At 35.9% G+C, this 125476-nt stretch overlaps 9 protein-coding genes across 15 annotated transcripts in view; 6 read left to right on the top strand and 3 right to left on the bottom strand.

Annotated features, from left to right (window-relative positions):
• Positions 1 to 7248: 7248 nt before the first annotated feature.
• On the top strand, positions 7249 to 15579 carry LOC135687112 (two pore potassium channel protein sup-9). The gene is made up of 3 exons (XM_065203578.2): positions 7249 to 8027; positions 11395 to 11722; positions 13726 to 15579. Exons 2-3 carry the CDS (start codon positions 11437 to 11439, stop codon positions 14382 to 14384), a joined length of 945 nt encoding a protein of 314 aa, XP_065059650.2. The 5' UTR covers positions 7249 to 8027; positions 11395 to 11436; the 3' UTR covers positions 14385 to 15579.
• A 5516-nt stretch (positions 15580 to 21095) lies between these two features.
• LOC135687430 (uncharacterized) lies at positions 21096 to 27332 on the top strand. Its single transcript, XM_065203986.2, has 3 exons — positions 21096 to 22184; positions 23121 to 23258; positions 23523 to 27332. The coding sequence occupies exons 1-3, from the start codon at positions 21249 to 21251 to the stop codon at positions 23637 to 23639; spliced, it is 1191 nt and encodes a 396-aa protein (XP_065060058.2). The 5' UTR covers positions 21096 to 21248; the 3' UTR covers positions 23640 to 27332.
• On the bottom strand, positions 25222 to 27626 carry LOC135687110 (partner of Y14 and mago). Its single transcript, XM_065203576.2, has one exon. It carries the CDS (start codon positions 27595 to 27597, stop codon positions 27046 to 27048), a length of 552 nt encoding a protein of 183 aa, XP_065059648.1. The 5' UTR covers positions 27598 to 27626; the 3' UTR covers positions 25222 to 27045.
• Positions 27627 to 27634: 8 nt separating this feature from the next.
• On the top strand, positions 27635 to 41834 carry LOC135687109 (uncharacterized). The gene is made up of 11 exons (XM_065203575.2): positions 27635 to 27790; positions 28096 to 28237; positions 29160 to 29273; positions 29787 to 29841; positions 30334 to 30454; positions 31428 to 31516; positions 32164 to 32355; positions 36297 to 36389; positions 37102 to 37174; positions 37950 to 38091; positions 38634 to 41834. Exons 1-11 carry the CDS (start codon positions 27725 to 27727, stop codon positions 38987 to 38989), a joined length of 1443 nt encoding a protein of 480 aa, XP_065059647.2. The 5' UTR covers positions 27635 to 27724; the 3' UTR covers positions 38990 to 41834.
• LOC135687108 (protein cycle) lies at positions 40815 to 69742 on the bottom strand. Of its 6 annotated transcripts, none has more exons than XM_065203572.2 (18): positions 69229 to 69742; positions 54421 to 54493; positions 53815 to 53877; positions 52067 to 52105; positions 51168 to 51212; positions 50624 to 50781; positions 49928 to 50007; positions 49490 to 49582; positions 49026 to 49140; positions 48409 to 48438; positions 47551 to 47729; positions 46920 to 47098; positions 45541 to 45647; positions 44380 to 44530; positions 43885 to 44039; positions 42771 to 42811; positions 42187 to 42331; positions 40815 to 41833 (listed from the first exon to the last, which is right to left on the bottom strand). In XM_065203572.2, exons 3-18 carry the CDS (start codon positions 53850 to 53852, stop codon positions 41376 to 41378), a joined length of 2013 nt encoding a protein of 670 aa, XP_065059644.1. In that variant the 5' UTR covers positions 53853 to 53877; positions 54421 to 54493; positions 69229 to 69742; the 3' UTR covers positions 40815 to 41375. The 6 variants fall into 6 exon arrangements, with proteins under 6 accessions (XP_065059644.1, XP_065059640.1, XP_065059641.1 ...); XM_065203568.2 differs by lacking the exon at positions 69229 to 69742 and adding an exon at positions 64865 to 65247; XM_065203569.2 differs by lacking the exon at positions 69229 to 69742 and adding an exon at positions 54686 to 55199.
• Positions 69743 to 77118: 7376 nt separating this feature from the next.
• Positions 77119 to 82677, top strand: LOC135687722 (Golgi phosphoprotein 3). Its single transcript, XM_065204363.2, has 3 exons — positions 77119 to 77385; positions 80270 to 80516; positions 81369 to 82677. The coding sequence occupies exons 1-3, from the start codon at positions 77200 to 77202 to the stop codon at positions 81791 to 81793; spliced, it is 858 nt and encodes a 285-aa protein (XP_065060435.1). The 5' UTR covers positions 77119 to 77199; the 3' UTR covers positions 81794 to 82677.
• A 1006-nt stretch (positions 82678 to 83683) lies between these two features.
• Positions 83684 to 86959, bottom strand: LOC135687723 (large ribosomal subunit protein uL22). Its single transcript, XM_065204364.2, has 4 exons — positions 86812 to 86959; positions 85765 to 86087; positions 84572 to 84668; positions 83684 to 84110 (listed from the first exon to the last, which is right to left on the bottom strand). The coding sequence occupies exons 2-4, from the start codon at positions 86077 to 86079 to the stop codon at positions 83971 to 83973; spliced, it is 552 nt and encodes a 183-aa protein (XP_065060436.1). The 5' UTR covers positions 86080 to 86087; positions 86812 to 86959; the 3' UTR covers positions 83684 to 83970.
• A 592-nt stretch (positions 86960 to 87551) lies between these two features.
• Positions 87552 to 94021, top strand: LOC135687721 (uncharacterized). The gene is made up of 4 exons (XM_065204362.2): positions 87552 to 87668; positions 89838 to 89870; positions 90611 to 90865; positions 92343 to 94021. Exons 2-4 carry the CDS (start codon positions 89861 to 89863, stop codon positions 92945 to 92947), a joined length of 870 nt encoding a protein of 289 aa, XP_065060434.2. The 5' UTR covers positions 87552 to 87668; positions 89838 to 89860; the 3' UTR covers positions 92948 to 94021.
• Positions 94022 to 98909: 4888 nt separating this feature from the next.
• LOC135687720 (homer protein homolog 1) overlaps positions 98910 to 125476 on the top strand; it is a 41746-nt gene continuing 15179 nt past the window's right edge. Inside the window, exons 1-4 of one of the 2 annotated variants that reach the window (XM_065204359.2) lie at positions 98910 to 99068; positions 99191 to 99347; positions 102490 to 102621; positions 109479 to 109649. In XM_065204359.2, coding sequence (XP_065060431.1) covers positions 99064 to 99068; positions 99191 to 99347; positions 102490 to 102621; positions 109479 to 109649 — 465 coding nt within the window. In that variant the 5' untranslated portion in view covers positions 98910 to 99063. Of the gene's footprint in view, positions 99069 to 99190; positions 99586 to 102489; positions 102622 to 109478; positions 109650 to 125476 lie in introns of those variants that run through there. The other variant, XM_065204361.2, reaches the window with a different exon arrangement.

Here is a 125476-nt window from a genome sequence, read left to right as displayed (position 1 = left end):
GCCTAATTCCCGATTCTCCACAATCGATTCCCGAATCCCGCTCACAAAAAATTTCCGATTCCCGATTCCCCGAAAAACAAATTGGGTATCCTCAAGGTAAGTGGGGGGTTTTATCCACAGGAACATTTATATTGGCTAAACCTTTCAAAACCATTGAAAACCATAATTTTATTGAAAACCGAGACTGATGATGATGCATACAATCTGCTAGATAAATCGCAACGTGGTGCAGTGAAAACAAGATGGCTGTCAATGTAGAAAAAACAAAGTCTCTTCTGGTCACGACACAGCAAAAACGTTCAAAGTCGAAAAGAAACCAACAAGATCAAGCAATTGAGGTGAAAATGAATGAACAGTCATTACTTCAGATTACTTCAAAACAGCCATTACTTCAGACTCAACAAAAGCTTCTGACAGGGCCGTAAATCTCTCATGTGAATTGGGGGGGGGGGGGGGTCAGCAGATCAAATGAATATAAAGTATGCAGTGGGTCATGGCACCACAAGGGATTTATGGTATGTGTTATGGAAACAGTTGAGGGGCAAATTACTTAACAAAACAAAAGTCAATATTTTTGGATTTCTCAAGACTTTCTGCTCTATAGAAGGTATTTACAGATATTCCTTAGTACATTGACTTGTGTGTGTGATTGGATGGATAACATTTTTCAGAGACGGCCCCAAGAAATTGAACCTTGGGAACTAAGAATCAAGTTTACCGTCGTAGGAGGACCCACCATGGTTGGGTCCGACGCGGAAGAAAATTTTTGAAATTTTACCTTCTAGAAAGGCTAAAAAAGCATCCCTCAGACTAAATTTAATAAAATACTAGAATCGCTCAGGATAGAAAGTTCGGCGTTTCTCAGAAGAACACAGATTATTGGTTATTGGGTGAAATTTTGGAGGGGAAGAGTCATGCTTAAACCTTGGTGACAGACTTTGGGAAAATATGGGACGCTGTTGTATTGATTGGTAGAAATTTACTTTCTGAAGAGAAATGTGCGTCTTCCTTATTTTGACTGATTTCAGTAGGCCATGTTTAAACATAAAAAATGAATACATTTTAATGATACAAAAAGTGATTTACTAAATAAAAGTAAATAATAGACAAATAATAGAAATGTACGTAAATAAGTTAGTAAATAGGTCAAATAAAATGACAGACTGCTCTCTTTTTATTTCATACTCTGGTTTCAAAAATAAAACGGTAGAAAACAGTAGAAAACGGTAAAAAACGGTAAAAAAACGGTAGAAAACGGTAAGTTTTTATCTTGTAAAAAATTATTAAAACCACTCTGCTTACAAAAATAGCCTTAATGGCTGAGGTTTGTTGCAATAACACAGATAACGTAGTTTGATTCAAACCCGGCTACCAGGGATTTCTTTCTTTCAAGGAAAATGATGGTAATTTCTCCAAAAAAATCGTTTTGCTCCAGATTTTTGGGGGGGGTCCAGTCCCCCCCGTCCCCCGCGGGATTAACGGCCCTGGCTTCTGAAGTTATTATTGACCAAGATCTTACATGGCATGGGCGGCGCAAGGCTCCAGCCCCCTCACGTTCTTGCAAAAAGTGCTTTTAAGAGGATAAAAAGAATAGAAAAAATAGAAATAGAAGAAAAGAATAGTGCGATAAATCCTTTTACAGTGTTGCTTAATTTCAAAGGAATAAGCCAAGGTCTATGGTGCCCCATAAAGTAACGAATTTCCATTATAAGACTGGAATTAATCAAACGTTAAAATCATGCCTTAAAAATAGCAAAATGCTTGCAAGAAAAGACCTCAAGAAATATTCTGAAATGTATTTTAAGCTAGTAATGCATTGTATTGCAATGTACACTCTTTTTTTATAAGAACAATTTTATAAGAACACGAGCCTCAAAACTGGTCAAAAGTTAAGAACAAATTAAGAACAAGCTGAGGCTGAGCTTCTGCAAAATGCAATTTTGAACAACGTTTTTTCACAAAATCGAGGATTTTTAGCGATGTGTGGGTGCTTTTTCGGTGAATATTCAAATTTGTCAGCAAATTAAGGCTGTCTCACTCACTTTGTTGGAAAATGAGGCCTGAACAACTCCTTAGAGCGAAAAAGCTAGCAATAGCACTGCTTACACCCTCTTAATTTAAGAACAAATTAAGAACAATCCAGCCTCAGAATTTGGAAAAAATCAGGAACAGTCAGCCTGAACTTAAATTTACTGGTTCTTATAAAAAAAGAGTGTATTGCTAGAAATGTATTGCTAATGATTTCGTTTCGGACAGGATGAAACATACTTTTTGTTGCCCATGCAGGGGCGGTTCCAGCAAAAAGCTTGACTGAGTTCCAGGCCAAGGCTAGGGTCTTTCAGATAATGCATTGATAATTGTTCCTAAGACAACATTATTATTCATATTCATGAATTGTGGTACCAGGGGGAGGGGTAGGTGCTATCCACTCACTAAATCTAGATTCTAGACTTCTTTCTGACAGAAAACAGTGCCTCATTGAAAACAGTGCCTCTGTGAAAATTTTTGCAACCTCCTCCTTTTCTCAATACCCTTTTGTTTGTCTTGGATGTCACAGCAAAGTTTGTCCCTTTTGTTTTGCTCGCAGTTTGTTGTTTTGCCTCCGTAAACACCAGCATATTCATCAAAATATGGTGTTCCGTCTGAGCATAGGTCTCCCGTGCCATTTAAGACTGAAGATATTGCAATTTATAACCAAGGTAGTTAATGCTCCTGAAAATTAACGATATTTCCTTGTTTTATCTCAAATGCTTAATAATCTGCTAGAATGCTGCGATGGACGTGAGTATAAGACATCTGCAGTCGCCATTTCGAATTCAATGTTTTGCAGTTCCACAATAGAACAAAGACAATAGGTAGTCAATCAACTACGGGCCATTGTACAGCTCTCTTACAAATATGGTATCATTTCCGAGTTCCAGATGCTGTTTTGACTGAGTTCCATCCGTTTCATTGTTTCAATTCATTCACTTCCGAGGCACAAAATGTTTATTTCCGAGTTCTAGACTGCTGTTGTCTTCCACAGCGTCTGGAAAATCGTTTCCAAATTACGACAGAGAAGAAACTGGCAATTTTAAGATCTTGAAGAGACTGTGATAAACTTTTTAGGTTTCAATTTTTTAATTTAAATATTACTTAGTTTCAGGCAACACTATTTTTAGCTGTATGTTGGAAAACTGACTGAGTTCTGTGCACCAAGGAACTCACTCTGGATCCGCCTCTGGCCCATGTTGTCTATTTTGTTTAAAAAAGGTTTAGTTTAGTTGTATGTTGTAATTTTTTTTAATTGGTTGCCACTAAATAACTTTTAACAAAAGCCTATAATGTTTAATATTTGTCTTAATTATTATGTCTCTTTTCATAGCAATTGATGGTAAGCGACATTTTCTTTGAACTTTGAATCGGACGGTAAAGATATTAAGACATATGACAAACGAGGTCATTTTTTCAAATTGACGTTCTCCGGCGTTTTAAGGAACTCATCCTCGTGATGACTATTTTGCGATAGCTAGATAATGTCTTATTTTTGTGGAAAGGACCACTTCGAAATTTTAAAGTGTTATTGATAAACACTTTTGAAATGCGGTTTTCTGTTAAGAGTAGGAGTTTTACGCACAATACACTTAAAAGTGAATTCATCCATAACAGAACGGCGATTACAACTGGAACGAAAAACAAAGACAAAATATCATTTTACAGCTTACATGATAAAAGCGTGCGATCAAAACGGAAAGTAAACATTATTGTTCGTGACAAAACAATGGCTATATTGTTCGTATAATCTAACATTTTCAACGACACGGGGACGACAAATTTTTGCTAAACGATAGAACATTTTTGCAAAATCTTTTGTCATGGATATTTAATCTATCCTAGGCCCCCTGTTTTCTAACTTGTGTTGTAGTCTGTAGTCCCTGTAAAACATACCTTTGTAGTCCCACAGGGCTCTGAATTTAGTGCTATGATGTTGATACTTGTTTCCTTTAGCATTGGCAATGGTAAATCAAAGAACACTTCAAAGAAAATCAAATCACACGTTTTAACTTTTTACCCACGTGATATTACTGTCAGTAAGATATCATGATCTGACGTTTAATGAATAAAATGGAAGAAGAAACAGCTTGATAAAAATCACATATGGCATTGCTGGAGAGCAGTCTGTCGATGTCGCTGCAATGAATAATTGCCTGGTGCATGCATTTATGCTGCAAAAGTACTTGCCACGTAAAGGTTTGCATGCAAAGAAATCATTGATAGTAGACGATGAAATAGAGCTCAGTTCTGTGAAGGAGCACTTAAATCGGGAACCAAACAGCGACATTCAGGAACCAAGGGAAATGGCGTCGAAGAGGGACGTAATTTTTGTTAAACCTGCACCAGAGAGAACTCAAGAGACAAATGATGAAAAGGGTGAATGCAGTAAACTGTGTTTAACAAAAGACGTTTCTCATTCAGAGACAAGTGATTGTAAAAAAGATATTTCTACAAGGAAGCAATTTTGTTACCAAACGACAGAGCCACATCATCTGCCTGACATAGTTGATTAGCACTTGAAGCATAATAAGTTAACAAAAATGCCTGTGCATAGATTTGTTTGCCTCTTTTTTCATCTGATCCTCTTTATTTGGGCTATTAGACATTCCCTATTTCAAAGGTAAGAAAGGGGAATTAAGATAGAGTTTAAGTGTTAATTTTCTGCAAGTTTCAGTTTCATTGATTCATATTCCCATATTATTCACAAGCTTTGCGGTTTTGGTCACATGTCTCATTTACAATACCTTATGACACACCCATGTTTCCAATGTACAGCCGTGTTTATTTAAACAGGCTTATTGATCTTGAAGCTTCAAGTGACTTGACCAGGATTACACTGTGGTGTACGAGTGTACCTTGCAAGCGAGACCAGTAAAATCCCGTTCTCTACGGTCTAACAATTCCTCTACATACAGGTACGATAAAGCTATTTTGTACCCAAGGAACCAATCGAACGGCTCAAAAATTTGCACACGTCCAGGACAGATGTGGGGTAAGCAAGGACTGTCTCAAATTTATTTTTGTATTTGCTCTGGTCCGTCTTTTATAGCCAAATACAGCTGTGAGAGGGAAGAAAAATTGTTTGCCAATTTTTGACATGGCATAGTTTCAAGGGCAGGAGGAATTTAAAAAATTTGAGACACACTCTGGTAGCTTAGGATCTGCGTTTTCTGCTGATTTAAGTCAGATTTTGATACCTCAAACGCAAGGGTACAAAATAGCTTTGGAAGGTGGTACACTCATTTAAGCAATAAATTTGCCTGGAAAGTATCATTTTACAATATTTGCCAAATATTTTGATATGGTTGGAATCACCACTTTGTTGCGCATCTAATGATGTATAGTTTAATCTGATTCTGCTAATAGTTTGGCTTTTAGGGAGAGAAAACCAAATATTGTATCAACAACGTTTACCGTAACAATAAGTACTTGAGGTGAGTAACTGCTGCAAAGAGTAATAACTGCAACTAATTATGCTTTGAATTCGATTTTCTGATCAAACTCAGTTACTTGTATGCTCTTTTACATTATTGAAGAAATTATATATGTAAACAAATTGATTTTGATTTTATTTTCCTTGAAATCATCTTGCCAGACAGAAAGTGAAATTATTTATCTTTTTGCAAAAAGTAGTTCTAACATTTTCACTGTGAAAATTTCTCCGAAAGCCTATCTGTACAAAGAAAGAACAAATTGAAGACTTGTTGCACCGAAGGTTCCACTGAAGCATGCTTTCAAACAGTACAAGACAAATTTAAAATATACTAATCTGGCATGCCCTTTGCTTCAGTTTTTCAGCCTGTGTTCCAGACCCCTAACTTGAAAGTAGAGGTCTGGAATTACTTTCAAGTTAGGGGTCTGGAACACAGGCTACAGTTTGGCGCTTTAATGTGAATTATGCTCCTCAGCACAGATCCGTGTTTAAAGTTGGCATTGCTTTGTAACCATTTCCTTTTTCAGGTGGTTATAAATCAACCAAAAACCATCTACATGCAAGATGATTCATTGCAGCATTTTCATTTTATTTCACGATAATTATCAAACAAATGCACAAAAAATTCAATTCCAAATCTGAAAAACATATGAATTTCAATATAACCCAATTTAAAGCGACAGCTGCATAGTTTCCATCATATGAAAGAACTTTCAGGATGTTTTGGCTTTTTCAGAATTTCATAATTCTTTTTCTCACAGGTGCCCGGAATACACAAGCAACCTGTACTTTTAAGATTCATCTTTTGAGCCAAATTTACAAGCTTCCTCTTGTTGCTGCAATTTTGCATTCTAATGATCGCTGTTCAGCTTATTCTATTGATTCTGACTTCTTGCTATTTTTTTATTGCTTGCATTAATTTGTGCTCAAACTGAGATATGCTTGAAGATGTATCATTATTTATATGCTGTGTTGTGAAGTTTAGTTCTTGAAGATATCACCTCACGTATAATTAGGAATGGGTAGAGTAGCACTCGATATGTTCAAGGTCACGGGATAGGCTCGTTACAGAACTTAGACGTGGTAAGAACATGCATAGATCATAGACCAACGTCATTAAGCCTCATAAAGTAAGTGCCATCGAAGGTGTCTTTATTGTTTCTGTCCTGAGAACCGAGAAAGAGAAAACTTTAGAACATGTTGCATGTTTGCTTGATTAAAAGTGCTGTTTGGCTTTCATCGTATAAGCTATTTTTACATCAGATAGGTCTTTATATTCGGTCATATCGTGTCAAAATTACATAATAATCGCTCTCTGGCATTCTTTTTCATGGTATTGTGAAGGGTCATACTTGGTCTTACATTAAAATCGAAAACTTTCGGACGGGAAAGTTTCAGCAAAACAACTTCAGATCTAGAAATTGATGTTGAAAATAATGTGCTGCCAGTGATGATTTGACATGAAGACCAAAAATTTAAACCATAGAAAATCGCCGTGGAAAATCAAAGCCAGAAATTTTATGCATCGATGACTGAAAAAAATCTTTGCATCATGTGTTTTTATCCTACATTATAAAATTTATGTTTACAAGAACAAGAAAGAGAATTATCCAATGCATTTCCTTGTGTTTTTGAAAATTTTCGGACGAAAAAGCTTTTTGCCAAACTTAGATATCAGACAAATAAAGTTTCGGGCGATATTTTGCCCGATGGTTTGATCGTCCGAAAGCTTTCGGTCCTAATGTACCAAAGTCATACTTCTTCATTGGTATTATGAAGTGCTACTCAGGGTGCCGATCCGCTTTTCTGAATGCCATAAAGTAGCTATTTTCAATTTATGCTAGGAGAAACGTTTTGCTTGCCCCCTCTTGATTTTTCAAACAGGAATGTCCTCCTTTTCATTATTAACCTCGTCACCATGCAATCTATGATAAACTCTATTTTATGACGAATGACTCAGCACCTAGTCAAAAGTGAAGTTCTTTTCTCATTGTCACGATCCCACTACACTTTCATACTACCAAACCCTAAGTTTCATGTTATGTGATTGGCCATTGCCTCAGGACAAATGCGTCAAAACAGTGAATGTGTGTGAAAAAACGGGTGATTGATGTAAATAATCATTCAAGGAAAAAATTCAATACAATTTGTTTGTAATTTGCTAGACAACCTGAGTTTCAATTGTCCAATAAACATTATTCACATATATTTACACCTAGCATGTACTAGTGATGATAAAGTCCTCTAAAATAAACTCACAGCAAAGTAATGGGAGAAAACAACGGGCCATAATATAATTCTAATTGTAAAATGAGTGCAAATAGGCAAATTATTTGGCCATTGTGATTTTCTCATAAATTATTAAGAGCAATTGCATAATTTAGAACAGAAACTCGTCTTTACGATGATCAATGTTTTTAAAGACGGTTTCGAATGGTAAAGAGTAAACGTAAAATGGTTTTATTTTGATCAGCTGAAATGAATACATGACCCATACTGTATCAAGATAAAAACTTACAATTTCATGGACGCTGTTGATCGAAGAGCTACATATTTTAACGTACGTATCTGTTATTTCATAATTACGTCGTGAAAAGGTACAGTATTCTCAGTATTATACTGTTTCAGAATAATGACATGAAATGGAGATGCGAACAATAGATAATTACTGAATCTCATCAATACCCATAAGAAAGTGATCCGACTCAGTGTTGCGATCAGAATATGTGAACTGACTCTTAACAGGATTGAACAAATGAATATCTTTTGAATAAGACCTCACTGATAGATAACATAGACCTTGAAATTGGCGACGTAAACTCGATGTTGATGAAGACTTGGATGTCTACTATAGTATATTAATTTGGATTTCCTTACTTCGAGTCTATATACTAAAATCATTCTAAAGCTTTCAGTCTTCATGACATGTCAATACATTCATTTAAAATAAAGATCCTTGACAGTTTATCGTAAGTCTGCAGGTTTATGCAGGAGCACACCACTTGAGTTTTTGCATGGCACAAGTTTTTATTGTAAACTGTGACGACTATTTGAGAAGAAAACTGTGACATCGAGTTGGATACTACCGTACAAAATTTGAGAAAAAGTGATGAATTATAACGGATGTTGTGTTGGTTGTCCGAGAACGTGAAACATGTACGGAAGGTCTCTGCGTTTTTACAGGTCTAAGGTAATACTTCTAAAAAATTCATTTAGGCAAATGTAAACTCAAAAGCAACCCCGAATCAAGTATTACTATATCATGAATACTGTCTTGAAGCTACCACTACAAATTTTATTCTGACTACGATTTAATTAACAACAGGATATCAATATACGAATGCAATATTTTCAACATCAGGATCCAATTTCTGCAATGCCACTTCAATTTCTTATCAAATTTTTACAAAGCACTCCCTGCGCCTTACTCCTAATCTCTTTGCATTTGATTTGCAAAGTTGGCCAAAGTTATCCCGTCATCTGAAGTATGAAATGTGCCACTCAAATGCCACACCCACCCCTAGTTTTGTTCACTTAGAGTCACTGAGATTAAAAAAGGCCAGTCTTGCTTTCTACTACGCTCGTAGCTTTTGCAAAGGAGCAGCAGCTGGGGACGGAGCAAGCAATTGAGGGCGGGGCAAGCCATTGCTTATTCAAAGAGAAGGACAGTAGCCTATTGTCTTGAAAGTTACCAAGGCTGGAGGGGCAGCTTCCCCCCTAATCAGCATGTTAAAAAGACCCTGGCTAATCTCAGAACAATAGCTTCAAGGCAGGGGACCACCTGCAAAAGGCTAGGCAACACCTGCAAATTATATCAATCAACTAAAACAAGGAAAATTAACTGTGTTTAGAGATTTAAAGTCTTTTAACTTGGCTAAATATTAACTCTAGCTATTTTTCGAAATGAAAGAAAATGGCCCTTATCAATAATTTACTGTCCAGATAATAAGAACTTTAAACAATTTTCCTTTGAAAAATATTTTCCAGAAAATCGCAGAAAATCGCGTCTTTGAACCTGCCGGATTATCGATAACCTAATGCTTGGCTCCATTAAGTTTGGCATGCTCAAGGGCCCTGAAGACTGAGAAAAACATGAAGGAAATTTAACGCTCTTTGGTGGTGCTGCATGACTCAATTTAATTAAATTCAATTTCATCAACCAATACCAAATACAATTTACACTAAATAAACAGACGAAGTCACAAAATATAATATAACATTACTCTACCACACATTACATTAAAACACTACAGATTTTTTATAGCATTGGCTGACTAAAGAGGAGCTTTCAAAATAGGTTAACTAATCGAGAGAGGAAAGAGCCCCCCCCCCTCCCCCCATAAAAGGAAAAGAAGAATATATATATATATATTTATAAGTAAAATAACACAAAAAAGCATGAAACAGCTTACCCTCATTCCATTTTAAGATTGGAATTAATCAAACGTAAAAAACCATGTCTTATGTTTGCAATGTCAATAGCAAAATGTTTGCAAAAAGGACCGCAAAGAATATTCTGAAACGTATTTTAAGCTGGCCTAGAGGGCGTGGTTGCAAAAACTCTCTGCTCGCTTTGCTCGCAAGGAAAACCTCTGCTTTCGATATACCTAAGGCCCCCGACAACCTCTCGCCCGCCTTCCAACGAGCCGCTGCTAGCATAACGAGTGCTCCAGACACTCATAGGCATAAAATATCGTGAAGAATTTCAGTGCGTTTTTTAAAAGTTGGTTTTTTGGTGTAATGTTATCAACTGGAGCCCCTCGTTTTGAATTTCTTGGCGCAGCCCCTGTTAGAGAGGGTTTATTTGAAGCTTTATAAACAAATGCTAAGATATTTGAATAAATAAAACCATCAAGCTTTAATATTTCTAATGAATGAAATAAAGGATTTGGTAAAGCAGTAGATGGTAACAAGTTCATATGTCTGAGAACTTTTTTGTATGAGAAATAGTGGCTTTAGGTAAGAATCAATTGCTAAGCCTCAGACAATAATACCATTATTAAGAAAAGTAGAGAAAAGTGAGTGGTAGTGGCAGGCAAGATTTGTAAGGGGAATGTAATGTCAAAGGTTGAAGAAAAGTCCAGCTGTTCTAGAAAGTTTTTTATGTAGTTCACAGTTATGGTATTTCCATGAGAGGTGCTCATCAATAAGAATACCTAGAAATTTATCATTATTGGTCCTTTTAATAGATTTATTAGATTAAATGTGAATATTGGTATCATCAGCAAATAAAGAAAGATAAAAGCTTTGATGAGTTTGGTAAGTCATTAATGTAAGTAAGGAACTACAAAGGGCCAAGAACTGATCCTTGAGGAGCACCATATGTTGATGTGATATTACAAGTGGAAGTGGAATGTCCATTTACTGAAACATGTGCCCCTAGACTCTCGGTGTCACACCAGTCGATAGCAACACGCCATTGAACTAGCTCTGTTACTGCTTGCTTAATGGCGGTGTTGGATTATCAATGAAAATGAACACTATATTTTGTAATCAGTCTGTGGTGCTGCAGCCTTTTAAGCAATTTAGTGACTTAATTTACCTTATTTTGCAAACAGACAGCAGAAAAAGGGAAATATTATCAACGAAAATGCTATACCCTGGGTTTCCTTTTAAAAAGAATAATAAGTCAAACAAATTAAACTTAAAAAGAATTTTTAGCCTTTTATTTCTGGGAAACTTTCCAATGAATAATTCAAGACGGTTGGTTCTAAAATAACATATCTAGCTTAATGTTATATTTTAGTTATGAATTATTGACTAATAAAGATTACGGACACAGAGGCGGTTTCGATGCATTAGACATTTTGAGGACGAGATTCTGAAATGACGCAAAGTTTGAAGCAAATAATTCTTGTTGTATATTGTTAAAAAACCAGGCAATAAATGCACTCAGTTGCAATGAATATTCATCACTACATTTACAGGTTTCCTTGGTGACCTGAAGCAAATATAACCAGATACATAGGATGGAGAAACCAAGTTTGAAAAAAATACTAATAAGGCTAGGCGTGTTTATTTCATACTGTCTGGTCGGGGCTGCAGTCTTCCAGTTGGTTGAGAAAGAAAATCAGCAAAAGTTGCAAGACCGATATCGCCGCTCGTTGGACAAATTCATGGCCAGATTCAACATAAGCAAAATTGATATGAACCAACTTGAAGAACTAATCTTGAAAAGTGGAAAACAGTCAATTGCAACCAATTGGAGCTTCTCAAGTGCTGTTTTTTTTGCAGGGTCGACGCTACTAACAGTTGGTAAGTATTTTCCAAAAATGAAAAGATTTCTATATAATGAAAGAATTAGAAAATAAAAAAGATTTTTTTTGAAGCTGCATAAAGCTAATCTTTATAAAAGCAGAATAGAATTTACCATCAATTCCGTTTTAAGAGAGTTCAGTTTGTTTCAAGTGGTGGTTTTGCATATATAAAGTAGTAACAGGGCCTCTCTGGCTTAATTCTCTAATTTCTTCACCAAAATGTTTTTTACCAAAAAAGACATTGCTATATAGCAATGGATCATTGTAGTACTGAACCAAAGAACAACAATCGTGTCAGGTTCAGTGTCTTTTTTTCCTCTGTTTACAGCTCTTTAAAATGCCTCACAACCTTACTCTTTACCAGGTGCATGGTGGCTCATCGGGTCACGAGAAAGTTCCGGGTAGGCCCCTTAGAACATTTCATGTGGGCCTCTTAAAACTTTATTCTTACTTTTAAGCTTTTATCATTTATAACATCAGATTTATGAGAAAAACAAGTGAAATAAGGCCCAACGCTGTCTCCACGACACTCATTTCCAACATAATAAGTGATGACAATAAGAAACAATCAGGAGCAAAATTGTGTGCCCCTACATCTTTATTTTCCCGGCCCATAAAAATTTCCACCACGCCCCTGGTCTTTACCAACAGTATCAGAAGTAATCTCCAAGACCTTCTGTTCATAAAGCTTCTACAAGAATTGTTTTATGCTTCGCAAACTGTGACATAAATTTCGATACACTTGCATAGCCTAATCTAAGGGCAATTGACTCGAGGGGCAGTTGCCCCCTAGTTAGTATGTTAAAAAGACCCTGTACACTTGAATAAATGTAGAAGGTGGTGTTCTTTCCCTAATCAGCCTATTAATCTAGAGAGCCGCTCCCAGTCCTCTTTAGTAAATGTAACATATATTCTGTTACACATGAATAAAGTTAGAAGGTGGCGTACAATTTCTTCAATAACTGCTTCTAGAGTTCATGTATTTTTAGATGTAATTTAATGATTGCGAATTCCATTTATTGAATGAAATTTGAACTGTATGATTTCGAATTTTAAATTAAACGTAGCCGAACTGAACTGAAACTGTTGATTTTGATAAGAAAGCACGGTTTATTTATATTTATGAAGGCAGAAGAGAAATGACAAATAGTTCTTTGCGTCATACAAAATATGATAGACATAGCAAGAAATATTGTTTATCGGAGTTTTCTAGTGCTTTGGCTTTGACCATTCACATCTAATCCGGTAAATTTGATTATAGGGCTCTCTATTTTTCGGACAACTAGGCATTGCGGGAAATCGAATGTTAATAAACTAAAAGGAACCTCCAGATTTAAGCGTTAGGGATATCTTTCTTTGGTAATTTAGGCACATTTTCAGGAGCTCTGTAGACATGAAAGTTATTTAATACAGTCGCATCTTACTTTCATGGAGGCTTTCATCCTTTAAAGCAGCAATACAACTTTATCACTCAATAATGACATGTTTAGAAAGCTAAATTGCAGTAAAAAGTTGCCAGCACAGTGGCCTAAAAAGGTAGATAGTTAATAACATCTAATAGATGGAATATTGAAAACAATATGTGAAGCTCTTTTAAGACATTTGAGAAACATGCGTTAGAAATGAAACGCTAGAAGTCACATTACTTTTTATTTTAGTTCTTGGTTCGCTAAACCTTCTTGCTTCTTGAAAAGATAATTTATTTTTCCTGTTTTCGATTAAGCACAGGACCGAACTAAATTGTTAAATATGTCAAAATTTTTAGCTGTTTATTTCTTCTTTCAACCTACGATTCCTTATATCTATAAATTTTGCATTGAAAATAAAGAGAAACATGATATAGTTAAAATACCTTTTCCCATCAAAACAGTGCCAGGTACCTTTTAATAAAATGCTTCCTGGATCTGTCGTATTACCCAGTTTTTTTATGCTGTTGCAGCCAGCTATGTACTCTATGTAACAGTCCTTGTAATCACCAATATGCCTACTTTATCTTCGCAGGATACGGCAACATTACACCAAAGACAACGGCAGGACAAGCATTCTGCCTCGTATTTGCTATTATTGGCATACCCATAGCTTGCCTTGCTTTGAAGTCTTTAGGAGAGAGAATAACAGTCACGTTAATATCATTTACCAGATGGATACATACCATAGTTTATAAAGATAGACAACGCGTCAATTCTGTTCACCTTAAAGTCACTATTTTCACCTTTTTTGTTACCCTCGCTGCAATCCTCCTGTTAGCAGGAATGGCTAAATTAAAGCGAGATGAGTGGACCTACTTTGAATGCATATACTTTGCCATTATCACTTTTACAACAATTGGCTTCGGTGATTATATACCAGTCTACGAAGACAATTTTTCAGAATTCGATATAGTCTCATTGACACTGGGGGTTTTAGCAGGGTTTACTCTGGTATCAAGTCTTCTCTGTTCAGTGTCGAATATGATTGAGGAGCACAGTGCTTCTATGATAGAAAAGGCAAGAAAAACAATTAACAGACGCAGAGGCAAAAGCAAGGACTCAAAGGGAACAACCTCTGATACTGAAATAAATTACCAGGGACCACTTGACGGCATACCTGGCAAATTTATTCATTTTGTTGAAGGGAAAAATGAAGTCGCTGCTTTGCCTGAAGAGCATCCGAACGGTTAGAGGAGACATGTTGAAGTGTCCGATAGAGTCACGTCGCCCCTTATGGAACGATTTCAGCAACTATTGTTTTCCTCAGCTTTTTAGTACTTCCAAGTAAAACCAGCGTACTACGAACACATTATTTGTTGTATAGTCTACATGCTTGCGTAAAGACAGTCTTGTCGGCTTTTCTCTTTTTCTACAGGAGCAACATTACTATAGGCCATTTTTCTTCGTGAAAAACTTAGGCCTTCCTCTTTAGTCGTTCCCCTTATATTATGGAGCGACTCAATTTGAGGCAAACAAAAAAGCGCACAACGGAGAAAAACCGGGAATTATCATCATCTTCGTTTGGAAGGGGGGCGGGTTCTACGACGTAGGCTATCGAAGAAGCCACTAGACGTGCTTCCGATAACCCCCTTGAATGAAAGTCGTGCAAGCTATTGTTTGGGTTCTAATAATTATTCATTTTTGAGAGATGAAGAAACAGGTTTGTTTTGTTTTAGCTTAAAAACGACCGAGGATATGGCCAAGAAAGTTGACGTGCAGGAAAAAAGAAGAGTCGAAAGTCTAATGACAACTTTTTCAGTAACATCTAGCTTACTTTTAAAAGATTCTCCTAGCTTTTATGAACAAAATGAAACAACGAAAATTAGCAAAAAGTACAAGTAATGTCGTCAGCAAAATAATTTCGCGGTTTGAAAATAAACAAAACCCAAACTTCATTTATATTAATATTTTATCATTGAACAGTCAGAATTCATGAAGAAATCGAACCGTTCCATACGGTGCTACGTGACTCTACAAGAACGAATGGTGGAGCAATGATTTGATCTGAAGTTGTGCAAACGAGATAAATACGAGGTGGACTTGAAGAGAACGCTAAGTGAGTCCCAAGTGCACGCAGAGTGAATCCCAAGTGAACGCAGAATGAATCCCAAGTGAACGCTAAGTGAACCCCAATTGAACGCAGAGTGAATCCTTATTGAACGCTAAGTGGATCCCAAGTGAACGCTAAGTGGATCCCAAGTGAACGCAGAGTGAATCCAAAGTGAACTCGTAGTGACAGCAAAGTGAGCGCGCAAACTAAACTCTATCTGAACGCCCAGTGAACTGTTTGTGAACCCCAAGTGAGCGCCAAATGAACCCGAAGAGATGACAAGTGATTAACTTATATAGAACCTGAGCACTGCAGGCAAGCTTAGAGCCTCGGGGAGGGGGGGGGGGACGGGGACGTGTCATTTTGGTTAAAATTTTGGACCCATAATTCTGCAAATATCTGAAAAATGTGAACCAAAATTTTGCAAACATATTGAGCTACCCCCGAGCTTAGAACAGAAACCCCAACTGATAGCAAGCCTTTGCGTAGATATATGGGCGAAAAAGCGTTTGCTATAAAGAAGGGACAGATTAAAGATGGTAATGGGGCTTTGGCTTCGAAAGCATCTCTCTGATGTTCTGTTGAATACGGGACTATTAGGAAGCTTTAACAAAGTGGCTGTTTTGTCCCTTTTATAACAATGTTTCCCATTTTTCAAAAAACTTCTCTCGTATGCTAAGTAGAAACCAGCCAATGAACAAATATATATATATAAAAATGGAACAACCCAGGATAGAAGATGTCATTTGTCTTGATTCTGGCTAAATTTATCTTCATTTTTATCAACTAAAATACATCTTTTTTGTTCAAGTCTGTACTCTTTTTGATAGCAAACCAAACTGTCTTCATTGTGCGTAAAAGCAATGACATTTTTGTTTCCCCTTTATCGATACATTGAACCTTGCACACTTAGCAACACACAGAGTATGATTCAAACCGGAATACAGTAGTGTTTTACACTTCTGGGCACAAATGGTAGTAGACATATCATAGGCGTTGTAGTCATACTGCATTAAATTCTTAGCATTTCACAGTAAACATTCATCCATATGAATTTACGGTACATTGTGTTTCATCATTCACCTCCTTTTAAGCAAACAATCCTTTGACGTCAAAGCTAAAAGTTTATCCATGTATGTATGTAGCCTGGTTATTCGGCCTCCGGTTTAAAAAAATAGCATTTTATCTATATTATTCCATGAAAACAGAAAGCCGTGCAAAAGCTGTGCTAATCAGCAAATTTCAGATATTTTTCCTCTGTACAGACTACTCTAGTGTCTCTAATAGAAGGAGGGGAGGTAATAGAAGGGGGGTGTTCATGTCGACCAGTTTTCAATAGAAAGGGGTGCTAATAAAAGGGGGTGTTCATGTTGGCAATCCTTCTTTGAAGTCGAAGTACCTTTTAGAATATACTGTCAAAATTTGGTTTCAGTTTCAGTTTCAGCATAGCTTTAGAGAAAATTGCATTCATACAAAGTGATCAAGTTTACAGCTCTTAACTTCCAAGTCAAAAATCATCGGTTTCCTTTGTACGGTTGAGATTTTACAACAAACTATGGAAAGCAATGAATAATGAAAACAAATGACTTGATTTGTAAAATTTAACAGAAGGGGGGGTGCTAATAAGCGATGGGGGGGGCAAATTCTTCTGAAATTAATTCCCGGGGGGCCCGTCTTTCAGAGACACTAGAGTACCGAGACAGTATTTTTCCATTCCCGCAAAATTTTGTGGAACCCCATTCACTAGATGAAAATCTTTCTCTCTTCTTCCAAAACAAACTAACTCCAAAAATTTCCTACAATTAAAACTGGTCTGACGATGAAACCTTATTTACCACAAATTTATCAAACACTTTAATGACATTTAACTCTTCGTTGGTAGCATATTTCCATCGCAACGCCCGTTATTTTTTAATCTATTCTCAAATCTTTCTGCCAAAGTTTTATTTGTATTTCGAATTTAGCAAATTTTAAGTGACACGCACTTGAGTGAGTAGCTTAAAATGAAGATAAATGTTTTTAGTCATTGCGTTTACTCTTGTGTCTACTATCTTCTTCTTCAACAACATGGCAATCGTCAACAGAAAGGGTATGTTAAATAGATTATTCATCAGCTATTTTCGAACTTCCATCAGTGCCACTTGTAAAAATAAAAGGACTAGAATTCAAAAGTCTCATTGCTATTTTCACCAACTTGTTATTTGGTGACTCTATCTAACAGTATGAAGACCATCCTGTTACATACATCATATATCGTAGACAGCAGTGGCGTACCCAAGGGGGGGAATAGGGGGTCCAAAAAGATTTGTCCAAAAACGATTTAAAACTCATTGGGGGGGGGGGAGAGTATGCTGTATGCTTGTGTCAATAACAATTGTAAAATACTTTGCTATTTACCATAGCTGAAATGAATCAAATGATAGGGGAAAATTTTGCAAAAAGGGCGTTTCCCCGCATTTGCGATTGTTTGAAGGGCGTGGTCCAAAAAATTTCTGAGGGCTACGCCCCAGACCCCCACTGCTACGGCCCTGGGTACGCCACTGGTAGACAGCTCTGCCTTATTATACGGCATCAAGCACTTAGGCCCTGTTCACACAGGGACGCAATCGTTCCGTTCCATTTTTGTTCCAGTTTCTGGAACGAAAAGGTATACTGTTCACACGGTAACGGAACGATTGCGTATCGATTTTTGTTTATGTTCAGACGGGAACGCAATCGTTCCGTTCTGCATTTTGCGCGCCAAAATAAGCGAATGATTTTTAATGCTCATGTCCATAATGGAGATAGATTTCATCATTTCGATTTATCTTTGAGCTATCTCTGAATTTTTTAAACAATTTGAATAAATGGAGAATACAAAAGCGCCCCAAAATAAGCACGCTCGTGGGAAAATTGAAGCCAACCCTAAAAGGAAGGAATTTCAATGTTTGCAGAATGGTGTTGAATCTTTTAAATGGACTAACGGCGAGATTCAGCCAATGGTGTTTTTGAAATCCTCCATTTTCTTCGCTGAGTTTATTATTGTCACCTTTTCCTTCCCTCAACTACAACACAGACGCATGCGCCAAGGGCAAAACCCTTATCGTTCCATTTTCTGGACCAGTTCTGCGCGTTCTCACGGGAACGGAACGGAACGATTGCGCACCGTTCCACTTTTCGTATCACTTATTTTATCGTTCCACTTTTTGAAACGGAACGATGTCGTTTGAAGCGTTCCCGTGTGAACGGGGCCTTAATGACAGACCGGTAAACAGTAAGGCCCCGTTCACACGGAAACGCAATCGTTCCGTTCCGTTCTTATCCGTTCCGAAAAGCGTAACGCTCAGGGGTTGTGTTCACACGGGAACGCTTCAAACGACATCGTTCCGTTCCAAAAAGTGGAACGATAAAATAAGTGATACGAAAAATGGAACGGTACGCAATCGTTCCGTTCCGTTCCCGTCTGAACGCGCAGAACTGGTCCAGAAAATGGAATGATAAGAGTTTTGCCTTTGGCGCATGCGTCTGTGTTGTTGTTGAGGGAAGGAAAAGGTGACAATAATAAACTCAGCGAAGAAAATGGAGGATTTCAAAAACACCATTGGGTTGAATCTCGCCGTTAGTCCATTTAAAAGATTCAACACCATTCTGCAAACATTGAAATTCCTTCCTTTTAGGGTTGGCTTCCATTTTCCCACGAGCTCGCTTATATTGGGGCGCTTTTGTATTCTCCATTTATTCAAATTATTTAAAAAATTCAGAGATAGCTCAGAGATAAATCAAAATGATGAAATCTATCTCCATTATGGACATGCACATTAAAAATAATTTGCTTATTATGGCGTTCAAATCGCAGAACGGGACGATTGCGTTCCCGTCTGAACATAAACAAAAATCGATACGCAATCGTTCCGTTACCGTGTGAACAGTATACTTTTCCGTTCCAGAAACTGTAACAAAAATGGAACGGAACGATTGCGTTCCCGTGTGAACGGGGCCTAAGTTTCATAACAGGGTACTTTACTGTTACACTCTTTTGTATAAGAATATTATTATAAATGGCTTTGAAAAAAGCAAACATCCTACATATTAGCCAATATGTTGTAAAATGTTTGCTTTTTTCAAAGCCATTTTCAAGTTCTGTACCGCCAAAAATTTTTAATATTATTATAATGATATTCAGGCACCGGATCATCCGATTGTTAAGATTATTATAAGGATATTACTGAGCCTCGCATATTTGTGTCTCATTTTTCTCCAGTTGCGATGTTCATAACAGAGAATTGCCTGACTGACACATTTCATCTTTTCAAAAAGCGTTGCTTTGGTTTTAGGGTGTGCGATGTTCTCCTAAAACCATAAAATATCCGAAAGGATATCATATAATGTGAAATGTTATTTCAAGGAGATAAGAAACTAAGGTGGGTGCCTCACAAACAGAGTTCACTTTAAGGAATACAACAGAAACTGAATTTTTTGTTAAATGGCAGGCCCGTAGACACCAGAGGAAGGGGGGCAATGCCCCCCGAAAATTTTCGGAAATTGTATCTGTTGAAGATCTTATAAGCGCAGCTTGATCTGACAGTATTTCGTAAGGCAGCAGGGCCGTAAATCCCGGGGGGACGGGGGGGACTGGACCCCCCCAAAAATCTGGAGCAAAACGATTTTTTTGGAGAAATTACGATCATTTTTCTTGGAAGAAAGAAATCCCTGGTAGCCGGGTTAGAACCAAACTACGTTTTCTGTGTTATTGCAACAAACCTCAGCCACTAAGGTTATTTTTGTAAGCAGAGTGGTTTTTATAATTTTTACAATATAAAAACTTACCGTTTTCTACCGTTTTTTACCGTTTTCTACTGTTTTCTACCGTTTTATTTTTGAAAACAGAGTATGAAATAAAAAGAGAGCAATCTGTCATTTTATATGACCTATTTACTAACTTATTTACGTACATTTCTATTATTTGTCTATTATTTACTTTTATTTAGTAAATCACTTTTTGTATCATTAAAATGTATTCATTTTGATGTGTAAACATGGCCTACTGAAATCAGTCAAAATAAGGAAGACGCACATTTCTGTTCAGAAAGTAAATTTCTACCAATCAATACAACAGTGTCCCGTATTTCCCCAAAGTCTGTCTCTAAGGTTTAAGCATGACTTTCCCCTCCAAAATTTCACCCATTAAACAATAATCTGTGTTCTTCTGAGAAACGCCAAACTTTCTATCCTGAGCGATTCTAGTATTTTATTAAATTTAGTCTGGGGGATGCTTTTTTAGCCTTTCTAGAAGGTAAAATTTCAAAAATTTTCTTCCGCGTCGGACCCAACCATGGTGGGTCCTCCTACGAGAGTAAACTTGATTCTTAGCTCCCAAGGTTCAATTTCTTGGGGCCGTCTCTGAAAAATGTTATCCATCCAATCATACACACAAGTCAATGTACTAAGGAATATCTGTAAATACCTTCTATAGAGCAGAAAGTCTTGAGAAATCCAAAAATATTGACTTTTGTTTTCAAAGTAATTTGCCCCTCAACTGTTTCCATAACACATACCATAAATCCCTTGTGGTGCCATGACCCACTGCATACTTTATATTCATTCGCTCTGCTGACCCCCCCCCCCCCCATCCCCCCCCCCCCCCCCGATTCATCACATGACAGATTTACGGCCCTGTAAGGCAGGTACGTATAGAAAAAGCTATATTTCTATCCATGCCCCCCCCCCCCAATCCAGTTTAGCTGTCTACGGGCCTGTAAATGGCAATAAATTCTTCATTTGTCATGTCTGGCGATTTTTACTTCATATTTCGTGTTCAACACGTTGATATGCGAAAAGACATTCACTGGGAAAACCAACTCGAGGCTCACAGAGGCTGCCCTGTTGTTTACCTCAGGTATCCAAGAGAAGCGGGCAAAAGATCAACAATGGACTACGGTCAGTTGGTAGGGTCGACTGTTAGGCTCAACTGCTACTGACATGTGATGCTAGTAACCTACCTTGTGTTAAATCTTCTCTAATTCGACATGGCTTCGACAAGACATACGGGAGAAACTTCAAGTAAGCTATCGAAAAAAGTGGCCGAGCTAACAGTTGTTGTGCACATGTTGTTTAAACGAAACCACGAAAAAGAGGTCGAATATGAATATTTCAAACTGTTGGTAGAAAAAGAAATTCAGAAGATCAATGAAAGTTACCATAAGCAAATAGGCTGGCTTGAAAAACAGTTAGAGGAACAAGAGTCGTACCGTGCCAAGGTCGAATATAAATTAGGTGACGCCCAAAATCTAGAGGAGAAAATAATAGCGCTAGAGAAACAAAATGAAGAAACAAAGCAGCAAGTTGTTGCCAAAGAAGATCTTTTGAAGATAGCAAATTTAGAAATTGGTGTCCTAAAACAAAAGCTTGAAAGCTATGAAGATGACCTTGATACAATGAAGATGAATAACGACTTTTTATTAAAGAAGCCCCCAGAAACGGATAGAAATTCAAAATCTGGAACACAACTTCAAGTCCAGAAATCTGTGCACAGTATCGACAAAGACAGTGAAGAATTAGAACGAAAAATCACTTTTTTAGAAGATGAAATTGAAAGAATGAAATCAAATCATGAGAATGAATTAACAAAAAGTTATGCAGAAAAGATTGCTTTACAACAGAAGATTGACGGCTATAACTCGTCATTATCGAAAGAAATTGTTAGTTTGAAGGAAACTTTGACTACTCTTTCATCTAAACAAGAAAATGATCAGAAAAACATATCTGAACTTGAAAAGAAAAACAATAAGTTACAGGAGAGCTTAAAAAAAGCAGAGAATGATAAAAAGACACTGCAAAAGGATGCTAAAGCATTAAGAGATCAGTTGAAAAATTCCATTAAAGATAGTTACAATAAAAATACCTTACTACCAATAGAGAAAGCTGTATCTCAGGAAGCAAGAATAAAAAGATATTTAGAATCTGTAAGTACCTTTAGCACAGTCTGCGGCGTATTGCAGTTTTTAATAAGATCTTATGCACACACCGACATTTCAGGCCCTGTTGCCTGAATTGACATGAATCTAGAAAATGTGCAGTACTGACTTTCTACATACATCTGCTATGTTCTGCAGATTGGTCTCTTGCTAGCTCTTGTCATCCAAAGTATGACAAAATTAAAAGCCATAGATTAAAAGCTACATTTTTTTGGATTTTAATTATCTAAAATAAATAACAAACAGCTAATATATTAGGCCAGTGAAAAAATTTAAAGAAAGACAAAAAAGAAGCTAAACAGAGATTGAAACTAGGGGCAAGATCCTTAGCATGTCATTGTTAAGTCAAGACGAGGTTGATACAGTCACCTTACAATTGGCTACTTTTAAGATTCTCCTCATGGTAATAAATATACACCATATTGTCCTTTTCAGAGTGGCAACTACCTATATTATTGATTTGTTGAAGTTTGCCTATTTGTTTCTAATGCTTAAAAATAGTGTATTCTAATAGACTCAAATTTGATTTTGAACTTTCTTCATCAAAATGGAGATATCAATTTCAAACTAAGTGTAAACTATGCTGAAAGGTGGAAGATTCTCATTAGAATAGTTAGCATCAAAATGTAAATTTTTTTTGTAATATTATAAAGATACAGTTGACTCTGCTTATAAGAACCATTTGCAGACACATGAAATTTTGATTCATATTCACAAAGCTAGTGTTCAATTAAGCTTCATTTACAGTTATGTTTTGCTTGCTGTTACATCTTTATTAGATACCTTTGTTGTGACTATAACTGGACTCTACTGCAACATTTATTGTTGGTAGCATCTTTAGTAATGAAATTGTAACAATTTGTTTGGAAGACTTCTTGGAATTTGTTGCTGTTAACACTGTTTAAATATATGTTTCATTTTAAGCGTGACGAGGAGCTTGAAAAACTAAAGAGGGAGATTCACATGTACAGAATGGAATTAGAAAATAGAGAAGGAAATTTCAACAGAATGTTTGCTGAAAAGCAGCCAGTAATTCTTAATAGCAATCCTGAAGGATATCTGGTCAGTTTTTCAATTTTTCTTACTCAAACTACATTTCCAAATGTTTATATTCTGTGTTTTAATACTTCCAGTCTTTGCTGCCAGGCAATGAGTCATGAAAAGTTGTTGCTTCCATTCTTAATTTTGGGTAGAATGTGCTCTCTATGAACACTCTCTTAAAGACACAATATGTAACACCATTTCAAAGACTCAGTATATGTATTGGCATTTGTTGTATGAAATTGAATCCTATTCACTCATAATGCTAATCTTTTTATCAAACAGCTTGAAAGGAACCTAACTGGCACCAGAAGACAGAAACGGTCACAACTTCCAAGGTTAAAAGAGCAGAGATCTTTGACATTTGTTAGTGGACAGTCAAGAACTTTTTTCCAGTATTGATGCTTTTCTCAGGTCTAAATTAATTATATCAGGGCTGTGAATCATTTTTTTGCTGACAGGTTTATGTACAGAACATAAATTTTTGCACTTTAGCAAAACTGACCCTTTGTTAAAACAGCATTTTTCTTACCACTGTAATACCCTTTTTTCTGATGCATTTTTCTGATACCACATACCATGCTTTTGGCTTTGGAAATATGAAACTAGTAAGTTCCTGGAAAGTTTTCAGTTGTGGTGCACCTGTTTGATAAGTTTTTTATTAGTAAGTTTTAAGGATTTTTTATACCTTCAAGCCAATCTCCACCTTCAGCATACTTTGTGGCATCAATGATCAGAGAAAAGTCAAACACAAAATTGGCAATTGTACCGACCCTTATTTGTAAAGAGCAACATTGATGTGTAATTGCAAACACAAAAAAGTGTTATTTATCATTTATTAGACAATTCCTTATAATGCAGAATATAAATAGAAATTTTTCTTGCAAGGGGTCAATTCCCTTCACCCCAGTTACAACACACAATTCACAATGTCAAAGTTGGTCTTTACAAATAATGTTGCATAATCACAGTATACATTATATCATCACATCAACCCTTTTTGTGTATTGTATTTTGCATATAATTCAATGTTTTATAAACATTGTTGTTTTTTTAAGAAATATTTTAGCAAATTGATTTTGTCATTTTGCATTATTTCAATTTGAATGATTAATGATTGAAAATAATTAAATTCACCTTAAGAAAATCAAGAAAACCTCTTTCTTATACCTCCTTATTTATGAAAACTACATAATAACACCATAACTTTTCAACAACTTAAAACAGATTTTCAGTTAGTGGTGTAGGCATTAAAGGTTCACTGTAGAAAGAACTTTCGAAGATGAAATTATGAGAGGTCTTAATAGTACCATGCAAAATGGCTATCAATTGCAATATGATATCCCATTTCATTGTGAAAAAATAAAAACAAATAATTAAAGTGAGAAGAAAGAAACCTAAATGGCATATCATGATGTATGATAGTATTTCTAGCCTTCATTACATGATGTATGATAGTTTATGTATTCAAGATTACTAAAAAACCAAGCAAGTCACTGCTACTCACAAAATGAGTAAAACCCCACATCTAGAAAGAATTGATTTCAACAAGATCTTTTTTAAGAAACAAAGATTGAGGCTCATTTGGTGCCCATTGTAATCCCATTTGCAGAGCATGCCTGATTTTTGTTGCAAGAATTTTGCAGAAATTATCTGACAATGCCAGGTGTGCCAGAACTATCAAATTTCCAATCTTAAAGAGGCATTAACCCAAAAAATTGGCATTGTCAAAAACATTTTTCGTTGTTCTAGTGTGTTACTCTAAGGTCCTTAATAAAAGGGGAGGACGCTTATTAATTTTTTGATTTTTTTCTGACCCCCCCGGAGCTTATTTGGACCCCCCGTTCATTAATTTTTATATGCAGTCATTTGTATCCCTCATTTCATTTGTCCTTTGATCTTGCAGGTGTGAAATTTCTGTAAAGTTTCTCTCAAATGAAGAGGTTGCATTGCACAAAAGTTTTAACAAAGAAAAGTAGTGACATCCTAAAAACATTTACATAGGCCTGACTGATGTACACAATGATAATTAGCCTGCTCATTTTAGTGAAACAACAATACATTATTACATGGTGATACTGATAATTGTCATTTTGCTATCGATTGTATTCAGAAGAAAATCTCATTCGACCCCAAAAAAGAATCATCACATGATTTTTCAGATTTTTCACATTTCTGACCCCCCCCCCACTTACTAGGACCACCCACCCCTGCTTATTTATTTTTTGACAAATTTTTTGACCCCTCCAACTATCAAGACCCTTCTATCAAGGACCTTAGAGTATGTGAATAACAAAGACTATCACAAAAAGGCACAATGTTGTCTGGAATACAGAAAGGGGGTCTAATTTAGGGGAAGAAAGTTGAAGCAAGCAAAGGCGAGCAAGGGTCACCTAGAGGCCAATACCAGAAGATTTGTAAGTGTATGTGATTGTAGTCATGCTTGCTGAAAATTGAAAACAAACCAATTTTGAAAGCACATGGCCAAGAAAGGAAGTAAGAGGAACAAATCTTTCTATTCTTGACAAGCTCTCACAAGTGAGGGTTAGCAAGTAGTATAATTCTTTCATACATAGGTTTAAATACCATTATATTCATTTTATAACAGGAAAGTGTAGCATTTTATACCTAGTAGGCTTAGAAGAGAACTTTATTTTTTACTGATTTAATTCTTTCTTGTTCATATCAACCTTTTTGATTTCATTGATATGAGTAGCCATTATCACTTCTAGGCAGAAGTTTGCTTTGTACTGAAAAATCCTCATCAACTGAAGATTTTCATTATTATTTCGGATATCACATGATCAATAGATTATTTGTTGATGACCATTGGACTGCAAAAATACTAGGTTACCAAAAATTCAATCGTACTAGTTTCTCTTGCTTGTTAATTGCTACTTATCTATGTCTCCAATTCATTTTTGTCCCCATTTCATATGACCAAATCTTTTCACAATTTTTCAGGGGTTGAAATTTTGCTTTGGTGCCTCTTTAATTACTTGTATCTGGTTTACTCTTAGCACTACCATTTCTGCATCTAGGGTTCATAAGCCATGCCCTGCTTACGGATTGTAGGACATTGCAACCTATGCCCGTTGGTAGATTCTATTGTCTTCAAATGCAGTAGACTCCAGTTAAAGTCCATCTACCAAATGTGACTGTAAACAGTGTGTGATGGTAAACAGATCTAAATTGTATAATCTTTTATATTTGGGTCTCAATTTTATGTGATTGTAACCATTAGTGTGACTTCGAGCAGAATGGATATAAGCAGAGCAACTATAAGCAGAGAAAATCTGCAAAAGTGAAGAACTATATTCTTCAAAATTATTGTTTAGTGGGACCTTCTTTAATTGTACAGGCCTTACCTAATTTAAGTAAATAAGAATGGGATTTTCAAAAACATTCAACAGTTTTTTCTGCCAAAACAAACTGGTATCCCTTGGGCATCATAGAAAGGAAAGCCATACTGGAAACCTTGTTTCTTGCAGGGACAAGTTTATTTTTAAACTTTGCGTCTGTGCTGAAATCACAGTTTCAGAAAATTGTAGCAATAATGATGCAAAATGTCATTAAATTGGAACGCAGCCAACATGCGCAGATGGAAAATTTCAGTGTGTAGGCAATTTATGGCAGTCTGGAAGGAAAGAAGCTTGTAGGCCTAATAATATATATATATTCTTGCTGATATTGATGGCAAGCTTTTCGTCACTGTTGCACTGACTCTACTTAATAATGATCAGTTAAGTTTAGCATAAATTTTACCTAAAAATATTAGATTTTCCCCAGTTTGACAAAACAGTTAGGCCTATTCATCACAAAGCTTCAAATCAAGTTCTAAGTCCTCAATTTCATCAAGAACTTCTTTTTTTCGAGTAACTTTGTCATTTTGCTCCTTTTCTAGCTCTTTTATTTCTCCGTTTGCCACTTTCTTTTCAAGGTCTTCTATTTGCCTAAGTTTTTTCTTCAAGTTTTTCAGCTTCTTTGTAATAGCATCCTTGGATAATTTAGGCGATTCGTCTTTGATATCCTCCTTTATATCTAGCTTTTTTACAGCAGTAGCTAGCTGTTGAGTTTTGTTTTCTTCAGAAGCTGCTTTTGTATCAATTTCTTGTTGTTTCTTTTGCTTCTTTCTTTCGTTCTTTTTCTGATTTTTACTCTTTTTCGAGTCAGCACTTTCTACGCTAATTCCAGGAGGCAGTGACGATCTATTCGCAGCTGCCTCTCGTCCTCTACTTTGATACCTTTCAACTTCATCAGGTGGAACGTATCCTGCTTTAACTCTGATTTCTTTTCTCCAAGTTCCATCCGGTCTTTTTGATGCTGGTATTATTGTTACATCTGATTGTTTGTCCGCCATTTTAAAAATCGTACGCCTAGATGATTACGAGGCCAAGCCTCCTTATTATGATTGAACCTTCTTTCTGACAAAATATTATCCCATGTGAACGTAGAGTGGTCTGTTGATGTAACAGAAAGTGTCCAACATGGTAAAGCTGAACGTTTCTCTGCTTAGATACATGTCTAAAGAAGACTTTAGAATCTTAACAGCCGTAAGTTTTGTCATTTTTGAAGTTTAATGTAACACGATGAGCACCTACCGGTAACTAGGGGTTGTCTTTTCTCTATCGTAAACCTGCATGAAAGTTAAATGTATATATTTGATGTAAGTGTTTTTTCCTATAACTCGATACCCTCCTTACTGCCTTCATAAGTTTATGTTCCTTTATTCCTTACCTCTGTCCTTCCATCTTCCCTTCCTTGTGCATTTTTGGGTCCGAAATCTGGATGTATGAGAGATAATTTCAAAGTGCTACATGAACTTAACTTTATGAAAACTCTGACTTTGTTTGCTTAGGTTGAGATGGGGATGAAGAATCATGAAATTGTTCCAATGTCACTTATAATTCAAATTGCCAATCTGAAGCATGGCGGTTGCCACAAAATTATAAAAGAGCTTGTCAGGAAAAAGTTGCTGGCATATGATAACTCAAAGCAAGGTAAAATTCCTCACTACTCTCAAAGGCTGTCAATGTGTAATTGGTTATCAGCCCCAAGCTAAAGGGTTGTACTGGGAAAACCTCTATGAGCTTGCTTCTGGAAATCTGGAACCAATATGTTGAAGGATGGTTTTTAGGAGCAGAGAAAAGCAGCTGAAGGATGCTTTTTATTTATCAATTCGACTTACGGCCTCATTTTGAAAAATTCTTCACATTATTTTGTACAAAATTTTTTACCACAGATTCGGATTACGAGCAATGATTTTAGTCTACTTGGAAGTTTTCGTGATGATATTGCTCATGATATTGATTTTATGACGACAAAAAGATAAAAATTTTATAAGGGATTTGACCGTGATTGGCGACTAGGGGGGTAAAGTTTCCCCCTGAATGATTTTTGCTGTCAAATCTCTTACAAGTTTTCAAACTTCATTTCTCCGTAAAATCTAAAATACAAGCACAAGCAATATGAAAAATTGTATCTGGCCTAAAATTATGATGATAAAACCAAATTTGAGCTTCAAAAAGTCGTATAATTAGGTTAGGAGAAATTTTCAAAACAAGGCCGTAAGTCGAATTGGTGTAATGGTAGAAGTTTTCTTAGCATCATAGTTGGATATTTGTTGCTAACTTTCATTAACCTTTGGAAAAGTGTCTACTATGATAAAGATGTACTGCTGGTAGCAAAATGAATGTACACATACAGAATTTTACAAGAACAGTAAATACCTGTACCAGTTATTTTACCAAAGTACATTTTAACTTATATGTTGCAGAAAGGTATATATTATGTAGTCTTATGCTATTTATCGTTTTGAACTGGACTGCTGTAAATTGCTACTTCCCAATATCACACCTAATGTGACCTAGCTTTTCGGTTGTGTAGTCTTATGTCAGTTTCACACAAAAATTTCCTGTGCAGGATCTGGCTACAGAATCACTTATAGTGGATATGATTACTTGGCTCTGAAAACACTGACAGCAAGAAATGTTATACATTCAGTTGGAAATCAAATTGGAATGGGAAAAGAATCAGGCTAGTTATCTGCTTGTATTTCTGATAAATAACAATATTTTTGTTGCAACAACACAAAGCTGGAGAAATGGATGTTAGTCCATGAGCTTTATTGTGGAATTACAATTTAAGCACAGATTTGATCTTGATTGCAGTCATGACTGTGATGAGGGTATTTTCTTATATAGTTGATATTTCCTCCCATATTTCAAGCCTTATTCTTTAAATATATGCGTGATTCTTTATAAATCTGTTATCTTATTGCTATAAAGATATGTGCAATAAAACTTACTGTTTACTGGTCTGGCATCATAAAGTACTTGATGCAGCATAGACAAAGCTGTACACCCTTTAAGTGTATAGAACAAGATAGTTCTAAGCTGCTACTCTGTGTTTCATTGTTGATGCAATCATCAATCTGGGACACAGGCAATATGAAAAGTGATTTTGCAGATTCACAATAAACATTTTCAGAAAACAGCACTTAACAATGTGGTCAAAAAAGACTATAAAGTGAAATATTTAATTTTGCAGATGTTTACATCGTTGCTGATGAAGAAGGAAAACAATATGCAATGAAATTACACAGGTAACCAGGATTTCATATGAAAGTTTATCATTGGATAAAGAACCTATAAATCTAATAAAATATGTCATATTTAATACAAAACGCTGCATGTGTCATATGTGCTGTTGAAGTCTGCTTCATTTCTTAAAAACCGTTAGCAGGCTTCCACATGCTCCTTTCATCATTGACAGATTTAGCAAGAAGTGTAATGGTTATAAGACCACCATCAAAAATTTCCTCTCTTTTCTATTGACATTTAAAGCCTTTTTCTTTAAAGTGCTAGCTAGATATTTCTTGCCTATAGTGAATTTACCAAGCGAAGTAACAAACTAATTAAGCCTCAGTTTGCAACAACCCAAAACCTACTTTAAACAGTCACTGTATGACTCTGTATGTACCCCGTTATATTGTGTCATGCCATATTTTAACTCCTGATCATTATTGTATCCTTGCATTGAAACCTGCCCCCAGCTAATGTTTCTATTTTATTTTCAACATTCATGCTTTTTTAAGACTAGGGAGGACATCATTCAGAAAACTGAAGATAAAACGAGATTATCATTGCCATCGTAACACAGCATCATGGTTGTACCTGTCAAGATTAGCAGCAGTAAAGGAGTTTGCTTATATGAAGGTTAATGCTTTTGATTATTTCAAGGCTCCATAACCCGTAATGTGACTTTTTTTCTATGAATGAGTGCCACCTTCAAATGAGCACACTTTTTGATTAAGCTCATTAGGGTGCTCATTAGAGAATTTACAGCAAATGATATCTGGTGTGATTAAAAGTTGTTGATTAAGTGATCAGTGAGTGATTTTGTGATAAGAAATTAGCTATTCGGTCATTCTGTCCCTGTATCCTATAATGATTGAGGAAATAGTTTAATTTGATGCCGCTATTTATTGCACCCATCTGCTGCTAAACACATTGGAGGTAATTCACAGCTTCTTTCTTTTTTTAATTTTCATTGAAAATTAAGTGTTTTCCTAAATTTCCAAGTAAAAAGCTCAAAATGTGTTCAAACTTTGTACCCGAAATAAAGATATTATTGAAATATCATGTGCCCTTAATGTGTCCTAGATTTAAATATGAAGAGGGTTCGTTTATTCTTTTTGGATATTTTCGTTATCACTAGGAGGTTAGACAAAGATGCTTTCTTTGTCACACTTTTATAGGAAAAGCCGCCCCTCAATTTTCTGGTTAAAGGAAAGTTCACTACTGGTTGCAAATTTAAGATAAATTGCTGAAATTATCAAGACACTAGTTTTCTTTCTATGGGGTGATAGTCCTCTTTCTGTTTCTCTGATTATCATATGGTGTAATTCGTCGGCGATCGTACAGACTTACACCATATGCTCTTATATCGTGTTTGTGGAAAAGTTCAGGAGCGTTTGATACTCTGTCGAGTTAAGATTGCCATTAATTTTCGAAGCGAAATAGCCCACTTGTAACTTTTTTAAACCGTTGAAAGTATAAGCGATGGTCTGAGATGAACGCCGATGAATTTAGGCACATTAAAACAAGTTTTTAGGCACATTTGCTCAGAACACATGAAAAATGTATCTTACAGCAAATGTTCATATCCCTTTCTTATTCATTCTCAAAGGCATTGTACGATAATGACTTTCCTGTGCCAAAACCAATTGACTTCAACAGACATTGCGTTATAATGGAACTCATGGATGCTCATCCATTGTAAGTAATGTTTTGCTGTTTTGATATGCCGGGTTTTTCTGCTTTTAATTTGGTAGGTTGCCATGCCTTGCCTTCTACTCGTGGGGCTACGAATTTGGGCAAACTATGAATATCCAGGGCAGTACCACTGCTCTCACCTTGAAGGGTTGTTTTTCCCCTAAGGATTTGACAACTGCGTGAAAGCAGCCAGTAAGTGGATGCTCTAAGTGATAGGGTACATTTACCTCGTATATACTTAATGAGAAAACCTTTTCAATATCATTATAGTCGTAGTTTTAATATTTGTTACGTTGGGAGCAGGCCTGGCCATAAGACTTTTAAAAGGGGAGCGGTAAACAGCTCTCCTAGTAGTATTCAGGTGAGCTATAAGAACAGAAACAAAGGAAAAATTGATTTCAAGGAGAGCAAGTTTGCTTTTTAGAACAATTTAGGAGAGCAATCTCTAGCTCCCCTCCAGCGTTTGAGGAGAGCCTGGAGAGGAGCAAGAGCTATGGCTCTCCACAAATGGCAAGGCCTGGTTGGGAGTATTCCTTCGGAGATCGAGTTCCATATTCGGCTACATCTATATAACACGGTATAAAATTAATGTTTGTCTTTAAATGACTCCGTTGTTTTTTTAAAAATGAATTTATCTTATTTGCTTGTAGGTGTCAAATAGGTGAAATGAATTCACCTTCATCTGTATTCAATGATTGTATGGAATTAATCCTGACGCTTGGCAGTTTTGGCTTGATCCATTGCGACTTTAACGAATTCAATCTTATGGTTGATGATAATGAAAATGTGAAGGTCATCGATTTCCCGCAAATGGTCTCGATTTCACATATCAATGCTGAGATGTAAGTCAAACCTTTGATAGATATGTTAAATCTTTACGCTTAATACATTTATATATCCAATGCTGCTTTACAATTGCGAGATCTGGACCTTAACCAAGAAATTGGAAGAAAGTCTCGATATCTTTCAAAGAAAACTGCTACGTAGGATGCTAAACATCAAATTAATGGATAAAATAAGAAATGAAGAAATATATAAAAGATCACATCAGACAACCATCACAACCGAAATAAAGAAACGGCGATTAAACTGGCTTGGGCACATGTTAAGGTTGCCAGAAAGAACACCAGCAAAATTAGCTTTCAAAGAACATTTGAAAAAAGTGAAGGGTAATCGGGGAAGACCAAAACAGATATGGATCAGACAAATGAATAAAGACCTGAAACCAATAAATAAAACAGTGGATGAACTAACTGAGAACGATTATGAGCGAAAGGAATGGAAGAAAACAGTGGCAAGGCTAATGTCTTGAATTAAGACGGAAGAGCCAGTAAAAAGAAGAAGAAGAAGATATGTCTCCCCCAAATCAACTTATTAACGAGACATGGTTAACATGCCGAAAAAACCTTTTTTAAAAAGGTGCTTTTTCTTTTTTTGTCTCATTCATTGAAGTCGTTCATTCATTGCTTCATTTTTGCTTCATTTTTGCTTCCTTCTGACGTCAAAACTGTAGTTAAAAGCTTATCGTTGTAAAAGTTTCTCTTTACTTCATACATTTACAGCCCCTGCTAATACGGCAGACACTTTATAAAGCTGTTTCGTAACGTTTTTGCAGCATAATAGCATTTGTGGCCATGGACTCCATAGCGCGAAAGTAATCATTTTGCAGTTTTTTCTTTGTCGCCGTGGCAGGGCTTTTGTTCTCAGTTTGCGTCAATGATTGTATTGCCCATCCGATTTTATCAAAGATTTGCCACTTGAAGTAATTTTCGATTCATATGAAATAGCATTTTCAGGCCTTTGTGACACCTTTTTTCTTCATTTGCTACTTGCACGATATTTTACGTATTTTATCAATGCAATTATGCAAAAATTTCAATATTTTTCGTCTGTTATTACACCTAATTACCCTGCATCAGGCAGGTAATGTGCCTGCTCTGCTTCGACCTAGCCTTTCAGTTTCTTTAAATATGGAGACGATGACAGAGCAGGAAAAACTCTACAGCTCACACATGCAATTCAAATTTGTGCACCATCGTTGTTTTAAAGAACGTACAAAGATCCACTCGTGTTCCCTGGCTATCAAAGGCTTTTCTGTTTGCGCTGGATCTTTGACTAATTATTTGTGGCTTTGCGTAAAACTGTAAGAGGATTGTGAAGAACAAATTCTCGGAAGGTTAGTCTGCTTCAAGCGTTGCTCTATTTATAAACACTGGGTGTAGCCTGCAGGGCCAAGTTAACATGAAGAATAACAAGGCAATACTAAAAAAGACTTATGATATGGGTCATTCCAATGTCTATGACGACAAGCAAAGGTTGCAGGCGCGTAATGAATTGGAAGACCACAAGCTAGACGATCGACTTAAAAAACTAAAAAAGGAGCATACAAGAAATATCGTCAAAATTGATGAAATAATTTTGGAAGATAAACAGAAGCTAAGTAATGCAGGCTTAAGTGGACGATGGAGGCTGCGTCGAAAGTCTGAAGGGCAGCAAAAGGTGAGCTCATTGCATGCTGGGCTACTAGGGAACAGAAAAGCTCGCTCGCTGGAGAGCTCTCTTCCTACCAATCAATCGACGTCTCCGCATAGATCAAAAGCATTGGGCAGAGAAAAGTCAGGTTGGAAATTCGGAAAACCTTCAGCTATTGAAACCTGTATGACAAAGAGAGAAACCGTATCTGCTAAAGTCCCAAAGAAAGTTGATGGGACTGTTGTTAGACCCCAGCTAGTAAGACGTATGAATTTCAACGTGGATTTGAAAGAGTGTCAAAATCTGGGAGAGGGCAGCCAGGATTTTGTAGATTTACCGATGATTATAATCAGTGACATCTGCGGCAGTGAATATGGCGACGATGATGGTTGCAAAAATTATAGCCCGATTAATGGGTTTCAGGAAGGGACAGGCGGCTGTGAAGGAGTGAGAAGGTCATCAATGCCAAAAGATGTAAATGACTCATTAGCGACGCAGGGAAATGTTCATGAAGTTGATGAGAGTCAAACCTGTGTGTCAGGAAGATCTGAAATGCAAAGCTGTAAGAAAGGAGGTTTACACCGTGATATCAGAGGCTGTGACTGTGTTTCGAAGAACGAAACTCAGAGAAAAGAACTTCGAAAACGGTCCTTTTCTCGGGTACCAGATGCTGCGGTTTGGAATTCCAAAGGTATTTTCCAGCAAGCCAATGTACCAGCAGAAAGGCTAAGATCACGAAACAATAGAATCTCGCATTCTGATCGGTTAGCGTCCAAATCAAAGAAATCAGAGGGCAGCGATCGTGACATATCAGAACCAGAGGTTTGTGAACGATTAAAAAGTATTCAACGAAAAGCAGAGCGAACTGGTGAAACCTGTCCACGCAAAGCTACTAGTCTTACAGAGTCAATGCAGATAGGTAAAAACAAAACAAACGATGCTAATGAGCCCATAGCAATTCTTCCAAGGTTTGGCTCTCTGAAAGGACGCGCTTTGACAAGAGCAGTACCAGTTCTGGATGTGAGGACTAAACCAAAACGAGGCTGCAACTTGAATCAAGATTTTACGATGAGAAAAAATACGTACTGTAAAGGGTTGATCGACACAAGTGAACTACTGGTTCAGAAATCAAGGAAGTGTGATCGTGGAAAAAGCAGCATTAACCCGTCGCCATTTTCAAGCAGCCAAGAAGATGATCGAAAAGTCATCTGTCAACAATCGGAAGGAAAAGACATTGCTGTCACAATAAAACGTGATTGCAGAAGTTTTAACAGAGGGCGTTCTGCAGGCAGAAGGTCAACAATATTGAAGAATTAGCTAAATTAAGAACGATTCTTGAATTTTTAATAGATTTAAAAATTGTAGATATCATGCCATAAACTTTGACATTAATTGATGTATCACGATTTATGGTGATATGTTTGATTATATTTGATTTATACTATGAAAAGCTGTATATTTGCTGATGTTGTTGCCTGCACACATTCAAACCTTTTCCTCTTGTAACTTGAAACGGAATCAATTCTGTGTTTTTCGAATCCCCGATCATGTTTTTTAGTTTAAAAGAATACATAGCACCATCGCTCTTAATGCATCATCTCATATCTTGAAATGGAGTTGGTTGATGATTTTCGAACGATGAGTGAGAATATTAAGGGCCCATTAAGGGTTGAAGGGCCAATTGCCTTCATTTTTATTCAAAGTAAACAGGAATAGGTCTCTGTGATCTGAAAATTTGTTGATGCAGTGATACCATATAGATTGCCGATGCATAGACAAACGTCAAGACTGCTGATTAAGTGCTAATATGAATTCAGCTGTTCTGTGATTTGATTGGCTGAAGCCAAGCTACTTGCATGTTGATTGGCTTAGGCCGAGCTACTTGCACATTGATTGGCTTAGGCCGAGCTACTTGCGCATTGATTGGTTTAGACCGAGCCACTTGCGCATTGATTGGTTTAGAACGAGCTACTTGCGCATTGATTGGTTTAGAACGTGCTACTTGCGCATTGATTGGTTTAGACCGAGCTACTTGCACATTGATTGGCTGAAGCCAAGCTACTTGCACGTTTATTGGCTTAGACCGAGCTACTTGCGCATTGATTGGTTTAGAACGAGCTACTACACATGGATTTTGATGTTTGAACGAATAAGACCACGTTTTGATATCTAGCGCAACACCAAAATTTGGATGTTTTGTTAATTCAATGAAAAACATACTATCAAAGATTATTGTAAATTGCGCATAGCAGAGGTAATATTTTAACTTGTTTATATTAAAAGTTATGAGTACTTGTATTGAAAATTGTAGGTACTTTGATCGAGATGTTCAGTGCATGCGAGATTTCTTCCGTCGTCGTTTTGGATTCGAGAGCGAAATATTTCCAAAATTTGAGGATATCAGGTAATTTTACTTCTGTTGTAGTTTTTGGAGCAGATCGAGAGTTTCAAGATGCTTGGTATTAAAAATATTTCAAATCCGAGTTAACTACAGGGTTGAGACTATTGTGTTGGTGTTGAATACTGAGCCTTGCACCGATAGAAGTCGCTGTTCAATAACTTTGCAACCATTTCATGTCAATTTTCATTCTTAAGCAGGGATAGGAGAGGCTTTTCACTATCTTTGCAACCATTTCATGTCAATGCCCATTCTTTAGCAGGGATAGGAGAGGCTTTTCACTATCTTTGCAACCATTTCATATATATTTCCCTGATTTACTTTTGATAAAAGACGCTGCTCTATATCTTAGCGACAAGGATGAGGTCAGAAGGATATTGAAGTTAAAAAGCATTCTCTCACCTTTTATATTGAACGTCTATTAGCTGTTTTCTTTACTGTGCATGTGCAGTTTTCTTCTTTTTTTCTGTCGGAGATATAAAATCTACTTTATGCAAATTGATTAAGCCGTTAAGAATAGGCATAATATTTAGTATATCTAGAAATATCTAGTACTGTAGAAAGATCAATTTGCTGCTAGACATTTTAGGCCCTTGGAATTTTCTTTGATGGGAATCTTTCGTTCTGATTCACTTCTTAACAATTAGCTATGGTGCACTACATTCGCACACTCAAAGCTCACTTACTGCTTCCTGGTAATCAGATTTTTCGTTTACAGGCGGATGCATAATCTCGACAAAGAAGTAGCTGCTAGTGGTTTTTCTAAAGAAATGGAGGTAGAGTTCGATGAGGTATAGTTACTTAAAATATTCTCAACATCTGTACGCTGCGATGTTTAGTAATTCAGAAACAGAGAAATCACCATACTACTCAGCTTTAAAAAAGTATTTTGCTCAAAAATAAAACTGTTGTTGAAATAAAATCCTTGATTGGAAAATTCCTGTCAAAGCTCCTGGAAGCTTTTCTTCATATTTTCGATGAACCCTTTTAAAACAGTATTTATACGCTATTTCTGAACCAAAAAACGAAGCCTGTTGTGATAACAAAGTTTTCAACCGAAAGCTATTTTGGTGTAGTATGTATCAAGACTAGTAAAAATGTTGATGCTAATTGGATATATTTTTCATTTCTGCTCTGTATAATCAGTTATGAGTTTGGGTGTTTTCTACTAATTTTTGGAAAACCATAGTTTTGATCAAACAGCTAAAAAACGCCTTAGTTTGAAATATGTCAAAGAATGTAAAACAGGTTTTTAGGGCACAACTTGTGTGCTTGGCTTCAACTTTGATAACAAAGGCTACGAAATTATCCTTTTATGCCTAGTAGTTTACACCGTTTATTAGTACAACTGATAATATTAAAAAGGTGAAGACTTTTAATGGTATTTCCCTGAACATGCTATTTTTCCCAAAGCAATTTTTAACTAAATTGTGTCTTAAGGATTTTTGCAGGCATTCGTAAGGATTTTTGCAGGCATTTTCATATGGCTGTTTAAAGTACTCAAATTATCGGAGCGATTAAAAAAAACATTCAAGGTTACAAAGCAGTGCCATCATCTTTTTGAAGGTTGTCAAAGATTTGGAGCCTGGCGATGACGCTGATGTAGATGATGAATGCGAAGATGACAACAAATCCGAAGACCTCAGTGACGGTGACCAAGAAAGCCCTGAAAATAACGAACTTGATAAAAGAGAAGACAGACAAACGGGTAACTATAGTCAATTGTAGCTTTGCTTTTTGGCTGTTTGCGGGTGCGGCAATTTTTTTAATGCCCGTACTGCTATAATTCTCTTTTTCTTAAGAAATATAAGAATTTACTGCAATTATAATCTATTTCCTCATATAATTTCAGTTTTAGTTTTATTGTATGTTCGTGTCAATCTCTATTAAATGTTTTCATGTTGCATCTTTTATGAATGTTCTCGCAAATTTTCCATTGATTTATCAGCTTATATTCACGAGAAAACTCGAGCATTTTCCAGCATTATTTTTAGGTAAATTTTCGCTAAAACTCAACCGATGCCTTGAGCACAGTACGGGGGGGTTGTGTCTCCTTAAAATCTTAAGATTTGAGCCAAAATTTCTTACTGGCTTTTGTAATTTTTAGTTTATATTGCAGGTTCCCCCTAATTTTTCTTCTCTTTTCAAGATCCACTTTTTCTTCTAAATTATAACAGCCTGAGGTTAGCTATCCTTGTTTACTGATTGCAGCGTTAAACTCTCCATAAATTTCTGTAGCTTTTATTTTAGCATCAACATCAAAGGACGAGCACAAAGAATCAGAAAGCCAAGAAGGCTCGGAAATGTCGCCTAGTTCAGGGTCGGAAGAATCAGATTCAGAGGCATTAACGAATAAAAACAGAGAGCAAAAGCCGTTTAGAGACAACCAGGATGAAACCGAGGTTGCAGAGGCAGACACGGGACCTCGGTCAGTGCGACGTCGTGAGGTGCTTAATGAAGGTGAAATAAAAAGGCGAGTTAAGAAGACAATAACGGACAGAAAAAAGCTAGAGAGAAAACGAAGACTTAGAAAGGGAGAGTCAAGTGTTGTAACGAAATCGAGAAACGAAAACAGAATTATAATAAAAGAAGAGCAAGATCAGTAGAGTAGAGAAAATAAAAGCTTTTTGTACCAAGGCCTCTTTGTCCTGCTTAGATTGTCACATGCAAGACCTACTTAGTGAGCCTCTATTTCGCTAATGAATTTCGGAGATATTAGAGTATTTTGTCGTTTTCAGATCGGTTGTTCACAACAAAGTCTTTCTAAGCTATTTCAAACAATCGACTTATGAAAAAGGTTACAGAAAACAAGTTTATTCGATCGCGTATTAGCAAGTAACTCTAGTAAGGCTACTAAGGATGTATTTGATATATATTTTAAAAAATGAGCCTCAACATTGGACAGTATTCCCAACCATTTCGTACTCTATAGTCGCTTGAAATATTAACGTTTATTCTTGCAAATCTTTTCGAACACCAACACAAAAATCCAACAATCTTTTCAACTTGCTTTCCCTGCTTCCATTACAATATTGCTAAAATTGAATTATCAATGTTGCCACTAAAATTCTAATTCGCGTTGGCTTTACAATTGTCTTAACTAAAGAAAACTAAATTGGTATAGGGAGTGGAGAATACTTTTGCAACAAGTCTGATAACTTGAAGTGGTGGCACAAAGCTGGCATCGTAAATTCCGAGACTGTAATATAACAGTGTCTCAATCATTTACATCGTTAAGACCACAGCAACGGTGGTATCATGAAAGCTCAGAGATGACTACTGAGAAACAAACTTTTCTTATAATTTAGTAGTAATTGACGTCAAATTAAAGCTGAAAGTAAGAAATCCTAGCTATGTACACGTTAAAAATTGCATGATGTGTGCGATATACTTGAGTCAAAGTGTGCAGGGATTCGCGTCCTATAAATAACAACTTCTCAAGAAGTAATGGATGGGTTTAGCTTGTTTAGCTTCGTCACGTGAGGGCTTGGTTTAGAGCAATTTTATTGAGCTTCAGTTGTTGCTTTGAATGCAAGTAAAAATAACTAAGGCCACTTTTTAACGCTTGCTGGTTAAGGAGGAAGCTTACTGCAAATGTAACAGAGTCCAATTTGATGTCATTTGACCAGTGCGTGTGACAAGTTTGGCAGCAAAGGACCAGAAAGAGTATGTAAACGAGGCTATGGTCTAGTGAACAGCAGATTTTACTATGCACCTCCTTATGGGGCCAGTATTAAACAACTACTGCGGTCTCCTGGCTAAAAAAATCAATTCATGAAAAATATTTCCAAATTGAAGGGGGCCAACCCTAGAGAACAAAGTCCTATCGTAGTAAATCACGGACATGGGCCAATCATTGCCTCAACCATCGGTCTCGATTATTAATAAACATACGAGTTTAGATAATTTGAATTCTTTAACGCCACAAAGCCGTCTTCAAGACTCCTTTTTCCCAAAAATGTTCTCGTTGTAATGTAAAATGTATGAAAATTATCAAGGAGTCTGCATTGTTCCGCAGAATCTGGGACAACCATTGCAAACAAACCCATACTGTCATGCGACTGTAAGGTAAACAACACGAGAAGCCCGCGATGGCCCGCAGAATAAAGCGTCAACTGGATCAGAAACTCCGCCTAAATCACGATTTACTTAACTACATCTAAAATTATTACTCCCAGCCGGTAATTGTACAAAATGACTAAAGTCTTAATAATCCGACACTAAAGCGTGAATAATTTTTTTTAAAATGGCCTAGAGACTACGATTCAAGCAACTTAAAATAACGAAAAAATACGAAAGCCTAAGAAATATGATGGATGAATGGAGATTCTATCGACACAATCTATATGGCCTACTGGAACATCTGGAGAATTCACCCGAATAACGGGTAGTAAAAACCTAATTCTCTACTCTGGAAAAAATGCGAATTTGTTTCTTGAACAGTGCCCCGGTAATTTCTTACCGCAGGCTCTGCCTGTTTAGCAAAGGACAAATAGTAACATACTGTTTGCCAAATGCAAGCATAATATCTAAGCTATATTTTATTTCAAGCTTTTATTACCTATAACATATTGTTGTGTACTCATCTTCATTTTCCCGTTCAATTCACAGCTTTCCGCTGCTTTCCGTTTTTGAGACTTTCTCACTCCATGTCATTTCTATTTGCTTCATAACTTCAGAGGCATTCGTGCATTAGAATATGGGCAAGGGAGGGAAAACATGCTTTAAAAGAACATTTGAAAAGAAAGAATTAAAAGGAGCTTCCCATGGGTATTGCTCTGAGGTTTGTCTTGCAACTCCAAGACTTAACTGACGGTCTAAACAATTCCCTTGCTGAAAAGGTTTAAGACTGTATTCCCAAAAGTAAACGATTTTTGGCAAGGGCGATTTATATTTCAGACAACGGACGTGGGGTTCTGGTGGACCTATTGGATTGGCGCATTATGTCTTAATTTGACGAACTAAATAAACGAATTCACGCTTTGTCGGTTATCAATAGTACGGGAACTGCATGTCCGATGGTCTTTGCTGTCCCATCTGCTGTTGCTGTTGATAATTTAGCAGTTTTTGCTGCTGTGCATTTGGTGATGGCATACTCTGAGGAGTTTGCTGATGACCGTACGGAACTTGGCCTCGAGCTGACTGTTCGAAACCTCGACTGCCTGACGATTGAAGCATTTGTCTTGCTAAATTTATTTCGCTGACTGGTAAATTATAAGGAGAAGACTGGCCTCGACTGCTTCCAACTGCACTTGAATCCATGTAGTCGTAAGCATTGTCCGACCCTGGAAGATTGAACTGGCCGGCTCCTGGCCAATTTGGTTGGCTCGCGCCATACATTGCCTGGTCATACTGTGACGTCGGGGGCTTACCTATTGACGTTTGTGTTTGCTCTTGCTGACGTCGGGCCAATGCTCGAAGCATCTCCCCAGCCTGCGAGTTTGAGAAATCTGAAAAAGTGGGCAAAAAGCTGTTAATCGTCAGTTTCTAAATAAGCCCTAAATAAATTATTCCATCAATTATCTATCATCGGTATCTATTCAGTCACAGAGTTACAAAATAAAGTTTTAATCCTAATTACAAATGAGGGTCATATATATAAAACAAATGCATGCTTTGCATACTGTAAAAAATAGTGTGCTATGGAGTTGTGACCGGCTGGAGCAGTGATAGAGATCTTCGAGAATACCGGGTAAATGCATTCAAATTGTAGGAAACCAAACAAAAACAATAGGATATGCTCCACTGCCCAGTGCAAAGTAATTAATGAATCCTTTCGATTAGTTGGAAGGCAGTTGCTTACCAACAAAAGGACTTTGCTGCATAAACTTCTCATCTGTTGGCATTCTCTCAAGAGCTCCTCCGTACTCCAATTTTCCGGACTTCGTTTTTCTATTCTTTCCGGCTCCACTCTTCCTTTTGCTACTTTTTCCACGATCGGAATCATCCTTCAAAGACGACAAAGTTCATTAATAACCCATTAAAATTTCCAAAGAGCGGTAAGAAAACTGTCGACATATTTTATCAAGGTGTGTATGTGTTATATAACTAAAAATGCTCGTTAACTGCGAGCAATGAAAAATGAAAGTATTGTTTGCCAGAGTAAGCCACGTATCAAGGAGTTTATATGATAAAGACAACGCTAAAGATGATGAATATAACAATGAGATAATTATGATTATGATGATGATTATTGATGACGAGAATGATCATGATAGAAAGATGTTGATGTCGAAGACGATTTATAATTGTTGATGATTGATGCTGATCATGATGATTATAATGATTGGATGATTAAAATTATTAATGATGATGACTGATATTGGCGATAACCGTGATGATAAAATGATAATCTTTTTAACGACTATGTAAATGCAATGTAATTACCTCTGATACTATCGTTGCAGAATTTCCTTGACTGAATCCTCCTAGGAAAAATAACACAAAACGACTCAGCACATGTAGAAAGTTACCATAGAAAAGGACACAGAAATGTAGTCTCCATGTTACCAAAATGACAAAGTAGAAAAAACAGTGAATGTCTCTGATACAAAAAATGGATATAAAAGCTGTAGTGGCCAGTAACATACCTTGGGTACCAGAGCCGCAGAGGAAAGGAAAGGAGGTAAGAACGGGGAAGGAGGTAAGAACGGGGTAAGGAAATTGCAAAGATGAGGAATGGGAACGAAAGTACCATCAACACAACATAAACAGAAAAAGTACGATTAATAATTAAAATCCAAATTTGATGGTTTATGTGCTATTGCCCTAGTTCATTAATATTTTTTTCACCAAAAATCTTGATTATTTAGAGCTGGCTCGAGAAGAGGGGTTTCGATGGGATCACTTGTAGGGTAAACAAACGTGGTATTTTAATGATCCCTTCCCTTTTTTAATTGCAAAGATGTTGCAATAATTTAGTAAGACGATAATTTGGATTTGCTATTTACAGCTAAAGTTTGCTGTCTTTCGGAGAAGATGGTAGGTTATTGTTTATACACCAACTACAACGCAAAATAACTTCAAAGTACACTTCCCTGTCCCTAAAGGAACGAAATTGAAAAAATCTTTGCAAAAGAACCTAATAATTTATCAGGAAAAAATAAATCGGGGAAAATGACCAAAGTTTTCCATAAGTGGCTGAATTTTTCTTCAATTTACTTTTTAGCAGGTTATTCTAAATCTCAATTTCTCTCTGTACACTGCCCCCCCCCCCCCATAAGGTATATTAGTTCAAGAAATGTATCGTGGCGCAGCAGCCACACCACACTGTCTCTGGACTGTGTTTTCTATGCACAAAATTAGATTGTAAAACTCTCAACACAAATAACTTCATACAAGGTTTGCTTTTTGGAGAACGTCTTCACAAGTTCCTCTAAGATCTTGGTAAATTTGTTCGAAAAAGTACGTCTAAATTGTATATGGAAGATTGGCTTTATACTGCGTAAGACAAATCAACAGCAGGGATTTCAGGGAAACAGAGGTCAGAATTTCAACTTACTCGAATCCACAGCTTGGTGTGGATACGGGAATGAACCAGGCATTTCTTGGAATTTCGAAGATACGTCATTATATTGAGGTGAGCTGGGTACGGAGCTGTCAACTGACGAATCCGGCTCACTTTTAGTGCTTACTGGAACTTTGTCCAACCGATTCCTGTAGAAAAAGGAAACGATACTTTAATCAGTAGAAAAAGAAGTGAAAATTCCTTTTAACGATGAGCTAGAATAAAGTGAATTATCGAATGTGAAGAAACAAAGCGAGACTAGAGGTAAAATAATTGCATGCGGTAATAACAATCATGGATAGGCTTTCAATTTTACAAAAGGGTAAAAAACGACGTGAGAAATTATATTTGAACATCACGCTTCCCTTCCTGTCTGCTTTCCAGCTATTCTTAAAAGACTACTCGATTTTCTTGGTTATAAACAGTTAGCTGTTCAGTTCGTTGGGTGTTTAGAAAATAAAGAAATAATTGAAAAAGTTACTGGCTTACCGGACCGGGCTGTTGGTGCAAATGATGTATTCGGGCTCGTCTGTATAAGGATTTTGAAAACTGTAACAACTTGCTCTCAAGACAATATATTCGCCATTCTTGTGACGAAATTTGAATTTTGCTGTTAACGGCTGTCCTTTTTGTGAGAGAACTGTAAAAAAAATTACTGGGGTCATTTATAATCAGACTCCCGACATAACACTGTATTTACCGCCTTTAAACGAACGTTAGGCCTTTAAACGAACTGTGTAACTAGAACCAATGTTTTAGGCCAATCAGGGTGTCTGCTTATATCTGTACAAACCAGTTAAAATGCAGATACGACAAAGAAAAACAACACCAATACTCGCCCAACGGACTTTTTATTACACTCATTCTTCAATACAAAGCTGTATAGAAAACTACCACCAAACAAGTAGTCCTGAATGTGAAGGTCGCTATGTCTGACGAAAGCAAACAGGCTGATTGGTTTAAGATATACTTCACATTGTTGTCTCTGGGACAGGGTCAGTCTCAAATGAATCTAGTCCCATAGTCTATTCGATAAATAGACATTCAGCTCAAGATAAATCTAATTTGAGGTTGTAATGTTTCTTTTAAGCGCCAAACCTTAATTTTTTTACATCATATCCCAAGTTTTCAAATTCAATTTAATACGAAATTTAATGAAAAATAACTTCACTGCTTAAACACATTTAAACGGTCGCTCTTTAAATCTTTAGTAACTCTAGATTAATTGTGACTTGATTCTGCAGACTTACTGGCTATGAAAGAATATTGATATGCCTGCATAACGATCAATCGGAGAGCTGAATAGCATAAACATGAGTTAAAATGTTCGTAGATTGGAAAAAAGTAGACCTATCAACCTATCAAACAAAGATAAAATTAATTTTAGCAACCCACTTTATTATCTCAATTAGACTTTGGACTACGATTTGGAATTGAAGAAAAAAGAATAAGATCACCTTTTTTCCATTAATTGTAACATTAATTGTAGGTTTTTATCTTATACTGCATCACTGCATTGTATACTTGATGAAAGGCCACTTGAAAATCAGCACTTGCTAAAGGGTCACTCCCTTAAATATGTTGAGTTAAATCAAGTCAACATAACTTCATTTGGTTTGCAAAGCTATAAACAACCTTAAATTTTCTTACCTTGCTTGAAATTTGCAAACATTTCTTCTTGATTTTCAGGATGATAAAATTCATAGCAATTCTTTCCAAGTAATTCTATTGGTTTGTAACCAAGGATCTCTGTTACACTAAAGAAAAGAATAAAGAAAAATAAGGAATTTCAAAATGTCAGCTTCAATCAACATATGGATGAGTTACGAACACAAATTTAGCTTATTAATTTACCACAAATTATTGGTTCACAGTGAGGTATCCATTACCACCTCTTGTACATTATATTAACTATGATTATATGCACGTACACTCCCCTCACGAAATTATCCGGACAGTTTCGAATTTGGTTGCGAATCTGTTGATAGAGAAATTTATTTACAAATTTCAAAGGAGAGTCCAAAATAGATATGAAATAGAAAGTCAGTCAAATACAGTACACTCCCCTCACAAAGGTACTGCACCACCTTGTTCAAAATTACTGGCACTTTTTGTCAACTTTTCAACCATACCAAACATTTGAATGCGTGAATTGGGTGAATTAGGCACATTTTGTAGCAAATTTTGGTTAATCCTTTGCTTCGCAAAAATAAACATAATTTTAATAAATTGTAAAGAAATTTTAGACAAGTAACTTTTGCTTTATTTCATATTTTGTCGGATGGCCTCCAAGCATCTAGGCAGCCGCCATTTGCACCGGAACTGAATTAATATTGCAATGAAATATCTTCGAAAACAGGAGGAAATCTCAACAAAATTTTAAAAAAGTTTATTATTTTGTCTAAGAAGATTCCATTTCTTGTACTTGTTTAATGAAAACCAGTTGTTTTCAATTACATCAACTTTAACATTAACTTTGACGGGCTTATTGAAAGACCAAGCTCTTGCAAAACGAACAAAACCTTTCATTGAGCAGCACCTACGATGATTCCTCAGTTAAATGTTGGATTCGTATGGTCATTCATTGAATATGCGAAGAGATGTTGAGTATTGCTCAGTTGTTTTTGAGAGATGCTTGATGGAATTCTAAGAATATTTAACGAATCATTTCGTTTCTCTGAAAAAAATGTTGCTTTGTGTGGCCACTTGAAAGGTTGGCATGAAACTCAGTCTACTTAATAAAAAGTTCGATTAGTTTGGCAAGGGCTTTAGTCAACAAATTTACTGATCTACAAAAAACTTTCCAACCTCTCCATACTCTTACTTCAAATTTTTTTGCGGTCTGAAATCGCTTAAGAAATTTCCGCAAAAACCATTTTATGTTCAAATGCTTCCTTATACACGTGTAAAGACAGCACTTTTCGAGTTCATACATTGTGGCTTGTTCATCGCATTGAATTTCTAGATCTATTTAGAAAAACAATGTCTAGACAAATCGAAAACTAGCACTATTTTATGAAATGGCTTACGCTTGGTCAACAAAACTAAATCGGCCATCTGTAGTTTGCCTCGTTATAAATTCAGTTGCCAGGGTTACTTCATTATCTTTTGCTGTTGCCATGGTAGTTGACTGCATTCTTCCTATGCAAACGAGACAGCATTCACCATCCTCTTGATCGATGTCTTGTGTGAGAACAGGACTGAAGTTCTGTAGGGGAAAGCAACTCTTTTCAATTAGCGAAGAACAAACAATCACAAATAGAGAAATACGAATCAAAGACCACTCAGAACTCTCGTGGTGTTCCTTTGGACGTGACAATATTTCATAACAATAGCTTAAAGATTAGCTGCAAAAATGCACTGTATAAGGCAAACAAATAATTTAAAAACTCAAGAAGGAACGATAAAAATTGCTGCTAGGTCTTCCCATTTCTCATTACGTTGCATCGCCCCATTTTCTGAATTCGGTTGTTATCAAACGCAGTACATCGATTGCAATCAATCAAAAACCTTGTAAATAGTAAAAATTTTCTGTTATGAAATGGAGAACACATTACATACCATACCGTTATAGGGAACACATTACACTGTTATGGGGGGAGGGGGACATACAAACCTACAAAAAATGCTAGCCAAAGAACTAAATTTCTTAATTCTTACCGGAACATATCCCGTGCAGTGAATAAAAGCATAGTCCTCTCCGTCGTAGGTCTTGCGTTTTTCTTTACACCTATTTTTTATTTCATTCATTCGCGAATCGACACTCTCAATGTCGTCTTCAATTATTCCGCATTTCATACGAATTATGAAATTTCGTCTTGAACCAACACCAAGTCGTCCTGTCAGTAAACAATGTGATTAATACAGTAGATCAAGCAAGAAATAAAAGACAAGTTTTAAAAGAACCTAAACATATGCAAGTTGAATAATCAGCGAACTTAAAATAAAACCTAGAAACTACAGTTTTGAATGGATTTTTCCTAACTATCAAGAAAAAAGAGGTAGCTGAGAGCCCTGAATTATTTTAAAACCAAGTATTTTCATTACTCTCTTTCAGTTTCTAAACACGAGTGAAGCATGTCGTTATAAAAATGTCAGATTATTTTATGGGGCCAAGTTTCTTAAAGAGGGCGCTATTGGTTTACCAGGACTCATTTGGGGATTAACTGTTGTCACATTTCGATAATCACTTAATGTTTGAAACTGGAGTGACCTGTTTGAAACAGTAAGTTTTCTAGAAATCGCGTCAAGTGTTTGTATTAATTTCTACCTAGCTTACGAAGGTAGCTTATCGATCGGTGTCCTGATCCTTCCGCTTGATATGAACGCACTATGGATTTCTAAACATAGAATTTCAGACATCTGAAAACTCTCTACACTCTAAGCGATAGTTTGGTCATGACTGCAACCCTAACCACCAAGCTATTATCACACTCAAGTAGGCAACCAAGACATCTTAAGCACACTCAAAAAATCATGAAAGCAAGAAGTGCTCTTTTAACAATAAGAGTTGTTTACCTGGCCCACCATCTTTTCTTACACTGCCAGCTTAAAAGAAAAAACATACGTAATCACCATTTTATTCCACGATGCGATGTGAAAAAAAAACCAAATCCAACAATTAGCTTATTTTCTTAGATTTCCTAACATAGATTACAAAAAATCAATAAAAAAGTTATAATTTTAGCTTTGAATTCTATCACGATGTATATAGATTGTCATTCAGACTTAAGAGTGACACAGGCTTTTATTCTTCAATTGAAAGTGTGTTTCATTTTTTAAATACATGGAGCTACACATATCTCCACCTATAGGTACACAACAAAATAAACTGTAAGATACAGAGCAAAAGACAGTGGCAAAACTTGACAAGACTTGAAGATACTTGTACCTGGAGAGTACAAAATTGTATATTCGCAAACGCTCAGATTTAAATTCTTTGATTTGGAACTCAAATCTACCAAAACACTGTGCAAAAACAGCTTACCAAAGTACATAACTTCTGGAATAATAATCATATTACTAAATTCCTGATCCTGTAAGATTTCTGAAAAGATGTTGAAGCAAACCCGTAGTTCTCCATCCAAGGGACACATAGAATCCAGCAAGTTCATGAAAATGGGCTCAAAACTTACTTTTAGGATCCAAGACTCTTGTCTCATGGCTCAATTCTGTTCCAAGTTGGTCTTTAAGTTTGTCTCTGTCTTCCGGGTGGATAAGATCATAAATTGACTGATTAATCCACTCCTCCTGTTGCATGATTAAAAAATATCAAGCATGATGCCTTGTAAAGGTTGTGTAGATAAAAGTAGAAATATTAATAACAGTAAAATAATAACAGCATTTAAACAGCATATATATATCCTGGGATTGCTTTGAAATTCATCTGTTAATTTTATCAAGCTTTTTGGCTCAGAGGAACTATACTTGCAAACTAAAGAATTTTATAGCAGGGGAGGGCCCTTGTGGAAAAAATACACACATCAGTTTTAAATAAAGAATTTTATTATAGTTAAAAACTGGGTCTCTTTATAACAGATTCAATGAGACAACAGATCAGCAGTTTTAGAGTTTTAAAATAAAAAATAGAGTTTGTTACCTGTGACTTGTTTAGCACTGGCGTTATCGAATCTGACACATAAACAACTCTTCCAGTTGTGCATGATAAGACAAATAAAAAACCATCTGCTGCCTACAAGTGGGTTGAGAAATTAAATAAATACCATTTTACTGTCATTCCTATTTGAAATCTGATAACTGAAATAAAATGTCTGCAACTCTACTCTCATGAAAAAGAAAGGATATTAAACAAATAGAATACAATAAATTCTCAAATAGGATTTTACAAAAAACATAGAAGTTAAATTATAAAGCAAAAGCATTCAAAAGTGAAAAAGAAATGAATTCAGTACAAAAGAAATTTCAATTTAATAAGTTCTGGTCGAATTGCACCAAATTAACAAATTGGAGCTTTGAAAAGATTGATTATGGAAAATATTTCAAGAAATTTACAATCATCAAAAAGGGTAGATTTTACCTCTAAAACCAGGTGCTTTAATTCCTGATCAGAGAGAAAGGAAGGTTTGGAATTTCCATCTGTTGGAGGTGGAGATCCACCTACAATTAGAAGGGACATTTGCTGTGATGGTAAGTGAAAATTAAGTGGATTTTGATAATTTAATTTCCTTCGAAGTTCCAATTCTGGCTTCTTGGCTTCTTTTCTTAATTGCCCTATGTTTATTATTCCACATTCTGTTTATTCATTCATTTATGTTTTAACAATAATGGCTAGAAAAAATTTGCAGATAATCTTGAGTTAGCAAATTTTGAAGTTTATGCAAATATCAGAAAATTACAACAGAGCAAATGCTGTATAATTTTAACCTAAAAGTGTACATTGATTGAAAAGAAATTTTATTATGAAACAATTCCATATTCTAATATTTTCAATTGTTTTTCATAATTAAACATCTTTCAACAAAAATATGTTAGCACTAAATATTTCAAGATTTATAGGTTCAGTACTGTCTGAAGAATAAAAGCACTGGGGGTACCATTGGAACAAAAGGGATTGTTCATTGGAAATAATATAATTGTTTATGAACTTTCCAGTTGGTGGTTGCAAGGCCCCAAACAATCAAGAAGCTACTACCCAAGCAGTTGAGGCCAATTATGGTATGGTCATGATGCCAAAGTTTTGTTAATTACACAAAATTTCAAAGTAGCAGATTACCCCTCAATGACTTTATATATGTCACTGCCATCTTTAAAATTGTCAATTTGTCTGGCTTCTTTGGTAATCCATTGCAAGTAGGAACCATGTCAGATAGTTCATTTATATATGCATTCATTTTATTTCTTCGTCTTCTTTCAATCTCACTATGATTCTCCCTACAAATGCAAAAAAGTTTTTTACCCCTTCAAAGACCCCTTTTTCTCTTTAAATGTCTGGCATTCTAAGTATGATTTAATTTGGCAAAAGCTGTACACAAATTGACAATTGTTTATTGTTTTATTTTCAATGCTACAACACTTTCAAAGAATTAAAAAATCCTGAAGTCAACTGGACATCAACAACAGCTCAAAGCCACCAGTAGTAAGAATTAATTTAAAAAAATTCTTATACAATATTGGCAAAAAAGGCTTGGAATTTATTTTCAAAAAATAACTGTGAAAATACTTTATATGCTTTGGCTTGTAATAGGAATACCATACATGCCAACATTCTTATATAAGATTGAGGGAGCTTTATTAAAATATAATTGATAATACCATACATCTTGGACATGGTTGAGGTCCAGGGGCGTCGTGGCAGATGAATTCTACAGGGGGCCAGAATGAAAAATTTTCCGAAAAATTTCTTTGATTCATTTTAATCAGATAGAAGCATTTCATGCTATAGTGTAAGGGAGGGGAGGAGAGAGAAAACACATAACCTTTGACTTAGATTGAAAGATTTTTAAAATGCAATTTTACCTTGTCTCTGTTTCTTCATACCTATTGTGAAAGTCTCTGACATCTCACTACCTTATAGGTTGGTAGATTAGGACCAAGGTAAAATAAGGTTACTACCTGAGGCAGCACCATGGTTGCCGTCAAAGAGCAAATATTTTAAATAATCTTAATGCTTCAAGTTTGTTGGAAATTGCATCCTTTGGAGCAAATTTTAATAATAAAATCTTATTCTGAAAATGAATATCCACTGGCAGAAAGCGGTGGTATTAATTGACATCTTCCTTGTTTCACCTTATGCAACATTATGTCTTCCCTGCTACCGTAGGCCTAAGACTTGCAGAGTCTCAGAAACTTGTTTTGGCAAAAATTCTGAGTTATTACATTTTAAGGTGGAGATAGTGGGTGCTTAGTTAAGGTTGAGCACTTTCTGTCAATCAAAAGATGTTTAAACAAAGAAATGTGGTTTCCGGCTGTGGACCATTCGGATTTCACCAGCAAAATCAATATACCCTTGAGATTGATTACAATAACTTCAGTGAATTCCAAATTTCAGTGAAAAATATCTCTCTTACAAGAAATTAAAAACTCTAAAAGCTCCAGGAGTTTTTCTCTGATATGAGTGTAGCGTGCACAAGGTCATTATTCAGCGAAAATATTGGGAGACTTCTGCAATTTGTGGGAGTGTTGGCATGTATGGAATACATAACCGTAATGATAATACCTTGCAAACCTCTCTTTAGTTTGCTCCTTTGTTTCATACCTGTCAAAAAAGAGATACCAAGTTAAGCATTTTAAAGCATCATGGCATGTTGGGAAGGGGAGCAAACTTCAGATTGCTTCACACTGAGTAGGCTTTATCATTGTGTATAATATTTCACAATGTATATAAGTTTTGAGCTGTTTTACTGTGACACTTATTTGAAGACAACTGCTAAACAGGTAATTAAATTGTAAAAACTTATCATGTAACAGAACAAACGCACATTCCAAAATATACAAATTTTTACTTTTCGAGTCACTCTTGACATCCAAAATTCTTTACATTTTTTGTCCATAGGATAGAATGAGCCCTGTAAGTTTCTCAACATGCCCTTGTTCAGTGCCTTTGCAATGTGACATTTTAATATGTGAGGCTAGAATCAAGGATACTAAAGAACACTAACAAAAAAACAATCATAACAGAACATGATGCAGGCTGTTTGTTTAAGCAGATGACAAGCACAGATCTAAATCCTTTACAATGATTCAAACTCCATCATGATATTTTCACTGACTGCTCAAAAAGTGAAACTCAGAACAAAATTATTTGTTGATCATAAGCAAAACAGCCTGGGCAGTAATTCAAAAATTAACAGCAATTAAAGACTTTATCTAAAATGAATCAATCGGAAATTGGCATGTATATATGCATCAGTGGTAAAGGTGGCCTACATTATATTTTGTAACTAAAACATGTTTAACAGGTATTGCCCTTGATAACGTATCAAAGGTAGATCCTGTTAAGTCTGTGTAACTACGCACTTTTCTTATAGAAGCACTTTGCTCTAGTTTCAGTCTGGCATTCAAGGACTGAGATATGGGGGAGGGGGTGGGGGGGCCTTGGCACCCAAAAAAGGTAAGTAGTATTTGTAAATTACTTGTATTTCATGAAATGTGGCTGTTTTTACACTTTTTCATCAGGGCTGACCCCTCCCTCCCCCAACAAAAAAGTTGTATCCCGGTTTTGCTGACATTTCTTATTTCTCCCCAATCAATTCAACCACATATCTTTCTTATATTGTTTCTTATTTTAAACTGATATTAATGGTGTTGAGCACATTCCATTAAAATAAGTCTGTTTAATTGATATTTCAATGCTACTTTGCTTATCACTTTCTGTAATTCTGTTGCTATTCTTTAATTTTTCAATTTTTGCTTGTATTTTCTTTCTTGAATTGATTGAACCTCAGCCTATCTTGTTTCCTGTTTTGTTCTTATTTTTGGGAAAATCTCAGACTGGTGTTATCAAAATGTTGTTGGCATCAAAATTCAGACTATTTTTGCAAAGAGGAAAATAGGCCTGCCAGAACCATTCATTTGAATTTTTTCTTGCAACTTTAAGAAAATACATTCTAAAATATCATGGATCTATCTTAATTGAGTTGTTAATTGTTAATTTGCAATTCAAAGAGATATATCATATCATTTGCAATAACTCAAAACAACAGCACTAGGAAATTATTGGGCTCTCAACTCATCATAACAGATTTTGCAAAAAAATTGAAGAAAAAGTTTCCCTTTCCCGCAGCATATTTAGATTTAATTCAGCTTATCACAAAATAGGTTCTCTGATGCTATACATTATAAAAATCATTTTAATTTCTGATCAAGTTCAAGGATCCTAGTCTCATATAATGACAAACCCAAACTCTTGCAAATTTAAAATACCAAAAAACAACTACAAAAAAATATTCTTCATTAAACACATACTTAGAGACTTTAATCCCATGTGGATCTACAGACATCATTTCATTGTCTTCTTCTGCTTCTTCTCTGATAAAAAACAATAACAAATTACTTAGTCACTGACTGCTGGCTGCTAGTGTCAAGAGAGATAAACATCAAACATTTTATAGTCATTGATAAATTTTACTCCCTATCACATTTCCAGACAAGACAAGTTGAAATTTTGTCATATAATGATAAACATAAAACCAAATAGAATTAAGATCGGCCAATTTACGTGCGTTCATGGGTTGCACAGATTTCCAAGCTCGTTTGATGAGTAAAGGAGAGTATATATATTGCAAAATTTTGACCTTATCAATATGAGATCTATTTTGCCCTGGTCGTCCACTCGAGCCATTCATCAGCGTAACGTGTTTTTGACAGTCTAAACAGGCGATAAAACCTTGTTGCTCCTGATCTACTAAAATACAATCCAAAACGACAAAAAAGCACTTTGAAAATTTCAAAACGAATATCACTTTCAACATTGCACAAAACAAGTTATTTACTTCACCTAGTTTCTTAGTTTGAACCAGGATTAAGTACCGCACATTTCTTGCTGATGACGCAATGAATGTAATTACTTACTCTTTTATATTTTTGGATCTTTTCCGCAATCTTCCACCTTTGTTCGCAGAATCAGAAGAATTGTCCGAGGGTTCTGAAACACACAGATCAACTCGTTATCCCCGAATAACGTAATAATATAGCGTGATTAAGGTAATTTTGTTTGGGGAACACAAGAAGTCGCAATACAAGTGTTCTTCCAAGGCGAAAGGTGACAAGTCAGATATCCTAAATTACCCTTCGAACAGAGACGCGTAAATCGTATGTCTTGACAAGCAAAACTTACCAGCCATATTTGAGACAGTAAATTTCGTGATTACGACGAAATCCGTATGTCTAGACTGCTGTCTGGAAAACTGACCAACAATACACTATACCAACCATACAAAAACGTACGGAAGCTGGAAAGTTATCGAATTGGGAACTGTCCTTTGACACAATTTAACCTTCGCTTTAGCAATCACGAACGCCATTACTTCACATTTTTATCCATAAATTTTTTTAATTGCAGCCAATCATAAACCTTTTGCCACAAGCTCTTCCGTTTTGTTGGGCCTAGTAAAACTGTGGAAGTAAATTTAGGACGATAAGGAAAACAACGTGCAACTAACACCGAACAACTTGCAGACAATTTGTCTAACAATATAATCCTTGGCCTAAAGCATTTGAATGGCTTCTCATTGTCCTGGTTTCTTTTCCCTTTGTTAACTTCGTGACATTCTATTGTTCTATTACAACTTTGTGCAAACCGCTGTCAATCAACAACTATCAACAGCACAGAATCATCGCTGAACCAGACGAGGCTGCGAGCGTGTGTTGCGAATATGAGGCCTAGTGTCGCGTGCAATTTTTAGGTTCTTTCATCTAGCAGGCAACGCGGAGCAGGGGCCTGGGGGGCTTTAGCCCCCCCATTTTTTGTAAAAAAGGTGGGGGGTGGGGGCTGGAAGCTGTAGCACACCTACTTTTTGCTGAAGTATGATACAAAGTCTGTGGCATCAAATATAGTGGTGGCAGACTATCATGCCGTACAAGCTTAAATAAGCCCCCAGCCAGTCAACAAAGCAGGAACATCTACAAGATTTCAAAGTTCAAATCAGAGCTAGACAAGAACTGTCAACTCTAAGACAAATGAAATTAGCAACAGAAGATATAAAAAATGAATGTGTTTATGGTCGAATATTTGCATTCTATTTCACATAGCTCCCACATATTTTAAATTGGGGCGCTAAAAAGAGAGGGGGGCTTACTGTAAAAATGTATGATTGTTTTTGAGGCCTATTGGAGATAGCTTAGAAAAGAGGAAGGCTAAATTAGATCTTTGATGGTAAGTGTTGGAGTTCCCCCCTGGCCCCCTCCAAAATGTCTCCAAGCCTCCTCCAGCGTCCCTGGCTTTGGCTCGATTTTGCGTGCAAAACGCAACCAGGAAAAGACGATTTACAGTAATAGGCAGATGAGTGCCAAATTATTGGATTTGCAACACTGAAAGCTGAGCACCTCAGCCCCCTGTTCCATATACTGTATATGAGTAGAATCTCAAGATTAGCTAGATGATTGCCTAACAGGGGGACCCAAGTCACCGATACGGAACCCAAATAGCCATAATTTATAAAATCCCCACTCCAACACTTTGCGTCAGCTAGCACTTTAATAGTCTATCTAATCTGAAAAAGAGGCCTGTGTTAGTAAGCTATTCCAGATGCTCTTAGCTTGACAATTGAGCTTATTTGCAAAATTTTTGTTATAGGTCTTTCTTTAGGGTTTTCAGCTTGCATCGGAGCCCCTTGTTAAGTTGGTTCCTATACTCTATGTCCACCATTTGCAGAAAGGTGAAAGGAGCTGCTTAAATCCATTGTCAAAAGCTTGCTCTAGTTTTCTTCAAATTGATTGAACAAAATTAGATAATTTGGCTTTTGCCTCAAGAAGATACTAACTTCCTTTAAATAATTTCTCATGTCCACATTAGCGCCCTTTTACTGCCTTAGATAATAGATAAAAACATGTAAAATATTTGGTGCATTGAAAACTTAATAATTCTGTTAATCTTGTACAGCCTTACCTACTTCATTTGCTTAGAAAAGTTTAAATGTTCTTAAAAATTTACAGTATAGTATTAGTCTTAAATTTGAAGTCAGAAGAATAATTTAGCACAGTTGTAATACACTAATCAAGTTTTTGTCCTACATTTTCAACGCTAGAAACTTTAGTACGGCATCTGGATGCAAAAATATATAACTTTAGGCGACTGAGGATGATAAATTTTTTAAAATTAGTTTTTTATTTTGAGAAATTTTACAAAAACTAGGCACAAGCATTTGCAAAAACCTTGTACAAAAATTTCCAAAGTTCATTCCAAAGAAATGGGTTGATTGGTTCAGGGTCATCTCGACTTATTTACCATTTTTACAAAAAATAGTAATTGTTAGCAATGAAAATGTAGTGGAACATTCATGTGGTCTTTTAGATCATAAAAAAGAAAAGTATGAATTGGACTGGAAGGTTTATAACCAATTTAAGTGGCTGATTACATGGAGCGGGCTAGCCCGTTTACCAGGGCTGGTCGGGTCACCCGGGCTGAAACTTTTTAGCAATTATAAGGAGATCTAGCCCGGCCTGAAAATTAGCGGTAAAATTCTTGGAAAGTACATTGATTTTAAACATGATTCCGTCAAGAAACTGTTTTCAGCTATGAGGGTTTTGATTTGGATTGTTTTCATTGCTCTTTCTCCAGATTCATGGTTTCATTTGTGATTCATGATTTCATGATTGGAAAGTTTGTTTAACACAGAACATGCTATTGATATCAAGATCCACCAAAAATATCCCTTCTCGGTAACATGGCCAGTCCGCTCCATGTAATCAGCTCCTGAGAATGCCAAACAGTTAGATACAACCCAGTATAAAAAAGTTAAATATTTACCATCAGTCAATTGACCAGATCAAATTTAGAGAAATAATATTGACAACTGATGATAATTCCAAGATTTGTTAGAAAGCCTTCTGGTCACACAAGGTTTGCATGCGTTTGTTCTATCATTTAGGAAATTTGAAATTGTAGTCAGGACAAAACCCAAGTTGCATTTACTAATACTATCACGTTTGCATTTGGCCCAAAAGTATTCGAGAGACATTGTCGTTGCCTTGTTTGTTTCATTTTTTTGATAAATTCTACATGGCTTTTTCATTTATAAGACTTACACATGTAATAAGACTTACACATGTATAAATTTCTTTTACATTTTACAATGTAGCGTGTGATAAAGTTGTCAGTGCTACCATAATTATTTTGCCTTGTGATTTGAAAAATGTAGCAGAAAATCTCTTCTTGCAACGTAGAGTTGTGGCTAGGTTTTAAGTATTTATGCACATAATTATATTGTTTTTATCTTTTAATAAAAGTAGAAATATTGTTTTAATACAAGGGAACAATAAAATGTTGATGCGGGTAATCTAGGTACCAAAGCCTCCGTGACAGAGTGGCCTTCCACTGTTTTTTATCCACTTTGTCACGAAGGCTTGCTACTCGGAGTATTATCGAAGGATCCTTGAATTTTAAAAAAACTTTTTCGCTGCATTTGTGTCGGGACTTTGACAGGATTAAAACTTTAAATCTTTGTTATGATAACACTGAAGATGCTACAGTTTAAAAAGGAAAAGCCTTTTTGCAAAATTAAAGTTTAAAAAGCCAGGGAAATGTAAAAACATATAAAAGTAGAGCACATACGATAACTGCATAAGCCCATGCAGCTCTGTCTACATGGTAAGAAGTATTCTACATCAGGCTTATTATGGATTGGGGGGGGGGAGTTTAGAAACTTTTAAGGGCACAGCGTGCTCAAAGCCAGGATCATGGCGATCCAATATATAGTTTAAAGAATTAACATTTTGAGAATTGTAAGGCATTTAGAGCTGTCTGCTCCTCTTTTTCTTCGTTCTCTGGACTTGTTTGTCTTAACTTTTGTATGTATATCATAATTTGTATAAATCATATCATGAAAGAGACCATATATATTAATTATATATATATAATGTATCATTGAAATTGTTGTCACTTTCTTTCCCTTTTCTAATGCTCCACTTCTCTTTTGAAATAATAATTGTAGGAACTTGAAGCTTGAACTTATTTCAATTGTGCCTCGTGTAAAGCCTATTTCAAAAAGTCTATATTATTAGTCAACACCTGTATAGCTTGCCTGCTTTCAGACTGCAGAACATTCAAACTTCACACCTAGATCGCGGCATAGACCAAAACGAATACCGATATTCAATTTGCTCTGTGACGCAGGCAAGCTTGCACAGTGCTAGTGTCGAAATTATTTCACTTCATTTACTTCGGCACGGTAGTTGCAATATGTATGTGTACTAGGCCTTCGTTATCCCTGATTTCACAAAATCACCAAGCTTTGATATAACCTAGGGCTTTTTGCACGCAGGACGCTGTTAATGGCTTGTTGCTTTAATCCTTGCATGCATCGTGACAAGAGTAGGACAATAAGATTATTTTTGTTTTTGGATTAAAGCCAGACATGCAAAATTAATCTCACAGCAATTTGGATAGTCGTTTTATTTGATTTTTCGTCCAATAAAAAATTCAATGCAAAGGTCACAACGAGGTCGCAGTAAATGGAAAATCTTAATATCAGCCTGTTTGCAGCACGCCCAACTTATCACGAAAAACCAAAGCTGAATGCCGCCAGGCCAAAGAGAGGTAGGAGCGGTATTGAAAACAGTTTGGTCAGCTGACCATTACGATACTGCAAGAATCAGGGGCGGATCCAGAGCAAATTTGAAGGAGGGGCAGTTGGTAGTTGGGGCGCTGAAAAATTTTCAAATAATGGTTACGAGAGTACGCTGTATTCACAATTTCAGATACCTTTTCAGAATAAACAACATAACTTTGAGGTAATCCTTGAAGCAAATTAACCTATCGGTCCAAGAACCTTTCTCATCTGATTCTCGTTCTTCAAAAGGGGCGCACAATTTCCAAAAAGGGGCGCCAGACTTACTTTAACTCGTTGAGGGAGGGGCAACTTCCCCTAGTTGCCCCCACCTCAAATCCGCCACTGGCAAGAATGAAATTTAAAAATTCCACGAAAAAGTCACCAACATAGTTGAAATACACGTGTTTAAGTTTGATAACATTTATTTACTTTTTTTGCCAGTTATCAGAAATGTGTTGTCTGCTCTTTCAGTTTTACTGGCCTAATCTAGCTGAATTTCGTAAATAGAATTTTTATGTAATATCAAACATAATCTTGAACCTTCATATAATTTGAATTACTGTCACTATTGTATAAAATTAATTGTTGTACGTATCTTCAAGCTTGTAAGTCAGATCCAATGTGGCCTAGAAAACGTACCTTTATTTATAAAAGAAGTTTGTTTCAAATCAAGGACCTATTTCAAAGCAAATAGTCAAGTGTGTGACAAGGTTGACAAGGAGGAGATAAGGCTACAAAATACAGGCAAAATTTTGTCTGTTCGTGATGAGGATGCATTGCGTGTTCAAATGCACAAGATGCAGTTCTAATTAAGAAGCTTTTGCAGCAGGCGATTTCTTTTTCTATGAAGGAGGGGCGCCATCTTTGCATGAATTAGAGCACGTTGACTTGCGCTCCAAGCCTTTCTAAGAAATCTCAGCTGGGGATCAAGCCATCGTTCCCAATTAAAGATAATAGCTCGACTCAAAACAAGAGCAAGCAAAATATTTTTCTCGATAACAGCTATATAGAAGACACCTTTTTTTCAAATACAATCGAAAAAATGGCAAGGTATTTGGCTGACCAAAAACTGATTCCACAAAATGCCAAGGCTATCTTAAAGGAAATCCTTTTCACTCTTTGACTTCAATGCAAATATTTCCTTTAGGTATTTGGCAGTTTAGGGAGACCCTCGAGATTTCCAGTTTGAAGAAATTAGTGACACAAAACAAATTATACCTAAAATTGTATAATGTTTGAAGGATTGCAAAAAAATACTGCAAGAATTATTCTGAAATGTATTATTAGCTAATCTAAAGGGCATAGACACATAAAATTTTTCTGCTAGCTTTGCACGCAAAGAGCCTCCAGGGCTTCCGGACCTTTTGGCCACAGGGCTTCCGAAACCTCTTGGCGGCACTGCTCACAATTAAGCCAGTATGTCTTTTTCGCTGTAGCCAGGCTTCCCGTTAAAGTGCCCTTGAACTGGATTTTCAACCTTATAGAATTAGAACTTATAGTAATATTTACAAATGTCTGCAAATTTCCCAAGTCTTTGATTGCTGTTTATTGTAGATTAGTTGCCATTGTGTATATTAATTCTTAAATGGAGTAATTCAGTTAAGCATTTCATCAAAGGTCCAAGTAGCAATTCAGTTATGTAATTCATGTACGCGATTTCCACTAAAACAAAAGGATTTCTAGGGATGCACTGAAAAAGCAATAGGATTTCTACCAAAGCTTTCTACGAAGTAGAATTTCTTGGCAAAATTCTTCATGTTTGTTCCATCAAAGTTGATGAGTATGGTTCCATATGATTTTTGAGAAAATTATCTTACACTACAAGTGAATGACACCAGACCGCCTTTGAAAAAGCCTATCCTGCATTTTTACTCAACTTGAAATATTATTCTAGATACTTATGATGTTAAGAATGAACAGGACCTAATTCTTCATTCCGGATCAGTTACATATTCTATAAATTAAGAAGCAGTAACAAGTTTCTAGGGGTACTTTTCAGCCTGTTTAATTTTGAGCTGTTTTTGAAAAATGTTTCCATAGCCATATGAGTTCAATATAAAGCTCCTCATATTCATTTAAGTATTTCTGGAAGCTTGTCATCGACTGGCCCTTCCCAAGATTTATCTCCCCACTGATTTCTAGTTAATGTTGATCTTGATATAAAATATACAACGTCTTATATAGCAAAATATGGAACTGAATGCCCAACAAAATGATATACTCCCCAGCTTCATAAACAAAAAAATACGTTCATTGGTTTGTAAGTTGGAAAATACGTACTTGCGAATTTTACAAGGCATAAATATATATATATACAACATTGGTTGTGTTTGACTTTAATTATGAGATTGCAATTTAAATTTGTTGGCTTTAAAAAGCTTTTACTGTAGCTAGACATTGTACCAACTTTAAAAAGGAAAGAAAAATATTTCATGTCTCTAGCTTTGAGGTTGGAATATTTCGATAAAAGGATTCAGTTAAACCTTTCTACTTAGCTCGAAAACATGGTTTGTTCTTTTGGTTGTTCCAATGCCCGTTAACAGTTTGAGGTGCTCAGCTGGTACAGGAGAGAGAAATGATAATTACTGTTTACCAGTCTGTCATAAGATCCTCTATGCCCTAAAGGCAGAGCTGTAGACACGTTTGCGCATCTATATGTGGCATACATTTATAAACAAACCAACATTTTTATATTTGTTGTATATATACTTTCTCTCTCTATCAGTCTTTCTATCAGACCCCCTTCCCCCATTTCTGCTCCCACCCTTTATCAAAAGTCTTCTTTCTCTCACTCATAATACCAATTCATTCGTAGAAAAGTCACAAAATAACAGTACCTTCTTCATGTAACAGCCCGCTGGGAGATTAAACGATAATCTAGAAGAATCTAGTCTGCCAGCAAGATGTGTTTTAGGGGCAGCAAGTAAATCAAACACCAAATGCAACCATCAAACAATGTTAAGTCTTGTAAACCAATACATACTTAGACAACTTACTGATAAAACAATTGCCGTACTTTGAAGATGGAATTTTATAAGTCCCCTTCTATTTTGTTGTGTCACTTTTATTATGATATTTCTTTCATATCAAACCAGACCCCAAGGGTCTTTTAAAGTCAAGCATTTCTAATAGATCATTCCATGTCATAGGCAACAGGAATTTCGTAGAGAATGCGGAAAAATAACCGACCCGAGCGAGGTTCGAACTCAATACCCCTGAATTTGTACGTCAAGTGCTAAATCATTCCATGTTTTAAATTATTTTCGGTCCCAAGATATAGCATACACAACAGCTTCCTTTGGGAAAAAATATTTCGTGTCAGGCTTTTGTATCTTGATTAATTTGAATAACTGTAAATTCTATGCTTAAGAATTGTTTTTTAAGAATTAAGAACAAAAATTATAGATAAAGATGTACGGATTACATTGCTTCAGTGAGAAACATACTCTATAATGAATCCTTTGAAGAGTCACTTGAAGCCCAACTTGCCAATAAATTGCATTCAGTAAAATATCCACATTCAAGCCACCAGTGGGCTTATACTGCAGGCTCTCACCACTTGAACAAGATTTCGGGCGGGATTTTTTGTCCGTTAATTCAAAAGATTCTTTTATTGGGAGATTTAATTTTTCTTGGGTTTTTTTATGAAGACATTTGGCACGTATAAGAAATTTTAGACAATTATTTGTCGGCACAATGGAACCCTCTCTTATCAGAAGGTTTCGGGTTTTCTTTGTACACAACCCATAACTCCAGGTTTAAACATTTATATCATACCTCATAGCATAACACGATAAATTTTCCCAAAACAACCGAAGATCCAGAGTGTAGAAGTGGACATTTTGAATAATGCTGTATGTTGTGTTTTTGTACAGAATATCCAAGTTGGAGAAAGGCTCAACATGGATAAAAGCAAATCAGTGGCGTAACGCAGTTGAGGTAACCTTAGTTCGCTAACATAGAGCACGCTGACAAAAAATAATAGGTAAAAGCACTGCAAAACGATGTGATAGATATTAAGTACGTAAATAAATCCAATATCAAGAACAAAAATGTCAAATATAAATTATAAGTAAACTAATAAGTTGTCCCGGTATATTGGGCTTCATCAAAGTAGCACTTCTTGTCATCACAAGTACAATTTCACCATTTGCGATGAAAACAGTAAAGTACATCAATAACAAACCCTTGGGTTTTTCTGGTCTGGTTTTAACGATATACCACCCCCCTCTAAACCCTCACTGAAACTCTTTACCCCCTTTATTCTCTCTTCACTCCTTCACTGATTCTGAACTTGAGGTTAGCACTCAGTTTCTTAACCGTTTTGTTGTTTCAGTGCTAATGTTTCTTGAATAGCAATGCTAAATAACCATTTTTATCAACACAAAAACCTAATTTCAAATAGAACACGCGATTAGTCAAAAGAAACTCTTCTTTCTTTTTATCTATACCAACTAAACAGGGAATAGTAGAAAGACACTCATTTCTAACCCTTCTTTTAAAAAAGGGTTTTCAAGCAGTATCTTAAGGTTGAGGGTGACCAGATCTACCAAGATAAAATAAGCGAATATCTTATTTTATCTTGGTTCTACGGTTTCTTAATTTTTTGGAGAGCACGTTCTCTTATACACAGTTTCTCACAAATATGAGTGTTTTCTCTCTAAACTGTTCTCTCTCTCTCTCTCTCTCTCTCTCCCTCTCTCTCTCTCTCTCTCTCTCTCTCTCTCTCTCTCTCTCTCTCTCTCTCTGTCTCTCTCTCTCTCTCTCTCTTTCTCTCTCTCTTTCTCTCTTTCTTTCTCTCTTTCTTTCTCTCTTTCTCTCTTTCTCTCTCTCTCATCAGGATAATTAAGCTTTAATACTGGATGTATACAATTTTTTGGTTTCATATGCTATATGCTTTTCAAGCAATTGATCCTTGGTATTGACATGCAATAAGGTAAAGCTCGAATTAGCCTGCGAAGCGCCCAGTCAACCGTCACGACATACCATTGACTTGCAAGCATTTAAAGTTCATGACACATAGCAAAGTCAACCTTGGTTGTAAAATATTAATCTTGTGCTGGGCTGGGTCTTAATTAAAGAGCGGAAAAACGAAAAAATGAATAATAAATAATAGTTTTTAATGGAAGATTTGCGTTTCAGCAACACAACTGCATTTTTTACTTTTTAAATCAAAGATTTTCAAAGTCTTTGTTCACCTAGAAAAATTTCGTTTGTCACTTTCTTTAGCTTGTCTGCAAATAAACAATCAAGGTATTCTAGCTGATCGTTTTACTTTGAAGTACGGATCTCAGTATTGTCATTATTTTGCGAAATTTTGAAAGAAATATTTTTATTTCAATTGCTTTGCTGTTTGAATTTAAGGCACTTGTCAAAGAAATTGGGCATTTGCCGAGAGCAAAAATAAATTTTGGGTTCAATCATTGCTAATTTTTCAAAAGCTGCAAAGTTTTGCCATTTTTGTCGTCGGCTGTGTTCCTCAACTTGACAAGAAGGGAAGGGAGGCTTTGCAGACTTCTCATATCTTCTCAAACAGGCATAATACTTGACAACCTGCCTTTACATCAGGCACAGGCCTAATGTTGCCTTTCTTCTTTGATTTTATACCAACAACTACAAAACAATAAAAGACACCTGGCATTTTATGTAGTCTGGAATGAAGGTCACGAATACTCGTTTCTGTGTACAACCAACCCTCTTTTATAAAGATTTTGTTTAGCCTCGGATGTTCGTGTCTAGACACTCACCGTTAAGATGACCTGGTCGATTTCTTGCTTTAGGCTCCATTGTCCTAACGAAAAACCATTTAATTACTAAGTTTTCCGTCAGGACTTCTTTGTAGCATATTTTTCCATTTGATATTGTTACCGGTCAAGTTTCCACATGGAGAAAGTACTCCCACAGTTTCTCCCGGCTTTCCAGGACAGAGGAGGACAAATAATCGGTTGACTGGAATATGAAAAACAATGGTCTTTATTGTTCCGGATAAAGGGAGCTGGAATTTATTTGATCCCAGTCTAGGTCAGCAATGAAAACCCTTGAAACAGCAGAGATCTTTAATTCCAGCCTTGACTTTAAGTGTCCATAACTTAGGCCTATTGTCTTATATCACCCATATGCGCGCAACCTAATTACGTTACACCAGGTACAACCAGGTACAACAAACAGCATGAAATTTGAAGCCTGGAAAGTGGAGGGGTGCTTGCATTGTTGTGATGTTGCATAAGGGCAATCTGACGGGCGTTAATTGAGATTTTAGTAGTAAGACGAGGGTATTCAAGGACCGTCCATCAAGAGAGTCAGGATCATTTTCTAAAAATGAGAATGTTTTCAGTCAACCCTTACATGGATCATTTTCACAGGATCACAACGAAGGCCTCCCACCTTTTAACTGCAACACATTACCTGCATAACTCGTTTGGTGGACATGTTTGCTTTTGTTTTATAATATGCTGTCTTGATGTTGAAATTGTAACATGTCCCTAGTTGACTGAATTTTGTTTTGACATATTTTTAAAGTATGAGGGTATGCATTCATTGATTTTGTTAATGAAGATTATAGTGACGGCAGATGTGGAGGATTGGGGTGAACAGGTTTTTAAATGTCAATAAAACACCAAAGTGTGACGTCATCAAAATCAAATTTCTTCGAACATTTCAATTTTGGTTACATTACTTGAAAGAGCATTATGAAGTACCTTTTTGTAATGCAAAACAAGTTTAACATGTAAAGCAAATGGGGCGAGATGTGGCCAATAAAAAGTTTCAAGTTGGCTGCCCGGCAAAACACACAAAGCATTTCTCTGAACAACACTGAAGCTCAGAACGTTGTTGGCTTATGGTCATACCTGGCCAAACGGTCATATCAATGCTTAGTCCAGATAATGATGGAAAGACAGAGCTTGTGCCAGTGTGACCGTATTTCAGCCAACTTGTAACCAATTCAACTACTCTTGCACATTTAGAAACATTTCATAATACTATTTAAGAACATACGGTCAAAATTGCAAAATTCTACAAATTGAATTTCGTGACGTCATCAATCTTTTAGAATGGCCTACGTAACTTTTCCAAACTGGCCGGACTGGTCTGCCGATCAACCCAGACAATTTTTGTCCCAAAACTTAAGGTTCCTTCTCTTGTTTATGCTTTAAAGCTTATTCCTTATAATATTAATCCTTAAGGTGGAATAACACAACGTGAAATCGAAAGAGAAATAAAATGAACAATTGCTCAAACTTGAAATTTATCGAACGATGTGTTTTTGCCTAAGACAGGTCTGAAACAAAGTCCTCCATTTATCGTTTCCAATGGAGTCAAGACAATCGTTTTGTCTGGATTAGGATTAGGATATTATTGTTTCATACGGAAATTAAAGCATTAATCTGCGTTATTTAACTGCAGTTATTGTGTTTCACTAAGTTTGGCATTGGTTGTAAGAAATTCCCTTCCACGCAAACCTGTTTGGATATGAATGATCTCAGGGTCCCACGAATCAAGAAAAACAAAAAGGATAGATAAGAGTTAGAGCTGAATGGAGTAGGGGGTGGTGGTGGGGGTGGGGGGGAGTAGTCTAAAAGAAGTAACAATGGATGCAAAATTAAATTCGAAATTCATACAAGCAGCTATAAAAAATCGGTCTTTTTGGAATTGGCCAAGTGGTCAATGATTTACATCGATATTAGGCCAATTGGACTTGGGGTAAATGTTATCCGATAGCTCAGAGTGTTGATGAGTACAATGCCAGACCCAGATTGTTTAACTAAGCACGGCCTTTAGGACCATGTCCTTGAGATATATTCCAGAATATTGTTTTTGTTTGCCCTTCGACTCTATCTCTGATTATGGACAAATGTTCGCTCAAGTGCCTAAAAAAGTCGTTATGAAATTAAATCTTGTTTTAGACTAAAACTGAGGAAATTGTTATTTTGGTTTTAGCTGTTCTTCGATCAAAAGTACGAGAGATTCTCGCAGTCTTAACGTGTAGCGGAAGAAATCGTTAGCCAAAATACTGATACACTGATATCATCATCAAGAATTTCTGCATAGGCGTCTCATTAGATACGAAAACAAACCTAGCCAAGGCTGGCGTTTAAAAATTTGTTGTTGGAGGACACACTGTAAGATTCTTGGGATGGGCAACTGATTATATTTTCACTCCCCCCCCCCCCCTCCCTCTTAGATTAAGCTTTGCCATCTGTTGCGACAGTGCATGTTAGAAGTATAAAGCATGCACATGCTCAAGAAAACAAGACTGGCTTTCTGGGGCCTTTTCCACCTTCTCTCGCTTAGACTAGTTGTAGCGTAGCAATAAAAAATATGCTTTGCTTATCACGTTCCTACCTCAAGATTATTTTGATTTGACTACGTACGTAATTTTAAGCTCGATTTTGCAAGAAAAGTGGGTTTGTTTCTTTCAAACATCACTCGCAACTGCCCTGTCAGACCTCTTTTGAATATTTCTTTAATACAAAAACAATCGTTTCGTTCAAAAATGAAAAATTACAGAAAATGATGTGTGATAAATTAGCAGACAGAGGAAAAAGGACAGAAAAATTTATGAGATGCTTTTGTGACAGCACCCAATTCTTGATGGGTTCGTTGGTAAATCTTTAGCTGGTCCACAAAATCTTTAGTTTGTTAGCAAAATCGTCTATCGATAGGTTAATATCTCCGTCTGTAAATTATACTATTGGTGACCCTTGACCCCCAGTCTTCAAGGTCAAGCTACGCCATTGCCTGCAGCATTGTCTTTGGCAACAAAGAAAATCCCCTGTCCTTTATACATGGCCCCATTTTCGAATTTATACACCCCTTCCATCATAACCACGTGGTACAAGACAGATCCTTGCAAAGAAGATTCGCTATTATCAACTGAGCAGGGCCATTTTCTAAAAAGCCGGACATTATCGAGATCATCCCTAGCACATAACCAGCCTAAAAAGGATTCATTATCTATAATAGAATAAGTTTATATGTCTGTAATTGGATTGGGAATGAGGTTGTTTTCATCATCTGTTTGGAACCGTATGTTCAGCTTTTATCTAATAATGAACTTGATGTTTCAAGAACGAGTTAGTGTATGGAAAATCGGCTTAAAAAAATAATCTCCCATTAGAGTATTTGATATACTGAATTTCAACAGTGGAAGAAATCCAGCCTTGAGCCTGCTCAGCGAAGATATCCTTCATGGTATGTGAAAACTCTTTAAAAAGTACCCTCTTTTTGCTAAGGGTTGAATGGCTTACATTTTTAGACTTTTTTGTCTAGTTATGGAGGTTTGCGAATGATTGCAGATTCAGATCAAAGACGATTTTGATGGTAGTCAAAATATATCAGAAACGTCGAAGGGGGGGGGGGAGGCTTCTAATCACAACAAACCATAACAGAAAATTTTATTAGCATGTTTGAAAAAAAGTGTCGTATAACCCCCCCCCCCCCTCCCCACTTCATATACTCCATTTACATCTTGATGGTATAAGTAGCCGGGTCACAAAATCAAAAGCATTTAAAGTTACCTTACGTAGTTCACTTACAAAAATTTGATAGCTTGCTTCATGACACACAATTCTTTGGTATAACTACATACGACACCAAAGCTTCTTGGAACCGAAGAAACAAAAAAATATTAATAGCTATAAACTGAGAAAGACTTAAAATGTCAGATGTACTGCATTTCATTAGAAAAATATTTGATAAAGGTAGTTACGATAGAACTAAGACGACCAATTTTATGCCAGTCTATCAAGATTCAAAAATCAAACTCGATTAAAATGATTTGCAAAGTGAAAGTTTCCGGGAGCAAGCTGTTTTACTATGTTGCTACAGTTTCTATGCATTCCTTGCTTTTGCAAACGATTCACGGAATATACACGCAATCGCAGTGACGCGATTAATTAGAAGAGGGGCAGACAGATTTGCAAAACAAGAGGGTGCAAAAATGCAGCTGCTGGGAGAACAACAAAACGCCTAATCCTCGTACCATGATTTCATTTCGTTGTCAACAAAAAGGATTTCGATTGTAGCTAAAAATTTCTGATAGATCTAAAATTTATCAAAATCGTCCTAAATATTTAAAGACCGATTTTGAATAATAATTTTTATTACTTGCCTGTCCGAATGTTGTGTTGTTGTTGGATACTGGCTTCTCTAGCCTCAATCTCAATCGTTCTTTTACGCTTCCTGTCCCCCAATCAAAGTGTATCTTTCCACGTGAAATACTCCTAAACCAGACGACCTCTACGCTGATGAAAATTTCCTTGATGAACTACTGTGTTGTGTGTTTTCAGAGGTCCTTGCGTTAGCTTACTCTAAGGGCATCTTTGTAATTTGTGGCAAATTTGCCATTGTATTTTAATAACAGAACATTCTCCTTTTCCAGTTCTTGACCTCACCTGCCAAACAGCACGTTTGTCAGAACCGTCACCGGGATAAGCTGCCCTCTATCACAATCAGTATTATCATGGATCTTACCAAAATTGTTCTTGGCGATTTGGTAGCGCGACGATACAGAGTAGAAACTTCCAAAATTTGCAGATATGATGTTTGAATAAGCAAAGCCAAAATAACTATTTAAAAACTATTAGTTTAAAATTTGTTGGACATGGGATAGAGCCCGTTGTATCATGAACGTTTGACTAGATTTTTCTGTACCTGCAAGTCTAGACTCTTTTTCAGATTTCCTGCCAATAAAATGTAATACGATAAAACAATAGGAATAGCACAATAGAAGTTGTCGATAGAAAGATTACTGTCATGATGCAACCAGGTAGGCAGGGGGCTCTCGGTAGAAGCCAAAATTTTCAGAGAAGTTTCATTTGAAAGGAATGAGTGAGTTTACTTTATTATCGTGAAAGATTGCTGTGATATTTGCAGGGGCTGCATTGATTCAAGTCAATGATATATTATACATCTATTTTTCGATACACAAATAGAAAAATATGCTACGTTTACTATTAAAGTTTTGTCTTCAAATGCCTAAGAAAAATTTTTGCTACGGTTTTTTCTATGTATCTAAAGTATGACAATCACTTTTTACCCTACTGTACTTTTTACTGTACAGCATTCCAAGGACAATACCACTGAGAGCAATAGATCATGACTACCCTATGGCCTATACACAGAGTGGCGCAATGCTAATAAATAAACAACAAAGAAAAATAGCTTCAATAATTACAAATACAAGTTATACTGACAAAAATTTTAAACGTTTGTAGAAGTTCAAAAGCGGGTAAGCCGCCCTCCAGATACAATGAATGTTCCTGCAGTATAAATCTGAAAACGAAAGATTTTTTCATTTCATATCAGTTATTCATAATAACATTTTCTGGAAAGCATAGAGCCTATGTTGCTTTGTATCTTTGTTGTTTCTATGTTGTATCTGTGTCGTACCTGTGTTGTATTTGTGTTGTTTATAAGTTGTGTTTTATGATTTGTTATGAAAAATTCCCATAGCACTAGATTAGTAAATAGTTTTGATGTATCTTTCAGTTTATCTTTCAAGTTGTTCTTCTTGCTTATCTGATGTTTCTTTGTGTGGAATTCATCAATCAAAATTTAATTTTATTGAAAAACAAATGCACCTTGTTGTGAAATATAAATACAACAATGCACTGCACCGCAGCATCTGTTGTGTAAAACGTCCATTCGAAATAAGAAGTATAATTGCTGGTGTATCTCACGGCTATTCTATAGGCTCCCTTTCCTTTTGTAAAACACCATTCAAAATGAGTGTCAATGTTTGTGTTTCCCAAGACTCTTCTCTAGACTCTCTTCGTTGAATTAAGACTTACATTCGAAATTAGAAGTATCAAGGCTGGTGTTTCTCAAGGCTCTTCTCTGGGCTCCCATCGTATATCTAATATTTGGAAATAGATTGCAGAATATAAATTGAACTTGTCGACTAAACCAGTGATATCGTGGTGTTTACAATTTTCGTTCTTTGATGTATCAAACTAAAAACAAAGCAGGAAACGTAGAGCTGGGCGGAAACGCCCTGTTAGGTAACCTTTGCAGTCATCTAGTTTGATAGAGACAAGGTGATACCATCCTATCGCTATGCCCAGGACAAACATAAAGAGGATTCAGTTGACTAACATATAATCCATTTAAAAAGAATTTTCAATTGAAAGGGCCACTATTTTTTTAACAAACTTTTAATGTGACAATGGTTTTGGTATCTTATTTTAGGATGGTAATCATACATATATACCTGTTGTGTTTCAGTAGTTTCTTTTTACTTTTAATTAAAATGGCTCAAGTTCGGAATCAAGGTACAATTGTTTTGCTTTCGCTATGTGAAAATCTAGATATTCTATTAAGGGCCATTAGCAAAGGACGTCCAAACTAAAGGGGGAGGGGGTTTGGTGAATCCGGACAGATTCGGACATAGGGGGCATAGGTTCTTACGCAATCCGAACGTCCAGGTTTCTGAATAATAGAAAAAGACAATTCAAGTCTCAGTTTGCATTGACCTTATCGTCAAATGTTCGGACAACCATAAAGGAAAGGTATTTTACAGGCCTACTTCTCATAAAAAAATTTGAAGGTGGGCCGCAGTTGGCTAGTATTGGAGAACAGCCTGTAAAAGAAAAGAATATTTAACGGAGGTCTTCTGCAAACCATGGCAATATAACATCTGAAACTAGAAAGGGCTACGAGCAAGTGGACTTGTCATATGATTTGCTCTGTCCATCTGTGCAGAAAAAGCTTGCAGAAAGGTGTGGCAGTATATACCAGTGCAGTTTTGTGAAGTTCCAGCAAATTTTCACCTCTCTAGAGCTGGCAAAAATGCACCTCAAAATGACTGGCCACGAAAGGTTGGCAGTGAAGAGAGTCACAGAGAATGAAGCAGCAAATGAGGAAGATGAAGTGGCAGTGAGCGATATAGCTCCTCTTGTGGATAATGCCACCTTTCTGCAGCAGCTATTCACAGAAACTGACTACTTAGACGAAGAAATGAAACACGACTTTTGCTGCTTACATCAAATGCATTATCTCAATATAACAACATACAAAAGTCTATAAGAAAATCAAAAATTGTTTATCTAGTCAGTTTCTGGTTGGAACAAAGAACGGCTTTTTAAATTCTATTCACATACGCATGATTGAATAGCTTTCAGAATGATATGGTTTCTGAATATAGAAGATGCCAGATAAAGAGGGAGGGGGTCAAAAAATTTATCTTTTTGCTCGACATCGTTTGTGAATGGCCCCTTACTAAGTAAGGCTTTTCAAACAGCCACATTCAAGAAAACACATTCCTAATGGAGCCTAGAGCTTTTCAACTTAACGACGTTTGTACTTTTAAGATTAATCAAAAAATGCCTAACTTTGATCTTCAAATCAAACAACTAGAAAATTGTCAACGATTTCTATTGTGAAATTTAAGTTTATTGAACTTGCAATGTCATTATCGGTGTTCATAACTTTCAGGATCTATTTTTACAGCAGAGAATGATCATCAAGCATGCAGAGAATCTCATCAATTTAACTTGAAATAAAAGAAAGAAGGAAACCATGTTACTTAAAGATACTAAATATTTGGGTATAAAAATCGAATTTCGACTTCAATGACTTCATAAAAGTACCATGGCTAAAACAAATCTGATGCACGACCAGCAAAAATGTCTGAGAAAATATTATTTTAGGAATCTAAAATAACCGTTTGTCAACTTTCAATAAGTTTTGCGCAAGACCAAGCCAATTTTGTTGCAAAAGCTATAGAAAAGAAAAGCCAGTGTTCTATAAAGATTTTACTGACAGGCCTTAACTTTTCATGTAATTTCCGTCAACCTTCATAGGTCGGTGTGCTACTTATTCCCTGCCTAGAAACAAGGATGCTCAAAACATGAGAAATTCCGGAATCCTGAGAGAATTTACTAAGTTGCAGGTTTCAGAAACAACCATTCTCCACGACCTTTTGATTGTTTCTTTTCATAAACACTATCCATTCTCAAAGACTGACCGCCCCAAGTATCTCATGACTGACTGCCTTAAGTACCTCTACGATGTTATTCTGCGTCTGAAATCGACTCATAAAACACAGGAGCCACCCTAAGGAAAATTGCGAGCTGCCAGTCACCTGTTTTAGAAACAGTTAAGAATAAAGTCATTCAAAGCTTGATTGAATACCTGTCACAGAGGTTTGACGTCACTAGTGAAGGACTACGTACATTGGTTGTTGAAACCATTCCTAGCATTGGATGAATTACCAGATATAAAGAAAGTTCATGAATTGCTTTGCTCAGATATGGACCTGAGCTTGTTAGTTGTTGTCATTATAATTTGGCGATCTTATTGGTTGTTCTAGCAGCAAGTATCTAATAACACTACCATTATGCAATCTTGTTGAAATTTTGGCAGAAATGAAAGGAATGTTTGATAATGTTACAACTGCAGTAGCAAGAGTCCCTGCAGGAAATCCCATATTCTTGCATTGATGGGAGATTCGCTAATGCTTGAAATTCAATGAAAACACCGTCCAGAAACACACTTGATTTAAAGACACAAAATATGCATTTGTACGTCTAGTACAACATTCCGAAATTAAGCCAGTTTGAGGCAAGACCAGTTGTCACAGTGCCGTCGGAACAAAGTTCATTTGGGGGGGGACCATTGTATTTCTTCCCATTCAGTACACTGTTGTGAAGGAAATCACTACAGTTTGACAATTATTGGGGAGCTCCAGCCCCATCCCCGCTCCCGATGGCCCTGTAACAGAAAAGAAAGGCAAGCCAAAGATTCACCAAAAGCATGAGAGCAGAGATGATTTAAAGGCTGTTGTAAGGAAGCAAAAAATGCAGAAGAGAATTAAGATGGAAGAGACGAAGAAGATTCTGACAGATCAGAATTTAAACATGTAGATTCTGAAATGAAAATTTTTCTCTGGTTCATAAACTGGTTGTAGCTATGCTATCGTTTTATGATGTTGTTTTTTCCTTAAATTTTCAAGAACACAAAGAATTTGAAAAATAGAACCAGGCCTTATTTTAAGACTCAGTGGTAACCAATTTGTGCAGTGATGACCGTGTCGTGATAAATGGAAATTTGTACAGTGATGAATTAGTTGAAACAGCAACATAGAGAATTCATACGACAAAAAGTAACAAAAAATAGCAAAGAGAACATAATGGTAATAATATGAAAAGCGAAGCAAACAAATCAACCGTTTCTGGTATATAATAGTTCACAGTTACTATGTTTTAAAAACGTTTTCTCGTATCCTTTTCTGCGTTTTTTCTCTCCCTTTGTTCGGTCATTTCACTGCTCCAAAATACTTTTCTATACCATTCATGTCTATCAGCTTTCGGGGTGTATCTTATTCTCCTGTCTTTCTCTGTAATGAAATAATCTACTGCTGCTCTGGGATCAAAGGAAGCTAAAACAGGCATATTGAGATTGACATACAAGTAATTGGTAATGGCTGAGCGTTTTAGGCAGGCTCTTGTATTCGACTTCAAATTAGGGTATGCAGACACTAATCTTTCACAATCCACTGAGTGAGGCTTGCACACTAAAATGTGTGCTAAAACTGTTGCTAGGGGTTTGTATTCGTGTTGCTTCGTTGTGCAAATTACTTTCAAGACAGGTTTGACAATGTTTTTATTGATGTCACTTTGCTTAATGTCGTCATAATGCTCAGATATCGATGCTAAAACTAGATCTGGTGCAACAACAGCATGAGCTTCCCTTATTTCGTCATCAGTTGCTTAAAACCTTATGAACTTTCCCAAGCTTTCTTGAAATCAGCTGTCCAATTTTAGCCTAGTAGTCATGAAGTTTTTCAGGCTTTCCAACACCTCAATTCGGACTGCCCAAATACTTCTTTGTTCAGAAACAATGTGATGTCAACGGATATTTTGCCTCTCTTTCTGCGATAACGTTGTCCCGAAAAAGGTACAATTATCCTTGTTATGATTGGTACTGAAACCTTCCTCCCAACCTCCAAGGAACTCTTTCTCATTCAGCTTTTCTGACTTTTTTAAGAATTTTTTCGACTCTGAAACAATGTATACATTAGTAATGTCGTCACTTTCTAGGCTTTTCTGGAAATTTTTTAATAGAAATAGGCGTCTCCTAAAAGGCAAATCAACTGCAAATTGTCCGAAGTTGACGATCTTTGCCTGTTGATCGTTAAACTTTAATAATATACCAAGAGTGCTCTCCACGATACTAAGATCGAGTCGATCAATTGAGCAGCAAATTGTGCCCATCTTATCTCAAAGAGCCTTGGAAAATGCCTTACATTCAACTTGTTTTCTTCTGCGGTATTTTCTAATTCAGCCATTCGAGCTGCTGATGTATGAAAAACTGTGGAAATGATCAAAAGCTTTGATATCAATGATCATTTGTAAGCAAGTGCAGATGAATGGACTGCACAGATTGATTTTAGCATTGGAAAATCTATTCCTTCATTACGTCGTTCATCGTCAATCAATTTCCAAATTCCCCCATGCTGACCAACATTTTTATTTTCCCCATCAGTGGAAATATGGCTTGCAATCTTAAGAACAGATTGGAATCCTATGGTATCTTTTGTACCTTCTTTTATTACCTCCCAGTGCCCGGCAGCACCAGTGCCAGATACATAGCCAAGTCCCAGATAACGCAAAGCCCCCTCTCTGCTTTCAGTTATGATCTTCAAAAGAACAAATTCGTTATCTTTTTGGGTTCTGTCCATAGGTGCATCAAATCACAGAGATGCTGCCAGACATTCTCTCAAGATTTCTTTCCTGAGTCTTGTTGCGTCAGCAGAAACGATCGCCTGCAAAAGTTCAAGATGACTGTCTGGAGTAATGTAATCTCCACCATTATCGACATTATTAATCAGTTTTCCGATATTGTTTTCCGATTTTCACCCTCCTTCAAAATCGAAAACGCGGAAAACGCGGAGTTCTCATTCCTTTGAAAATAAATTCTTATATTTCAATTCTTGAAAGAGCTCTGTTGCTTTGTTTGTTCACCTTTCCGCGTGTTCCGATTTTTCCGCGTTTTCGACCTGGCCACTTTTTATGAAACCACCCTGATTTTGCAGTGATAAAATTTCCTCAAATTGAGGATTGAATAGAACTGCCAATTTTTTCAATTAGAACCGCCTTATATGAATCTAGAGCTGCCCATTTTTGGAAAGGGAAAGCCCTAGGATGATTCCTGATATAACAATGATTTCTTCCACAAAGAATTATTGAAATGCTTTGACACGTGTAAAACGAAAAAACGATTGTTCACGGAAACTAAGGTGATGGCGCACGTTTCGTAAAAAATGCTAACCTCGTTTACAAGTAAACACTGCCAGGTTTCGATTACAAAAATGCCCTCTGTGCTTAAATCTATAAGAATTTGTTTATTGTCAAAGCTTGACGTGGTGGAAGAAGTCTTTGTTACCCAAGGCCTTATCGCAGAAGATGATCTTCAAAAGAATATCTAAATGCACTTGCAAGCATTAAAACTACGATCAGCTCGAAATAATTTACTAAACGTTTTCTTCTTTACTTTTCTTATAATTCACCTCTTGGTAGATTTCACCCCTAATTCTGCAGATTACTATCCTATTTACAATTTTCTTTCAACCTGAGCGTGACTCAAGAAATTCTATGCAGAACTATTAAGAACTGTTTTGTAATGTCTTATCTTCGACTTGTAGCAGATAAAATATACTAATTTTTTAAAATAAAGATATCTTAAGACAAATGTAGTTGGCACTAGATAAGATTTCAAGAACGATTAAAATTATGATAATAATTGGCCCTTATTGTAATAAATATGAATATTGCGAAAGGATAAAAGCTTAGAAAAATAATTGCTGCAATCAATGCCTGTCCTGCATTTGTGCCATGGCCATTTTGACTATTCTCTGATTACTTTTTGATAATTTTCGAAGCGTTTTCCATTTTTCTCGTTTGAATAATAATCATCAAAGACATACCAGTGTCATGATAAAAGCCAAACCTGGAATGAAATTTGATAATGCGAAGGAGACGTGGTGCTGGTCAGCGGTTTCAAAAAATTGACTACGTCGTCGGGGAGCAATGGCGGAGTTGGAAGTAATGTGAAGTCTTCGGAATTCGACTTTGCATCAATTATGGCCACACGCAGAACCGTTACTAATCGTTCGGGTGGTGGCCCTAGAACTCGAGCATTTGATGCTGACGATCATCAAGTTGTAGAAAGTCCAGATCAAAATGCAGAGGAAGAAGAATCTACGGACAAAGAAACGAGGTTGACGCTAATGGAAGAAGTGCTTTTGTTGGGCCTAAAAGATCGAGAGGTTCGTTCGGGTTTTTTTGCAGAAATCAACGCTGTTGCCTGTGCCTGTTTACATTAACTTCTATCTGATGACAGTTCTAAATTGAGCAAAACCAGTTTAACTTGGGTGGTGAATTGAAATATTTGAATTTAACACATCACGTTAGGTCATTTTTTTTACTCGAAGGTTAGAAACAAAGATTTCTTCGTTCGTTTGGGGCTCTCTACGTGTCTCAGGCGAACAGTAGTTGAATCATTTTTTCTATTATTCGTGTTTGCTTATGTAGTATCCTAATAATAAATATAAATTGATTCAAGAAATCAGATTTGATATTCCTCTCAGAAAGTATGCAACAAATAATGATTTGTTAAGTAAAGTCCAACGTAGTTAACTTTCCAATTTCCTATATATTTTTTAAAACATTTTAAAAAGTTCATGTTTTATTTTCAACTAGTAGATGTGCTTGTTAGGTTTAGGTTTAGTGCTGAGGGTGCATGATGAAACTAGATTTAATGAACTGTAATATGGGAAAGTTATAATGATTATATAAATGATAATACTAATATTTCAGCAGGATTAAAGCTTCAACATAAGTATTGCTGTTTTCAATGCTTGTCCTGCTTAAAAGAAAAGAAAAGAAATGTTGAAAGCCTAAATTACCATTTTCATAATGAATAGATAACATGTTAATAATGATAATAATAATAATAATATAATAATAATAATAAAATGATAATGATAATAATAATGGTAATAATAATAATGTTAATAATAATAATGATAATAATAATAATAATAATTATAATAATAATAATAATAAACATTTTTAGAGCGCACATACAAATAAAAAATTTATCTATGGCGCTTAACATGACAAAGTTGTAAAGTTACAGCTTATAACTAGTTTAAAATTTAGATGATTAATAAGAAGTCCTTTACTTGTTAAAAATCTTAGAATGGCTAAAATTCATGTTTATGCAATGAAGACCATTTAACTAAAAGCAATTTTAAAGAAATAGGGTTTCAAGTTTTTCTTAAAAATATTCAAATTTAGAGAAATTTGTTTTACATTATTGGGCAGCATGTTCCAAAGTTGGGGAGCACAGACTGAGAAGGCTCTGTCCCCATAATACATCAATTCTGATCGTTGTTCTTGCAGGTTGATGCCATTCGCTGATCGTAATGAGTAGTTTGATTTCTTCAGCTTGAGCTAATCACTAACATAAGTTGGTGCTTGATTGTGTAATGATTTAAAAACCACATTAAAAGTCCATATTTTAAAGCCTAGTTTATCAAAGCTACTTCATTTCTAAAATAGATCCAATTTTTCCGTAAAAAAATTTTTGTTTTCGGCAGCCTTTTCAAATGGTTTTTTAGCACCTGAACCTTGTGAAGCAACTGTAGGTGCACTCAAGATCTTGTCAAATTCTGCTGTACCATGCAATCTAGCTAGAGACCAGGCTGCAAGTAATTTTGTTAGCTTGAAATGTATTTTCAGGCCTTGTATAGAAAGCCAAATATACCAGTTAGTCGAACTGATGGCAAATAATAAAAATTTAGACATTTGGTTACACTGCCATAGGACTATATGCTAATTTGAATGGCAAACAGAAAATTTTCAACGCTGCAATTGACAAAGCTTTTTACTGAAGAACATCCACAACTAGGGAAAAAATTTAAGAGCTTTTGTGAAATGCAACCAAACTTTGCAAATTTTTCCTTATGCTCAAAAATACAAGTCATGTTATTCTTTATTTCAAAGAATATGAAACCAATATGAAATATTTGCATACAAAACAGCTCTGGAAGATATATATATGAAATTATTTCAATGAATCCTAGAATGAGTTGTTGCATTTCCGCACTGTAATGGATTAACCATTCTTCTTTGTACGCGCAAAATTGAACAAAAATTGCTTGCTCAATTTATCATTCACAGAGTGGAGTTGAGCAAAACAATAGCAAGTTTGACAATAGCATTGAAGAGCAGGAACATATCATGCTAACAGATTTTTACGTCAAACACTCCTCTGAGTATGAATGTCACATATATAATGTCCAAATAAAAGTAGAAAATGTTTATCCAGGATATAAAATCTTTGTTTTCATTGTGATGTTTCAAGATTTGAATATTTGAAAATGCTTGCTGTTAGCAATTTCTAAGTTTCTTTGCACAATATAATTATTTTGTAATTGAAATTGTTTGCAAAATTGTTATTGCAAAACATTGGTTTGTAGAAAAAGATTTGTATTAACTTGTGGTAAAGTATGCCTTTATGAAAAGATTCCTAAATACTTATTTGCTAACTAATAAATGGTGAAGCCTGTTAAGAAATTAAAGATATTTTCTTTTTTGATTTGATATTAATTCAAATATATATTTGAAATACCCAAATATAATGAAGCCTGAACCTCAAAACATACTCCTTGTTGCTTGTAATACATATTGAGTGACCATAACATTAAAAGCTTTCGAATCATTTAGATAATTCTGTTATGAATTTCATCCATTGCTTATCATCTTGACTGAAATCTTTCATATTTGGTGGCCGCCAGGTGCAAATTAAATTTTTGCGCCCTCCAAATTAAAACTTGCTGGAAATTTGCACAGCCAATATAAGATAATGCGTTCAGTTAATGCCAAAGTCAAAACAACTAAAATTAAAAAAACTAGCTTTTCATTTCACCATACAATGCATGTTTTTGATATTTCATGGTCGTTTGAACCTAAGTAAGGTTTAGCACAGTTTAAACTGCAGATAGCACTCAGAAGTATGCAGGTGCTTTGTGGTAGTTGAATGGTGTAATTTCCAGTCTGTGTAGTTGATTTCATATTTTAATTCAATGGTTAACATTCCAGATTTAACAGATGGTTGCAGGTGAATATCCAAAAATTGTTTTTCAGGGATACACATCGTTTTGGAATGATTGCATTTCATCTGGTCTTAGAGGATGTATGATAATCGAGCTTGGTTTAAGAGGCCGTGTAGAGTTAGAAAAAACAGGATCTAGAAGAAGAAGTCTTTTGAATAGAAAATTGATTTTTAAAAGTGAAGCACCAACAGGAGATGTCATTTTGGATGAGGCCCTAAAACATCTGAAGGAAACAGACGTACAGGAGACAGTACAGACATGGATTGATCTGTTAAGTGGTATGTTGAAGATCTAGTTGAGCATGGACAATTGCCTATAATAGATTTTCTTTAACAAATAATGTTGCTCTGAAACTTATCTCCTGTAGTAAATAAACTGTAGAACTTGCAGATACCTTTTGACCATGAATGTATGATCCAATAGTTGCCTGCTGTTTTGAGGTCTCCTTGCATTGTAGAGTTTCAGAATCAATGCAGATGTTTTTCAGACATGCCTTTCTCAGGTGCTATGTCTATGGGCTTTTTAAAATTAATTCTTCACCATGCAACCCTAATTAGTCTGTGGCCAACAATTGTTAAACGTTTTTGAATTTGCTGTTGGGGAGCCAGGTCATTCTTTTCAGAATAACCTTCTTTCTAATGAAACTTTTTAAGCCCAAGCTTATTGTTCCTCTCAATCATTCCAACTAATCAAGGTTGTGCTTCTTCCCACTTATCCTTACGCTTTATATTGCAAATGTGATAATTTGTTCACATTTTTACCCCTCTCCCTTCCCAATCTACAAGCTAACAGACATTTGAAAGGGCTTTCTGAGTAAAATCTCTGAAAATGCAACAATTTAGAAATACATTGTTTTCATGTAGGGGGGCTTTTGCTTTGTTTTCCTGAAGATTTTGCTTTGTTTTCCTGAATATGCAACCATTTGAAAACATACTCGTGTAGACATGGCCTAGAAATACCTAGTGAAATACTTAAATTTCTAAAATAGTTTTAACTCTTGACTTGAATTCTACTCTTTGAACAAAGTCCTAAATTTCTTCTTTTATTGGGAAATGTTGCAGATTTTCAATTCTTTTCTTTTTGATAAATGGAATTGCACGCTTATATATTTGTTTTCAACTTTCTCTTAGGTGAGACATGGAACCCCATGAAACTGAAGTACCAGCTTAGAAACGTGAGGGAACGTCTTGCCAAGAATCTGGTTGAAAAAGGAGTCCTCACAACTGAGAAACAGAATTTTCTTTTATTTGACATGACAACTCATCCATTGACAGACACAGTGATGAAACAACGAGTTCTGCGAAAGGTGCAAGAATGTGTGCTCACAAAGTGGGTGAATGACCCCCATCGCATGGACAAACGCACCCTTGCACTTTTATACTTAGCCCATGCCTCAGACGTCTTGGAAAATGCTTTTGCTCCATTGAATGACGAGGACTATGATCTTGCAACTAAGCGGGTTCGTCAGTTATTGGAATTGGATCCTGAAGTTGAGGCCCAGCGTTCTAATTCAAACGAGGTTATGTGGGCAGTCATTGCAGCCTATATCAAATAAGTCAAACATTTAGAGTATATGTAAATCTTTCATTTATTTGTCATTTCTAGTTTATAATCAATTTACTACCGTATTGTATGATTTATTATCTGTGGTAAGAGTGAAATTTAATCGTGAAATAATTGTCATCACCACAGGTCATATGGAAAATGGGTTGCTCATATTTTGAATTGGGAAAATGAATGAATTTATTATACAAACCGTATTTCCAAAACTCTGCCATCTATGTTGTTCAAATGTGTTACCCATTACATTGTCCTTAGGTCTAGTCACCTAAGAATCTGATCGCAAATTGTGATCTAACGAAGTTTAATCAATGAGTTTGGATAACTGACTATTCCACTGGCCTTGAAGTAGCAGTCTTGTTTTTCTTTTGCTCTGCAAAAGTATTTTAGCTATTTTCTTCTTTCTGCACTTCACTACCAAAATAAACTGGAAAATACTGATGAAAATTTTTATCAGATACACTTAAAATTTAAAAATGGTTTTTTCCTGGTTGCAATCTGTAATCCCATATTATTTTTTGAAGAAATTGCTATTAAGAAGAAATATCCTTTGAATACCAATTTTGATAAATTATCCAAATATCGGTGCTATTCAATGCAGTAAGGAATGACAATAGGACCATCTGAATTCAATGTGTTTTGCTCAATCTTTCTAGTTTTAACATTGAAAAAATGTAAGGTTTGCCACTTAATCTATAAATGATTGATCTGCTCATAAGAATGCAATCTTTTGACAGTTATTTTGCCTAAGCTTTTTGTCATTTGTCATTTTATTAGGAAGATAGCTTTCTGGTGCCACATTGGCCTTTTTTCCATAGTAGAATTGCATGTCACAAGTTTTAGGAATGCTATGCTTGTATTGATGGCATTCTACATGAAGTCTTGTTGTATCTTTGACTCTTCTCTCAATGAGGTGAAAATTCATTCAGAACATTGTATCTGTTAGGGTTAGACTCACTGTGTTCTTCTGTGTGATACAAAAAGCCACACTCATTTTCTCATGAGAAAATCGCTGAAAAAGGTCTTTTTTGCCTGACCATGGCACACTGCCTCCCAGTATCACCAGCCCTGAAGGCAATATCTATGTAAAAACAGATATTACTTCAAAATCCATCAACATGATTGGCTGGTTAGCATAAAAAATAAACTTCCTTCTTCTAAGCACTGCATTAGAATGGATGTGAATCACCTTACAGAAATGTCATGAGCATTTCAAAACAGAGATATTGAAGAGTCTCGCTATTTTCAGCAATGAAAGCCCTTCGGTGAGTCCCACCTGTTTCTTGTAAAATGGATATGTACCCACACAGACCCTGTTTCACCAGTCTACCTTTGCATTGGATATTTAATGATCTTTTCCTCAAATTTTTTGAACAATTTCCTAATTTAAAGGCTGATGTCCAACGTATAAAACCATCCAAAAATTTTGTAATTCTAGATCATCCAGTGTTTAAAAAAAAAATATTCAGGAACACATTTTCTGCACAGGCTATTTGAGCCAACATACAATGGAATCTTCAATGGAATCAAACTCATTGACCATATAGATTCTGATTTGTTTTTTAAATTTAGCCTTGCACAACGAAGAATTTGCTAATTTTGAAGCAATTCCCAAACCCAGGAATTTCATGATCTGCTCACAAAGTATAAAGATTACTTCAGTAATTTACTGGCTACATCAGAAGCAGCAATATCAGCTAAGAGATTAATGATTAACAGCATGTACAGTTAGACCAGCCCAGGGAGGTTTCTTTGTTTGGACAAGTTTCTCAATTGATTAGCTCAGCTTCTCTTTCATCTAATCAAATGGTACAAACTGTATCTGCTGCTTCAGTTGTATAGACACTCTCAGAGCTCCAAGATTATGACAAAAAATGAAATGTGCTACATTAGCAGGATAGTGTCATTTCACCTGCCTTGCTCTTTCAATATTGCTCAAAAGTTGATTATCCTATCATGATAGCTGCTGTCTTTTCAATGCAAATTAAGACATCATTTCAAACTTACATTTCATCAATCCATTTCCTAGAGACTTCATATTTTTTAGTATGTATTTGTATATATTCATATATATATACAGTTTGTTAGACATCACTAATTGAAACTTCAGGAAGATGAACAAGTAAGAGACAGTTTTTTGGTAGCTCTGAATTATACACAAATTGCAAAAGTCTATTCCCTTGATTTCAATTTTTCTCTGGCCAACTTCTTCTTTGAAACCTTCTTGACTTCAACTTCTTCTTCGCCACGTGGTACAACTTGTTCTCGTTCTGTCAGGATCATTTCAATGTGGCAAGGACTGCTCATGTAAGCTAAAAGAAAACAAGACTCATAAAATATAATCATTCATGTTGAAAGCACTTTCACCAATAATAAAAAAAACATCCTCATGCAGGTTAACAAGCTCATTAAAATTAAATTACCGCTACAAACAAAGGATACTTTTAAATTTAAAGTAGTATAATTGAAAGAAAGTTCATTGAAAGTCAAAACATTCCAGCCACTTGTGTAATGTTTCAGATTTTAGTTGAGAATGCAACTGTTCTTTTACAAGCTTCTGGCTTTACTCTTGGAAGGACTAAATCGAATTTATATTGCTTTTTCAAAATGGGTTAATTACTTATGTATGCAAATATACCAATTTGCTGACATCTAACAGCAGCCTAATATCAATTCAAATCATGTTCATACCACTTTTGCTAATGGTAAAATTAACTTAAATGTTCCAACAAAAAGTGTAAAGCATACAGAATGTTAAGATGATTTTGCTTACGATTAATTCTTCCATGGGCCCTGTAAGTCCTTCTTCTCATGTAAGGAGCTCTGTTTACTTGAATGTGGTCAATCACCAGAGAGTCAACATCAAGACCCTGAGAAGAGCAGCATCAAGTTATGTACAATGAACATTGAACATATAAAAGTCGCACATCTTAAAAGCCATTCATCAAGGAAAACCACTAATTTAATCTTGAAAACTACAAATACAAATAAAAAAAACTTTCAATTTAAATCCTTACTAGTTTATTACAACAATGTCTTTTTGACAAGTAATTCAATAGTGTAGACTTTGGGGGCTCAGAGTTTACTTAATTTCTACTTTTCATTATTGTTTTTGAGACATATTCAAGAGCCCCCCCCCCCCCCCACCCGTTCTTTTGTCCTACACCTCTGACAGGTATATAAATATAAACTTTGATAAAAGAGGTATATATGTTTATATATATATTTATTTATTTTTAGCAACAACGGACTATGCATCACGATTTAAGCCAACAAACAGATCATACACTTCCTAGACGTCACCCTCAATCTGAGCAAAAATACCTTCCAGCCCTACACAAAGCTTGACACCATCCTTCAGTACGTCCACCGCGAGAGCAATCACCCAATATCCACAGCAAAACATATACCCACCGGCATCAACAAACGTCTATCATCACTTTCATCTGACAAAGCATCATTTGATCAAGCTACGCCACCATACCAAAAAGCACTCAAAGAAAGTGGATGCAAATACACTCTACACTACAAACCAACTTCAACCACCACGAGAAAAAACAGAAAACGGAAAGATATTCTTTGGTATAACCCCCCATTCAGCAAAAACGTCAGCACCAACATGGGACATAGATTCCTTAACCTCATGGGCAAACATTTCCACAAAGACCATAAACTCAGAAAAATCTTCAACTGCAACACAGTAAAGACCATCTACAGCTGCATGAACAACATCAAGCAAGCCATTGATTGTCACAACAAACGTCTCTTGAACTCACACGACACCAACACCATTCTGGAAAACACCGATATCACCAAAACATGCAACTGCCAACAAAAGAACACATGTACACTCAATGGAAACTGCCTACAATCATCTGTCATTTACGAAGCCACCGTTACACGTAGAGACAACAACACTGCAGGATCATACATAGAAAACAGAAAGTGTTTAAGACAAATTTATACCTTGACTTCTGCATTACTTTCTGCATTCTTCAGAAGCTGCAAAAGAAATTTGGCACTCTTTTCTGGCCACCTTCCTTGAGAATGTTTGTGGTTCTTAGCTTGGGCCTTTCTTCCAACACCTCCACTGAACCTTCTGAATGGGACAATTTGTTTCTTGGCAACTACATCCTTCAGATAGCGGTAGGCTTTTCTGATATGCATTTTCTTCACAGCTTGAGCTGTTTCACGGGTATTTTTGAAGTGTACCCTTAGATAAGAGCCACGTGCCTTGCATGATTTTGTTGGGTTTTCCGGGTCAGTTGCGTACCTGGTCATCTTGACCCCTAGTTGTAAAAATAGCAATTCCAAATTTATTAAATTGCTTTGGATAACAAAACTTTGGCCTTGATTATGAATATAAATTCCTAATCAGCTAAATATAACCAAAAAAATAAAATGCAAGCCAACAAATGCAGTTATCACTAGGTTAATATGTTAAATTTTAATAAAAACCCCAATATTTTAGCTTACCTGCCCTCGAACACACACTTGTTTTAACGTGACAACATAACAAAGATTAAATCGAGTGCCTGACACAATTAACAACTTGTTCATTAATGGTAAATCAGAAATAACAATTCCAGCTATCTATGCCATTATTATATAAAAAGGTTTTTTACAAAATGTTACTCGAGACAAAATTAAGAGTCCATGAACAATAAATTCAACAAATGAGACATGAACAACTCAACAAACCGGTTAGTTCCCAGCTATACAACTGCTGGATAGACTGTACGTAAAGGTTTATTAGAGGGTCATTTAGATATGAAAAGACAGTTTAATACCGGGCATCACAGGGTATACTAAATACAAGGGCATACCAGACTGACAATGGCCTAGACCTTCCAGAAAATGTTAGGAAATTCGAAAAGGGCGAAGTAAGAGAGGCAATGACCAAGCCAAACTAAAAACTGACTAATGGGAAGTCGTTTAAATGCAAAATATCAGCAGTAAATTATAGGATGCAGTGAGAATAGGTAGATTTATTTTTACTTCATGGTAACTTACTTTATCCGCAGCTTGGCGATTTACAAGAGGCCTCAGGAAGGATACTCAGTTCCTCGACATGAAGACGAGATTGATCGCAGCGTCAGAGAATGCTGCTCCGCAATCTTCCAAACTCTCAAATCATACTTCTAGTGTCTCTATAAGACGGCCCCCCCCGTGTATTTAATTCAGAAGAATTTGCCCTCTCCCCTTCGCTTATTAGCACCCCTTTCTATTAAATTTTATAAATCTGTCATGACCAAAACACGCAATCTTCACTTGTCAATAATTCCCATTGTTATGTTACGTAGTTATTTTTTAATTGCCATAATTCCCCTGTCATGTTTATCTATCTTTATCTCTAACCATCTATCCATTATCAAATCACCATCCTACTAATTCCACTGCCCTTTATTTAAAACATTTACCAACATCCACTCCTTCTACTTCTATTAGCTCCCCTTTGTTTTTGAAATTTGCTGACATTTTTTTGAAAATTGGCCAGCCTGAACACCCCCCCCCCTTCTATTAGCAACCCCCTTCTATTGAAAACTGGCCGGCATGAACACCGCCTTCTTTTAGCGCCCCCTTTTATTGAAAACTGGTCGACGTGAACACCCCCCCCCTTCTAATTGGCCTGAATGAACTTTTATTACCTCGCCCCCTCCTACTAGAGACACTAGAGTACATTTTTCATCTGAGATATATTAACTACTGTTATCACCCTCGCTTCAGAAAATATCGTTTATATGTTTTTATTGATTTGATAGATTTTCACCAAAAAATTTGGTTCTGACCACAGGGAAACTAGGTTTCCAATTCAGAAATTATAATTTGGCGGTAGCGAGAGACAACGTGATCGGCAAGGATATTCTCAGGTAGGTGTGTCGTAGGAGTTGATTTATTTGAAATATAATGAACTTTCTTAATTTGATTTCAAAATTTCCTTAGGTTTTGCTCCAATTTATAAAGCATTGAGGATGCTGCAACAGTTTTTCATCGACAAATTTGAAGGCAATTTTTCTTACTGTTAGGCCAGAATAAATCTCTTGCCCCAGACCTTTGTGTTTTTCATAAAGTCTGGTTTTCAACATTTTGACCAAAAGAACCATGTATCGTTTTCTGTATCACTAGATATTTTCAAATGCTATTTACTGTACAACCGGAAAGTAAATGAGCAATATTATTTTGCATTATTATGTACAATTAGATTAGAAGCGATCTGTAACAGGCTTATAGCCTACATTACAGCATTTGTTATGTTATGTTATGTTAATAAACTTTATTACGTGAATTTTTAAAGCTATGATCATGCTGATGACTAGGGTGACCAGACTTTCTCTTTTCCCTGGATTAAAACTCTTTTTGAGACCTGCAAACAGTGTCCTTGGGTTTTTAGAATGGTCCAGGGTTTTGAATTGCATTGCCTTTACATTTGTCATGTCACAGACCTCTCTCAGAGAGCTCATAAACTAGTTACTGCTCTACATGCCTATTCACTTCCATAATAATTGAGAAGGAGAGTGCTAGGTGAATCTCCTAGATCTCTCCCAGATTTCTCCCTGCACATTCTGGTTGTTTGCTGTCACCTTTTTAACAATTTGAAGTGGAAGTAGCAACAATGACACAAGCACCAGTTTCCAAATATCAGGATGCTTTCATGGTTACAACAAGCACATGACAAGCCATTGAGCATTTGATATCTACAGTCCAACATGCCAAAACAACAGTGTATATTCAATTATGATTTGCAAGTTGTGCATTCATTATGGTCACAATGCATAGGTCTGAGTGCATTACCTGTAAAGCAGAGATATATGTTTCATTTGCAAATTGAGGTGCCCTTGACTAGGGGCGGAACCACTCACTGATTATTGAGTTTCAATCAACCATACAGATGAGGAGAGAGGATGATAATTCTGTTGTGGAAGTGAAGATGACTCTAGAAAAATGTCAACATGATTCTCCATGTGTGCATTACAAGCCATTTCATGCCACTGAAAGTCAAGGGCATGGTTACCCAAAAGGGCAGTGAAAGATTTGCTGACCAGTATGGCCATTTCAGCATTCAAACTGAAACTGAAGACTGAAGCTAAAACTCAAGTTAATGGCCTCTAGAAAACTTTTCATGACTATCTTGAAAAGAGGATGGGGCCTTTGCTACTTTACAACGTTTCTCCTTTCATGTAGATTGACTTAAGAAGTGAGTAAGACTGGACTAATGTGGACTGTGCAATGAACAATAATGCTTTGATCAAGTCACTAGCTTGTAAAACATCTTTGAGGGGAGTGCAGATGATGCAAATTTCACTGGTCTTATACCATTTACATAATCACCCTGCTGTATTTACACAATGCCTGCCCCAACAAGCCCACAATTAAATTTCTATTTTCAGAATCATTTACCTGATCTCTAAATTATAACTTGTTGTTGTATGATAATTAAGCCATAAATACATGATAAATAACAAGTAAATGTCAAGGCTCTGTCACTTTTGTACATGGCAGCCAATGTGAATTGATTTTTTAATTGAATAAAAGTCAAGATTAGAAAATTCCAACTAAAGTTTTGTAGATCCATCAATAACAAGATAAAAACAATTCATATTAGCTTATAAAAATGCCAGATCATTTTTTAGTTCAGGGGACCTTCCCTAGTGCAAGTATCCCCTCTACACTAGAACATTATACATTTTTAAGTGCTATTTCTAATAGGTCCAAACCTTACAGTCTGGATGGGGTGCTAGAAGGCATGGTTTCACATGGGCAGTATCCCTCACGTATTCATGAGAATTCTTATTCTTTCTCATATCATATATATTTACTTTTCATTTCACAATTTATGGGTTTTATCCCAATCCTTGCCCCTAGATCAACTGTCCCTGTTAAGATCCATTTGACAATCCTAGAGCCTTATCTGTGAATGTTTCCTTTAAGACTATTTTTGTTTGTACATGTATAAGATGAAATGGTTAGTTGAAATTAAGTCTTAGTGCATACCATATTTTATGATTATTGATTAATTCTATGCATAATCTTTTTTGCAGATTTGGATGTTTCACTATTGAAAATGTTTTGGGGTAAGAAAAGTGTTTCTATGTTTCTAAGCATTTTCTCAAGCAGAATATTGATTAAAAATAAATACAAGAGTGTGTCTTTATCAATATTAGTAATAAACAAATACTTCTATTTGCTTATGAGTTAAAATGATTCATTGCAGTTTCATCACTATAATGATTCAATCCTTGAAAATGTAAACCTCTGTTGCCAATTTTTTTGCCAGCTACTTGCTACAGAGTGAATTTATTGCAAGAAAATTCTTGTATGTCCAAACCACTCAGCTGTGGAACAGATTACTAGTCACACTGCAGCAGGCAGCAGTTCCTTTAGAGACTTTTAAATGCAAACTGAAAACCTACTTCTATTTGACTCTACATAGATTTGATTTTAAATGGCAGAAATGATGCTTAATCTAATAGATTAAGCATCATTTCTGCCCATTTCAAGTTCAAAATTTCTCAAAAATCTTATTATTACGAGGATAAATGATAATATTAAAGCTCTTTATTATTGTGTTTATTTGTTCCTATATTTCTATATTATTATTTTTATAAATAACACCTTGTGACTTAGGGTAAATAAAGGCAATTTTGAATGAGGCTGCCTTTTTGTTTGAATTAATTCATCTCAACATATGATATTTATCGAACTAATTTCAACATAAGAACAAATTTATGGCATAGGGGCCCTTGGCTTGGTTTTCCAGGATGCCAATCTTTTTGTGTTTTTAGGTAAATTTTTGATGCTTTATGATTTACAGGTATAACCCTGGAACATGGGAAAGTCTATAGTCAAATTGTGGAGATGCCATTTCACATCTCGATGGCAGCACTTGGGTTGACAAATATAAAATCCGAAGCAACAACAGTAATGGTTGAGAGTGACAAGGCAGAATATGCTCTATGTACATTACAAGCTGGGAAAATCCCACAGCAAGCACTTGATCTCAATTTCACTGAAGGAGAAGAAGTAAAATTCTTTCTTGAAGGGGATGGAGGAGATGTTCATTTAACAGGTATTAATTGTTTCATGGAATCGTTTGATTTCATTCATATTTAAATCTTTTACAGCTCCATTAAACTTTTTTGTCTTAGTAATGGTTTCTTGGTGAGGAGCAAGGATGTGAAGTTATCTTTTAATTCTTCATTGATAAAGAAAGCAAGTTAAGGTTTGCTTGGATTCCATAAGATGCTAATATGGTCAATATATTAGATAATTATCATGTTGAAGGAAAAGGAGGATCTTATTGAAGGTTCCAAAAGACTCTTCTGCAAGTGAATAGGAGCCTCATACTGTTTTTCAGAAGAGGAAAAACTTGCGGTTCTCAAAGCATTAAGACAATAATCTAGTTGCTTAGGATACAAAATCTTTCAATGCAGCATGTTAAAATTTTATTTTCCGAAGGGTTTTTACTGTGAAGTTACATATTTGAAAAGTCTAAAGTTTTGTTCATTTTTTTAGATTCAGGCATTTTAGCACCTTCTTTTCAAAATAATGGCAACAAAGGAATTATACAGACAATTGAATTATTTTTGCTGTTTATTCCTCATGCTATAAACTTTTGGCGTCTCAGACAGAAGACTGCATAAGCAGACAGAGATTTTCTTATCATACATCAACTATTGTTTATAATCTCAATTTTAGGGGTCTGCTTAAAGTTCCATTCTCAGACCATCTTTCAGTTAGCGTTTTATTGACCTTACCTAGGCATTAATCCCTAAGCATTATCTTCTAGTCTTAGACCTATAATTTGATACCCTTTGATATTTCATGTACCACCATCAAGTCTCGGCAGTTTTGATGTAGTTGTCTTATGGTGAAGGGTAGATCTATGTGTAAGTAGAAATGAAAATTACTGTTTACCGGTCTTTCATAAAGTGCTTGATATCGTATGGGTAGAGCTGTACACGCTACAGTCGCCTGATGATCGCATTAAGCGCGAAACTGAGATTAGCAACTTAAAAATGTCCTATACACAAAACAGTACATGTAAATAGATGCGTAAGGTTATTTCTCAGGAGTACATTTTTTGATAAAGAAGGGGTAAAACAAACTTTTCGCTGCTAAATTCGAAAGATTCGACAGTCACATTATACCTGACGTTGTTTTTCTCGAGCTGGTTTTGGATTGAACGACCGAGCTAAGTCTAGCAATAAACTGTACCTGGCATGGGAACACCCTCTAATTGCCCATATACAGTTCTCACAAATACTTGCAGATTGATAAGACAGTGTTTGTGGTACTTTCACGGAGAGTAGGGAAGAGATCTCGAACTCGCAATCTTGCAGGCTTGGGGCGAGGATCCTAGCGACCATGCCAAATATTGCCTTATGAATTTTTTGCTGAGAAATTTGATGGTGAAAATGCAATACCAGGGTAGCAAAGTATATTGCCTACCTTATCTAAGATGTAAAGAGTTTTGTTGAAACATGCTATTATGTATTGATGAAAGTTAAGCATGGTGGCGTGTATAATGCATATGATTGTTTCAGGATACTTGCTGGAAACACCACGTGAGTATGAATATGAAGAAGAAGATGATGAGGATCTAGACGGCATGCTAAGTAGTGATGACGATTCTTCTTCGATGGAGAGCAACCAAGAAGGGAATGATGAAAAGGATGATTCATGTGATGACGCACAGGGAGACAAGATTAAGAATGACGTAAAAGCTGAAATCGATGATGACGAGGATTATAAAGAAGGAAAAAGTTCATCTTGTAGCAGTGACGATTCAAATGATTCGGATATTATCGAGAAGAGCTTATCATGGCAGGCTGCTTTAGTAGGAAATTTAGACGATGAAGATGCAGATTCAGACAGCGAAGATAATGAATGGAAACCAACCCAGAAGAAATCTCCCCAAAAATCTGGAAAGAATGCCATTAAGAAGAAGAAGAAGGCAAATCCTCAGAAGTCAAGGACAAAGAAACCCATTAGCCAGACTCTTTTAGATCTTATGGACATGGACGATAGTGATGACGACAGCGATAGTGATAAGGACTGGGCTCCAACTTCAGATGACGTAGATGATGGCAATGGTAATGTAAATACAGGTTCGAAGGATAGTAGTCTAAACGGAGATCATAAAAGTTAACAAGGTTCATTAGCTAATAAGACTAAGTTTTGTCAATTTTATCGGAAGATTAGCATCCGAGGGTTATTGTTAGGGATGCAGATCGCGTAAGGTGCATTCTAAAAGAGCACATTGCGGAAATAAATTCAGTCAAAGACAGGTCAAGTTGCAAATTCATGTACACTGGTGTTATTGCAGACAAGTACTGTCGTCTCAAACAGGTTTATCAGTAGTTTTGAAATACTTAGGCTTCTAAGCAAAGTTGTATTGACTCTTTTAGTAACTTGCTTGTTTAAAGCATTGTGGGTGTTCCTTATATAAGGGTAAATCTAGAATGGTTCATGATCTAGTATGGTCACTAACCATTAAGAACAATTAAAATTTATGAAAACTGGTTGATAATTGAAGCTGCTTGCTTCCCGCGATTGCTAAGGAGTTGCTTTTTAAAGCTGGAATATTTTAAGATGGCCTGTTTTTTCGTAATGTTGTTGCTTTGTTCTGCCTACTTTGGCTGAACAGTGGGAAAAATTTCCATAAACTGTTTACTGGTAACAAACTACATGTATGTCATTCGTTACCTGTCAAATCAAACTAGAGCGTGCTACTTCTTAAAAAGGTAGACAAAGAACGTCAAACCGCCATCTTGTATTTCTTTATAGTATCTGATTTTATCTAAAGAAAACATTAATTTTGTCCCTTCCATTTAATAGTTAGTTAGCATATGTTCTGGTACCCTTCCTAATTTCACCAAAAATTACTTACATCTGCGCACTACAATCTTTTTTGACTTTACCATATTTTTGGTAGTGCTTATTCTGTCCTTGCAATTTCCTTTCATTTGTTAATCCGTTGATCCTATGTTTATTAGCTATTTGTTGGACTAGCTTCAGCAAATTGTTCATCTCTCTTTGTTTTATTTTGGGTAAGTTCATCTGCCACTATTGCTATCCCTTAGAACAACTTCGTTCACCCTTCTTTCGTTTTTTAGTTCCCATTAAAATTTCAAAAACGTTTTTATCCTACTAGTTTTTCATATTTTAATGTAGATTTGTTCAAATTTGCCCGTGAAATTTTACCAGTGGATTTGCTGTACCATCTCTATTTGTCATTCTCGGGGTCATTCTTTTTTTTTTATTCATAGAAATTAATAACAATACAATTTTACATTGACTATACTACCCTAATTACTGTACTAACGATACCATGAAGAGCGAAAGACAATGACTACCCTATGGCCGATGCATAAAAACGCACTACATTAAACAAAGATAGAAAGAAAATAACTATAACTAGGTAAACTAATTACGAATACAGAGTAAACAGACAACAAGTAGATGCTAATGTATAGAAGTGTGCAGCAATGGAATATTTAAAAGCGTTCTGAAGCATGAATGAATTTGAGCGTTGCCTGAAGTAGCTTCTTATTCGAGTCAATGGTTAGTCGCTCATCACCATACAAAATGAATTTGACTAAAGCTTCATTTGAAATTCCCAACTCTCCACTCTTGAAATGCATTTGAGTAGAGTTTTTCCTTATCCAATAATGAATATGTTGCCATAATCTTAACCCGTAACAACGAATTGCATTTCAGACACAAAATCGCAGATATCTTACAGACTTGATTAATGTCATAGATACTGAACCATCAAGAGCGGCGCACTCCTATATTTTACAACAGAAATCAAATCCTATTAACGTTTTTATTTACTTGCAACCCGTCGTTTATTAGAATTCTTTAAAATATTGATGTTTATTTGGCCTGCAACGTATACCAAAGAAAGTTTTCCAATAATTCATTGATCGTTCTCTGTTTGAGGTAATTGGAAATCACTATTCCAGGATAACTAGTTGAAGAGAATCTTTTTATATCCTTTAAAACAGTTCAGTTGTGGAAGATCCTAGGGTATCCTTTATTAGGAATGATTAGGAATTTTGTTGTTTCTGTATGTGATGTCAGTATAATCGGCTGTACATTCGATGAAACCTTTAGTGTTAGAGCAAGAAAATGAGGTCAATAGTTTAAGGATCCCTCAAGGGTCGCTCTCAGGACTTAATAAGGGATATAGCTGGTCTAAAGCTAGCAGGATATGGCGTTGCGACTAGGAGAAGGGCAAGAAAACTAAAGAAAATTGAAGTGCCACACCCAAACCCCGTTTTACCATCATCTCATCATCATCATCATCGTCATCATCATCATCAGGGTCGCCTACACAGGGGGGGGGGGCTGGAGGGGCAGCTGCGGCACCAACACTGCCCCTCCTCCCAGTGCCGGCGTCAGCTATTACAGAGTTGGAGGGTAATGGGCGTGGCCAGCGCGACCACGCCCATTTTGCCTCATTCCAGTGATTCGTTCCTTTCCTTGGGAAATTCGATCTACCCCTACCCAGCGCTTTTTAATCCATTTTTAGAAGAAATATATAGACTATATTTTCAGAAAAGTGGGGAGGTAATTACCCCCCCCCCCATACCACCCCTTTGCGCCGCCACTGCCTCCTGCCCTAATCTTGTGCAGGCGTCCCTGATCATTATCATCAACCCTATGTCGTGTCAACTTGACTGTTTTTCTGAGGAAAGCTCCAGAGCATTGGGGTGATGTCCGGTGAAAGGATAAACATTTTTCTGCTACAACCGAAAGTGCTACGGCATGTCGCTTGAATGTCAAAATTTTTCTCAGATTTTGTAATTTGCTTGAGTGAGTTTATGACCTTGGTGTCAGCTACAACTTACGTAGCTTTCCTGCAAACACGCTAGATGGACCCACAATTATTTTTGATTTTCACATCAGAGAGGCCGGGGTGGCGATCTTCTCCACTTTGGCACCCGTGCCAGACTTCGCCCGACCCGCGACATCAGCAATATCTTCTTAATTCTTTCCTAAACAGTTGTATTTGGCAGTAAAAGTCTTTCGTCATTTTATACGAAGACAAAATTAATATGTTAAACCCATTTATTCATTTAATTACTTTTGCTTATATTATTTTGCATTATCGTTTTAATATATTCGATTTGCATTACAGTGTTTGGTTTATGAAGCATTTCATGTCATGTGCTTCGGATTGTAAAGGTTTTATTTTAGAGATCCATCTATTTCTATCTTGATTTAGTTTAAGTCGTCCGGCTATCTCACGTGCTTTTCGTTAAACCACAGGCAAATCTTTTTAAGAATGCTTGAAAAACCTACACTGATTTGGGATTTCTGGAAATTAATCCATCAGACTTTATCGTTCATAGCTACTTTGTGATATCAGCTGATCCAATGAAACTGTCATTTGTAGAAACACGAATTAAGATAGGGACTGATTAAAGTCGACCTACTTGAAATAGAGTTATGTGGAGGAGCTTACAAAATTTATACACACGACCTTTTGAGTTCACATTTTGAGGTTCACTCTGCTACCACAGTCATCTCAACAAGTTGTCATACTTCAGAAGGAGCCTTTGATTTCATGGAGAAAGTTGGTGGCAAGCATGGCGTAATCTGCGAGAGATGTCACAAATTTTTGGCGATTAATCAAATATATTTCGATTAACTGGGCTTCAGCCGAAGAAGAGAATTCCAAAGCCATGGCGTTGAAATATGTGAATTCAATCTCTATTCAGGAAATTGGGGTTATCTTTGAGCAGCTCTCTAGAATTCTTTTACTTCCTTTCTATGCAATGACTCAATGTAAAATATTACTTGTATGTATCCGTGAAAGAATGAACAGATTTTGTGATCAAATCTTTCTATATACAAGAGATAACAAGGGCCTAGGTATGCCCTTTAATCTAACCATGTCAATTATCTCTGTTATCACCAATAACTGGGGCAAGGGCTAGGAACATCTTCCCCTCAAAGAGATCTTAACATCACAAACCTTACACTGTTTATGACAAGCAGGGATCGCACGCTAGTCTAAAAGTGGAGGGGCTGAAATAGGTGTGCCCGAAAATGTTTTGAGGGCACGCCCTCGAGAACGCTCCCTTTAGAGAATATTTGCTTATTTCTTCTTAATTTCTATAAACAGTCTGGTTCAGAGAAGAAATCAATGGAAATAGATAAAATTAGCTTAAGGGTAATGAAACACGAAGCTAACCATGTTAGAAAATACAGCATGTCATTAAACAACATAAAACCCCTAGAAAATGAACAAAAAAGGTTCCCAGTCAAAAAGAACTGCTACAGCATTGGAGTAAACTATCCAAAGGGATTCTGTCACTAAGATATTTGGTACCCTTCAACCCCCACCTCCCCCCCTCGCCCTAAAAATATCCGTCGATTTCCTTTCCGGAAGACATGCGTTTAAATGATATTTCATTTGATGTTTGAGAAAACGTTTTTGGAAAATTCTAGCGGTAGTTACATACAAGTTTCGTTAATCAGATTTACTTTGAAGCCAAATAAACTGCATAAATTCAATTTATTTTGAAAATTTTTTCTCGTGACATTGGGTTCTCTTCGTCGTATTGCTTTGTTCCTGTATATCTTTCGTAACAACACTCATTGCAAAATTTACACAATCCGGCGGACAGCCAATCCTGCGGTTCTTCCTTCTTACACAATACAGTTTCTTGTTACTGTTTTACCATAGTCAGAAGAAAATTAAGGTTCGACAGCTGCTCTCAGTGTAATTATCATTATATATTTTGCATTGCTCGTTCCACTGGTGATTCTCTTGCTTATTTTCCATTTGGGTATAATTAAAATATAAAAGATGCAATGAAAATTGTTGAACGACCGGAATAAGGACCGTTTAAAAGGAAACATAGACTATCCCTTTAAATGATAATTGAACAATTTGAATGATAATCATACTGATTTATGAGCGTGTAAGGGTTGCGGTGGAGGTGTTGGTTTATTCATTAATGGCATACATGGGCTCTAAATTTAGACAAAGAATCAATCCGTTCCCGATCGGGTGACACAGAAATTGAATGAAATACGCAATTAAAGCTCAGCTAGAAAGCGTCTTAATAAGAATTGAATTTTCTTCTTGATTAGAAAAATCTTCAGAGTTTTAAAGACTTCTCTTTAGGGCTACTTTCGTTTGGGTTTTTTTCTGCTTCTTTAGTGCTGGAAAAGCAGAAAATAATTTTCTGCTGATTTTTTATTGCAATTTTCTGTGTAATTTCTCTTGAAATCAACAAAATCGCCATTATTGTATGTCTCGAGATAACTGCCTTCAAAATTGGAAAACTGAGGCACTCTTCGCTGTGAAAATGCATACAGTTATCAAACTTTCTTTGTATATTTATTCGAGCAAGCAACTAAAGATTTCGTAGGAAGAACGTAAGTTTAAAACTCAGCTTGTTATTGGTTTTGAAACAAGCAAGCATTTTGAAACATACTGAAGCTCTTCATCTCACAATCTTCAGAGTTTTAAAAGGCAGAACATAGATTTCAAAGCCATTTCTAAATTTTGTATCACCAAAATATTGTTTGCAAGTTAATTAACTATAAAAGTTCTTCATTGTACAAAATTTTTCTGTGAACATACTTTCCAGTGTAACTGAATATTCCAATGGGTCCATATATTCCCCGTGTATAGAGATATTTAACACCCTTGAATATTATTTTTTAAATTGATACCTTGTTAATCAGTCCATTAAAGTTCGATCATGTGTTATTATCTGGATTTAAAGAGGCCGCCTTTTTTTGAATCTATTTCTACCTCCATTTGCTTCCAGTAGACTGAAGCAGCAGCAAGAGACTAGAAATAGGCGAAAAGTCGCCAAAATATTAACTGCAAAAAAACAAATGTTTCTTAGGAGAATAAAATGGAGGAATAGATGGAAGAAACAAAAAGTCGTCCTCTGCAAGCCCCATTGAATCATCAGGGACATTTTTCTTTGACTAGGAAATATACTTTAATAGATTGATGTTTACAAAATTGTTTGAAATGTTAACATAATTGCAAAAAGACTACAAAATTGCAATAAGGCTGAGAATCAGATGACAGATACTGTTTGAAATCTGTAGAATGCAGCCATACAACTCCGCCTTGCCCTACCCTCAAAGACCTCCTCCCCGAAGCAGATGACAAGCAACAACTTGCCCCCATCGAAACAGTTTTGAATCATTGATTCCGCAGGTGACTCGTAGTTACGCACTGCTCATCTACACACAACTCGCTCTCAGGAGAACATAATCCGCATAATGGGGTATGTATATTCATAAGACTATCCTTATACTTTCTTTCTTCCAGAATTATGGCTTGCTACATATTGATGATCTGGGAAAATTTGAAATGGACTCAAACCGAACATTTGTTTTTTTTCGTCAGAGAACAACCGACCTACTCTACCCGTGCTCACGTTTTCCAGATAGACCCAGAAACCAAAAAGAGATGGCTTCCTGTATCAAAGCAAGCAGTAATAGTTTCATTTTACTTCGACGCAACGAGAAATTTATTCAGAATCATTTCAGTAGATGGATCAAAGGTAAGCCAAAGTTGTATCGAGTTAATGGCCTCCAACAGTGCGCTTCCATGTCTAGGCCCTTTAAAAGGATAGGCCCACAGCAACAATTCAAGACCCCAGTTGCAATCAAAACAAAACAAGATGATCAAAGATGTTGTAATTTCCCAATAAAATTATACTAATGATGGTTGAAATTGATGTTAAAAATGTGGATTTACTGCAAGGAATATTCGGAACAACCTGCTGAACGGCATTAAAGGTTTGCATTTTCTGAGTTTTGAAAGCCGTGTAGGTACCGCACTATATTATTAAAAATAATAGAATATATAGGGTATATTTTATATGCAAAAGCAATGAGCAAATTTGTTATCTTTCAAATCAATTTTGTTACTGAAATATGTTCCAGGATTCCCTCTTGTTCGATTTTTTTGAGATGATGCCTAGCTGAAAGCAAATGACAGTCTTGTAAAACTAGTTTATTTACTTTTTTCGTCGTTAAGTCATTGTGTAATGAGCTTTGTGATCTGCTTTTGCAAAATGCAAGATAATTTTTTGCAGTTTTCTGATATATTTTTTAATATGATTTATCAATATATGATATTACTATTGTGAATAATGCCAGAAATGACCATAATGTTCATTTTTAGGGTGATCATTTATGTATTTTCCTATAGTAGGTTGATTTAAAAATTTGTAGGTTTCATCATCACAGTGTTAAATTATTTTCATATAAATCACTAGTATAGAAAACCATGTTTTTTCATATTTAATTGGTGAATCATATTTTGCTGTTCAAATATATTGCATTTTGAGCTGCCCATAATGTAGCAGGTGTTGTTATGAAAAGCATCAATTCTGTGTGATGAACTTGTTAGCTGCATAAGATGAGTAATGAATTGTTAATATTTATCCAAGTGCCTCTTTGCTACCTGTTCTTTTGTTGGAGAAAAAAAATTTGATGATGGAAATGATTCTATTATCAATTTCCTGTAGCCATATATGATTTCTAAATGCTAAGCCGTTCTTTTAAGGTAGTGTTTATTTGAAGATTCCATCATGCTTTTTCTGTTTATAACTAACAATTTTTTTAATATATGTATTTATTACATTTTAGTTTATTTGAAAAAGATATTTTGATTAGGGTAGTAATAAAATATCTCTTATTCTAAACATCAGCTTTGAATTTTTTCTTTGAAAACTTCATGCTGCTTTCATTGTTCTGCTGAAATATGTGTATGAAGTGTTTGCTGAAAAAGAATTTTGTCTAGAGCTATGGAATTAAGATATTCAACAGATCTTACAAATGGGGATTAAAACATCATGGGGAGAGCACAATACACAAGGACTTGCATTGTCTACCAATATTCTCTCTATTGTCTTGTTTTCTTGGAGAAGCCAAAGAAAAAACCAAAAGGTTAAAAAAAGTAAAGAAAATCCCCGTGATTTCTTTGTGATTATATGTTATTATATTCAGTGTGGTTAATCCAGTAAAAGGGCTTTCTATATCAACTTTTAAGAAGAATGCATTTTTTAGATCTTTGAATTTGTGAACTGCATGTTTGTGAATTTTTTAATAGTTCTGTTGAGTGGCATCTTGACAAGAACACAAGGCTGCTACAGTCTTGTCCTTGAAGACAATATGAATAATATCATCACTTATGTATTGGATCTTCACAGCTGTTTATGAGCAAATAGTTAGAGCGACCCAAATCAGTTCAAGCCATGGGACGCTCACAACCTATGTTTGCTTTTATCAGTTGTGCTTGCTTGCCATCTTTCTCATAAACAAATTCTCCATGGTGTTTGTTATACCTGTTAAGACTGTCATATGGATTTCTAAAAATCACATTATGTTTAGGTTCACAATCTGTTACTGGTTTGTGGCCTTTTTGGTAATATCTGTATATCTGTCAATTTGTTATACTTTCAATTCATATCCATTTGTTTATATGGCTGGTTTATTATTTATTTATATTAGTTTTTGTACCCGATAAACACCGATAAACAGCTAACAAGCAGAATATATTACTGATCATTAATTAAAGGTGACATTATCACTAATTGTACAAAACATTAAATCATATTTTTGTTTCATTACCACAATTTCTATGTGAGCCATTGCTAGATCATATTATATAAATTCATATTTAGTTCTTGTTTGGTCCATTTTACACAGGGATTTTACACCCTGGGAATATATCTTCAAAATTGATACAATGATATCAAAGTGTGACATCATCAAATGATTCAAAAATGATATCAAAGTGTGACATCATCAAAAGTATATTTTTAAGAAAATTTGACTTTTTATCACATAATGTAAAAGAACCATCAAATACCTCCTTAAGTTAAAAAGTCTTATTGCAAATGGACTGAAATGCAGCAAGTGAAGGAACCAAGTTCTGCTCTTGGATTGTTGTTATTTTGCCCCATTTCCAGATTTTAGAACCAAGAGCAAATTTAATTGATTTGATAGCAATAATTCATTGGCCATTTATCACCCAATTTTGGGGTATTTTATGACAGTCTTTCAGGTTATGTCATATATATTTGTAAAATTCTAGGAATAGATTATCCCAACTAGGAATAGATTGATGATTTTGGTAACATCATCCATTATCATTGTCCATAAAATATGCAGCAAAAATTCTTTAAAAGCTGATTATGAAAAACATAGGAATGTAAAGACTCAAAAGTAATAAGGTACTGTATCAGGAGAATCTTAGGCAAGTTTAGGCTAGTTCATGGCCAAATATCCAGGTGTTTGAGCAACTTTTAATTTCAAACAACTACTTTTATATAGTTGATTTCAGTTATTAGCTTGACATTCAATTTTCACTGTAAGGATATTTTCTGACAGCAACATCTCATTCTATTTCTAATATAAACAGATTCAAAATGAAAGAACATGATTTTCAAAACCAGAAGAGATTCTTCTCATTGTCGTTTTATGCCATTAGGCTCCAGCTGAAATAGAAAAAAAAACATTGTATGGCTTTACTTTCTTTTAAAAGAAGTGAAGGTGATAAAATTAGGGCATCGCTTCAGGTAATAAAATTAGGGCATAGTTTCTGAGAATTCCCAGGAAGGCATCTTCAAGTTCTTCATTTTTGCTATTTAAACCCTAAGCTATTTGTCACTGAATTAATGTTTTATTTTACAGGCCTTAATCAACAGTGTTATAATGTCAAATATGATTTTTACAAAGACATCGCAAAAATTTGGACAGTGGGCTGATCCAAAAGCGAATAATGTTTATGGGCTTGGATTCAACTCTGAGAATGACCTCAACAAGGTAATATTTTAATTGTAACTGTTTATGATTGATCCACTAGGTAATATACTGTGGTTTACATTATAGTAAGAAGAAGTAAATTGTATAGTTTTGGGTTAACATGGGGGTATTCTGCCTTATTTGCCTGTCACCCTTAGTGCTGTTGCAACAAAGATTTGTTTATATATAACTATACAATGTTATAAGCAAACCTTTGTTTATATAAGAAGAAGGACAATAGGCTATTGTTTAAAACAATAGAAAGTCACTGGGGCTGCATGGGCAATTGTTCCCCTCAGTTGATATGTTGATAAAGGCCCTGCATCACAATATAGCTTTATAGATTACATATTTAATAAAAGAGTACAAGACATGGCTCATTATCTAGGTACTGCCTGCTCATTTCGCGAATGAAGATAAAGCCAGTGTAGTATTTCTTTTCACTTGATAAGTATGGGCAACTTGAGTTATGAGACTAATCAATGTTTTCTCTGTTAATGACCTTCTTTCTAATTCTTATGTTGATACATCCCAGTACCTTATTACAGTTTGACTTGTATCAAATAACTTTTTTTAAAGTCCTGAGCCATGTTTTCTGTTCCTTTAAATTGCCAGGTTTTCATTCAATTTTTTTAGGTCTAGTTCATTAGTACCCTTTACTCCTAGACAATAGTTTAAATTGATTGGGCTGTGTAAGCTTTGTTTGTTTAATATGAGGAGGACTTGTATTGATAGATACAAGAAAAGTGCTTTTGGGCGCGGTTAATGAATTTGGTTTTAATTTTGCAACAAAACTAAACAAAAGTCAGTTGTGATAGTTGTTGATTAATAAATAAACCCACAAGCATCTAAAATGTTTCTTCCCTGTATTAGAAAAAAAAGAAGTTACTGACAAGAATGAAACAGGATTTCTAGGATACCTCTCAATTTACTTGACTCAAAAAGCCAATCTTATCCATTAGGGTTTTTTCTATATAATTCTCAACAGATGCTGCATCATAGGCTCTAATTTTTAACATCAAGATATGTAACAAAAAGTAGCTTAAATATTTGTTATCACACATTAAGTAACTTTTATCATTAATTGTTGTTTTTATTGTAAGAATGTAAGTCAGAAATTTGCGACTAAAATCTTTTCAAAATAGATGTCAAAAGCGTCACGAAAATTCTAAGAAGTTATCTAAATTTTGCATGATTTTCGCCTATTGTGCGTCATTTTGTTCCAATGTGTCGTCAGTGTATTGTTTAATGATAAGTGTTGGATCTCTAAGCTTAAAATCGCAGTTAAAAAATTACATGAACGTTTCACCCAAGAGAAGTTGAAAAGAAAGAAGAATGTACTCAAAAATCACATAAAATTCCAGTTATATCCATATTGTTAAGTGCCGTTGTGTGCTTTTTTCTCTGCAGTTCATCTGAATATCATAGGGCCTAGATAATAGGAAGTTTGTTTTTAGATCTATTTTTCTTGAAACAATCTTTTTGTAGTGTCACTGGCTTATGTTGATGTTTTCATATTGGAAAGCAATTTTAAAACGACTTCACTTTAGCACAAAGCTTAATACCCGTGCATTTTCTGAGCCATTTCCTATGAACACGAGGACCACCCTTGTTCAGTATTAGCAATAATGACCAGAATTATGACCAATTTTCATGGAATGAGGCCTCATATCTTACATCTAGAGTAACAATCGAAGCTTTGTTATTCTTCGTTTGCTAGATAACATCTCTTTTACACCGGCTCTTCACTGATCAAATTATTTTTAAGATGGGTAATAGCTGTGGTGCGTTGCTAAGATACATATGTCGATCACAGGACTTATAAGTTTGATTTTCAGGACCTTGTTACTTGCGGCTTCCCTATCTGGACCAGGGATGATTTCGTATGTAGAAATCTGATAAGATTCAATAAACCTCCTTTTGTACATGTCATAGTGCTGGTTCCTTCATTATCAAAACTTTAATAGATTTGATATTCTAAGCGCTTTTCGGCGGCGTAAAGTCACAGTGTTGAACGTATATGAACCTCATTTTCAATAAATACTCTGAAAGGTACCAATTATTAAATCAAGAATATTGAACTAGAAACACTTCATCCTAAGAGATAGCTGCTTCTTAAGATTTCAAAGATAAAAGTTTTTTTTGCTTTTCTCTTAAATTCTGTATGTCACAAAGCATTTGGTTTTTTCTAAATTCCCGTTGTATATTGTTCCTTTGTGAATTTCAATATGACAATCGGTGCCCCTTTTTTAGTGTGGCCTACATTTTTTTGGTTCATCTTTGAAATGCCTCATTTTAAGGTTAACGCTGCTTGACTAGGAATGTTAACCTCGTACCAGGTTGTTTGTACTTTTTAAAGCAGCCACTAAAACGTTTGCGTGAGTGACCTTCTCCTGTTCTTAATTTGCGGAAGTTGTTGCAGGCAATTTCGGCTTCAACGAGCAAATTATCGCAAAGTAACTATTTTAGTTATTTCCCTTTCCCAAGGTAGCTATGTAATTAGTTTTTGCAATTTAATAACTTTTTATATTTCTGTCCGTCGCGCGGAAAAATTGCCTGTAATTTTCCGGTTTTTTGTTCATATTACAAATGTAATGAAAGTATTATTTTCAAATACTGTGAAATCTCTGGCGAGCTTTAGCCCTGGTGTTCATTGTGTGATTTTCGGAATGTCATGATTAGAGCGTGGAGAATCGTGTATTTGCGGATTTTGAACATTGTAGAATCAATAATGAAAGATTTAAATTCCATGTCGAATCACCTTCCAGTGCCAATAGGCTCTTTGCAATTGTCAATGTTTTCGTCGGTAAATTCTATCGTGATGACCCCGCACCCCTTAGTCTTAAAGGTCAAATTACACTACAGTGTGTACCTTCTGGAAAAAAACGAATATTGGCGTAAATAAAAAATAGTTTAATAAATTAACCAATACATTAAATCGAAACTAGAGAAACGGAAGAAAATAAAATACATAAATGTCGGCCTACCGTTTGTTCCATAACCTTCTATCGAAGCTTGTGGTGATTTACCTATTACTCGGTGACGAAAAAATCCAACAGGAAAACGCCAAAAAAGCAGTAAAAGCCTAAAAAGACTATATTATATTTTAAAAAGGGTAAATTATGCTGGTATATCTTCAAAAACTGCGATTAAACTGCGATCGTATTGTTTACGTATAGGCCGCTGGATCTCATGCTCTCCAGTATGGCATTTCTATGCGGTAACCAAGCACGTGACGCCTAGCTGCAAAGAGCCTATTTAAGATGATCTAGCTATGCTCGTTCCACACCGTATTATGCAGTATATCGTTGTTTAACTATATGAGGCTTAAAACCATGCATGTTATTTCTGCGTATATCTGGTTGTTTGAAGGACAAAAATCTGTCATAATGTATGTTGTGTAAAGTAGAATAAATAAAATCGTGAAATCATAAAAAGTCATAAGATCGTTATAAGACCATACAAAATGGATATAAGAACTATCAAACAAAATGGGTAGCAATAAAAGAGGAGCGAGTAAAAACGCAAGGGAAAATTACTTATAAAGCTATAATTACATGTAAATCTTTACGTTGTCCTGTAAATCTTGTTGGTTCAGTGTTTCATCTACTATTTCTCTTCAGTCTTGTCTAATATTTAGATCAATGTTTAGTATCAATCATTACAAATAAGATCATGCAGCCGAGTACCTCGAGATATATACTACACTACACTTTTCCTATCTTCGAGGTCTCATAGCCTCGTTTGAAAAGCTGGTAGCGTTATTGTGATAAGGTCAGTTATTAAAATCAGATAGAGGTCCTAAGATTTCATAAATATTAAGGTTTCATTTGTTGTTTGTCTTGATTTCTTGAGTTATTGCTTTGCACGTACATAGTTAGGATCCACCTGGTGAGTTTCTGCTTTCGCAAATGATATACGGGGAATTCTGAAAAAAGTAAGTTTGCTACACAAGGCAAGCTTGTAACTTTGGTGTACGCTAAGTTCCCTCCACTTGAATAAGCAAGGAGTGTATAACTAGATCACGTAAAAATAATTTATTGTGAATTTTGAACACTCTGCTGTTATCTATAGTGTTTTCAGGTCAGTTAATAGCATCATATGTTGTTAACATGTATATCCTGTTTAAACACTCCACATATTAATATTATTATATGATAATTTTGCTGTCCTCCTCAATCGCATCCGCTTCATGATAGTCTTTGCCTGTAATAGTAAGCTTCATTATCGGATATTGTCATAATTTGTTTTATTATTCTCTGCACTGTTTAACTTTTGAAGTCTACCTTTCATTAATCATTGCCCTTTTTCTCTATGTTTGTGGTATTCATTTTCATCTTTCATTGTTATGCTCTCAATCCTTTCCTCTAAATCGATGTTGTCTTCACCTTTTTATCGGTGTCTTTTCAACCGCCATCTTGCTCAAAAGCGTTCTCCTCTCGATTGTCATCATCCTCTTGTTCTTCAATTATTATTTTTTCACTTTCCATTTCTACCGGGCAATCGTCTCTTCGTTTTTTCTCTCTGTCGCCATCTCCTTCATGATACTTTTTTTAATTTTTCTCTTTCACCACAATCGTCTTGACTGCTATTTTTCTGATCTTGTTTCTGATTTTTCTAAATACGATTATTGCTTCTGTTGTCATCACCTTCACTGTCTGCTACTCTTGCGCTTTTCATTTTATCTTCTAATCTGCATCATCATCACTTTCTTAATTGCTGTAATGTTAGTCATCTTCTTCTGGGTACTTTCTTTTCTGATCAAAAGTCATCATCGCCCCTGTTGCCATCGTTTCCAATGCCATCATCTCCAGTTCCTTCACCTCTTCATTTAGCTTCTCCACCTTCTTCTTCACCGTCATTGATGTCTTCATTGTTATCTTCTTCACCATCATTTTCTTGATTGCTATCTTCATAATCGCCAAACTTCATCACCTTTTTCGTGCTCATGTTCGTCACTTTCACCATTTTGGCATACTCTTCGCGCCTTTGTTTTCCAAGGTCCTTTCCAACTGTTTGCCTGATATCCATCATCCTTTCAACCTTCTTAATATTGCTTTTCTCCTTCAACGTCGTCATCCGCATCATCATCTTCTCCACTTATCCTTCCCGGTCATCATCTTCTCCATTCTTTGTTCTTAGTAACTGCCAACTTCCTACACTCTTGTCTTTTTCATCGAAGTGCCCTTCACCACCAGCCATCTTATTCTCGTTCTCTAGATGACTTGACATGCTTTTGGTCACCACCATTTGTAACCTCGGTGCTAAATATACTGCGCATAAACGGTCATTGACAGTCAATATTATCTAGAAAACATTTTCGGCGCTAGATTGTTGATATCGAGCAAGTTCACATCATAGGTGATTCAGCAAAGCGTATGTAACTAGCTAACTGCTGCTTACAAGCCATTACTACAAAATCTTATTGTGTTTTTGAAGGATTTTAGAGATTTAGGGCTTTCAGGGTTGCCTTCACCCAAGATACTCCATTCCTGCAGTGCTGCAATCAGTATTTTTTTCATTTTCCTTTAACACCCAACCAGTTTCTTGTAGAAACGAGAAAATGTTTTCTTTTGCGAACTATTTTTGTTGCTCCTAAGCTTCTGTTGACAATAAGACACTGAGGGAATCTCCAATGGTATTTGTCATCTACTGCAAGCTCCGATGAATCTCACTTTAGCCCAAATGTTGTCTCGTTTTGGTATCTCTGATATCGTCCAATTCACCATAAAAACTTTTACTTTTTGCTAGTTTTATTCTGTCAAAACTTATTATTTCTATAAAATTTGTAGAAAAATTTATCGGTTCTTTATTGCGACTTGACCTTTATGTACAATTGAGTTCAGATTTCTAGTTTATTATATTTTAATAGCCAGAGACGTTTCCTTTTTCTTTGCTACATAGTGGTATCAACAATCTTTTATAGATGTGTATATATTTTGCTTGCTATCAATTGTTTATGTTAAGAAAGAAAAAAAGAAGGTTGTCTTCGCGATTATGGTGATAAAAATTGAATACAATGCTTGATTGAAACTTACTGAGTGGATACGATAAACTTTTCTTTAATGGCCTATCTACGCATGCCAAGTGCAAAATGGCAATGACGCATTAAATATGAACTATTTTGACAGTATGTTACAGTATTTCCTCACCGTTACCCAAAGCCTGTCACTTGTCATGCCTAGAAAGGAATTTAGGCCATGTTTTCAAAAAGCTGTGGTGGATATTATAGCAAGTTTTTGCTTTGAAAAGCGCTACGTTGCGTTTCAAAATGGCAGTTTGACATTTGCTGTCAAATTTTATACTGTCAAATTTTTTTGGGCCCATAATCCTTACGTTTTTTCTGGCACTTGTGGTTTGTCTATACTTTATCTTTTGTCTACATAAAATGTTTTTCTTAATTCTACAGATTTAGCGATCATGAAAGTCCTATTTATAAAAGAAATTTGATTCTAACCAAAAGGATCCTATTACCCAAGGCTCCTTGAACTCGAGTGGCTCATTAAGCCGTTTTACTCAAACCAGTCTTAAACATGCCGCGAAATTACGTCAAACAAAGGCCGTACCTGCCTTCGAGTTCCCTCACTGCGTTGGCGGTGCCGCTCAATCGATTTGCACATCACCTCCCTTGTTCTGTCTTGTCTACAGTACAGCCAAACGGCTTTTAAAGCGTACTGTATTAACATCTGAATCACATATTGTCACTATTTCAACAAAGAGCAATAGTATTATTCTGTGCAGTTTCTCTAATAGTTTCATTGTTATCTTATTCTTGGCTTAAAATTTCTAAAAGCCATCGTATGATGCTGACTGTATCAATTATCGGTTTATGTTCTATTTGCTTGCCATTCTCTAACCTTATACACAATTTTGCTTAGTTTTCAGAGAAGTTTAAAGAGGCGAAGAGTGTGGCTGGAGCCGCCACCCCGTCATCCGGAACAGATTCGGTCAAATCGGAATCACTGAAATCTGACTCCTTACCGGACCTGAATGGAATGACCAAGGGCAATAGTTCAAGCAGAAGTCTCTCATCAAATGGAAGTCTCGAGGTTTGTTATCATAAATCAGTCCCCTCTCCTTTTTGCTCACCCTAGAAGCCACTCATTTAATCTGAGGGTTTTTCAAGGGGATTTTCATTGCCTGTAGCCATATTGGCATGTATAAGGTATATTCAGGGGACATCATTTGAGTAGCTGTATATCTCAACTGGGTCTGCTTATTAAAAAAGATTCATAGCATATTCTTGTGCTAAATCCGTAGCAGACTGACCTGTCACTGCGACATAACTGCGCTTGATCCAGGGGTATTTAAAGGTCAGGAGTTTTAAAGGTTGCATTACTATAAACCATGAATGCTGCTACCAGCGACTACATTCCCTTATTATCATGCCTGTTGCTACACAGAGCTTGCTTATCCAATCATTTTGAATTGGGCACTGAGGTAATGTCCACTCACTTTAAGTAAAGTATGCCAAATTGGTTGGGTAGACTATCAAAGAAAAGTGTAGACTGGGCATGAATATGGAAGTCTGTGTAATAATAGGGTCGATTGGGCAGAAATAGGGTAGACTGGGCATGAACAGGGTCGGTTGTACAGGAAGAGGGTAGATTGTGCAGGACTAGGGTAGATTGTGCAGGACTAGGGTAGATTGTGCAGGAATAGGCTAGATCGTGGAAAGAAAGGGTAGACTGGGCAGGAAAAGAGCCGATTGCACAGGAAAAGGATAGATTATGCAGGGATGGGATTGATTCTGCTTGAATAGAGTTGATTGTGCAGGAATAGGGTAGACTGACAAAGGTCTGAAATTGCCTCTACTGATAGTTGAGTTATCCTGGTACCAGTTGCTGTCATCAGCCCAATTCGGTCTCAGGCTGCTTGAAAATGTCCCTGTTTTCTTCAGCTTTTGTTGCTGTTTCAGACATCTCTAGGCTTCTTTAAAGCTCGAAACATGTCTCACTTGTTCCCGGCACTCTCAGTTACTTGTTCCTTTTTATCCTATGATAAAGAGTATGACAAACAAGGAATAATTCAAGCTTTGTTTTCGCTAGCACAATTCATTTTAAGCGATGCAAGAGAGGTAAAATCTGCACTCATAAACAACCCTTATTTGAAGAGGTCACGTAAAAATAGACACCGCAATGAAAGCAAAAAAAGTAATTTATTTTTGTCTTGACCACGATAAGTCGTATTTAGAAATCAATCACTGTTGTGAAATTGAAGGATATTGATATCTTTGCTGAGGCTAAACCCACCGTTTTTGTCCCTTGTTTTATATCAAGTTAAGTACCTTGGTAATCTGCCCTTCATTTGTCGGCCTGTTTCTAAAGCACAACCTAGATAGCTGCAGTGATAAAGGCCGCATGCGTAGTCAATCATGCTTTCAAGCATTTTAACACTGGGGTTTGCCTCAATATACGTTTCTCGTTACCAAAGTACCTATTGGCTTGAGCCCTTAGGCCTAGATATTTTGGTTTAAATAGGGAACAAAACGACCTTTTGTTGCTGAAACAGGGATATACACATTTTTTTTCAAAAAGAATGTATATAGTTTATTTTTTAGAAATTTCTGTACCTCGGTATTCCTGACATTTCCTAAATATTTTCTTGAACTTTTCTTCAGCGACATCGTTGATTAATTATCTTGGTGAATAAATAAGAGAGAGAATGTCTGATGTCCTCAACGTAGTTCGCTTAAGACGCAATTAAAACATGACATCATATTTTGCTGTTTTATCATTGTGAGCGTAAAATATTGGTAAAGCTAAAACGTTTAAAAATGTTACGACAAGATTTTTTCGACAACATAAGACTGTTTTTCTATTTCTATTTGTTAATTATTGCTATTTTAAGCTTCACTATTCTCCTAAACTATCTCCGTAAAAAGTATAGCTTCACAATTTGAACCCTTTAGCCTGTTGTCATATCTAATTCACCCTACTTTTTTATCAATCCTTGATAATTGACACTTCAGTCTTGCTCTACACAAACTTTTTTGTGAGCATTTTCAAATTCACAGTCATTTATAATTCTTATATTATTTATTATTTTAATCAGCTTTATATTTTATTTTTTTTCTTCTTTCTCGTTGATATTTTTAGTTTTGGCACATATCGTATCTCTTTTTATTTGTATTATATATTTGCTTTGTTGTCCTCAAGAGCTTCACTTTTATTTATTATACAACCTTCACAAAAGTAGGCCTATTTTTGTGAAGTAAGTTATCAGTCTGTTAGTACTATTAACCATGTCTTTGATTGCCATGTTTTCTGTTGTCATCCATCGGTAATTTGAATTAGTTTTGAAAATCAATTTTTTATTTCACTTTTGTCTAAACTTATTGAAGGCAGTCGGTATTTTTGGGCACGTATGCTGTTTTTTATCACCCTGTCGTACAGTCCTTCATTAGAGTTACTTGAAATTACTATATATGGACACTTCAACGACTTCAAATTTCTGATTGGTCCTTCACATGAATAGTGGTTCTGATTGGGGTCTTGTTGACTGACGTTTGAATTTTAACCAATTAGCTTCATTATGATCACTTTGTGTTCTTGCATGTAGTAGTGAGGCTCATTCGTTAAGAAACCCACTAGTCAACAAAAACCAGAGGGAATCGCTCGTTCTGCGAAATAATGAGCAGACACATACTAGAAATTGTCTCAGTATTCACATTTAGTGATTCTAGACTTTACTGTCATTGACCCAGGATTAGTTGATACAGGAATTGTACAAGTCTTTGTTAGAAATGTAGCTAAACTGAACGTTGAAAACCTTTTCTTTTCATGCAAATATCTTAAGATAAGATGTTTCTGTCTCTTTTATGCACAATATCTCTCTAAAACTTTGTAGTCCTAGAGCAAAAATATTATTTTAGCTAAATAATGTATAATTTGTTAATAACCTTTAAGATCTTGTCATATTGTTTGGAAAACGTAAGCTTTGTTGCTGTTTCAACGAACAGTATTTGAAAATCCAGTTCAATGCAATTCGTTGAAAGGATCTTGTCAGTCCAATGTTTGTTTCATCTGGACAAGCGGTATGGGAGAAGGTACGGATAAAACCGTCCTGTTTTTTGCAATGTTCCAGGTAGGAATAGATAAATTTTCATAAGTTCAGGGGCGCAGGTTTTGTTTCTTTCATAGTTGTGTTTTAACCTTACATTTCAGTGTTTTAACCGTCACCCTTTCTGTTTTTGCGTGATGAACGCCAAATTTATTACTTTTTTTCGTAGACGATTTTCCATTTCGGTTAAACCTACCTAAATTCGAAATGAAATAATTTCAAGTCATAATATTTAGCAAGATGCAACTAATCAAACAACAATCTGTTATATATTTGAAACTTTAAGAAATTCGTCTACTTCACCAAATTCATAGCACAAACATAGCACCAGAAGACTACTAAACAACAGTTATTTAACTTTGTTGTGGCAAAGTATTCTTAAAATCAAGGGATTGTTTTCATGCAAATTGATAAGGAAACCAATAAATTAGATTGGCCTCGAAGCCTTATCATCTTGTTAGCAGGTTGGATCAGATGCTTTATTTTTCGGCCAGTTCTGTGTATTTGCCACTGGAAAATGTTTTTGGATATATGCTATGTTTGTTCCCCCTGCTGTAGTTAAGATATGGCTTCCAACCTTAAGTGTCTTACTGAGGGTAATCTTAGTGTATCTAACAGGTTGACAAGGTCAGCATTCAGTACCAAAGTTTAGCGAAGTTGAGTACAAAGCAAATTAAGTTAAAATTATCAAAGTGGCAGTTCATGACAGTGTTTTCAAGTTATCGTTTAGATATCCATGTTTTAAAACAGTAATTGCTTTGTTTACTGGTGGAGTAGACCAGTATCTGGTGAGAACGCTTACCTGAGAGTTAGTTTTTCACAGGCATGTTGAAAAGGGACTCATCAACAGCGATCTTATAGTAAAATGTGAAGACTTGTTTATGGAGTCTGCTTCACTTTTCTTCTGTTTTGAGTCCCTTTCTCGTAAGATATTTATCTGTTTTAGAGATTAGAGAACTGTTTTTCTTGATACTCGAGTATGCTATCGGACACAGACTGCCACATACACCGTACAATGGTATTTTTTCTTGATGCCAAACATTTTGTTTATATTTAGTGAAACTTAAGATTATATATTTGTGCTATTTTTACTAATTATTTCAGCACTAAATTCCTTTTACTCATGGTTTGTAAACAATAAACTCATCATCGATGTCCTTTGAGTTTAGTTTACGAAGTAAAATCCGCTGACTGTTATTGTGCTCATTGCGACGTTTAAGCATTCCCAGTATCAACTATACCGTAGACTACGTATATTCATACCGTTTGAATATGGATTTACGGAGCTTCAACTACTAGGCATGTTGAATGAGCCGGTTTCAGGTTTCTGTTCCTTCGTGTTTCACATGTCATAGGGCTTAGATAGATGCCTTTGATTGACTGGATATGCTGTACAAGCAATTTGTATTACCCTCGCTTCTTAACGCTTATTGATACGGCTTATGCAGCTTTCAAAAGGCGGCTGTAGAACATTTTCGATGTGTGCCTGGCAACAATTTTTGGCTTGTTCATCCTAATGGCAAGATAAATGATAAATACAAGAAAAGAGAAAGGTTAAAAAGTTAAGCTTGTAAGCTTGTAGCGTGTTTTTCTGCCATCTTTACTGAATTTCGTACTTTTGCTTCAACTTCAGTTTAGAGTTTGACAAAATGTTTGTTATTAGTGTTGTTTGCTAATTTTGGATTGCCTTGACTTAAGTATAACTCTTTGCTTTCTGATGGCTACCTCTGAACCTTTGAGCAGTTTATCATCTTCATTTTTCTCTGGTTTTTCCTTGTTGCTCATGATCTAGATCCGGTTCTAACATTCAATACACAATCTATCCAATAGCTACCACGCTCAGTATTAAAATTGGATATGCTATCTTTTTTATTTGCTTTTAATTGGTTCAACTATCATTCAATTTCCTGCTGTCTTTTTGATTTTGATAACTTCATCAGCTCGCCAAGTGTCTTTTTTTGGTTTTAAGAATATAACCTTTCCATTGCAAGTAGAGCCCTGGCAAAACATTTCACTAAACATTTCACTCAACTTTTGTTTAGTGAAGTTGAGCGAGGGTAGCAAAACGTGACCAAACTTTTCATTGAACTTCACTCAACTTTGTTGAACTGCGAGCTGTCTATGACGCTGTTGGGTTGTAGGGGATCTTGCATAGGAATTTGCTTTTGGTTTATTGTGTTGCATGCACAAGCAGTGGATAAAAATAAGAACTGGATGAAGCGACGGGGAAAGAAAAGACTTTTTAGCACATTGACAACAAAGTTGACTGTTGAAGAAGACACAGTGGCTCATAAAGGCTTTTTGGGTCACGTGGAGACAGGAAAACCAATGATAACCGTCGAAAACCTTTGGATTTCCACAGCTAAAGCGCCTGCGCGATCACAACAAATGTTTAATTGGTGGCAAAATGACTAAACATCTGCTAAACAACATAAAACAACGCTAAACATTTTTGTCCAGGATCAAACTTTGCTCACCAATACTCAACACGACTAAACAACATTAAACAGGGTGGCAAAACGACTAAACTTTTCACTAAACTTTTGGCTAAACAAAAGTTGGGTGAAATGTTGAGTGAAATGTTTAGTGGTTTTGCCAGGGCTTAACATTGATCTTCAAGAGTGTTAGAGAAGAGTGCTAGTAGTAAAAAAGCTGAAAACTAAATGTTTTATTCATCCGGATATATATTCTTTTATGTGAAGTGTTTTATACGTCCAGATATATGATGTGATTTATAGTAGTCAAACTCAGTTGTATTTTCTAGAATTTGTTGGAAAACACGTAAATGTTTGGCAAACTTACTGATAAAACAAACGAACTTTGGACTTTTACCACAAAGAGAGGTCCTTTACCAGAATAACTCTAGATAACATTGTATAAGCTAGTTTTCAAAATATTCTTATAAATGTTATGTGCATATGGCCTGCTATTAACCCAGCAAAACCAATTTTAAATCTGTAGATTGAAAAACGCCAGAAATAAATCTTAGAAACCCAATCCCGCAGTGTTTTCGTCAAAAAATGTGGAAAAGGTCGCTGAAACGGTGAAAGGAGTTAGCCGTCTGCAGGGCATTGTTGTTCAAAGGCCGTGCAATTGGCCGGCTTGTTTACGGAGTGCTAGTAAGTCTGGCGTGAAATCTTCGCGCGACACTCTAGTTCCAGGCACACTTATCACAGTTGATATCTGCATTGTTGGTCTGGGCTGGTTGTTTATCTGAAGAGGAGAAATGACGAAGAAGGTAAATTTACAGGAGTATGAGTTGAAACTGTATTGGTTAATTACAAGCAACACGCTCTAAAGGTGTTCGTGAAGAGGGAAAGGCCACGACCGAATTATCAACACTGTCGTGTTGCTTTTTGATTTGCTGTTACATAGATTTCGTGCATGGCATGTAATCGTCAAATTCTGAGCCTGCTGTAGCGAAATACGTAGTTAATGAGCAATCGGATTGAAAACTTATGATATTCTCGAAAATTGTCTCAAATTTCAGCTGTTTGATAATTCTTTCGTAATATAATTATGAGCAATGTCTTCGTTTGCTTCAAAACCTTTTCGATATTGCAACGATCTAAAAACATGTGCATATTGTCACTTGTTTCATTATCATGATTATGTCAAGTAAACAAACACAACACAACGCTTTAGCCATTGCTGACTGCTTTTGTTAGGAGTTTGGGGTTAGTAAACAGCAGTCTGGCAAATGAGTAACTACCCAAGTTTCAAGAGATTCTATCAAAGCAAAGTAAATTTGATTTTCAGTATCTTATTGTTTGGAAACTCAAAACTTGCAAACATTCGCTTACAACTGCACCTTGACTTTGCAATGTGCTCAAACATTGTATTTTCATTGTCATCAATTTTAGAGTTCTGCACCTAATTATTGTGAGTTAGTTTGATTATTTCTGTGCATGTTTTTGTCAAGTGCATGTTCGCTCTTCTTCAGTGATTAAGCATTATAATAAAGGTTTTATTTTAACCTTGTTCTGTGATTTTCTACCGTAAATTGTCAGTTTAGTCCATGCATTGACAAGTGCAGTTGGAAGTAGAAGAGCATCCAAATGCAATAATAGATAACACCTCCAGTAGAAGACTTCTAGTGGAAAAGCTTCTGCCTTTCTTCTTTTACTTTCTTTTTTTGTGTTTTTTTTTCTGATGTACAAATGCTTATTATGTCTTAGAATCTCATATTTTTTCGTATACTGATAATAGCATTCCATATTCTCAAGTGTGTCAAGCGAAGGCGCGAGCATTATGCTCAGAACAATAATTATAACAATCATCCTTGTGTCAGCTTGCATTCTCGTGGCTTGGAGCAACACCTTAGTGCAGCATTCAGGGAATTAAAAAAACAGCTTATATATTATTCATCATATGGCTGATCTATAGAAGATTTGTATGCTCCATCGACCATTTGATATGTTAGAGAGTAATAGCTATTCTTTGAGGTATAAATAACTGCAAATAGGCCACACTCCTGCTCGCCTTATTTCTTTTTCTGGCACCAGCTATTTCCCAGCACTTCCCAGCATTCCTTTAGAAACTTTTAGGCAAAAAGGGTAATGTTTCTGCCTATAATTCTTGGTACTACTCGCGCAAAAGATCTTCAATAACAATGGTATTTGGTATTAACACTCAAACTCCTCTGCTGAAGAGATACATAGATAGTGGTTTCAAGGGCAAATTTTCTGCACTCTATTTGTTTAGCGAAATTGCTTTGTAAGCTTGGCATTTTATCGTATATTGTTTCCTCAACCAAATCTTCTCATATGGTTCTTCACACGTGTATCAAAATAGACATCGATTGAGACCAAAGCTACCCGTCTTATGTGTACAGCCATTGATCTCACAGGACCAATAAGTGACTTCTGTAGAATCCTTGAGCCAATATGCCTAGGCGAACAATTAGGAAAAACAAATAAGGTATTAGCTATCGTTTTTATTAGGACTGCCTTAATCACTTACCGTCGCCCGCAAATCTTCAAATGCAACAAAAATTTAATTAAAGCAGGCGAGGAATAACCTTTCTTCATCTGCTTCTAATTGAAGAATCCAAGTAGGGCTAATGACTTTTCGTGATGTTCGTTAAATATCTGACGCTCCCGTGCAGACTGCTGCTGGCCAATCAAATTGTGATTATCAGTGCTGTCAGCCAATCGAAACTTTTGCTCATCTATGATTTTACAGCTACCTTTTTGTTGAATATTGGTGCTTCTATATCTTTCACTATTCACTGTGGATATCCTCAATCAATGCTTTTTTGAGGCCTTGACTTTTTCCAGCACAGGAACCTGCTTCAGTAAACTGACAAAGTATTCCTGTGACGTCATTAATCATGATTAGGATTCTTTCTGTAAATTTATATTGTTAAAGTAGCACTCAGTCAAAATAGTCATACAAAATAGCTCATACCACACACAGGCAACTCTTGATGGTAATCAATTTATGCTTGAAGGACCCCAGTGCTATTCTACTTACTATATAAAGTCAGTTCTGTCATGATATCCCTTGTAATTCTGTATGGCCCCTTATAAACCATTGCTGAATAGGCTATCATGCTTAAATAGATGAGTTGAAGTAAAATGGAATGAAGCCAACAGACAATGCTTAGGTTTCTGTATTTCTTATGCAGTGGCAAAAAATTATTCATTAGGAAGCATTGTTTCCTTCCATGAGAATTTCCATTTCATGTTTAAACCTATATCATCTTGCTTGTAATACCCTGTTGTCATTTTAATAAAATAACAAGCTTGTGTTCCAATTTTTCCTCTACCTATTTTCCAAACCATCTCAAACGAGAAGGATAGAAGATTTCTTCGAAAACAGCTCACCTAGCTACCTTCTCTTTTATCACATCATCAAGAGGAGCTTATAGTTTCTCACCAATTTTTTGGAATATGCTTCAGATAATCACCTCTTCTTTTTCGTCTCCTCAATTTCACCTGAAACTGCAATAAAATAGAAAATGTAAATATTTGGTTACAAATGGCCTTTGCTTCCTTTCAGCAACCTTCATTATCAGGCAAGGAACAGCTAATTTTTTCTTAAAATTTTTCATTTTGTTCTCTACTTTCAATCTCAGTCAGTGGTATATGCAAGGGGTGAGGCAGGGGGAGAAGGGTTAGGATCCCCACTTTTGAAAAACATTACTGTCGAGCTTTTTTCCAAAAATGCACTGGAATAGGTTGGGTTGTGGTCATTTCATTTTAGATGCTTGATTTCTATTTAAACAAAAATGTTTTTTATTCCAATACACTCAAAAGGGCGTTTCCTCTTTCCTGTGAGTTTATTGGGTGTGGTTTGCATGTTTTTCCCTTCGAATTTTCCAGGAGCTATCTACATCACTGCCTTCAGGGATTGATCTACAGGCCTTAGGCCTATGTTTCACGGCTCATTTCGTGGTATGAATTCTAAAGATGTCCAGCCCTTGTCGCAACCGAACAATTGACACGTTTTAAGCCGTGTCACAAGATCTCTTCACATTGTATTCATCCGTTGACTGTTTTTGATGCCTTAATCTTGTTCCCTGACCTCGTGATGGAAATTGGATCAGAACCGTTATCTGCGTTGAATATCTTTGGATTAAGTTAACATTCGAGCAATCGTCGGCGGGATCAAAATTTGCAAAAGAGACACAGTTTAAGGAGAAAATATGCAGACATCGGACAACTAATGTGACCACGTGAAGCCAAATCACGTGCCAGTTGTTTTGTCAACCGGACCGTTATCATCTATTTCTGTCGCTTCTCGCATCCAGCTGCATTTGGGTAGATCCCTTCCATTTGAAAGAAAAATTCCATTTGAAATACAAATGGACTGGGTTTGGTCAAGTTTTTCTTTCGTAGAGGCAATAGATAATACCAAAAGCTTGTTTTAATGCCCTTTTATTTGTATAATTTACACTCATTTATTTCTTTTGTGACACTTCAAGACCAAATGGCCTATCTTATATGTGAATGCATCTTTTTATCAATATTTGACACGTTGTAGTAGATTTTGTTTCCTTTTGGATGTGGCATAGCAAGATTTTGTTTTGGAGGACAGACATGCACTGCTTTTCACTTTTAATATCTTATGTTTGCCCAATAGGAAATCATAAATAAAATTTTGGCTCTGTCTAATGTAACTAATATATAAATCCATGATTTTGGTTGGTATTGACAGTGCCATTCTTCATTTTGAATGAAAATTTCAATGAAAAGGTTTTTTGTTATAGTAGACGCTAGCTAATCAAAGTCTGTTTGAACGTGAAATTTATACTGCAGTACCATATCTTTCCATGGGGCGAGACCCTGCAAAGGGAGGTATTCTTAAACGCGAAATACCCCTGTGAAGGAGAAATAGAGCAAGCAGCTGCTTGTTTTGATTAGGCCAACCACGTGTTTTCTTGGAACCGTGGATCACGTTTGAAATAACAACCCAGTTCTCAGTAAGAACGCTAAAGAATTGCTGCAAGTGAACATCGCTATTTTGCTTAGCAACAGGCACCCTGCTCAGCTTGTTGCTAGGACACTCATTCTATTGTCAGCAAAACCAGAATGAGATTTCCAAATTCTCGACTGTTTGCCTTTTTTAATGAAAAAAGCCTTTGTTTAATCATGTGTACATCGAGTTTATTCTTTTATCGGACTAGAATCCGTTCATAACAATGTTATTTTGCTCATCCTTGGTAAAGAGTATTTGTTCTGAGAACAAAGGCAACATTCTCTACGATTGTCACCGAGATAAAACCCTTGGTTTGCACGTTGGATGTGTTTTCCTGTTCCTGTCGCGAAGGCAGTAACACGACCTGTCCATGAGGTGGCATCCCTGCCTTTCTACTGATCAACCAACGCAAGAGGTCCTGAACCACACTTTTGTTTAGCTCGGCAAATATTGTGAATCACTTGCATGCCAAAGTAACGGTTGAAGGCAGAGCGCGTTCAGAGTCGAGCCATGGATAAGATGGAATCTTACTACGTGAGTGTATTGCCTTTTTTGTAAGAATAAATTGATTTCGTACGAGGTTTCATTCAAAACAAACTGCTATTAGGTAATTCCGAATTTGCTTACACCGCATAAACTACAATCCATTTAGGCCGGGTTGCATACAGTTTCTAGTTCACTTTAGTTTCTTTTTATACGTAGTTACGAATGAAAAAATTATTACTGTGAACAGGTTGTTTGGTCCTAGCTGTCCATTTATTCTTCATACCAGCTGATTGAAATTTTGCCCCTGTTCTCTTATTACCATTTTGTTTAGACATTGTGTGCACCGCCCGTAGAATAGAAACTATATCATTGAAAAGGATAGGCTGGAAATTTGTTGTCGGTGAAACAATTAACGGGGTGAATTTCTTTAATTCTTCTATGTAAGATGGGGGATAATCCCCGATCTTGAATTTTACAGGAACCTTTTTATGGCTTGAAAGAATTTTAAGAATTAAAACTACATGATATTATTGCTATACAGCTTGTGCTTTTTACAAAGAATTCCAAATATCACACAATTTCCACAACGGATACTCATTCCAGCATTTGTTTGAGGAAATCAGTGGAATGACGTCATGTTCGGTTTGAATTAGCACCTTTAACAAAGAGAAGCAACTCTTAAAAGGTGCAAAAACAATGATATTGCACTAAGGACCATAATGTCACGACATGCAACACGTTTGATTTATGTTTATAAATGCCTCAACGGCATAGGGAATTATTTCGTATGTCTCATTTTATAGAACCCATTTAAACTAGCTTTTTTCGATGTAGCGGACCTCGTGGGAAACTGGTGTCTGATTTCAACGAGGCGTGCTTTTCGAACGAGTGTACAACATCATGATGGCGAATATATTGCCTTTCATGCAACCTGTCTCCATTTGCCTTTTTAATCTATTCTTGTCTGTCTGTGGACGATTTGATTGTCCAGCTATGTATTCCTATTTACCGTCTGCCGCCCTCACGTTTCTCACGATATTTCTCACCAATTCTGAGTAGGTTTGAACTCTCTTTGTATATAAGAATACACTTTATAAATACACCATGACCCAGTTTGCAGTAAAAATAAGAAGAACGTAAGAAGACCCCCAGTCTTAGATGAAACAGTAAAAGCATCAGCAACGTGTTTTTGAAAATTAACTCTCTTCTTAGGAAAACAGTGATTTTATCTGTTATTCAACCGTGCTGCTAAAAGTGTCATACAAACTCTTATTTATTGGACTTGAAGCACTTTATTTTTCGAAAAATCGATGTTAAAATGAGAAAAACATCAAGAACGCAAGGGCTCATATTATTCATAGAATTGGAAATTGGAACAGACACCCTCAGCAAAAAGTATCTTGTTCTTTTATAAAAACGAGTGTTCTGGCTGTTTCCAAGTCTGCTCGCTTACCTTGTTGCATTCGCTAATCCAAAACACCTTTCCATTTTTGATCAATGTTATAAATCCTTGCCAGTTCGTGTTTTTCATTGCCAACCGGCGCCAAGATGTAAAATCTGTTGTCATTCAAATTTGAATGTTTACAAGTTTTTGTTCTTAATACCCAGCTTGTAAACAATCACATTGGGAGTATTTCTCTAGCTTTTCCTATTGGCATCAGCATAAAGTTTGAATTTACATGTTCCGCTGAGCCGTTCTTCCAGAACACCGCTCACTTGGTTCTTTACTGTGGTTGTCATTTTCTAAGCAATATCTGGTCATTTTTTATGTCTTAGAGGATCAGGACTTGTTTTTTATTTTTGTTGATTTCTACCCAGTGCAGAAACTTCACTTTATGTTAAAGTTTCAAGCATTTCTAGAAACTGCAATTGTGTTTGTAAGAAACCAGATTTACATGTGAGTTGTCACCTTTAGAAAGCTGAGGTAATTTCAAAAAGGCAATACGGGGAGGTTTGAATCAACTTGATCTAGGGCCGACAGGATCTGTAAAGGAGCCAAATGGCACCTTTGTCTTCTGGCCGATATTGTTGTCTTTGGTTAAAAAGGTATCCTGTTTTAGCAACATAGGTTGCAAATACAACTTTCCTGCGAATATATATTATTACGATACTATATATCGGAATGACAATATCTCTGTTACTTAGGAAGATTTTATTCGACGAAGTATTGCTATTTTGCTTGTGCTTCCAGATTTATTGGGTGGTTTTTGAAACGCGTGGTGTTATAAACCACAATATAGCACCATTTGAAAATGTCTACTAGTATTTTCTTTCTCGTCGAATGAAAGCTTCTATAGCTAAATTTCAGGTAAAAAGAATTCTTTGATTTGTACAGCTTAGGTCAACAAGGTCGTAAACATGTTGCACTAGCACCGCTTAGTGTGGTTTTGCCAGGGCCTGGACGCTACTCTCCATCATGCAGTCCTTTAGTTTTGATGATTACACTTCTTGTGGATGTTCTCGCATACCTGGTTCCCTGTTGTTGTTTCTCCGGATCCCTCGTGGGTGTCTTGATCACTTTCAATTTCCGAAGGCTCCTTTTCAGTGGTTTCAGATATTAAAAGGTTTCAAAGAGGTTGCCAATTCGTCTCTACACAAGGATCTTCTTTAGTACCTCAATTCTAAAACTCTTAGTCAGCTTGCCAAAAATTTGAGCTACAAAACGTGTTTATATAGCTAACTCTAACAGAGTGACTTTCATCTTACAAAGCCTTACTCTCCAAACTGGCCTCTTATATAAAGAGCAACTACCTGAATCTACAGCTGTTGGCATATTATATCTATCTGTGTTTTATGTTATTATTTGTGACTTACCATATTTTGGCAGCTGTACCGTTGAGCTGATTCTATTGCGGTACGGCGCCCCTGTGAAACATTTTTTAACTCGGTGAAATAAAATATTTTGCTTACAGATCTAGCTCTGATCCTTTCTTGCAGAACTTTTTTTCTAAGTACGATAATAGATAAGTTACTGCGTATATTTCATTCCTAGCGCATTTAGAATGTATCCCGAGGCATTTTAATTTTTTGCGGCTGATTTGTGCAATAGGTGCATGTTCAGGCCTTCCATCCATATTCCTTGGCAATATCTTTTTCTATTCACTTTAGGAGCCTTATTCACCTTTAGTAGTTCGGGGAGGCACCGTCGCAACCAAAAAAACATGTTGTAAGATCATACGGTTATAAATAAGACTGAATCGATGAAGATCCAACTTCTGGCTAAATTAAAACTTACAACAGAAACAGGTGTGTTTTGAACACACCCTACCTATCAAATAATGACTGGAAAACTGTGGAGCTTGAAAAGAATCATCCCCATTCGACAGATCTTTGCTTTAAGAGACACATTTAGGGGTAGAATCCGCAGGCGCGCAACTACAGGGGGGGGGGGTCCTGGGGGTCCAGACCCCTGACCTTTTTTTCAAAGGAGGAAAAGTGCCCTTCTTTTAAAAAATTGCTTGAATATTTTTTTGATCACACTAAAGAGAATCGTCATAAACGACACATCCCGGCGATGTAATGGACCTCTCAGAAATACAGAAAAATGATTTGTCAGACTTTCACGCAGTAATAGAGTCTATGTTCAAGCTCCTATTCTACAGCGTGTTTTATGATGCGCTACGCACTAGTTTTGAAGAAGAATTGTTCTGGGACTCAAAAACCAAAATAAAGGCACAAGACTTTGAGTGGGATAGGGCCTCTACGACCACTGGTAAAAAATTCAGAAGAAAGAAACCAAGACATCTTTCAGTCTGTTTCAATGGCCCATATCATACTAACTGCTCATATTTTTGGTGTACCTAAACAAATACCCCGATGGACCTTCGTCGTACATGAAATGCACCCTGGCATCTCTTCTGTTGAACGTGAACGTGAATAAAGTTTCCTTAGTGCCCTTTTTTTGTCTTGGACCCCTGCCCTCTGAAATTCCTAGTTGCGCGCCTGAATCCATTACTAAATCTTTCACCCAACCTTTCTTAACTTTTGCAAGCACGTTTAGTAATACATTGGCACCATATAGGCACGTAACCAAACAAAGCTTTAGGTTGCTTGCCTTTTTTCTGCATTTATTTCTATTTTTTCATCTTCTCATTAATTCCAGTGAAGTTTCTAAATGGGTGGTTATGTCTCCAGCAGTTTTTGATTTGCCTGGCCCCTAAAATTTTCCTTCTTAAATATCCAGAGCAAATTCATCTCACGCAGGTTTTTTAATAATATAATATTGAGCATAGAACGGTAAATATTTATACTTTTTTGGTTTTTTGTGCATTTAGACCTCTGTTGTTGCATCACATGGCTGATGACTTTCTAAACTTAAAATTCATTATTTCCTTATCAAGTCTCTCAAATACCAAAGATTTTAAAACTAAAAGCAATTTTGTAGCCACGTTTACGTGTAGTCATTTGGCATACTTGTGACGTTGTCGAAAGTTTTTCAGTTTAAATGTTCACGCTGTCAAATCTCTGGTCGACTTGTTCTCAATGAATTGTTTTCGTTTTCGTTCTGGTTTAAGACGAAAATTTATAACCAAGGCTCTTTGCCTTGCACTCCAAAAGTTCAACTTAATTTTATATTCTATCAGTTCTATGTATTTTCAATTTTATCGTTAAGTTTTTGGGTGTATAATGATACGGCTTTGTAGTCTTAGAACAAATAAGAACGCTTGTTGAATTCCAGAAACAGTCTACTCTTTGCGCATTTATATTTTTCAAAATGGTGAATACGTAAACACGTAAGATTTAATTGAAATTTACAAACAATTTTATGTTTGCATTTTATTCCAGTTAGCGTGTTAGGGCCTATAAAAGCCTTCCCTTGTTCCGAACACATCTCATTTCCAGACTCTACTCCGAATGGAGGCTAATGGTCATAGCACCAGCTCAAATCAATAAAATATATACTATT

This window comes from Rhopilema esculentum, chromosome 20, assembly GCF_057945365.1.
Source record: "Rhopilema esculentum isolate cy_ngs chromosome 20, ASM5794536v1, whole genome shotgun sequence".
Classification (NCBI taxonomy): domain Eukaryota; kingdom Metazoa; phylum Cnidaria; class Scyphozoa; order Rhizostomeae; family Rhizostomatidae; genus Rhopilema; species Rhopilema esculentum.
Note: the sequence above shows the minus strand (reverse complement) of the source record. Positions and strands in the feature narration are given on the sequence as shown.

Coding starts and splice junctions, on each gene's coding strand:
- LOC135687721 (XM_065204362.2), top strand. Junction 90,866..92,342: donor AGGAGATGTTCATTTAACAG/GTATTAATTGTT, acceptor TGATTGTTTCAG/GATACTTGCTGGAAACACCA.
- LOC135687723 (XM_065204364.2), bottom strand. CDS start 86,079: ATGACCAGGTACGCAACTGACCCGGAAAACCCAACAAAATCATGCAAG. Junction 84,669..85,764: donor AAAGTAATGCAGAAGTCAAG/GTATAAATTTGT, acceptor TGCTCTTCTCAG/GGTCTTGATGTTGACTCTCT. Junction 84,111..84,571: donor GGCCCATGGAAGAATTAATC/GTAAGCAAAATC, acceptor GTTTTCTTTTAG/CTTACATGAGCAGTCCTTGC.
- LOC135687110 (XM_065203576.2), bottom strand. CDS start 27,597: ATGGCGGACAAACAATCAGATGTAACAATAATACCAGCATCAAAAAGA.
- LOC135687109 (XM_065203575.2), top strand. CDS start 27,725: ATGGTAAAGCTGAACGTTTCTCTGCTTAGATACATGTCTAAAGAAGAC. Junction 31,517..32,163: donor CTCATGGATGCTCATCCATT/GTAAGTAATGTT, acceptor ATTTGCTTGTAG/GTGTCAAATAGGTGAAATGA. Junction 38,092..38,633: donor AAGAGAAGACAGACAAACGG/GTAACTATAGTC, acceptor CTTTTATTTTAG/CATCAACATCAAAGGACGAG.
- LOC135687108 (XM_065203568.2), bottom strand. CDS start 64,904: ATGGAGCCTAAAGCAAGAAATCGACCAGGTCATCTTAACG. Junction 51,213..52,066: donor ACTAAAGAGAGGTTTGCAAG/GTATTATCATTA, acceptor GGCCCCCTGTAG/AATTCATCTGCCACGACGCC. Junction 42,332..42,770: donor CTGCAACGATAGTATCAGAG/GTAATTACATTG, acceptor TCGTCTTTGAAG/GATGATTCCGATCGTGGAAA.
- LOC135687112 (XM_065203578.2), top strand. CDS start 11,437: ATGGAGAAACCAAGTTTGAAAAAAATACTAATAAGGCTAGGCGTGTTT. Junction 11,723..13,725: donor GTCGACGCTACTAACAGTTG/GTAAGTATTTTC, acceptor TTATCTTCGCAG/GATACGGCAACATTACACCA.
- LOC135687430 (XM_065203986.2), top strand. CDS start 21,249: ATGGCTTCGACAAGACATACGGGAGAAACTTCAAGTAAGCTATCGAAA. Junction 22,185..23,120: donor TAAAAAGATATTTAGAATCT/GTAAGTACCTTT, acceptor TTTCATTTTAAG/CGTGACGAGGAGCTTGAAAA. Junction 23,259..23,522: donor GCAATCCTGAAGGATATCTG/GTCAGTTTTTCA, acceptor TTTATCAAACAG/CTTGAAAGGAACCTAACTGG.
- LOC135687722 (XM_065204363.2), top strand. CDS start 77,200: ATGGCCACACGCAGAACCGTTACTAATCGTTCGGGTGGTGGCCCTAGA. Junction 77,386..80,269: donor TGGGCCTAAAAGATCGAGAG/GTTCGTTCGGGT, acceptor ATTGTTTTTCAG/GGATACACATCGTTTTGGAA. Junction 80,517..81,368: donor ATGGATTGATCTGTTAAGTG/GTATGTTGAAGA, acceptor ACTTTCTCTTAG/GTGAGACATGGAACCCCATG.